At 45.4% G+C, this 144179-nt stretch overlaps 1 protein-coding gene across 3 annotated transcripts; it reads left to right on the plus strand.

Moving 5' to 3' along the window:
* The first annotated feature begins 2810 nt into the window (after positions 1 to 2810).
* On the plus strand, positions 2811 to 66194 carry TMEM100 (transmembrane protein 100). Of its 3 annotated transcripts, XM_066588067.1 has the most exons (4): positions 2811 to 3063; positions 58273 to 58461; positions 60700 to 60819; positions 62281 to 66194. In XM_066588067.1, the coding sequence occupies exon 4, from the start codon at positions 62346 to 62348 to the stop codon at positions 62748 to 62750; it is 405 nt and encodes a 134-aa protein (XP_066444164.1). In that variant the 5' UTR covers positions 2811 to 3063; positions 58273 to 58461; positions 60700 to 60819; positions 62281 to 62345; the 3' UTR covers positions 62751 to 66194. The 3 variants fall into 3 exon arrangements, with proteins under 3 accessions (XP_066444164.1, XP_066444162.1, XP_066444163.1); XM_066588065.1 differs by lacking the exon at positions 60700 to 60819 and having other exon boundaries at positions 2818 to 3063; XM_066588066.1 differs by lacking the exons at positions 2811 to 3063; positions 60700 to 60819 and adding an exon at positions 39508 to 39539.
* The last annotated feature ends 77985 nt before the right edge of the window (positions 66195 to 144179 follow it).

A 144179-nucleotide genomic window follows, 5' to 3' on the forward strand; every position in this document is an offset into this window, starting at 1 on the left:
CTTGTTAGGATGTTTTGGACCCTTTAAGTTGTCCTCTACTCAGCAGCAGATGCCTCATGAGATGCTCTCTCACGCCAGTAGAATAGTGGCACACAAAGTTATTCCTTCCCCTGATCAGTGGATAGACAATATGAATTCCTCCCTGCCTTATAACAAACGTATTTATCTCCATCATGGTGGCCATATATATACAACGCTGTGTGGCTCTCTTGGATTCACTCCCCACTCATGAACTGCCGGATTTAGTTTCTGCGCTCTCACTCGCTCTTCTGTGTTTTGTGAGGTCAGATGTTTATACCGCTGTTATGCTATATACCTACTTCCTATAGTTACCTCCATTAGGAAGCTATGCTTGCATGTTCTTGTCGTCTTTTTGTATCGGTTTGCTGCCCCACGCTGCGGTGTGTCTGGTCATTTTCAGTCTCCTAATCTTTTCTTTACGTACACGCTAATTATCTTAGGGTTCGCTCACCCTTTTACGGTTGGCTTGTTGCCTGTTGTAGTTATTGCTTTTATTACAGTCCTCTAGTGGCTTGCTGTGAAACTCCCTTATAGAGAGTTTTCTCATGCATATTACACTTTCTGTATGTTGTGTCCTATCTATAAGTAATCACACAGACTTAGTATTACTAGTTTGTTTCTTTATTATCTCATTATGTTCACATAGTATTTCCAAAATGATGATCCACAGATACTGGATACACCGTGTGTTACATGTTTCATCTATTTAATTCAGTTCATAAAACTTTACTGATGTTTTCAAATTTATACTGTTTTTTTTTTTTAATTTAGTATATTTACGCTGAAAAAAAAGGACAAGACTGGGTTCCCCATTTGGTTCCAGACATTTTGATATGTAATCGTGTGGCGCAGAGTACACAGGATACAAATTGGATTGGAGAGGGTTAAGTCAGCAGGATGCAGTCTTCAGCTCTCGCTCACAACCTGAAGGTTGTGAGTTCAACCCCTGCATGATTCAGGTAGCCGGCTCAAGGTTGACTCAGCCTTCCATCCTTCTGAGTTTGGTAAAATGAGAACCCAGCTTGGTGGGGGCACTATACAAATAATAAGACCCAATAGTTTCAGATTGCAGAGTTGATATAGCAATGGTTTATATTGGTCGGTGAGTCATTTTATTTTTATATATATATACCATATTTTTCGCTTTATAAGACGCACCGGCCTATAGGACGCACACCCGTTTTAGAGTGGGAAAATAGGGGGGAAAAAATTTTAACTCACCCAGGGACAGCGCAGGGTTAGTGCCGGGCGACAGAGCAGAAGAAGCAGAGGTCTGAAAAAACGGCGCTCCATGTCACAGCGGTGCGTGTATGTGCAGCAGGAGGAAGGAAGGAAGCCGTTTGGTGGAGGCGGGGAGCAGCAGAAGTACCTGCCGGCGCTCACGACCAATCAGAGGTATGTATGGGCGGCAGTGGGGAGGAGAGAAATCTTCTAACTGATCGCACATTTGTTTGTGCAATCTCAAATTTAACGCGCAATCACGCTTAATAAATCGTATTCCCGCGTTAAATTCGCGATCGCGCTAAAAATGGCGATCGGAACAAATTTTCGGCACATTCGCTCTATAAGACGCAGGAACTTTCCCCCCGCTTTGGAGGCGGAAAAAGTGCGTCTTATAAAGCGAAAAATACGGTGTGTGTGTGTGTGTGTATGTATGTATGTGTATATATATATATATATATATATATATATATATATATATATATATATTATATATATATAATTTATTTTTTTTAATTTAGTAACTTATTTTTGTAACTTTTTTAACATTTGTGTCCCTCTTGGTGTCATATAAGACCTGTGAAGAAATTTAGGTTGTCTTTTTTTATTATTTCAATTTTCCTCTGTAACTGGGGCATCCACAAGAGCAGCATTCATATGAGCCCCAGTTACAGGGTAAAACATCCCACTATTGTCACAATAGTCACTGGCAGAGCTGATCTGGGTCTGCTAAGACCTAGCAGCTCTCTCATGCCGGTGGTCACATGATTGCCGGGTCAAATAGCAGAAGCGACCCTTCCGCTTTCTCTATTCTCTACATAGCATTCATTGAATGCTATGTAGTTTGCAGGAGAGAAGGCAAAAGCAGTTAAAAACCGCTTCTGTCTTCTTCAGGTCATCGGCTGTCACTGACAGCTGAGGATCCAACCTTCTCATTCTAGGTTGCATGACAAGGAGCATTTTTGTTTTACTATGGAGCAGCATTGAAGCCCAGGACCAGGCGCCATATATTTATTGCTCTAGGTTCTTATTGGGTTAAATAAATATGGCAGTGCGCATACAGCTGTATCAGCAGATCACCAGCCAATAGCTACATAATACATGCATTTAGCACTATATACTCATCCAGATTTAAACCCCATCCTAACAGTAATGTACGTGAAGCAGTCGCATAGATATCTGCAGGATATGTATTTAGTATGGAGTTAAGGAATGATGGGCTGTGAGTAACTTACACGCTCCCCTGCTTTATTGCAGATTAATTAACCTGAAGGAAGTCCCCCACTAGGAACAACAATGAGACCTTCCTGTATATTTAAATTAACTAAACAAATAGGAGACTATGAGACCCGGCTACTTTTTACAGGAAAAAATTCTCTCTTTGAACAGTAAAGGTGAAGGCAGAATTTGTCTGTCTTGCGATTTCTAAAAGAGCTTGATTGGAAAACAAACAATAGAGTTCAAATCTTAATTTGGTTTGGCAAATTTTCCTATTTCCCACTCCACACCCTAGAACCATCAAAGACTTGTAAGTGGATGGAGACGGCTTTCCAAATGTTTCCTGATGCTACTTCCAGCAAGTGGACAGAGAAGAGGGAGCAATGACATCTGCCTTTCCTGCAGTCTTCTGGCTGTGTGATTCATTGGAAAACACAAAGGCTGCACAGGAGGATAGGCTTTGCAGAGGAGAAGACTTGTACTTCAGCAGCACTAAACCACATATAAAATCATTCTTGGAACGGAAGGCAAAAACGGAACAGATCTGGAGATTGATATAATGTACCATAAGAGGATGGACGACTTATCCTGCCGAGTCTGAAGGTACTGTAGACCAGTTTGGAGTATTGTGAGTAACTTTAACAAAGTCTATTTGTGCTATAGTAGAACCAAGTTTGACGTTTAACACAACCAGTCATGATATCCTTGAGGTTTACCTAGAACTGTCTGTAAACCAAATGGTGCATCTTTACTGAAAGTCTCATGATGCCTGAAAGTAAGCGATGACACTTTTACAAAGTTTTACTGGCAGACATACACAGTATGTTAGATTGTGTACACTTTGTCATTTCTAAGTACAATTTCAGATTTTTTTTATTTTTTTGCCCAATCCACGTATTTTTATATTTATACACAGAAGAACCGTACAGAATAGAGATTAGATATTTACTTTGGTTCTTTTCGGTTCACATGTGCATTTGGAGCTTCTATCAGATTTCCTGTTATTTATGACTGCAAGAATAATGCAACATGCCGCAGTATTTCTTCATCTGAAATAACAGAACCCCAATGATCCCCATTTGGATCAACAAAGTCGGTGAAGTTTAACGATGACCGTTTTTATCAACAGCGCCTTGTAAAGTTGGATGTGCTTGCATTTTGCATATGAATGCTGTATTGCGAGGGTTGCTTAGAGTTAATCTCTGACACGGCTACTGCATTCACAGCTGTATTTTTTAAAACTTCATTTATAAACTCAAAGCAAGCTTATCTGGTCCACACATACAGCAACTCCTGAAATTGGCTTTCGTGGAGTGAAATGCAAAAATATATATAATACAAATACTGTATTCACAACTTTTTTTTTTTCAAATCAGATTTATTTATAAAGCCCCAGAGGACTTTAAAACTGAAAAGTTGCCCAAAGTTTCCATGTTAACTTTTATTATCTGGATGATATAGTCCTTACTGATCATCGCAATGTACTGTAATATAGTTTAAATTATGCATAGCAAATGAATGCACTGTTCACCCTCTTCCTAATGCTGTCTGCTAGGATTAGGAACCCAATTGTTAGAAACGCGTAAGGGTGTGTGATTTTTTAAATCTACCGAGAAGCCTGTTTTTAATGCTATAAATAAAGCATTAGTTATATGTGAACAGAACCTGACGATATTTTATAAGGATAAGGCCCAAAATCAGTCGTTTTCATATGACTCGGTGGTCATGGTAGGTTCACACATTTTTATGTTAAATGAAAACCTATGTGTTTAAATCGTTAGCATTTGTTTTGACGTTATACAGTACTTTCCAGGAGTTGGAAAACACCATGTCAAAATATAACATTGGGAAAGACCCTAAAAAAAGGTAAAATTCGGAAGAAATAGACAAAAATCTCAATGCTTTGGGATGTCTGACTATTGAGTTAAAAAGCAAAACGAAAACAGCTCAATTGTCTCTTGAAATCTGGAAATCATTTCAGTTTTTGGACTCCTTGAATTATCCACCCTTTGTCTGTATGACAGCCTTCCATGCACCCAGCATACAATGGATCAACTTTTTTTTTTTATGAGGTGTTGTTTAATAAAACATTAAGAAAGAGTACTTGTCACAGAAATCATTCACATGAAGAAATAATCCAGGCAGAATACATTGCAGAATTGGCAAAAATAAAAGCATTCTGTAGAAATCTATGATCTGCAGATGGAATTTGTTCTATGGGAAAGGAGAGCCACCCAGCAACAGTTGTGGGTAAAGGCAGCGGCCCCTTTACTATTGGGGTGTGTCCTTTCCCAAGAATGAATACAGTGATACCTTGGGTTAAGAGTGCCTCAGCTTACAAGTTTTTTGATTTGAGAGCAGGCTCCCTCCTGAATTTTTGCTCTGATTTAAGAGCAAAAACTTGGGTTAAGAGACTTGCTCTCAATGGAGCCGCCACTGCTGCCGGTTGCCCCATTAAAAGCAATGGCCTGCCAGCAACCCCTGCAGTGATTTTCGAGGAAGGGCTTTAAATATAAGCCAGTCCCTGAAAATCTTCCCTAGCTGTAGTAAAAAATATATACTCACTTGTCCGCCGGGGCTTAGGTGCGTCTAGCCGCCGCTTGTTCTCCCTGTATCTTTAATCCCCGCCTGCTGAAAAGCTTCAGAGTAGTGCAGGGAGAACAAGCGGTGGCTAGACTCGCCTGAGCCCCGGCAGACAAGTGAGTATATTTTTTTATTTATTTTTTACTACAGCTAGGGATGAATTTCAGGGAAGGTCTTACATTTAAAGCCCTTCCTCGAAAATCACTGCGGGGGTGCCAGCGTCCTATTGCTTTCAATGGGGCAATACCATCCCCATTGAAATCAGTGGGAGAGCTTTGCGATCCGGAACGGATTAATGGCTTTTCCATTAATTTCAATGGGGGAAATTGATTTGACTTACAAGTGTTTTGGGTTAAGAGCTCCGTCACGAAACAAATTAAACTCTTAACCCAAGGCACCACTGTACCATTTTCAGGTCACAGATTCCTGCAAACTGCTTTTTCTTCATTGGTAAGACAGCTACATAGCAACAGCTATGTGTAGAGTTCTACACACCTAATGGTAGCCTTCATAAATCTAGGCATTTGTATTTCGATGGAGGCTAGTAGAATTTTACTTGTCCTCTGAGAAAACCATCTTAGGAATGGTCAAGACGGACACTTCTTTAGCTGCCTCATAAAAAAGTTGCTGAGATTCTGATATAGTGGGCATGAAAGATTGTGGTATCGATACTTGCTTTTTCATAGTAGACTGTACATAGTTTCTAATTCTATCTGTCAAGTCCCTCCTAAAAGAAGATCGCGAAATAACTGGTTGGACAAATATCTCTCTGGGATGATTTAGTGAATCCTGCACTGAGCAGGGGGTTGGACCAGATGACCTTGGAGGTCCCTTCCAACTCTACCATTCTATGATTCTCTGATGATGAATAAATTTGAAATGTTCTCTCTGCGAACATAAGCAATAAGTATAGATACTGTTGTAGTGTGTTCACTAAGAATAGTGATGAATTGCTTATCCTTACTCAATCAAACTCAGTAGGGGACACCTCAAGGTGAGCGTTTTTTTCCTTCTTTCAGGACTAGACGAAATCCCTATGGAGTTTTATAGAGCCATAGTTTGTGTGCGTGAGCCAAGTTAAGCTCAGCTATTCTTGCAGCCATGGCGTGGGACAACAGGCATGCCAGTTTAATATCTGAAGCTCTTAGAGAAGCGTCATTGAAAGTGAAGGAGCTAAGGAAACCCAACAGGAGTTCTATAACCCAAGTAGACAAGTAAAGGGTGATCCAAAAAGAATGGTGCGAGAATAAAGCTGATTTATTCATACATGAATTGAGGTCCAACAGCCACAATGACATAAATACATAGAACCCTTCACCTTTTTAATGCACCTTACAAGTGTTCTGTTGCCCTAATGCCACAAAACCTAGATGACCTAAGACAAAGCATCTCCTCTGCAGTGTCTGGACAGAACTGGGCTACCAACTTGACATCTGCCATGTCACCAATAGTGCCCACAATGAACATCTGTATGAACTTGAAGAATTCTATCTTTTCACGTTATACTGGTTGTTGTATGTCAATTCATGTCTATATTAGTCAGCTTTATTTTTGCACCATTCTTTTTGAATTACCCTTGTATTTGGAATAGAGTCTGGAGACCGCTACCACTTTTAACCTTCGTGCAGTACCAGTTTAAAAGTTCCAGCCTTGTTCATTGCAGGACTGCAATGAACAAGGCTGGTATCAAATAGACCCTATGGTATCACACAAGGGTTAATAGTCTCAAATATGTCTTATTCTCTGTTAATCTGGGAATTAGCAGGTTCAGAGCTAAACCAATGGATTTAATGGTGTTTAAGCCAGACCAGATTGGTGTTTTTTAACTTAAAAATTCTAAAGCTACTTCTAGTGCCAGAGGACTGGATGAAATTGGCTATTGAAATACCAAACCTGGAACTCACCAATGATAGTTCTGTGTCTGGGACTAAAGGCCCATTTAGACGGGACGAATGTCGGACAAACGATACCCGACACTCGTCCCCACAAGTACTCGATCACGTGCTTTTGCACAGGAGTGGGTATCGTTGCTTCACAGCGGGGTGGCTCCAGGAGAATTCTCTCCTTGCGCTCTCCACCCCTCTCCATTCACTTAATATAGCGGCTGTTCAGTACTGAACAGCTGCTATTTACACTCATCGCTCATGATGAGTGTAAATAGCAGCTGTTCATAACAGAACGGACGCTATATTAAGTGAATGGAGAGGGGCGGGGGAGTGCGAGGAGAGAAATCTCCTGCTGCCTCCCCGCTGTGAAGCAACAATACTCGCTCCTGTGCATAAGCACGTGATCGAGTACTTGCAGGGACGAGTGTCGGGCATCGTTTGACCTACATTCGTCCTGTCTAAATGGGCCTTTACTCTCAGCTTCAAAAAGTGGTTGATCAGATCATTAGTGCCAACTGACAACTTGGGAGCTGAATAAACAACCAGAGCTGCTTTCCACATTAGTCATGGGAGTTGTTTACTGTCCACCCTATGGGAAATTTTAAGGTCCTGGGTAACATGGAAGTTAGAGCATGTACAACTTATTTAATACATATTTACTGCCCTGGTGAAACTGATCACAAAGTGTGCTGCACCATACCATCACCAGGCCAGGATGTATCACCTCCAAACTGGCATTTATTTCTTATAACCCCAAATGTAGCGAAGAAAACTATACCATGAGTGGGACACACAACTGCCCATTTGTAGGTGGAGGAGTAGATAGGGCATAGCAGGTGTCACTATCCTGCACACTGAAGCTCACCCTCAGGTTAGTCTTCTTCATGAGCTCCATACCTCCGCTTATTTACTCTGAGATGGTAGACACACCCTCCCACTTTGCCCCATGAGGTAATGAACGCCTGTTCATTGATACCTCAAAACATCCGGAGTGAGTGGGGAAGGCAGAGTGACGGCTGAAGGAGTGAAAAGAGCATGGAGGTGACACAGGTAACTACCCTGCCTATATACTGTATATAGGACAGCAGTTGAGAGGATAATTTTCCATAAATGTCATGACTAAATAATTTTGTGTGTAAACAAATATTTAGGCTGTATGCACATGAGATGTAACAATACCTCTACAGCGCCACCTATTGGAAGGCAGCATCCCTGCAAGTCAATGTCAGACCTTTTAACAAGCCTTATAACAATGACTAGTCATATAAGCCAAAGCCGGTGCCTTCTCCAAAAGGAAAAGATAACAATAAACAGGCAGACTGCTTCAGGGCTTCTGCAGTAGGTTGCCAGCTTGCCTGGGTGAGAGGCCTATGATGTGGGTTGGGAAGGGTATGGTTTCTCCTTAGGGAGAGCAACTAAAATGTGTGAGGAGACTTATAAGGCCATGCATGGTTCCTCTGGGAAATTTATGCAAATTGGAAGATGGAACAATACCTCTACAGCACCATCTATTGGAAGGAGCATGCATGGCCTTACCTTCATACCTTCTAGGTCCTCTTCCCATGGAGAAACAATACTCTAAATGAGGCTGTATTCACATCATGGTAAGGGCCTGGATGTTTGAAATATGCCAAAATGATTATATTTAAAAAAAACCTCATATTTTGTGAATTTCATCTTATATAACGGCAAAAATAACAAATAAAAGTTCTATGTTCTCACAATATATTTGGCTTGAGAAAGACCCACACCTGGTCGAAACGTCGCTACTGGTGATTTTTATGCAGGAATAAAGTTTTTTTTGTCTTATTTTGCATCTTTTTTGCTGCTATACTTCTTTGCTATTTGGAGAATATATTCGGATGTTCTCTTTTGAGATACAAACCTCATTTTGCATGGGGCTGTAATAGGTGAGGGGCCATATAACAGACACAAGTGATTACTTGCATAAGATGACTGTATATGTAATTCATGACATAGTGTTACCATTCAGGAAATGATCAGCCGCCAGCTGGAATCTCTGCTTCAATCCCACTTCATATTTCTTTTTTAAGTCTTTCAATATGTGTTGCTGGACATGAAAAGTGAAACTTTAGCTGGGGTTTGTCAATATGCTTGCAGGTTGAACTCAGGATAGACTACACCCCTTAAAGGTCAGGCTAAATGAGATTATATATTGTATGGCTGAGATTAAAAGGGTGGAGATTGTATATTTATCGGCAATTTGGGGAATAGAAGAACATACAAAAAGTTTCTCTTCTTATAAAATGTGATTGTTCTCAGTAATAGAAACCAAGTAATACAGATGAGCGAGCACCCAAATGCTCGAGTCTGCGTTATTCGAGTCGAGCTTTTCGTGAAATTCGAGAGCTCTACTCGAGTAACGAACCCTATTGACTACAATGGGAGACTCAAGCATTTTTGTATGTGGGACGCTGGGTGCCGAGCTTTTTTTTTCTCTCTCTCCCTCTCCCCCGCCCTCTCTCTCTCTCTCTCTCTCTCTCTCTCTCTCTCCCACCTCTCTCTCTCTCTCTCTCTCTCTCTCTCTCTCTCTCTCTCTCTCTCTGTCCCTCTGTCCCTCTGTCCCTCTGTCCCTCTTTCTCCTCTCTCCCATCTCTCTCCCATCTCTCTCCCTCTCTCTCCCCCCTCTTCCCCTCTCTCCTCCTCTCTCAACCTCCATCCCCCTACTCTCCCCCTCTCTTTCCCCCTCTCTCCCCCCCCTCTCTCTCTCTCTCTCTCTTTCCCCCTCCCCCCTCTCTCTCTATCTCTCTCTCTCTCTCTCCAAAAAATTTGCCAATGACGCGCGCTGCGTCGCGGCGGGGAGGGGCCAAAACAGGCACGTCACAGCGGGGAAGAGCCAAAAACTGGGGCGGGGTCGAACACGGCTTTATGCTCGTTTGAGTACCGAGCACCATAGAGTACGCTAATATTCGAACGAGCATCAAGCTCGGCAGAATATGTTCGCTCAACTCTAATGGGTAACAAAAATATATGATGTTAATGTGAGCTTTCAAACCAACGCAGGGTTCTTCTCAGGCTTATAAAATAACTTGATCTTGTACACCTTCTGAGGAGAGACGTAGGCAACATCTGACCAAACATTTAGTGGAGCATCTCAAAGGCAAAGAATTTACAAATATGTTAATGTAACAGAACCATTAAACAAATCTTACATCGGAAAGTCCAATAAGTCCTCTACTTAATCATTTATATTCCAGTGAATTGGGCTGAACTGCAATACCAGTCCTTGGACACATGTGGCACTGCTTATTGGAAAACAAGCGGATATGTCATCAATTGATTGGCTGTGGTCCACCCCCTAAGATCCAGACAATTAGCTGATTGGGCGCATATTGGCAGTGTTTTGTGCATACGCGAGTCACTGATGTAGTGGTGAGGTTATGATAGTTGATGTGGTCTCAGAAATCGCTATGAGCTTTTGTTGTGATTAGCTGGCACCATATTGGAGCACCAGGGTGATCGTGGGATTTTGTGAACTATTTTCCCATGCTTGTACAGTTATTGAGCAATGATGCTAAAGAGAAATTGATGGTGCCATGATTTGTATGCATGCTGGAAGGAAACGCAACACAAGCTAGTAGATGAGCATAAGTTATTTGAAAAGTTAGTGCCTCTTTCAGCAAACTGCAGCTAGATACAACACTGTCTGAATGCACAACTTGCCATTACTTAGCACAGATGGGCTATGACGGCAGATGACCAGTTCCAGTGCCATTGCTGTGAAACAGAAAGACAAGACTCTAGTTGGAATAATATCACAAAAATTGGATCACTGAGCAGTAGAAAAACATCACTTGGTCAGATGAATCCAGGTTTCTGTTGCACAGTGGCCATAGAAGGGTCAGAATTTGGTGCAAGCAGCATGAATTCATGAACCCTTCCTGTCAGCTGTTCAAAGCATGTCAGTAGCTTCATCTAATTTGAAGCAACTACAACTGTCTGGAGAGTTAGGGGTAAGTGCCTAGTAGTGGTACGAGGGACAATGACAGCTCAGCGATATGTGCAGGACATCCTGCAGCCACATGTGTGCCTCTCATGGTGGCTTCCAAGAGGCAGCAGGATAATGCTCAGCCACACACAAGGGGGTCACAAGAATGCCTCCAGAACACTGCTACACTTTGATGGCCTGCCAGATTTATTGCCAGTAGAACATTATGGGACCATCTGGGACGCCAACTTCGACAGCCTACTAGTTTGTGTGATCTAAAGACACAGTTACAGCAAATGTGGACTGATATGCTGCAGGATACCACATGGAGCCTGTATGTCTCTATGCCCGTTTGTATCACATCTTGCATCCAGGCGAGAGGTGGCCCCACAGGGTACCACAGCAGCCCATCACACCAGCAGTGGGGAAGTGTGTGGTTCCACAGCTTAGGCAGGATTGAGGTGTTCATGCCTAGTTCTCGAAACACAAAAACGTCCGTTGTCAGTGCCAAAACTAAACCTGGATTCAGCGCTGAAGACAACCTGGTTCCAATCTGTAGGAGTCCAGTTTCATCATTCCTGAAACTACTGCAAACGGAGGCGATAGTGAGTGTGACAGGCAGTACATATAATGGGCACTGTGAGACCAAGTGTCCTTCAGCCAAGTGACTGAAACGGTTCTGACAGACACAGGGGCCAGTATTGATGGTGCCACCAGCATCTGAATGGCAGACAATGAAATGCTTGGAGCTGCTTGTGCTTGTCAGACGATCATATCTACTGGTGGTCTGTCGAATGTGTCCTGAGCCCAGTTTCCTTGTGTGTGTGTGTACCGTCAGGCATCAGCTTCTCTTAACAGTCTGGTCAGAGCAGCCCAGATAGTGGGTAACTCGTTAATACGACCATCCAGCTTCCAATAATGCGCCCCCTCTCAAACTGTGTCAACTTGGCAAAATGTCTTTGATTGCATTGTAGTGGTATTTCTAGTGGTCAACAAGTTCTACGGAAGTACAAAAAGAGGTCACTACACACAAGGAGCGTCTGAGAGCCTTTTATAGGCCAGGGGGGAGGAACCACTCTTAGGGCCTCAGGTGACAAGAGCGTTCATCTAATCACACCACAACTCTAATCATTTGCATATCTGCCTGAGATGGAACTGCATGCTAAACTTTGCAGCAAAACGATTACTCCTCTTATGTGTTTTTTTTTGTTTTTGTTTTTGTTTTTTTTAGCACTGTGTACTTCTAAAGTGAAAACTTATTAATTTTGCCCAAAGTTAGATATTTAAACAAGTATTCAGTGTTTATCCCCTTTTCACTATGGTACCATATACTCAAAAGGCTTCACTAACAACATTGTTCATAGATGTCCTACGGTTCTTCTTTAACCCCTACCTTTTGCAGCCCTTTTGGGGTTTTTTTTCATTTTGATTTTTTTCCTCCCCACTTTCAAAATAAATCTTTTTTTTTTCAGGTGACATAGCTACATGAGGGCTTGTTTTTTGTGGAAGAAGTTGTATATTTTCAGTGGTATCAGTGAACGTCCCATATAAAGGTTTGGAAAACTTATAAAAATTTCTTAGTAGAGTGAGATGAAAAAAAACACAATTGTGTTTTTTGTGGGGGGTTTGCTTTTACGACGTTCACAAGGCAGTAAAAATGTCATGTTGTCTTTATTATTATGATTTGTGGTCATGTGATCACTCATCACTATAATACAATACTGCAGTATTACGTTATGCTGCATCCTCAAAGGCATGCTAGTAAGATGTGCCACTGGTATGTCTCAATAAACAATCATTTATGGCAGCCCTGAGGGCCTTTAGAAGTACCCTGGCTGCTATAACACCAGGACAGCACCTCACAATCTCATCGCGGGGTGAGAGTCTTGGGGGCATCATAATCCCCCTCCGGTTGTTTAAATGTTGATGTCACAATTGACAATGGCCCTTAAATGATTAATAGGCATGATCTGCATTATTGTCATTACTGGCAGGTGTTGACTGTCAAAGATGCATGACATTTGTTGTGTACGGAACAGGCTTGTCTCTACAAAGTGCCAGACAGTGTTTAATTTCTTGACTGCGAAATCATTTCCTGTTCATATTCCATCCAAGTAGACAAAAGTTCTTCCAGAACTCTAAGCTTCTTACTTAGTTAAAGAGAATATGTTACCATCTTTTCACAACCCTCCCTGAGAGCAGCACAAGCATGCTGATTGCAGAGAGATGTTCACTGTATGCATCTGTGCAGTAGTTTGGGAGAAACTTGCATTTTTATCAGTAGCAGCACATTAATTGAAAATGATACAGGAAGTAGTCCTCCATATTCATGTGCTGCAGTTAGCCCTGCCTACCCCACCCTCCAGCCACTGATTGACTGTTGCCTGCCAGGTACTGTGCATAGAGAGGCAGCTGCCAATCAGTGCCTGGAGTGCTGGGTGGGCAATGTATAATTAGGTTCCAAGACTCAAAAAAATCCAGTAGCGGTCCTTCCAAGTGTGTTTCAAGCAGACATTTTTTTTTTCATATCACAAATGTCTTACTAATAGAAGTGCTGAGATTCTTACCCTGACTCTTATACTGGAGAGATTTGGGATTTCCGGCTAAGTTGGGTTATACTTGGGATGCTGACTCATTTGGCTTTTATGTCTTTGTTTATTGTACTTGCCAAGAAAGTATGAAATCATTGTAAACGTGTTTCTTTTAAGGCTATGCCCACCTTTTTTTTTAACCTAGATTCTACGACCGCCTTAATATCCAACTTTTTAATAATTTCCCAAAGCATCTGAAAGAAAAAATAAAACAAATTTGTAATAGGTTTTAATAAAAAAAATCCTATAGTTTGGTTGCACAGCATTTAAGTGGGCATCTCCATAGTAACAGACATCAAACAAACTTTGTGTAGTCTGATCCTACAGTCCTACATCGTTCAATTAGCTTTATGTTAACGTACTGCCCAATTTATTTAGTAAAAGGTAGAAGACCGATAGAAGGGAGTCCTGCTTCACTGTTTATTATAGATGCACTGGGACATTAAAATAGTGATTGGAGAAGTGGACATAAAAAATGCCTTTTTTGACTCATATTTTTATTGTTATCTCTATAGAAATATGTAATCAATGGTAACAGCCTGTTGTTTACCGACTTACATCTCAGTAGTCGGCCAAACACAGTAGATAGTAGAAAGCTACTGCATTGTAGTGTCCAAGAACACCATCCTACTCCCCTCCATAACTGTCATACATGTTTGACCCATGTAGATGCACTGTGAAAGCCTGTCTTGTCATATCCAGTGTGTGTGTGTTGCACTGCTACGGCGCTTGAGAGGTTAACTCTAATAAAATCATAGTCTGCCTGTAAATGTGTCAGTCTGTCATGTTATGTGGTACAAGTGAGGGTATAAATAGGAGTGATTGAGAGCGGGAAAAGAGTTCAGAGTTAAAAGTTGAGTTCAATCTTCCATCTGGTACCTGAGAGTCTACAACATAGAGCCACATCGAAGCACCTTCAGCTTCCTTGTGCTGAAGATGAAGGAGAAAGAGAGACTTCGCGTAGCAACTGCATTTTGAATGAGAATGGAGTGAGCCCAAAGCCTAAGAGAGAGCACTCGTAAGTAATTCTGTAAAGAGAGAGCCACTACAGAGGTACTAATTTAATCCCACAAGTTGTTCCTATACAGCCAATCAAAGCCTAGATCACCATGTAGAAGTACGCTACTCGGTTAACCCACGCGTCTTCCGTGTGGGGTTCTAATCCTTAGGCTGGGTTCACACGGGGCGGATTTGCCACGGAAATTCCGTCCGGAATTTCACCGCAGCAAATCCGCCTGCGGCCGCTAATTCCGGGATTAGCCAGCCATGTGGACGAGATTTCTCAGAAATCTTGTCCACACGGGACGGCAAAGCCGGCAGAAGCTGTCACTGCGGCGCGGATTAGCCGGCTGCAGCATGTTCATTCCTTTTCTTCCTCCGCTGCGGCCACGCTCTCCTCTATAGGAGCGCCAGCCGCAGCGGAAGAGCGAGTGGCTGGGCCGCTTCAAAACCCGTGGCTAAGTGCTGCGGGTTTTGAAGCAGCGCTTCTCCCGGCGGAAATCTCGCGTTTTTTTGCTGCGGCCAAACCACGAGATTTCCACCGGGATTCCGCTGTGTGGGAACCGAGGCTTAAAGTACATAATTGCTGCCAGAGGGTCTGTGGAGTGACCCCCTTACCTACTCCAGAGTACAGATAATGCAGACTGTAGTATCCTCCCTGACATCTGATCTCTGTTCTACCTGCCCTGTGAAGAATTGTACCTGAATTACTGTAAATAATTGGTTTGCAAAAGTTATTTCAAGTAAAGTTTTTATACCAGGCCCTAACTGTTCCTGGGGACCCAAGGTACTATACACCGGTGTCTGTGTTCATTCTCCGCCATGTAGCATAGCGGTGTGTGGGAATGGTGGCATCACCTGTGACAACTACAACCCCCCTCATTATATTTATTGGCATTCCCTATCCTAGGGGTGTCGATGGTGGCCTGCAATCCTGCTCTGGCTTTGGCTATGTATTAACCCCTCCGGGAAAAGGAGCCCCACGTTTTTCAAGTGTCCGGGGTCTCCCTATGGGACGTTGCAGTATCTCTCCCAATTCGCCTATACACATGCACACTCAGCATGCCTGAATGTATATGTATTTTAAGTAGGGAGAGGGGGTTAGCCACTGTCAGATAGCTCTGTCAATGGCTAATATCTAGAGATGAGCGAACGTACTCGTCCGAGCTTGATACTCGTTCGAGTATTAGCGTGTTCGAGATGCTCGTTACTCGTAACGAATACCACGCGATGTTCAAGTTACTTTCACTTTCCTCTCTGAGACGTTAGCGCGCTTTTCTGGCCAATTGAAAGACAGGGAAGGCATTACAACTTCCCCCTGCGACGTTCAAGCCCTATACCACCCCCCTGCAGTGAGTGGCTGGCGAGATCAGGTGTCACCCGAGTATAAAAATCGGCCCCTCCCGCGGCTCGCCTCAGATGCGTTGTGAGATAGCTGAGGGACAGTGCTATAGTGTTGGAGCTGCTATTGGGAGAGTGTTAGGAGTTATTGTAGGCTTCAAGAACCCCAACGGTCCTTCTTAGGGCCACATCTAACCGTGTGCAGTAGTGTGGAGGCTGCTTTTAGCAGTGTTGCACATTTTTTTTTTTTGCTATATCGGCCGTGCAGAGCATTGCGCCCTGCAGTAATACTACAGGGATAGAATTGTGTAGGCAGGGCCAGAAGACATATATAGATTGAATATACGCAGTGGTCCTTTTGAAAAAAATATTTGAAAAAAATCTATTTGGCCTGCCTGTCACTCTGCTCAGTGTTCTGGGTCTGTGTCGGCTGGGGGTAGTAGTTCTCCAAATAAATACGCAGCCAGCTAAGTGTTACAGCAGGCTTGCGCAAAATTATTTCCTGGCTCTGAAATCACCGCTCTGTTGCACTTAATAACAGTGCAACACTGCAGTTCCGTCACACACACATCAGGGACAGAATTGTGTAGGCAGGGCCAGAAGACATATATAGATTGAATATATGCAGTGGTCCTTTTGAAAAAAATATTTGAAAAAAAAATTTTTGGCCTGCCTGTCACTCTGCTCAGTGTTCTGGGTCTGTGTCTGCTGGGGGTAGTAGTTCTCCAAATAAATACGCAGCCAGCTAAGTGTTACAGCAGGCTTGCGCAAAATTATTTCCTGGCGTTCCGTAAGCGAACTCAGCCTCCAACCACAGGCCAATAAGCGGCACATTTAATTACAGTGTTGTGTTTCTGCATTCCTGGTAATACAGCATGCTGAGGGGTAGGGGTAGGCCTAGAGGACGTGGGTGCGGCCGAGGACGCGGAGGCCCTAGTCCGGGTGTGGGCACAGGCCGAGCTCCTGATCCAGGTGTATCGCAGCCGACTGCTGCGGGATTAGGAGAGAGGCACGTTTCTGGCGTCCCCACATTCATAGCACATTTAATGGGTCCACGCGGTAGACCCTTATTAGAAAATGAGCAGTGTGAGCAGGTCCTGTCGTGGATGGCAGAAAGTGCTTCCAGCAACCTATCGTCCACCCAGAGTTCTACGCCGTCCACTGCTGCAACTCAGAATCCTCTGGCTGCTGCTCCTCCTTCCTCCCAGCCTCCTCACTCCATGAAAATGAGACATTCTGAGGAGCGGGCAGACTCCCAGGAACTGTTCTCGGGCCCCTGCTCAGATTGGGCAGCAGTGGTTCCTCTCCCACCAGAGGAGTTTATCGTGACTGATGACCAACCATTGCAAAGTTCCCTGGGTCCGGGGGATGAGGCTGGGGACTTCCGGCAACTGTCTCAAGACCTTTCAGTGGGTGAGGAGGCCGATGACGATGAGACACAGTTGTCTTGCAGTCAGGTAGTAGTGAGGGCAGTAAGTCCGAGGGAGGAGCGCACAGAGGATTCTGAGGAAGAGCAGCAGGACAATGAGGTGACTGACCCCACGTGGTTTGCTACGCCTACTGAGGACAGGTCTTCAGAGGGGGAGGCAAGGGCAGCAGCAGGGCAGGTTGCAAGAGGCAGTGCGGTGGCCAGAGGTAGAGGCAGGGCCAGACCGAATAATCCACCAACTGTTTCCCAAAGCGCCCCCTCGCGCCATGCCACCCTGCAGAAGCCAAGGTGCTCAAAGGTCTGGCAGTTTTTCACTGAGAGTGCAGACGACCGACGAACAGTGTTGTGCAACCTTTGTCGCGCCAAGATCAGCCGGGGAGCCACCACCACCAGCCTCACCACCACCAGCATGCGCAGACATATGATGGCCAAGCACCCCACAAGGTGGGACGAAGGCCGTTCACCGCCTCCGGTTTGCACCGCTGCCTCTCCCCCTGTGCCCCAACCTGCCACTGAGATCCAACCCCGCTCTGAGGGCAAAGGCACTACCGTCTCCTGGCCTGCACCCACACCCTCACCTCCGCTGTCCTCGGCCCCATCCACCAATGTCTCTCAGCGCACCGTCCAGCCGTCGCTAGCGCAAGTGTTTGAGCGCAAGCGCAAGTACGCCGCCACGCACCCGCACACTCAAGCGTTAAACGTGCACATAGCAAAATTTATCAGCCTGGAGATGCTGCCGTATAGGGTTGTGGAAACGGAGTCCTTCAAAAGTATGATGGTGGCGGCGGCCCCGCGCTACTCAGTTCCCAGTCGCCACTACTTTTCCCGATGTGCCGTCCCAGCCCTGCACGACCACGTCTCCCGCAACATTGTACGCGCCCTCACCAACGCGGTTACTGCCAAGGTCCACTTAACAACGGACACGTGGACAAGCACAGGCGGGCAGGGCCACTATATCTCCCTGACGGCACATTGGGTGAATTTAGTGGAGGCTGGGACAGAGTCAGAGCCTGGGACCGCTCACGTCCTACCCACCCCCAGAATTGCGGGCCACAGCTCGGTGGTGGTATCTGCGGCGGTGTATGCTTCCTCCACTAAACCACCCTCCTCCTCCTCCTCCTCCGCAACCTCTGTCTCGCAATCAAGATGTGTCAGCAGCAGCACGTCGCCAGCAGTCGGTGTCGCGCGGCGTGGCAGCACAGCGGTGGGCAAGCGTTAGCAGGTCGTGCTGAAACTACTCAGCTTAGGAGATAAGAGGCACACGGCCCACGAACTGCTGCAGGGTCTGACAGAGCAGACCGCTGGCTTGCGCCGCTGAGCCTCCAACCGGGCATGGTCGTGTGTGACAACGGCCGTAACCCGGTGGCGGCTCTGCAGCTCGGCAGCCTCACGCACGTGCCATGCCTGGCCCACGTCTTTAATTTGGTGGTTCAGCGCTTTCTGAAAAGCTACCCTCGCTTGTCAGACCTGCTCGGAAAGGTGCGCCGGCTCTGCGCACATTTCCGCAAGTCCCACACGGACGCTGCCACCCTGCGCACCCTGCAACATCGGTTTAATCTGCCAGTGCACCGACTGCTGTGCGACGTGCCCACACGGTGGAACTCTACGCTCCACATATTGGCCAGGCTCTATGAGCAGCGTAGAGCTATAGTGGAATACCAACTCCAACATGGGCGGCGCAGTGGGAGTCAGCCTCCTCAATTATTTTCAGAAGAGTGGGCCTGGTTGGCAGACATCTGCCAGGTCCTTGGAAACTTTGAGGAGTCTACCCAGGTGCTGAGTGGCGATGCTGCAATCATTAGCGTCACCATTCCTCTGCTATGCCTCTTGAGAAGTTCCCTGCAAAGCATAAAGGCAGACGCTTTGCACTCGGAAACAGAGCCGGGGGAAGACAGTATGTCGCTGGATAGTCAGAGCACCCTCCTGTCTATATCTCAGCGCGGTGAGGAGGAGGAGGAGGAGGAAGATGAGGAGGAGGGGGAAGACACAGCTTGGCCCACTGGTGAGGGTACACATGCTGCTGGCCTGTCATCCTTTCAGCGTGTATGGCCTGAGGAGGAGGAGGAGGAGGAGGAGAAGGAGGATCCTGAAAGTGATCTTCCTAGTGAGGACAGCCATGTGTTGCGTACAGGTACCCTGGCACACATGGCTGACTTCATGTTAGGATGCCTTTCTCGTGACCCTCGCGTTACACGCATTCTGGCCACTACGGATTACTGGGTGTACACACTGCTCGACCCACGGTATAAGGAGAACCTTTCCACTCTCATACCCGAAGAGGAAAGGGGTTCGAGAGTGTTGCTATACCACAGGACCCTGGCGGACAAACTGATGGTAAAATTCACATACGACAGCGCTAGTGGCCGAAGGCGCAGTTCCGAGGGCCAGGTAGCAGGGGAGGTGCGGAGATCAGCCAGGATGTACAGCACAGGAAGGCCAACACTCTTTAAGGCCCTTGACAGCTTTATGGCTCCCCAGCAAGACTGTGTCACCGCTCCCCAGTCACGGCTGAGTCGGCGGGAGCACTGTAAAAGGATGGTGAGGGAGTACGTAGCCGATCGCACGACCGTCCTCCGTGACGCCTCTGCCCCCTACAACTACTGGGTGTCGAAGCTGGACACGTGGCCTGAACTAGCGCTGTATGCCCTGGAGGTGCTTGCTTGTCCTGCGGCTAGCGTCTTGTCAGAGAGGGTGTTTAGTGCGGCTGGGGGAATCATCACAGATAAGCGTACCCGCCTGTCAACCAACAGTGCCGACAGGCTAACACTCATCAAGATGAACAAAGCCTGGATTTCCCCAGACTTCTCTTCTCCACCAGCGGACAGCAGCGATACCTAAGCAATAGGTAGGCTGCACCCGCGGATGGAAGCATCGTTCTGTATCCCCATCAAAAACGGGGACCTTTTCGCTTCATCAATCTGTGTATAATATTCCTCCTCCTCCTCCTGCTCCTCCTCCTGAAACCTCACATAATCACGCCGAACGGGCAATTTTTCTTAGGCCCACAAGGCTCAGTCATATAATTTTTCTAAACAATTTTTATACGTTTCAATGCTCATTAAAGCGTTGAAACTTTCACCTCCAACAATTTTTATTTTAACTGGGCTGCCTCCTGGCCTAGTTACCAATTAAGCCACATTAACCAAAGCGATTAATGGGTTTCACCTGCCCTCTTGGTTGGCCATGGCCAATTTTTCTGATGTACATTAGTACTGTTGGTACAGCAATTTTTGGGGCCCTCGCCTACAGTGTAATCAAATGAATTTTTAGCCCACCTGCATTACAGCTGACGTTACATCCGCTGTGTTGGGCAATGCAATGGGATATTTTTATGTACCGCCGGTGGGTTACAGGGAGCCACCCATGCTGTGGGTCCACAGGGAGTTGTAAATCCATCTGTTTCCACTTCTAAAGAACCCCAGTCTGACTGGGGCATGCAGTGTGGGCCGAAGCCCACCTGCATTAAACATGACATTACTACCTCAGCTGTGTTGGGCAATGCAATGGGATATATTTATGTACCGCCGGTGGCTTCCTGGCACCCACCCATGCTGTGGGTCCACAGGGAATTGTTAATGCATCTGTTTCCACTTCTAAAGAACCCCAGTCTGACTGGGGCATGCAGTGTGGGCCGAAGCCCACCTGCATTAAACATGACATTACTACCTCAGCTGTGATGGGCACTGCAATGGGATATTTTTATGTACCGCCGGTGGGTTCCAGGGAGCCACCCATGCTGTGGGTCCACAGGGAGTTGTAAATGCATCTGTTTCCACTTCTAAAGAACCCCAGTCTGACTGGGGCATGCAGTGTGGGCCGAAGCCCACCTGCATTAAACATGACATTACTACCTCAGCTGTGATGGGCACTGCAATGGGATACATTTATGTACAGCGGGTGGGTTCCAGGGAGCCACCCATGCTGTGGGTGCACACGGAATTCCCATTGCGGAGTTGTACCTGCCTGTGACTATTTATAAAAAACCGCGGTCTGACTGGGGCATGCAGACACCTTGACAGAATGAATAGTGTGTGGCACATAGGTTCCCCATTGCTATGCCCACGTGTGCAGCTCCAGATGGAGGTGGCACAGGATTGGATTTCTCATTGTTTCTGTACAGCATTGTGGGCTATCGCCCCGCCCCTTTTAAAGAGGGTCGCTGCCTAGCCGTGCCAACCCTCTGCAGTGTGTGCCTGCTTTTCCTGTGGCAGACGCACTTATAAATAGACATGAGGGTGGCGTGGCATGAGGGCAGCTGAAGGCTGGGCAGGGACTGTTTGGTGTGCGCTGTGGACACTGGGTCGTGGGGGGGGGGGGGGGAGGGATTGGCAGCATGTAACCCAGGAGAAGTGGCAGCGGAGTGTCATGCAGGCAGTGATTGTGCTTTGTTGGAGGTAGTGTGGTGCTTAGCTAAAGTATGCATTGCTAATGAGGGCTTTTCAGAAGTAAAAATTGTTGGGAGGGGGGGGGGGGCACTCTTGCCGCTATTGTGGCTTAATAGTGGGACCTGTGAACTTGAGATGCAGCCCAACATGTAGCCCCTCGCCTGCCCTATCCGTTTCTGTGTCGTTCCCATCGCTTTCTTGAATTGCCCCGATTTTCACACATGAAAACCTTAGCGAGCATCGGCGATATACAAAAATGCTCGAGTCGCCCATTGACTTCAATGGGGTTCGTTACTCGAAACGAACCCTCGAGCATTGCGAAAAATTCGTCTCGAGTAACGAGCACCCGAGCATTTTGGTGCTCGCTCATCTCTACTAATATCCCAGAGAAGAAAAGGATCAAGCAAGCTGAAAGCCAACTTCCCAGATCTTCGAGTTGTCGAAATGTAAATATTCAGTAACTCATAGAGGGATTTTTCAATTCAGTGAAAATGAAACCTCAAGGGTCATCGGTTTTAATTCTCTATGTTTTTACCTAAAAATGTCTTTTGAATTTGAAATTACAGTCAAATATTTAAACAAGTATTGATGAATCAGAAATCTTTAAGGGCATTATGTAATTAATTAGAAATTACCTATTGTGTAAATTAAGATTTCATATTAAACATTTTTTAATCCCTACGTGTCCACCATCTGTATATATAAATCAAAATTGTTAATGCACCGTGTAGCTAGGACGTGTGTGTATATATATATATATATATATATATATATATATATATATATATATATAAATTCTCCACTTTAGTGACAAATCTCCCTGTATACCCCTCTGCCAGTAAGACGTTTGGGCCGGCACTTTGTCAGTTCTACTCTAATGAAGTGATAGGGAGCTGTAATGATCAGCTCTCAGCAATGAAAAGCGATATATATAGTATTCAAAGTGAGCCGAATTACCAGCTAATGACCGGAGGTACCCAAAAATATCTTATTCCCAGGTCTTCAATTGGGTTAATCAGAGTACCCATATTTGGTATTGTTATGTACAGGCATATAAGAAGATAGGTTTTTATAAATCTATTTCTTTCAATGTTTATTACACTAATTATAAAAAAAAGACAATTTAAATTTTATTCTATTTCTGTCCACTTTTTCTATATAAAATGTAACATTAAAAGGTACTGGCTCTGTCCCGGTACCATAAGAAAGTCCACTATGTGCCACGAAAAATGTAAAAACAATTAGGCATCAAATAAAAAGGTATTTACTAGAGATGAGCGAGTATACTCGCTAAGGGCAATTACTCGATCGAGCATTGCCCTTAGCGAGTACCTGCCCGCTCGGAAGCAAAGATTCGGCTGCCGGCTGCAGGCAGGCAGCTGCGGGGGAGAGCGGGGAGGAATGGAGGGGAGATCTCTCTCTCTCTCTTCCCCCCCCCGCTCCCCCCTGCTGACTGCCGCAACTCACCTGTCACCCACGCTGGCAGACGAACCTTTTCTCCCGAGTGGGGAGATGCTCGCTAAGGACAATACTCGCTCGAGCAATTGTCCCTAGCGAGTTTGCTCGCTCATCTCTAGTATTTACCCTTCGAATATATCGTTTTGAAAATGTGAATTGCTGATGTGAACATTTAGGCCCCCAAGGCCTTGTTCCGAAAGGGGTTAAATAATTTTTGGCAACTTTTTTGTTCTCTTCAATGTCCCAATATATATTTGAAAACCATCCTAAAATTCAGCAGTTTTCACACTGAGCGCTAAGCCTAATACTAGTATGACACTTTCTGTACAGAAATGTTTTCAGCAGTCATCTCATTATCATCAAAGGCAGGATTACACTGAAAGGTGACACCTAGGCACAGACAATACTGGATCCACCATATAGGTTTTAGGTTTTACCACTTTTGCATATCATAAACACTTTTTTTTATTACAAAAATACTTTTTGTGTGGCGCCACATTCCACAACCAGTGCCTTTTTTTATTTTTCAGTTGACAGAGCTGTATCGGGGTTATTTTTTCTGGTACAACTTGTAGTTTTTATTGGCACCATTTTGATGAATTGTTGAGGAATCATTTGCCATATACGATTGCGGGGGGGGGGGGGGGGAGCAGAGCAGAGGGGATCTCTCTTTCCCCCCGCTCACCCCCGCCTCCCCCCAAATCTTTTCGCTCGAGTAGGCAGTTACTTGAAAAAAAACGGCGCTTGCTCAAGTAATTGCCTTAACCGAGCATGCTCGCTTATCTCTTTAAAAAAACTTTTTGCATTTTTTTCTGTAAAAACATTTAGATGCCACAGCATCTGCGGGGTTAAGTTGTGTAGCAAATATGCTCACTGAGTGATGTGGGGGTGATAACATGAACAAAAATGAATGTAACCCCTTCCTTGGGACAGTGAGATATATAGGAGAATCACTGATCTCTGCTGCCTGATCACCTCTCCCCCTCCCTCGCTCTCTCCTCTGCACACACTGACTGAGGTCTTGTTCAGACGAGCGATGTTTTTGCGCAGTATAGCCGCGCAAAAAGATCGTGGCTATACTGCTCTAAAGATCGTGTGAATGGGTTAATTCCTGCTTGAAGTAGCCCGTTCACATGATCGGAGGTGCGTGGTGCGTGCTTTCCAGCTACCATAGGAGCCTATGGAAAGCAAAGATAGGACAGGTCCTATCTTTGTGCACACCACGGAGCTAGAGGCAGGCATGGCACACGCATGTCCTATGTTTGGCAGGTGCGAGGGTTTTGCATGTCTAAAATTCATTCATCCGAACGGTCCTATAGGAACTATTGTTTCTATTCAGACGCAATCTTTTTGCGCGCCTATCATGTGCGAAAACAGCGCTCGTGTGAAAAAGGCTTGAAAGTGGCCTTCACTGCGAAGCTATGAGGCTCTGTCTGCTGCTTTGTTATTTTGGTGTACCTCACCACAATCCTTTCTGTTTTTTGCTACTCAGTCTGTTCTTCTTATTGTAGACAGTTGCATAGGAATAGAGGTAGCACCATCTAACAGTTAGGACATTACTCCAGGTTACATTACTTGGCTTTGCAGGCTCATATATCGGTTGAGACCAGTATAGGTACCATTGAGTTTCCTTAGGATGATCTAGTCCTTTGCTTTGGACTGACCTTCTGGGCTATTAGAGGAGGAGTGCTCTATCTGGGTGGACACTAGAGATGAGCGAGCACGCTCTTCTCTAGTAACTGCATTCTCGTCCGAGCAGGCTCGGGTGGGGGGGCGGCGGGGGGGGGGAGTGAGAGAGATAAGTAACTGCCTTATCCGAGCGTGCTCGCTCATCTCTAGTGGACACCCATCCAATCTAATAGGGGCATACCTTCAATTTACTATATAGCCGCAACCCCTATCTAAGGCAGCTCTTTTATGTGTGGGGTTTCTGTGACTTTTTTACCTCCCTTTATGTCAGTTCTGAGGACTCAAATGATAAGTCCTTAGTAGAGATGAGCGAGTATACTCGCTAAAGGCAATTGCTCGAGGGAGCATTGCCTTTAGCGAGTACCTGCCCGCTCAAGACAGAAGGTTCGGGTGCTGGCTCGGGGGAGTGGTGAGTAGCGGCAGTCAGCAGGAGGGAGCGGGGGGGAGAGAGAGATCTCCCTGCTCTCCCCCACAGCTCCCTGCCCGCCACCGGCACCCGAACCTTTGGTATCGAGCGGGCAGGTACTCGCTTAAGGCAATGCTCGCTCGAGCAATTGCCTTTAGCAAGTATTCTCGCTCATCTCTAGTCCTTAGCTATCTTTCGGTTAGCATTACAAATTGATAGATAAGTTCATTTTGGTTCCCAAAGAGCCGGTTACACGGCAGAAACATGTAGAACCAGTATTAGTGAACCGGTCTCTGCTTTTAGAGCATAATATTGAAAGATAGTGAACTATCACTGAGTACATCCCAGTACTTAGCAATAGGCGGAGACGCAGGCACTGCATCTCACCTAACGATACTCACCTATTTTCTGACCGTACGAATAGTTTTTTTTGAGGGCACACACATTGGGCGTGGTTTAATGTATGCCGCCTATTCATGCCATTCTTTAACCCCTTCCCGCTCCAGGACGTACAGGTCGCGGGGCGACCTCTCTTCATACAGCGCAGGCGTCAGCTGTTTATTACAGCTCATACCCGCGGACAATAGTCACCAACAGCCGTTCGGCCGATCACGGCTATTAACCCTTTAAATGTGACTGTCAATTCTGACAGCGGCATTTCAATCCCGAAAGATGATGTTCTGGGGTCCCGTACGCCTTCCCCGTGGTGAGATCGGGGAAGCCGTGCAGGTGTCATGGCAGCTGGGGGCCTTCTGCAAGGCCCCAGGGCTGGCTTAGCAGACTGCCTATCAAGCCGTCCCCGTGGGGTGGCTTGATAGGCTGCCTGTCAAATTGCAGTATGACGTAATGCTGTAGCATTACGTCATACTGCAGGAGCGATCAAAGCATCGTATGTTGAAGTCCCCCAGAGGGACTTAAAAGTTAAGTAAAAAAAAAATCACTAAAGTTTTTTTAATTGTAAAAAAAAAAAGTAATAAAAGTTTAAATCACACCCCTGTTGCCATATCTATAATTAAAAAAATACAAATAATAAAATAAAAATACATAATTGGTATCGCTGCGTCCATACAAGTCTGATCTCTCAAAGTAGCATATTATTTACTCCGGAAGGTGAATGTCGTTACGGGGTAAATAATAAATAAAAAAATAAAGAACGTCACCCTGTCTCCCAGAAAAAATGCAATAAAAAGTGATCAAAAAGTCGTTTGCATTCCAAATTAGTACTAATGGAAACTACAGGACACCCCGCAAAAAATAAGCCCTTGCTCAACTACGTCAACGGAAAAATAAGAAAGTTATTGCGCGCACAAAATGACCGCAGAAAATAATTGAAAAAAATAAAATGTCTTTGAAAAAAAAAATAGTATAGTAAAAAAAAAAACTATACAAGTTTGGTATTGTAGTAATCGTACTGACCCGTAGAATAAAGATATCATGTCGCTTTTGTTGCAATTTGTGCACCGTAGAAACAAGACGCACTAAAAGATGGCGGAATGTCGGGGTTTTTTTCCATTTTACTCCACTTGTAAAAAATTCTATGTTTTTCAGTACATTGTATGGTACTTTAAAGAGCACCATTGGAAACTACAACTCGTCCCGCAAAAAACAAGCCTTCATACAGCGACGGCGATGGATAAATAAGAGAGTTACGATTTTTTTTAAAGGGGGGAGGAAAAAACGAAAATGGGAAGAAAAAAAGGGGCCGCGTTATTAAGGGGTTAATAGTCCTCTAGTTTTTATCATTTCAACAATTCTATTTGGATCTTCCAGACTAGAGGTAGTGTTTATTAGACGTCATTTGTCCTTTGAGCCGTTTTTTAACCTATTTATTAAAAGTTAAGTTTTAAAGGGAATCAGGCAGTGAATAAAGGCCTGAAAGTGACAGCTGTAAGTAAGAATTCCCAACCCCACTTCAAATGGCTGTAGCCCCGTTTTTGTAAGAGCTACTGACATGTTTTTGATGTATTTTTAAAGCTAAGAATCCTAGCTGTAAAATGACGTACAATCATGACAGTAGCCTTTATAGAACCTGAGCTATAGCCGTTTAAAGTTTTGGATGAGCAGCGCTTGTTCTACTTTAATGTCTTTTTTTCTGCAGATGGAACAAAGCTCATCCTAAGCTGCTGGTGGAGGTTAAGGCGGCTCGCGTATACATGTTAGAACTCAAAATTAAAAATTTCCGTTTCGTTTTACTCAACATTGTTTGTATATTCATGATCTTTGATATGCAGTTTTCTTACATTAGTTGTAAGACTTCCTGATTTATTGGCCAGCTGTATATTGTCCATTGCATAAGGAAGGAGTTGCTGTTTGTTCTACCAATCTTGAATCCTGAAATGTTCGACTCCAGTCCTGCTTCTCTCATTATATTTAGATTGAATACATATGGTGGTATATGCAGCCTTGGCCTACCGCCAATTTGGATCTCTTTTTTTTTTTTTTCCTTTCTGGCATGACTGTGGCATTTGATAATTTGCTTACTGTACAGTTTACTCAAAAGAACTAGCTGCACTCATTTTAGTGAGTCCTGGCTTTGCTGTTGTCAATTTAGAGCCTTGTTGAATATGTTAGCAATATAATATCATGTAAGTATGCCATTCCTGAATCCAACACATTTAGCAAAAATGTTGAGGGTGTCTGTGTGTTGAGGTCCTTTCAGTCTGCCCAAGGTGTTATTTCCACTCTGCCCTTATTCTCCAGCTTGTGCACTTCTGTCCACTGCCTGCCCTGACCTATACTAAACCTGTTCCATGTGACCCAACCTCTAGCTTTGTTCCTCCTTCTGAAGTGGCACAACACGGACTGTCTGACTATGCTCCTGTTCAAACCTAAGGTACCATGCCTAGGCCTTAAAGGGGTATTTCAGTTAGTGGCCATAGTTTCAAGTTTTCACCCATCTACTGGAGCGGTCCTTCTGTAAGCACTGCAGCATCTTCCTCTTTGGAGGGAAAAAATGGTTGGGCATCAGTGCATTCAATGTCTTGGTCTTTTCCCTCTGGTTGTTTGGACTGTCCTGCTGACATCCATGACGTCTGATCAAACAACTCCTCAGGCTGATCGATGTGGACAGCTTCGGAGTATGCAATGGATTTCAGCTCTATCGCCCATGAAAGTTGGGCAGGGAGCTGCCACAGCAGCGGCACCACCAGTGGAGCTGGAAATCTAACAGATATTTGGCATAGTTTTTTCAGCTCATTGAAGCCTGCAGCAACAGCACAGGGTAGGACTGACAGTCACAGGCAGCACTTACCCATAATGGTCCAAGAGTATGTCAGCTTCCTTGTGGATGTATTCAGACATGGCATTGGCTCTTTGACTTTTGGATAGTTATTTAAGTGGCTGGAGCTTGCACAGCATGCTTGAGAGAGCCCGCAGCAGTGACAGCATCCCCCAGTAGCGACAGTTCCCCCCAGCAGCGACAGCGGCCTCCAGCAGTGACAGCGCCCCCAACGACCTCCAGCAGTGACAGCACCCCTCACAGCGGCCCCCAGCAGTGACATTGGCCCGCCACAGCGGCCCCCAGCAGTGACAGTGGCCCCCCACAGCAGCCCCCCCAGCAGTGACAGTGCCCCATGAGACCCAAATACTCACCCCCTCCACCTCCTGGAAGCTCCGCTCCTCCTCTGCCCTCCGTGCAACTAGCAACGATGATCTCCGGCACACACATTGACGTCAGTGTGCTGCCGGACACCTCCTCCCCTGGACGCTCTCGTGGAACCAAGTGGTAGAAGACACACGGTGTGCGCCGGGATCAGCGCTGCCAGTAGCACTGGTTAGTGAATACCAGCAGGGGAGCCGTGGCCCCTGCCAGTATTCACTAACAGGGTGAACGGGCAACAGCGGCTGCGTGTCAGCGACTATGGCTACGCGTGTCAGTGCTGACACACGTGTCATAGGTTCGCCATCACGGTTCTAATGGTTTGGATGGCTAATAGAATGACGGCACATATAAAAAAAGCCTGATGGAGACCGTAGCATTAATTTACCAAGCTAGTAGATTAAAATAATATGTAAAGGTCCTTTTTAGAGATGAGCGAGCGTACTCGGATAAGCACTACTCGCTCGAGTAATGTGCTTTATCCGAGTATCGCTGTGCTCGGGTCTGAAGATTCGGGTGCCGCTGCGGCTGACAGGTGAGTCGCAGCGGGGAGCAGGGGAGAGCGGGCGGGAGAGAGGGAGAGAAAGATCTCCCCTCCGTTCCTCCCCGCTCTCCCCTGCAGCTCCCCGCTCCGTGCCGGCACCCGAATCTTTAGACCCGAGCACAGCGATACTCGCATAAAGCAAATTACTCGAGCGAGTAGTGCTTATCCGAGTACGCTCGCTCATCTCTAGTCCTTTTACATCGAGCAAATCTGAACAATAATCGTGCAGTGGGGATGCCTCATTTTTCGTTGATCACATCTGTTATAGTGACATAAAACTCCCCCCTCACTCCTCACTGCCATCTTTGACTGATTTGACGGTTTTCTGCTTTTCTCACTTGATTTTCCTCTTAACAACGATAAAAGTTATGAGGCCGACAAACTAACCGATAAGCGCTCTCAAACACAAATGTAAATGCACGATTTTTGGCACGTGTAGAAGGCGATCATCTGTTTATAAGATTCTTACCCGTTATTTATTTTCCTCAAATCTTGCTACTTTTTAGCTCAGCTCCATTAGGATAGAACAGAAATCTGTTAAACAATAACATGAGAAACTATTTATAACCCTGAGGCCTCGGTCAGACGACCGTTTTTTGCGTATCCGCAAATCGCATGACCGGAGCCGACGATTCCCCAAAAAATCTGCAGCTAGCAGCGTTTTCGGCGAAACGGGCCCGATCAAAGGAGCGCTGTCCGCCCATTAAAATTCAATGGAGCCGGCAATACAGCCGGCTCCATTGAAAGCAATGGGCTGCCAGCGAGCGCAGGATGAATTTTTGGGAAGGGCTTAAACATATAAGCCCTTCCCTGAAAACCATCCAAAAATGTGTAAAAATAAAAAAATATATATATACTCACCTTGTCCCTGCAGCCGAAGTTCAGCCGCGGCCGGCCGGCAGTTCTCCTGAACTGCTCTGTGTAGTATTTAGCAGGCGGGGATCTAAAATCCCCGCCTGCTGAATGGGCTGCCTCTGATTGGTCACAGCCCTCACCAATCAGAGGCAGCTCTCACTCACCCATTCATGAATGGGTGAGTGAGTGCTGCCTCTGATTGGATGAGCGCAGGGACCAATCAGGGGCAGCTCTCAGCTGTCATTCAATAGCTGGCTCTGAAAGGTGGAGGTTTTCTCCACTCCCAGCTGTTATAGCAGGAAAGGTGGCTCTGATTGACTGCCACATTCCTGCTATAACGGCTGGGAGTGGAGAAAACTCAGATCCCATAGAAGGTCACTTTTGTAGTAGTAATCACTACTATGTGTGGGAAATATAGGGCAGGTCCTATCTCTTTTCACCTGTACAATTAAAGGGCGTGAATCCCGATAGTGAAAACAAAACCACTGAAATCCATTGATATTGGTGGTTTCGTTTTATGCCATTATGCTGCTGTGATTATCATGGCCGCATAAGGGGGTAAAACCTTGTTTGTCTGAATCCGCCCTTCTAGACTTTCATGGGCTATTTTAGTTTATGAATACGGACCAGATAGGATATGCATGTCTGAATACACCAACTTATGGGTCCATATTCAGTCAGTAAATAAAAAGGATTGAATACGGACAGACGATATACCCGAGTGAATGGGCCCTAATTGATTTTAAACTGATAACCTGGACTTCAGGACTACCATAAAATAATACCATTAGGGCATATCTTAGGTATGCCTAAAAAGATGCCAGCTAGAGATGAGCGAGCACCAAAATGCTTGGGTGCTCGTTACTCGGGACGAAATTATCGCAATGCTCGAGGGTTCGTTTCGAGTAACGAACCCCATTGAAGTCAATGGGCGACCCGAGCATTTTTGTATATCGCCGATGCTCGCTAAGGTTTCCATTTGTGAAAATCTGGGCAATTCAAGAAAGTGATGGGAACGACACAGCAACGGATAGGGCAGGCGAGGGGCTACATGTTGGGTTGCATCTCAAGTTCCCAGGTCCCACTATTAAGCCACAATAGCGGCAAGAGTGGGCCCCCCCCAACAACTTTTACTTCTGAAAAGCCCTCATTAGCAATGCATACCTTAGCTAAGCACCACACTACCTCCAACAAAGCACAATCACTGCCTGCATGACACTCCGCTGCCACTTCTCCTGGGTTACATGCTGCCAACCCCCCCCCCCCCCCCCCCGCACGACGCAGTGTCCACAGCGCACACCAAAGTGTCCCTGCGCAGCCTTCAGCTGCACTCATGCCACGCCACCCTCATGTCTATTTATAAGTGCGTCTGCCATAAGGAGGAACCGCAGGCACACACTGCAGAGGGTTGGCACGGCTAGGCAGCGACCCTCTTTAAAAGGGGCGGGGCGATAGCCCACAATGCTGTACAGAAGCAATGAGAAATATAATCCTGTGCCACCGCCATCAGGAGCTGCACACGTGGGCATAGCAATGGGGAACCTATGTGCCACACACTATTCATTCTGTCAAGGTGTCTGCATGGCCCAGTCAGACTGCGTTTTTTTATAAATAGTCACAGGCAGGTACAACTCCACAATGGGAATTCCGTGTGCACCCACAGCATGGGTGGCTCCCTGGAACCTACCGGCTGTACATAAATGTATCCCATTGCAGTGCCCTGGACAGCAGAGCTAACGTCAGATTAAATGCAGGTGGACTTCGGCCCACACTGCATGCCCCAACCTGACCGGGCTTTTTAATTCATAGACACAGGCAGGTACAACTCCCTATTGTGAAGTCCCTGTGGACCGACAGCATGGGTGGGTGCCAGGAAGCCACCGGCGGCACATAAATATATCCCATAGCATTGCCCATCACAGCTGAGGTAATGTCATGTTAAATGCAGGTGGGCTTCGGCCCACACTGCATGCCCCAGTCAGACTGGGTTTCTTTAGAAGTGGACACATGTAGTTACAACTCCGTGTGGACCGACAGCATGGGTGGCTCCCTGGAACCCACCGGCGGTACATAAATATATCCCATTGCAGTGCCCAGCACAGCTGATGTAACGTCAGCTGTAATGCAGGTGGGCAAAAAATTTATTGGATTACACTGTAGGCGAGGGCCCCAAAAAATTGGTGAATTGGTTAATGTGGCTTAATTGGTAACTAGGCCTGGAGGCAGCCCAGTTAAAATAAAAATTGGTTCAGGTGCAAGTTTCAACGCTTTAATGAGCATTGAAACGTATAAAAATTGTTTACAAAAATTATATGACTGAGCCTTGTGGGCCTAAGAAAAATTGCCCATTCGGCGTGATTACGTGAGGTTTCAGGAGGAGGAGCAGGAGGAGGAGGAGGAGGAATATTATACACAGATTGATGAAGCTAAGAGGTCCACCTTTTTGATGGTGATAGAGAACAATGCTTCGATCCGCGGGTGCAGCCTACGTATTGCTTAGGTATCGCTGCTGTCCGCTGGTGGAGAAGAGAAGTCTGGGGAAATCCAGGCTTTGTTCATCTTGATGAGTGTAAGCCTGTCGGCACTGTCGGTTGACAGGCGGGTACGCTTATCCGTGATGATTCCCCCAGCCGCACTAAACACCCTCTCTGACAAGACGCTAGCCGCAGGACAAGCAAGCACCTCCAGGGCATACAGCGCGAGTTCAGGCCACGTGTCCAGCTTCGACACCCAGTAGTTGTAGGGGGCAGAGGCGTCACCGAGGATGGTCGTGCGATCGGCTACGTACTCCCTCACCATCCTTTTACAGTGCTCCCGCCAACTCAGCCATGACTGGGGAGCGGTGACACAGTCTTGCTGGGGAGCCATAAAGCTGGCAAAGGCCTTGGAGAATGTTCCCCTGCCTGCGCTGTACATGCTGCCTGATCTCTGCGCCTCCCCTGCTTCCTGGCCCTCGGAACTGTGCCTTCTGCCACTAGCGCTGTCGGATGGGAAGTTTACCATCAGTTTGTCCACCAGCACCCTGTGGTATAGCATCATTCTCGAACCCCTTTCCTCTTCGGGAATGAGAGTGGAAAGGTTCTCCTTATACCGTGGGTCGAGCAGTGTGTACACCCAGTAATCCGTAGTGGCCAGAATGCGTGTAACGCGAGGGTCACGAGAAAGGCATCCTAACATGAAGTCAGCCATGTGTGCCAGGGTACCTGTACGCAACACATAGCTGTCCTCACTAGGAAGATCACTTTCAGGATCCTCCTCCTCCTCCTCCTCAGGCCATACACGCTGAAAGGATGACAGGCAACCAGCATGTGTACCCTCAGCAGTGGGCCAAGCTGTCTCTTCCCCCTCCTCCTCATGCTCCTCCCCCTCCTCCTCCTCCTCAACGCGCTGAGATATAGACATGAGGGTGCTCTGACTATCCAGCGACATACTGTCTTCCCACGCCTCCGTTTCCGAGTGCAAAGCGTCTGCCTTTATGCTTTGCTGGGAACTTCTCAAGAGGCATAGCAGAGGAATGGTGACGCTAATGATTGCAGCATCCCCGCTCACCATCTGGGTAGACTCCTCAAAGTTTCCAAGGACCTGGCAGATGTCTGCCAACCAGGCCCACTCTTCTGTAAAGAATTGAGGAGGCTGACTCCCAGCACGCCGCCCATGTTGGAGTTGGTATTCCACTATAGCTCTATGCTGCTCATAGAGCCTGGCCAACATGTGGAGCGTAGAGTTCCACCGTGTGGGCACGTCGCACAGCAGTCGGTGCACTGGCAGATTAAACCGATGTTGCAGGGTCCGCAGGGTGGCAGCGTCCGTCTTGGAGTTGCAGAAATGTGCGCTGACCCGGCGCACCTTTCCGAGCAGGTATGACAAGTGTGGGTAGCTTTTCAGAAACCGCTGAACCACCAAATTAAAGACATGGGCCAGGCATGGCACGTGCGTGAGGCTGCCGAGCTGCAGAGCCGCCACCAGGTTACGGCCGTTGTCACACACGACCATGCCCGGTTGGAGGCTCAGCGGCGCAAGTCAGCGGTCAGTCTGCTCTGTCAGACCCTGCAGCAGTTCGTGGGCCGTGTGCCTCTTCTCTCCTAAGCTGAGTAGTTTCAGCACGGCCTGCTGACGCTTGCCCACCCCTGTGCTGCCACGCCGCGTGACACCGACTGCTGGCGACGTGCTGCTGCTGCTGACACATCTTGATTGGGAGACAGAGGTTGCGTTGGAGGAGGAGGAGGAGGAGGGTGGTTTAGTGGAGGAAGCATACACCGCTGCAGATACCAGCACCGAGCTGGGGCCCGCAATTCTGGGGGTGGGTAGGACGTGAGCGGTCCCAGGCTCTGACTCTGTCCCAGCCTCCACTAAATTCACCCAATGTGCCGTCAGGGAGATATAGTGGCCCTGCCCGCCTGTGCTTGTCCACGTGTCCGTTGTTAAGTGGACCTTGGCAGTAACCGCGTTGGTGAGGGCGCGTGCAATGTTGCGGGAGACGTGGTCGTGCAGGCCTGGGACGGCACATCGGGAAAAGTAGTGGCAACTGGGAACCGAGTAGCGCGGGGCTGCCGCCGCCATCATGCTTTTGAAAGCCTCCGTTTCCACAAGCCTATACGGCAGCATCTCCAGGCTGATCAATTTGGCAATGTGCACGTTTAACGCTTGAGCGTGCGGGTGCGTGGTGGCGTACTTGCGCTTGCGCTCAAACAGTGGTGCTAGCGACGTCTGGACGCTGTGCTGAGAGACATTGCTGGATGGGGCCGAGGACAGCGGAGGTGAGGGTGTGGGTGCAGGCCAGGAGACGGTAGTGCCTGTGTCCTCAGAGGGGGGTTGGATCTCAGTGGCAGGTTGGGGCACAGGGGGAGAGGCAGTGGTGCAAACTGGAGGCGGTGAACGGCCTTCGTCCCACCTTGTGGGGTGCTTGGCCATCATATGCCTGCGCATGCTGGTGGTGGTGGCTCCCCAGCTGATCTTGGCGTGACAAAGGTTGCACACCACTGTTCGTCGGTCGTCAGGCGTCTCTGTGATAAACTGCCACACCGTAGAGCACCTTGACCTCTGCAGGGTGGCATGGCGCGAGGGGGCGCTTTGGGAAACAGTTGGTGGATTATTCGGTCTGGCCCTGCCTCTACCCCTGGCCACCGCACTGGCTCGGCCTGTGCCCACACCCTGACTTGGGCCTCTGCGTCCTCGCCCGCGTCCACGTCCTATAGGCCTACCCCTACCCCTCAGCATGGTGTATTACCAGTAGTGCAGAAACAGAACGCTGTAATTAAATGTGCCGCTTATTGGCCTGTGGTTGGAGGCTCACTTCGCTTACCGAACGCACAGCAGAGCCAGGAAATAATTTTGCGCAAGCCTGCTGTAACACTTAGCTGGCTGCGTATGAATTAGGAGGACAACTACACCCAGCACAGACCCAGTACACTGAGGACAGTCACAGGCAGCCCAAATAGATTTTTTTTCCCAAATGTTTTTGGAAAGGCCCACTGCCTATATTCAATAAATATATGTCTTCTGTCCCTGCCTTACCACCACTACTGGCCCTGGAGTATGTATAATTACTGCAGGGCGCAATGCTCTGCATGGCCGATATACAAAAAAAAAAAAAAAAGTGCAACACTGCTAAAAGCAGCCTCAACAGTACTGCACACGGTCAGATGTGGCCCTAAGAAGGACCGTTGGGGTTCTTGAAGCCTAAAATACTCCTAACACTCTCCCTATAGCAGCTCCGGCACCAACAGCACTTTCCCTCCTCTATGTCAGAATGCATCTGTGGCGAGCCGCAGGAGGGGCCGATTTATATACTCGGGTGACACCTGATCTCGCCAGCCACTCACTGCAGGGGGGTGGTATAGGGCTTGAACGTCGCAGGGGGAAGTTGTAATGCCTTCCCTGTCTTTCTATTGGCCAGAAAAGCGCGCTAACGTCTCAGAGATGAAAGTGAAAGTAACTCGAACATCGTGTGGTACTCGTCACGAGTAACGAGCATCTCGAACACGCTAATACTCGAACGAGTATCAAGCTCGGACGAGTACGTTCGCTCATCTCTAATGCCAGCTTATTTTATATTCCTAGGCAGTAAAGTTCCAGAATAAAAATAAAGCACAATTCTTGTTAGCAAATATCACAACAACAATATCAATAATTCTAATGTGCAGGGTGGTCCAAAGGTATTGAGATAACTGAGTAAATGGAAAACAGTGGTTGGGAACGACATTGAACATAGGGATGATCTACTACAGTATATGTTCAATGTGCTTCCCATTGTTTTTAATCATCAGGACTATCCTCTTCCCCTATTAATGATGCACTGAGAGCAACACCTCTGCAGAAATGCTTGCATGGGTGTCCAGGATCTGCTGTGGTCTGTGTACCACACATAAACCCTATACTTGACATCACCCAACAGGTAAAAGTGCAAGGGGGTGAGATCCAGCAAGGACGGGGCCACTCTACTGGGCCATGATGCCCAATCCACTTCCCCGGAAACTGCTGATCCAAAACCTTACAGTAATCACGTCCATAATGTGGGGGTGTACCATTTTCTTGGAAGGACACTGACCATGCATGCTCATCCAGTACTCCATTTAGGAGTGACGTCACTGATTGTCGGGGGTCCAAGTTACTGAGACCCCCACCAATCAATAAGTTATCCCCTGTGGGTAGGGAATAACTTGTTATTCTGGTGAAACCCCTTTAAGGGTATGTTTACACATAGCGGAAATGCTGCTGAATTTCCCTTGCAGAAAATTTGGTTGTGAATTCCGCAGCATCTTCGCTGCTTGTAAACATACCCTTACGCCCCCTGTCCACGGTTGTTGCGCTATCCCGCGACGAAGCTGTGCCGCGGGAGCCGCAGCCCGGGAGCAGCAGCCATTGCCGAATCTCCGCCGGTAATTGATAGGCTGACCGCGGAGAAACGGGGCAATTCGCAGCATGTTGTGTTAAAAACTTGTGCTAAAAAGCTTCACTTTTGTCTAATCTGCCCATAGAATATTTCCCCACAAGCATGTGAAACATCCAGGTGGTCTTGGACAAACATAAGACGGGCTGCAATTCTTTTAGATAGCAGCTGCTTTCTTCATAATTTCCTTCAATAAGCACCATTTTTGTTCAGTAGTTTTCTAATAGCTGATACATGAACAGAGGTTTTTTTTTTTACAATTTTCTGTAGGTCTTTTGCTGTTACCTTTGGGTTCTTTCTCACCTCTTTTTGAGATTGCCCATTGTGCTCTTGGAGTCCTCTCAGGATGCGCACTCCTTGGGAGAGTAGCAACAATCTTGAATTTTCTCCATATATAGATCATTCCTTTAATCATGAATTGATGTACATTCAGATTGTTAATCATACTTTTGTAGGCTTTTCTGGCTTTATTTGTGTATGTAATAAGTATTCTGAAAGTTGTTTGCATCCAGGCATGGTTCCCACTAACCAATCTTTCTTGTGAAGAACAGATTTGTCAGTAACCAGGCTTTGTGTGACCTTAGTAAGTTGTTAAAGCACCAGTGAAACCTGCACTACCAATTCCATCTTATTAAAGAGACTCTGTCAGCTACTTTGAGCCCATTAAGCTAAGCTTATGGGCTGAAAGCAGGTGACCCATGGAGTCTGGAGCTGTAAGTTTCACTTACCTTCCCCATTGTTCGCGCAGAGTGAGCGCTGAAAGCTGCTGCTGCCGTATATTTAGGGGGTCTGCAAGGTAATCATTATAATATTAGAATGGCAGGCAACTTAGCGTGCTGCTTAATGCAATTGAGCGGCAGCTTTCAGCGCTCACACCAAAGGAACAACGGGAAGGTGAGTAAAACATTTACTTCTCCAGACTTCATTGATCACCTACTTTCCTGAAACAGCGAACAGTTATTGTGGAAGGCTATGTGCAAAGTGGATCAATTTAGGAAATGCAAGATGCCTTCACCAACAAGTACCCAGATGCAAAATCCCCTGCTAAATGTCATATTCAGAGACTGGTTCAGAAACCGGGTCTATTGCAAACATGGACAAACCAAGTCCTCCATCAGCCTGCATGCCCAAAGTCATCCATCACATTCAACAGGGGATTACAAATAGCCCTCGAAAATCAACTCAGAGTCCATCGCAGCAAGTTGGAGTATCACAAACTTGTCGGTGAATGCTGGAAACTCTGAACCTGAACTCATTCAGAATAATGTGTGCAGGGACTAAAAGTACTTGACAAAGCCAAATGCGTAAATTACTGTATGTGGTTGCTGACTATGATTGCTAGAGGACTTTTGGATCCATTGCTGCACTTTATGACAGAAGAAGGATGGTTTCATTTATCAAGTCCCATGAATTCACAAAATATGACCAGAAAATTGGCATTTGGTGTGCAAAGCAAAAAGTGTACGCCAATAATCAGCATACCCTGGATGAACTCAATGAACACATTAGGAACACTTTCTGCAGCATCACCGTTGAAGAGCTGCAGGCAGTATCAGCAAACATGATCCCCACAGCTGAACAGAAGTGAACCGGAACCATTTCCAACATCTATTGTAACGTGTATAAATCAATAAAGCTATGAAAAATCAATTTGTTCTTCCTGTCGCAGTATTGTCGGAGGTGGGCTACTTTTTCTTGGCCCACCTTCTAGTATTACCTGGCCACCATTACGATGAATAGCCATACATCTAAACCTTTGCCCTGATGAGATGACCCAGTTAACAGAGTTGTGCCAAGTTGGCGAACCTGTTTATATAGCCTATTAGTTCATATCTGAACAGTATAGAGCAGGATTCTCTGTTCGAGACCCCCCCACCCCCCATGGCTGAAATGGAGAGCCGCTCAATAACAGTGGTTCTCATTTAGGTGGATCTTGTGGCATCATTTATAAGAATGGCCATGCTGAAATATTACATTTGCCCTGCCTATCTGTCTGCAGCTTTCTCAAGCAAAAGTATCGGACTACCAGGAGCAAAACCCCTTATCTATAAGGGAACTGCAATGGGGTGGCAAATGCTGCGATGAACATTAGAAATAGTCTGGTGATTAGTAGCATACCCCTTACATACTATAGGTCCCCCAGTCTTGCCTTTACAGTAGTTAGAAATGCATTATACTCTTTTCGATAATTACGTAGAAAATATAAATAACATTGGAAGCAAAATGCAAATCAGACGGCTCCCGTTAACATATTAGATGATGTGAAATGTAGAACTGTGGCACTCACTTCTTCATGCCTAAGACTAGAGAAAACTGTATTCACTGTATCACAGGTTTTACCACCCTCCCTAACAGCTCTTCCCAGCCAAACCGCCAGCAATTTGAAGACATTCCCTTACAGTGTGTGATTTGCATTCACTGATTTTTTTTCTGTACATGTGTCTGCCTCAGTTCAGTTGCAGCCTGGCTGCTGAAAGGTAAGGTCTGGCTCATACTTCTCGCTTTATCTGCCACTGTTAATGTGTGCAGCAGCCTATGTATGCGCTCTGCATTTGTGTCACCTTGCTGATCCGTTTGCATAGATTCACAATGTTCACGCATGAATTTTTATTACGGTCCAACTTTGGGCCAACTGTGTAAAGTTGTGCCATAAATCCTAATAATAAAACAATCCATAGAATGCAATGCTAGTTACTGTTATCATAACGACTTTGATACACTGGAAGGAAATTGTAGCAACATGTATATTTGTAAATCTTGTCTACAGTTACATAGTGTGATTATCAATTCTGACCTGTTATTGACTGTCTATTACTGTACTTCATGCAAAGCTGAAATGTATCAAATGCCCTCTATCATTGGCAATGAATTCATTTACATTGTGCCTTATCTATGGTCCATATGCAGATGCATTTGTCTTCAGCTTGACTCTTTGACTTTAATGCCATGTGATATCACAGTGGGCTGTGTATGAGGATGGTTTATTTATACTCTGAATTGCTTTAGAATGGGTTTTGTTGTGTTAAGATTAGAGAACAATAGCTTTTTAATGGCTAAGATAAGATAACTTTCTGCACCATGCTATAACCATGAAGCAAACATTTGTGGCATCTGTACAATATGCAAGAAGCTTGCCAGTTTTATTAAAAAAAACCATAAGACTGTGTTAAGTACGTTTTACTCTCTGATCCTTTATAATATATGAAGCGAGCAAAGAAAAACATTTTTAAGAACTTTGTATGGGGCTACTTTCTTGTTTATAGTAGCAATGAGAAGAGTGATGAACCCATCATGGCTGTGCATCCTTAATGACAGGGGCTCATTAAACATACTGCAGCTGCTTTCTAAACGAATACGCGTATTGAGATCCATTAGAGCTAAGTGGCATTTGGAGCACATAATGAGGATGATAGCAGAAAGTGTTAGGATTTTGCATTGGTCTACAGGTAAAAGGTTAACAGTTTTTGAGCCATTACGTACAAGTGCAATGGTAGAGTCAGTTATACTGCGTATGTAATACCTTCAGATGCTACAGTTGCTTTGTTTATCTATAGACTTTCGGTGTAAACACTAATCTTTATAGCATATTGGGTATTGCGTATATATGTGTGTGTATAGATAGATAGATATGAGATAGATAGATAGATATGAGATAGATAGATAGATATGAGATAGATAGAGAGATAGATAGAGAGATAGATAGATATGAGATAGATAGATAGATATGAGATAGATAGATAGATATGAGATAGATAGATAGATAGATATGAGATAGATAGATAGATAGATAGATATGAGATAGATAGATAGATAGATAGATAGATAGATAGATAGATATGAGATAGATAGATAGATAGATATGAGATAGATAGATATGAGATAGATAGATATACACACACACATATCTATCTATGTGTGTGTATGTATATATAATCATAGAAATGAATTCCAAGAAGGCTTCTTACTGCTTTTAGTGTAACACTAAGTTTTTTATATGTCAGTATAAACTTTGTTGCTATGTTCTGAGTTTAGGAAGAATGCGTTTTGATGCAATATTCACAACCTTGTAAAGATAAACCTGAGTTAAAATCCGACAAATTATAACACAATAAAATGAGATTCCTCGAAATGAGCTGCCATAGAGGATTTTACTGCTGTACCTTGTTTTCATTGTAGGTGACGTGATTTCTTGCTAAGTCATCTGAGGCTTGCATAACTGTTTGGCATGCATTTGGTACCCCCAATAAATGGTACCCAGTACTCATAAGAACTGCCTAGACTTTTATAGCTCACATTTATAATGTTCTCCACTCATTTTGTACTCTACTGATATATCTAGCCAGCTATAGTATATAATTATATAAGTATGAGATAGATAGATAGATATGAGAGAGATAGATATGAGAGAGATAGATATGAGAGAGATAGATATGAGAGAGATAGATATGAGAGAGATGGATAGATAGCTAGATAGATAGATATGAAATAGATAGATATGAGATGGATAGCTAGATAGACATGCGATAGATAGATAGATATGAGATAGATATGAGATAGATATGAGATAGATATGAGATAGATATGAGATAGATATGAGATAGATATGAGATAGATATGAGATAGATATGAGATAGATATGAGATAGATATGAGATAGATAGATAGGGGATGGATGGATATGAGATGGATGGATATGAGATGGATGGATAGATATGGGATGGATGGATATGAGATAGATAGATAGACAGATATAAGATTAGAGTGATATGAGAGAGTTAACAGGTTTTGTGAGATGTTTGAGTCTGCTTCACATAATATACATCATTTACTCAGTGTCAGATAAAAGTTTGTATTGCACAGGAAAAGTTCCCCAGAACCTATTACCTGTTATCGCTTCTCATAAAAACATCTTTCTGTTTTATACTTTTAGTTACAATCTGAGCACACAGGAGTATTACACCAAATATTAGAATCTTGTTTCCTTGTATATCTCATAGGAATCCTTTGTACACCCATGCACACAGGTGCAACATCCCCTTCATTGTATTCAGAGACAGCACTGTATGTTTGGTTGTGACTATGTCCGGTAATGGATACAAAAAACAAAAATCAGCACTTCCAAAACATAAATGTAAAGGCACATGTAAGTCATGGTTGCAAAAAAATACAGTAACAGACACACATGCTTCAGCACTCATAGACATTTAGTGTCTGAATACAGTTGTGCAATTATAGTTTATACTAACTGCATAAGAAGGCAAGGTTCTAGCACATATTTTGATCAAAGCATGTGGGCCCATCCAACACGTGCAGGGGAGCCTTATTTGTTGGAAACCCAGCTCCAAAAGACAGCTTTCTGTGGGCCAAAGGACTGGATACATGGGTATATATTTTAATTTAGCCACCTGACACAGATGGAGTACCAGGCACAACCACACCCGAATGTACAGCACTGTACCTGGTAAACGATAAAGTGGGGGAGGCTTGCTGGGGCCCTGTGACCCTTTAACTCAGCATGAAAGTTCAAAGAAAAACACCTCTAACAGTTCCTTTATATAACTATCTCCTCTTTGATTATATTTGTGTTTACATAGGAGCATTTCACTGTAGAGTGCAATACCAACACATTTTGCAACATTTGTTACAGTTTTAGCTGGAATGATCAATCTTTAGTTATCTTGTATTCTTCCTGTTGGCTGATAGATTCTGGCACTTTACCACCGCGGTCTCCAGCCCGTTGCTCCAGCTACTGAGAACATACAGCTTTCCCCATGCCGGGAGTTGTGGTCTGCAGCAGCTGGATGCATGCAGGTTGGACGTCATTGCTGGTAGATGTATTTATACAGGGACTGTAAATCGCACTCTTAAACCCACGATTTTCTCTGCGTGTGTGATGCGTTTTGTGAGAAAAATGCATTGCATCGCCGCACATGTGATTTTCGTGCGCATGAAAATTACGTTGTTTCAGTATTAAAAATAGAATAATCGCATCGCACTCACTTGAAACTCTCATCTACGTGCAAATGCGATGCAATTTTTTTTTTGCTCCCATAGAAAATAATGGGCTATTCCTGAACAGAATCGCATGCAAATAGGACGTGCTGCGTGATTTTTCTATCTTGGACTCTTGGTCTGAGAGAGAACTTGCCCAAGTAGATTAATCCATTTAAAATATTAGGTTCTTTTCACATGGGATTTCTGTGCAAGTCGCAACCTGCAAAAATCGTGCATGAGAATCGCCTGTGTAAATACAAACTAATGGAGATGCAGCAGATTTGTGGCAGAAATCACTTCCATTAATCAGAATGGGATTGTTTCTGCAGGATGGGTATGGGTTTATGCTGATCCCATTCAGATAAATTGGTCAGTCGTAGAGATGCCTGCAACACATCTGCTGTAAGTGAATATACTCTAACATGTCCCAACCATCACATACTTCATATTGTTCTGCATCAGGCAGTTCAATCGATCTCTTTTTATCGGGGTTCATCACTTTTTTACATTATTCTACTACTAAGACAGTATGTAAGTGTTTTATTTGGTGTGAGAAATGATAACAGTAGAGTCTATTATGGACTGGAATTATCTCCATATTGGCCCTTGATTCCTTCACCCCACATGAGTCTCTGGATATAGATTGTCACCGAGACTCTACATGGGCCTCCAGTGACAATATCTTATCTACATACACCACCATGGGGTTGCTCCACCTCCTTTTTTTACTTTAGTCGGCATTGTTGATCACTGGGAATCAAAATCCAAACTACTGTGAGGTAACTACAGAACCACTATCTCAAGAACATCGTAAGAATCCACCCCTTTCTCACCGTGGACATGCTAAAAATGTTCACTGTTGCCCTCATCCACTCTTGGCTCAATTATTGCAACTTGTTGCTGATCGGCCTCCACTGCAGCAGACTCTCTCCTCTCCAATCCATCCTGAATGTGGCAGCCAGGCTCATCTTCCTGTCCAGCCACTACTTGGATGCCTCTGCCCTGTGCCGGTCACTGCACTGGCTGCCTGTCCAATACAGAATTCAATTCAAGCTTACAACCTTCATCTATAAAGCCCTCCACAGCACTGCACCGCCATACATTGCTTCCCTCATCTGAATTCACCACCAAGCCCGCGTGCTCCGCTCCGCTAACAAAATCAGATTACGCGCCCCTTTAATTCGAACCTGTCATTTTCGCCTCCAAAACTTCTCCAGAGCAGCACCAGTCCTCTGGAACGCGCTACCAAAAGCTATCCGGCCAATCACTGACGCTCTAAACTTCAGGCATTTACAGTGCTCTAAAAATGCACCTCTTCAGGGAGACATACCGTATCCCCTAAACAAACCCCTCTGTACTCCGCCTGATAACATGCTCCCTGTCCTACCGACTGCAGTTCCTGCTAGCTGCAATCAACCGCCCTTGCAGTCATACTGATTCAGCCACTAAATGGCCCAAGTTTGACCAGGTCTATGAGTATAGCATCCCCCACTTTCTACCTTGCCATAGTCTCCAGCCCCTTTACCTTCTGTATCACCCCATTATCTGTAGTATGTAAGCTCGTTGGAGCAGGACCCGCACCCCTACTGTTTCCATCAATTGATTACTGCATGTAACCGTGGTTTTGTTTTTATTTCCCCTGTCTTGTAAGCGCTGCGGAATATGTTGGCGCTATATAAATAAAGATTATTATTATTATTACACATAGATGACTGCCAATTTATCAAATGACTACTTTAACGAAGCTGTAGACTTGATGTCCATGTTGCATCCATCCCTTTGGTGCCGATTCTCGTCTTTACCTTTCTTTAGAAGGATATCTTACCATCAGCACGGCCTATGCAGTTTACAAAAATTATTACTTTGAACGTTTGAAATGCATTTGCCGCGTGTTCTATTTCTCTGCTTTTCTAATGAAATCCTTGCGTTAGGATGAAAAACAGATGGCACTACTTCACAACCTGAGCATTTTTAAAATTATTTTTATACATCTTTCTTTCATGACACTTTAAGTAGTACAAAAAAAGTTGAATACTAAGAATGAAATGGCTTATAAAAACAGATATTGCATAACGTATAAAAAAATAATAAATTCCATAGCTGTCGAAGTAATGGAAACAAAGGAGTGGAGCGACCCCAACGATAGATGAGTATGGTAAAATTGAAACTTCCTGGCAGGTAGGATGAAAGAATACTCTCCTCAATAGCAAAATTAGACCATGGTGAGGAATTTAGGTGCAACCATCCCAGGGAGATGCTGCACCCGTATGGGTTGTTGTGTCAACAATGAAAGTTTCAACAAGAGAAAAGTACTGCGAATAAGGGTGCTTTTAGACATTCAAGCTAGTGAAAGTGAATGATATGAGGGGGTGCCGATAAGTCTTTGGCTTTACCCAGAAAGAAACAAGATAGGAAGATGAAACTTTTCATTTATTCCACATACTCTCCACTGATACCAACACACTTCTTACATCGGTATTCCAAGTTCTGTAAGCCTTGCAAAAAAGATTTCGGTTGTTCCTTAAACCAGTCATCCGTAGCAGCCATGGCATCAGAAATGGTGTGAAATTTGGTACCATTGAGGTGTTTCTTCAGGTTTGGAAACAGATGATAGTCGGAGGGAGCTAGATCTGGTGAATAAGGTGGGTGGTCAACCAGCTGGAAGCCTAGCTCCACCAGATTTGCTGTGGTCGCTTGTGCAGTGTGAGCAGAGGCGTTGTCATGCAGGAACAAGATTCCTTTGGACAGCTTGCCGCGCCTTTTGGCATTTAGAGCTGCCTTCAATTGGTCCAAAAGTTCAATGTAATCCCTTGCATTGATGGTGGAACCATTTTGATGGTAGTCCACTAGCAGCACACCCTCCTTATCCCAGAATACAGACGCCATCACCTTAGTGGCTGATTTTTGCACCCTGAACTTCTTTGGGCAAGGAGAACCACTGTGCCTCCACTCTTTTGACTGCTCCTTGGTTTCAGGGTCATACAAATAAATCCAGGTCTCATCCATAGTGACCAGTCGATCCAGGAGGTTCTTATCAGTCCGTAAACGCTGACAAATGGACCGGGACATTTTCACTCACATGCTTTTCTGATCTGTTGTCAAACATTTGGGGACCCATTTGCAGATCGCTCCTTCATGTTCAAATGTTCATGGATAATGACACAAACACGTTCACCAGAAATCCCCATGATGTCTGCTATTCCTTCAGCTGAAATTGGCCAATTCTCCAGTATGAGGTTGTGCACAGCATCGACGATCTCCGGAACAACAACCTCTCTCGGTCGTCCAGGACGTTCCTCATCATTGGTGCTGAAGTGGCCCGTTTTAAATTTGGCAACCTAGTTCTTAACTGTAAAATATGAAGGGCATTGATCCCCCAATGTCTGTGACATATCACCATGAATATCCTTCGCGGACTTTCCTTGCAGAAACAAGAATTTTATCACTCCTCTGCTCTCATTTGCTGTGAATATCGCCTTAGACTCCACCATTTTGTTTTCCCGTGTGCCTAGATCACTCTTGCCTTAAGCTACAAACACAACATTTTGAAAACCAATATTGGACACATAAGGCTTTCATGTAATGTAACATTCGTTACCATAGAAACAATAAAAGAACACAAAGCCAAACACTTATCAGCAGCCCCTCGTATTGTTGAGTCTAAATGCGAGCCAATGACTGAACAATGAACAAGAATCATTCACTTTTTGCTCATCATTCGTTTTATGCAGGCATAAAAATCATTGTTGGTTCATCCACTTCTCATTCCATTTAAACAGCGCTCATTCAGGCCTCATGTCCACGGGGAAAATCAGATCCGCTGCAGATTCTACATGTAGAATCTGCAGCGGGTCCCTCCTGCCCCGCGGACATGAGCGCTGAAAAGAAAAATAAATGACAATAAACTCACCTCCCATCCGCTCCGTTTCTTCTCTTCGCGGCGGCGTCATCTTCTCTCGTCGCGGCCGGATCTTCATTCTTCGGCTCGGCGGATGTGCACGATGACGTCGGTGACGTGCACCGCGCATGCGCCGGGCCGAAGCAAAATGATCCGGCCGCGGCTGAGAGAGGATGGCGCGGCGCCGAAGAGAAGAAACGGAGCGGGTAAGTAAAATGTGATTTTTGTGTCCCGCGGATCCGGACGGCTTCCATAGGCTTCAATAGAAGCCCGCGGGAGCCGTCCCCGCGGGAGACCCGCATGAAAATGGAGCATGGTCCAGATTTTTCCATGCTCCATTTTTTTTTAAATCACTTTTATTGACGATCCGCGGGTATTTATCTACCCCGCGGGTGGTCAATGCATCCCTATGGGGTGCGGATCCGCGCGCGGGAGAAGAGTTAAAATCCGCTGCGGATTTTAATTCTTCTTTTCCCCGTGGACATGAGCCCTTAGTCTTTCACATTCGCTAATGTGAAAGACTGAATGATACTGAACGATTCTTGTTGAACGAAAGTGAACGAACTAGCGAAGACATCAGTCACTCATTCACTCATGCAAATGAGAATCGTCTCATCTAAAAGGAGCCTTAAGGCCCATTTAGACACAACGATTATCGCTCAAAATTCACTCAAAAGCCGTCTTTTGAGCAATAATCGTGTGTAACTGCACTGACATTGTGCCTTTTTTCGTTATGCCGTTGCTCATCGTGCTGAAAGACAACAATGAGCCTTATCAGTAATTCACAGCAGGATACAGCTTATACTATTGTTTTAGCTGTATCCCCCTCTCTAATGACAGGCTGGGTATGAGGAACAGAGTAGTCCAGCTGTCTTCTCCATACCCCACTCGGAGCGCTCGGCTGTATAACAGCTGGGTGCTCCGAGCAGAGAACAGCGAGATGCAGAAGACAGGTGGGGACACACTGCTTCTCTTCTGCATCCTCCGCTCAGAGTGTTTGGCTGTATAACAGCCGGGCACTCGGAGCGGGGAACAGATGTATGCAGAAGACAAGAGGGGACACCCCGCTTGTCTTCTGCATCCTCCGCTCATAGCGCTCAGCTGTATAATAGCCGGGCACTCGGAGCGGGGAACAGATGTATGCAGAAGACAAGAGGGGACACCCCGCTTGTCTTCTGCATCCTCCGCTCATAGCGCTCAGCTGTATAATAGCCGGGCGCTCGGAGCGGGGAACAGCTGGATGCAGAAGGCAAGCGGCCCCGCTTATCATTTGCATCTTGCGCTGTAAATGACACAACGATGATCGCTCAAAAGTGACTCAAAAAACATCTTTTGAGTGATTATCATTGTGCCTAAATGGGCCTTTAGGCACAACCTGACGATGTTATAAAATATGCACACATCCACAGTAACAATTATACTGGTGTCTCTCAGCACTGACACACATTTAGGCACTTCTACTCACACCAAATGTGTCCCCAGCAATACTGAGGAAGAGGCATTATTGCCTCGAAACATGTCTTTTATTCTGGAACGATGAATAAACAGTGAAGTCTGGCCAATAACCTTGTAGATCTGCTAACTCTGTACTTCTTTTATTACGTACTCAGGTTGCTCCGTATTCCAAGTACTTTTTCTCATTTTGACATGTCCAGATTACTGACCAAGTCTTATGTAGATAACGCCATTACGTCAAATGCAGATAGGATTGCTAAACCATTTTCGTATATCTAAAGCCAAACATGAGAAATGGGATTTCAAAGATACTTGAATACGTAACATCTAACCAACTGTATGTGCTGTAGAGCATTCATATGACTCTCCTCAATCAGTCACATCATCTGTGCAATTAATTACCCAGTCATCAGTCTATAAGAATGTCATCCAATTAAGGTCAATGACAATTTACCATGATTACGATAAAATTGAAAGCCTCCCACGTACCCATGTTATTGCTTTCTTTTTATTTATCGGTTTGATTACTTTCCACTTACATATTAGTCTGCCCATTACAAGATGCATCTTCCAAAGTAAATAGACTCCATTTGTTAGCCAGTCTATGTAATTAAAGATGCTCTCAGCGATATATTGTTTTTCCTTGCTGAGACCGCCAGCTGGAGTAGAGGACCTTACAGGCCATGCTCCTTGGGAAAATGTATGCAAATAAGCCCTGCTAAAGGAAGAAAAGCATCTCCTCAAGGTTCCTTAACTCCTTCAGTGGCAGGTTTAGGTAGTCTTCAGCACATTTTTAGATTTTCTGGGTGTTCCACTAAAGGAGTTAATAGGTTGGACATTGACTTAGGGTCCATTTAGACCTGCCGATCTCTCGTTTAACCAAGCGAACTATGTCAGAGATTGCTTGTTTATACAGCAGATACATCGTTGGCTGATTCAAACGAGAAGTAGTTCAGTCGTTCACATTCGCTGTATAAGTGACTGATAGCAATTGAACAAGCGCTATTTAAACCGAACAATTAGTGAATGACCCAGCGATGATTTTCATGCCTGCATAAAATGAATGAACTAAAAGTGAACGATTCATTGTTCGCTGTTTGATCGTTGACTGCGCTTACACTGAACCATGGTCGTTCATTTTCACTCGTTTGAATGACAATGGTTCCATGTAAAAGGGCCTTTATATGATAGCTACCGTAGGGCTATTTCACACGACCCTATGCATTTTTACAGTTGCCCATACGCTTTGTAAAATTGCATGAATGAAAAATTGCCGCGATTGAGTTCCGAACTTTAGCCACATATTTTCTGATGTTCAAACAGGCAGATGTTGCGTATCAGAAAAAAAGATTGCTGTGACACGGAAATCCATCGATTGGCAGAAATCCTCGGAATGACTGTTAATTAGAGATGAGCGAGTATACTCGCTAAGGCACATTACTTGAGCGAGTAGTGCCTTAGCCGAGTATCTCCCTGCTCATCTCTAAAGATTCGGGGGCCGGCACGGGTGACAGGTGAGTTGCGGGAGTGAGCAGGGGGGGAGGGAGGGAGAGAGAGATCTCCCCTCCGTTCCTCCTGGCTCTCCTCCGCCGCTCCCCACCCTCGCCGGCCCCCGAATCTTTAGAGACGAGCGGGGAGATACTCAGCTAAGGCACTACTCGCTCATCTCTACTGTTAATGCTTAAATTGGGCCAGCTGTCTTCGTTTCCTAGCATTGTACGCCGAGTAACTCGAAGTCTATAGGAGCTTTCTGTGTATCTTGGCAAAAGATAGAGCAAGACCTATCTTTTGACACGGCGTATAAAATCGGTGACCAAAAACGGACGCCAATCTGCTTTTTTTCCCAGCGCAATTTTTTACCCGCCCAAAAAGCATTCACCTTCATGAATACATTATAATCCAATACTTCAGATGGTTGTGATTTTTGGATTTTTTTTTTTTTTTTGATGCGGCTAAATACCTGCGTATGTATGGTCCCATCAATAAGGCCTCAGAGAGTTTTCTCTCTGGGGGTGAGCTGATTTGCATACCTTTTCTCAGGAAACATTGCCTATAAGAGATCTAATTTGCATGACCGTAAAGGGGTTGTACCAAGATTGCAAGTTATCCTTTATCCAAAGAATAAGAGATAACTTGCTGATTGTTTGGGGGTCTCAGCGGGAAGGCGGTCGGTGGGCTATAGTAACCCTGCAGTGGAGGAAGATAGAGACACCTGTCAAGCTAGAGAATGGTGGTCCACAGTGAGGAGGATACAGAATAGAGTGCTAACGCTCTATTCACTTTCCATGGGACTGTGTAGATAGTTAAGCAATGAGTATTTGGGTATTTCTGTCAGCCCCTTTGAAATGAATGGAGCCCGCATGGCCAACGCTCTATTTATTCTGATGTCACTGCAGAGAGGAGAAGTGACCCCCACAGTGATAGGCACATCTGGACTTGGGACCCCATTCACAAGATCGTGGGGTTCTCACTGGTGAGATCTCCACTGATCAGCAAATTATCTCCTATCCTGTGGATTGGGAATAACTTGTAATGTTGGTACAACCACTTTTAAGAAGCACTCTGATGGATTTTTTATTTCAAATTCTGCATCATTATCAGTAACTAGAGATGAGCGAGCACGCTCGTGTAAGGCTGATGCTCGAGTAACTGCTTACTCGTCTGAGCACCATGCGGGGGGTAGGGAACTGGAGGGGAGAGAGAGAGATCTCTCTCACTCTCCCCCCCCCCCCCCCGCATGGTGCTCGGACAAGTAAGCAGTTACTCGAAAGGACCGATGCTCTCTCAAGCAACAGCCTTAAACGAGCGTGCTCGCTCATCTCTATCAGTAACCTAGGACAATCAATTAAATGTTTTTCCCATCCTAATAATTATACCTATATATCGATAGCTTGAATGACTGTTTGAGCGATCACTTTGCATAAACTGCTAAGGGGAACTAATGCTTCATTTGCCTGTAAGTCAGGCTCCCTTCGCTGTTTGCAGAGAACAGCGGGTGGTCTGTTATCTGCATACAGCTATATTGTTCTCCCGCAGGACAGCAGCTGAATGCAATGTTAGCAGCGCTTCCGTGGTGAATTACAGCGTCCAGTCCTTGCTATCAGCTGTCAGTTAGTGTGCAATCCCTGCTGAATAATGGTTTTTATGCTGAGCTAAAAATCATTGTTCAGACCAAAAGCAAGTGATGGTAGCATTTACACGCAACCATTATTGCTCAAAAGACATCGTTTGAACAAATTGTGAGCAATAATCGTTTGTGTAAATGGGGCTTAAAACTGCTTTCACACTTGCAGTGGGGGTTCCATTTTCCTTTCCATTTGGGAAGAAGGTATTCCCTGGCTGAATGGATCCGTCTTATGATGGAACCAAACAGCGTCAAACAGTCGCCATTTATCAAATGGGGTCTGTTCACTTTCCACTCAGCTGCCTGGCATTCTACCCACAAATTGTTGCAAGCAGCATGAATCGCTGAACCCTTCCTGTTAGCTGTTCAAAGTATCTAATTTGCAGCAACTACAGGAAGCTCCCTGTCTGTATGGCCAATATTCCTTCAGAACGATTTCAACACCTGATGGATGTTATGCCACAGTGAATTACAGCAGTTCTAAAGTCCAAAGGAGGTCCAATGCAGTACTTGACGGGGTCTCTAATAAAGTGACAACTCAGTGTACGCTCGTATGACACCAGAAGCAGTGGCATAAGGGATGACTTGACCTTTGCTTTTAGCTCACAACATTGCTTTGAAGCGGTAAAACCTTATGTGGTTTTGCTAGAATTCTAGTAAAATGTGGCAAAAAACGCACAAAGTTTTTTACATGCACCTTTTGGTGGTGCGGTTTTTCATTGCAACCGAACTGCCTTGTGTGCACACTAAGAATCAACATAAGAATTCAATGTCAGTACATTTATTTACATCTAGTATTCCTAAAGCACTAGAAAAAAAGCTCTATCAATGTATGATTAATGGTAGCTGCTCACCGATCAGCAGAAATGAAGGAGCTGTAATGCCACAGCCTCTTAAAGGGCCACTCCAGTGATTTTTTTTTTCCATTCATTCATTCATTCATTATGTAGCCAATCCCCAGTATATAGCTAGTGTTACTTTAGTTGGTTAATTCTTTGTGCCTGAAACTCCTGGCTTCCCTTTCCTCAGATGGTCAAGTGATCTCAATTCTAACCAGCTCAGATCTGTTTCGGGCTATATATTGATTTTCTAGTCAAGTTCTCACTTCGTTTGATGCTCTTACATGAATCCTACCACTAAAAACTGCCCAGAAGGGGTCGTATACACTTCCATCCCTGTTACTGAAGATGATCACACTGCTCCTGTCACACAGTTATAATAGAGGAGATCACAGCTCATCCTGCGGACTGTATACTTATGGTCTATAGCTTATTTAGCTGAACATAAAAGGTAATGACAATTAAACTGTTCCTTCAGCAGATAAAAATGGTATCCCCGCAGATAATGCTGTGCAGATGCACCATGGGGTAGATGTTAAATTGAGAGTAAAAATTCTCAGCCTCAAGAGGGTGCCTGATAAGTATCAGGCAGGAGGCTGCACTCCAGGGAGGTGGCTGCAATATACAGAGGAGACCTCCATAGTGTGACAGGCAATCAGGTGAGGGGGCAGGGATGGAAAAATGTTATTTCACCAGAGTGGCCCTTTCACAGCAGCACATAATCATTTTATAAAGGTCTTGGCTCTTACAGATGTTTAAAATGGCCATAGAGATGGACAAACATTTTTTTTAGGAACGTTCTTTAAGGAAAGATCTCTTGTGGATGAAAGGTCTTTGGTAAGAATGAAAGATCTTTTGTCTGATTAGTGGCCAGAAATGTAAGCGCAGCCAACGTCTTCTCAGATGATGACAGTGTGTCGTTAGTTGGCTGAGACAATCCTTCAGTGTTACATTTCACTCAGCGACTGTCTGTTACGGATGAAATAGTCCATCTTCATCAAATGTAGTATAACGTGTACGGGTGTCAGAAGTTTACAGAACTTTTTGTTTTGTCAAAACTTTAATTTGTATTTACATTCAAATGGAAAACCCATTAATATCGCATCAACCAACAGCTTTTGATCGCACATCTGATTAGGAGGATTAGGATGGTTTTTATGCCTCTTTTGCCTAAGTATTTCCCATGACTGTGTAGCAATAAGTCGTAAAGTTTGTTGATTAACAGGCCCGCATTTCTGCAATGGAATGCCTATTATTTGTAGAATCCTACGTCTTCATCTTGGCACATAGTAACGCTTCTCTGTTGCATTTATTGCAGTAAATATCTTGCTGGTACTTGAATTTTAACTTATTTTATGACGTATACATAAATACTTCTGATAAGGGTAAATGGTAAATCAGCCTTGAACAGTCTAATCTCCCAGTCTGGAACTAACATGGTTGGAAAAACAAAATCTGGTGGTGAAAAATATTTATTTTCATCTGTTATGTTTCATATTTAGGTAAGATGAAGTCCCCTAGTGCAAGTACTGAGTCATGACTGTCTCCTTGGGTAATGTCACATTGTGACATTTTGTAGGTAAACTGTTTTTGCCGGGTGGCTTGCCATTGCCTTCCCCAGTCATCTTTTTACCCCCCCCACCAAGCTGGGTACTCATTTTACCGACCTCGGAAGGATGGACGGCTGAGTCAAACTTGAGCTGGCTCCCTGAACCATGCAGGGATTGAACTCGCAAAACTTCAGGTTGTGAGCGAGAGCTTTGGACTGCAGTTCTGCTGCCTTAGAAATCTGCACCACACAAGGCTCATCTATTTCATATTTTGACCTCGGAAGGATGGAAGGCTGAGTCAACCTTGCGCCGGCTACCTGAACCACGCATTGATTGAACTCGCAACCTTCAGGTTGTGACCGAGAGCCTAGGACTGCATTTCTGCTGCCTTAGCAATTATCCCCCAACATGCTGGGTACTCATTTTATCGACCTCGGAAGGATGGAAGGCTGAGTCAACCTTAAGCCGGCTACCTGAACCATGTGAGGATTGAATTCGCAACCTTCAGGTTGTGAGTGAGAGCTTAGGACTGCATTTCTGCTGCCTTAGCAACCTGCACCAAACAAGGCTCATCTGTTTCATATTTACAATTTCAAATATTCACTTACATTCTATACAAGTAGAAGAAATCTTTTTTTTTTCTTCTGTCTGTTTTGTAGAATTGTAAAAATGGAAAGGTTAATCCTACAAGCATTTTCATGCTTCGTTTCAGGAAGAAGAGGTCACAAATGTCAATTGCCCACACTCATCTAACCACTGTTCTAGTATCACAGTGACATGTCACATTAAATGAGGAAGATAATAGAAGAAATATTACTCCCTTTGTCCTAAAATGGGGATCTATGAGACATTTTAAGAAATCTGATGCATTGAACATTTGGAATGAGGACTTGAAACTAAAGCAGCCTAAATCAGGTGCAGACACATTGCCTGTACAGACAGTTCAGCTGTACAGGGGTCCAGGAGGTGTTGGGGGCTCTATCTAGGCCCCTCTAAATTTAAAGCCTGTTCCTGGGGCTGAGCTGCCACCACCACAAAAGGGTAATCCCCTTTTTTTCTTAGTCAGCTCCTTACCTGAATTGTCCACAGTGACTGAGTAAATTAAAGTGTCGACTCTCACTCCCGGGCAGTCCTCTGCCAATGCATTGGTTAGGTACCTATTTTTAGGCTATGGTGGTCTGTGAGATCTTCATTCAGCTATGGTCTTAAATGTTTCTGTGTGGTAACAGGTGATAGCAGTTTCAGAGGTGAGGTTCCCCTCCCGCATGCCACCCAATGTTGAAAAGTATTGGATGGAAGATTGGAATTGTGCTTGATGGAGCACATTAATGAACTTGGGCTTCATCCACATTGTCTTCACAGTGTAACCCATTTCTGGGGATCCCATCTGAAATGCCAAAAACAACATTCAGAAGGAAGGCTCCATAGGCTGTTGCTACAAAAACCTGCTAAAACGGAGACTAAAGCTTACAGCTTGGATCGACATTTGCATTGACAGCTACGGAGCCATCCATGGTTTCTTCTGAATGCTATTTTCAGACTGCAATTTCTGCTGGCATGCAGAAAGCTGGATAGCCTTCTTTATACAGTGTTGCACCCCGTGGATCTGGTATTTTCATGCTCAGCTCCAAAGATGGAGCTCAACAATAGGAACTACACCAGCAGCCCCGGCACAGATGGGAATAGGGCCTACAAGGGTTCCAAATTACATTGAATGCCTACTTTATTAGAGACCTATCTAGTAGCTCTTTGGTCTTTCTTTGACCTTCAGTCTCAGCAATTGGTCATGGCATCCATCCACAGGTATCAGAAAACCCAAGGTGCACTATGGAAACTCTCCCCACACTTTTATGCCACCTCCAGTAGGCAGAAGTGTTCACACCAGAAAAGTCATGCTGGCTACACCAAAATTCTGATCCTCCCATCAGCATGATGCAACAGAAATTTGGATCCATCTGACCAGCTGATGTTTTTACCTTTGCTCAGTATTCCAATTTTTTGCCCATGGAATGATGAGTTGTGTATTTGAACACGTTAGTTTAAGCACCAGTATTGAATTCTACTGCAATTTTCATGACTTTGCACCACCTATTCGTCAGAATAATTCTCAACATCCTCCTGTGGCCCTGCGATAGCGGGAGTTGGAGTGGGAACCCTTCCTTGCACAGGGGCCCTCTGCACTAAGTGATGTCATGGTGCCATCAAAAAGCAACATATAATCTTGTCTTCTGAATGTACTAAGGACCTTTCCAACATGTTGACAGTATGGGGTACTGGCAATTTCACATATTTTGCTGTTTACACAAAATGTCAAGTATCTAATCATCCAGACCAGGGACTACTGGCGACATATGTAAGATTGGTTAAAACATGTTTTATAGCCTGAGAACTTACTTTCAACCAAGGGAAGTAAACGACATGCGGTAGGATGTGGTCTATTGCAAGCCTGTTAAGAAAAGAAAAGCCCTGGATGTATTTCCCAACCCTCTAGGCCCAAAGTCTTTAAAGTGTCAGTAACTAGTGGCCTACTGTCACTAAAGCTTCAGTAGACCAGTCTGTGCACTCAAATCTCCCTTGTCTGTGACTCAAGTATCCCTCGTTGCTTATACTCTACATAGAAAAATAGGTGGCATACCCTGTTTCCCTGAAAATAAGACATACCCTGAAAATAAGACATAGCATGATTTTCCAGAATTTTTGAGGATGCAAAATGATTTTTCAGGCTTTTTGAGGATGCTTGAAATATAAGCCCTACTCCAAAATTAAGCCCTGCTAAGAGTTAAATTAAAAAGTCAATTTAAATAGTGTCCAGGCAGCTATACATGTAAAAAAGTCAAACCTTTTTGAACAAAAATTAATATAAGACACTGTCTTATTTTCAGGGAAACATGGTAGAACTGGTGAAAACGGTGAATACGTAGAATCAATTATTTAAAGGAAATGTAAGGATATGTTTCCCTTCACTTCAGCACACATTTTGTGTAGGACTCCAATTTCTCATAATATAAAAGCCATATATTTGTGCACGTAATAATATGTTCTCAAGAGTAATTATTATTTAACAATGTGGGGAATCCCCACTATAATGCTCCATTTACAGTACTAGTCTTTTTATATGGGGAAGAGAGCCCTTATGGGCTCCTCTAACGTTTTAGAGCCTGAGTGCAACCATCCCCATCTGTGTCCACTATAGTTAGGAGCATAGCTAAAGGCTCATGGGCCCGGGTGCAAAAGTTTATCTTGGGGCCCCCAACTTATCTTAACCCCTTAAAGCAGATGCGTAACTTGAAGCTCCTGGGCCCCAACGCTAAACCTGTAACAGGGCCCCCAACTATAATGCTTTATTCATAGTACTGAGCTCGCTGTATGGAGAAGAGAGGCCAAAGGTTTAACCTGACTGTGATAATTTTCGGCAGCATTAAAAGCCATTGAAAAGCTATTCTTAAGACACTGGGCCATTGTAAATCTATTGTTATAGTAACACGACAAAAGTCATTAAAAAGCTATTGGAAGGAAAAATAAATAGTCGCATAGACAGTAACACATTAAGAGTCAAGGTAAACTTTGCTACATTTGTAAATACGCAATTGTTTTACTATAAATGATAGCAGGGACAGTATTTTGCGTATGGTTAACGCTTGCGATCCTGTTGTTACATGTGGGTGTTCACAATGCATGTATTGTTTATAGCGGTATAATGTGGATGAATATACAAAATTGTGAATCTGCAATTACCTTCTAGTTGTAATCAATATGCTGTAGTCATTATGCCCTTGAAAGGAATAGATTAATTGTTCGTTAACACTTAAAGGCGTATTACGTCATTCTCCATTAACTTCTATATTGTCCGTCATTATCGTGTACTCTATGCCTTAGATATTTGAACAGCGATTATCTTAGTAATGTATTCCGGTAAACGTTTCTCACCACCCATTAGTAAAGGGAATGGGACCAACCAAGGCTGAGACACCGGCCTCCAAGAGCCGATAGCAGTCACATGGCCTGACCCTACTGTACACCTTTTTCTGATTATCGGTCTTCCTTAGAGTTTAATTTCATGAAGTATCAGAAAGTTATTGTTTTATTGCATCCTGATCCTTTACTTGGCAGTCTCTTCATCTGTTAATACTTTTAAATTCCCATAGTCACAATATAGCACAAAATAGGTGACCAAGAGGTCAGAAAGCAAGACATCGCTGCCAAGAAATGACATTTCCAGAGAGGTGTAAAAGGCAGAGATTTCCCCCTGGAGCCTGGCCCCTTTCTCCTCAGTACGGCCCAGTCATAATTGCAAACAAACGCCTATTCACTTTCTTCTGATTCGCGTCCCATTTTTTTTTTCTTTCCATAGAAAACCTCAGCGCTAACTATGTGTCATCCGTAAGTCAGCCTCAAGCTGCAGACTGGCATTCGCAGCAGCAGGCACGCAGCATTTCTTCTTGGTGTTCCTGCTGAGCACAAACTGGATCGAGACAAAATACTTGTTTTGTTGACTAAGAACCCTTGGGATTTGTCATACCATGGATTACAGATTTTCACGGTAGGTTCAAATTTTAATGCTTGCTTGTAAATCTGAATTGTTACACATCACTCAGCTTTAGAGATTGCTGGCATCCAGCTCTACGGACGTCTTGTAGAATAATTACGTCTTCTGCTAAAAGGACAACCTAAAAAGTTTTAATAGGACAGATTTTCAGGGAATTTATTGATCTGAAATGAGATGAAAATAAATGAAAAATTGAGCATCTCCAAATTTCTGTCTAAATGTAAATGAAAGCAGGTGTAAGGCACTCATGTACAATTATACAATATACATACATAGATCGTAGTAGGATATGCACACATTGAATTGCTTGCAAGATTGCATTAAGAAGTGGTATTTTATGGGGCGGTATGCTCAAAGGAGATGGCCTATACATATATATTAATAGATGGATGGATAGATATTAGATAGATAGATAGATATGAGAGAGATGGATGGATAGATATCAGATAGATAGATAGATATGAGATAGATAGAAAGATGAAAGATATGATATTGAGATAGATAGATATGAGATAGATAGATAAATAGATAGATATGACATAGATATGTGATAGATAGATATAAAAAATAGATAGATAGATAGACAGATATAGATATGAGATAGATAGATATAAAAAAAATAGATATGAAATAGGCAGATATGAGATTGATAGATAACAGATAAATAGATATGATAAAGATAGATATGACATAGATATGGAATAGATAGATATAGAAAAATAGATAGATATGAGATAGATAGATATAAGATAGAAAAATAGATAGATATGAGATAGATAGATTGATAGATAGATAGATATTAGATAGATTGATATGAGATAGATTGATATGAGATAGATAGATATGAGATTGATAGAGATGAGATAGATAGATAGATATGACATAGATATGGGATAGATATAAAAATAGATAAATGGATAGATAGATATGAGATAGGCAGATATGAAATAGATAGATATCTATTAGATAGATAGATAGATTAGATAGATAGATATGGGATAGATAGATATTTAAAAAAAAAATAGATAGATATGAAATAGGCAGATATGAGATGGATAGATATGAGATAGATAGATAATATTAGATAGATAGAGATGAGATAGATAGGTAGATAGGAGATAGATAGATCTCTTCTGTGTAAAGGCTAATGTAAAGCGGTTTAAAAAAATTAAAGCTGCTCTGTGATTGGTTGCTTTGGGCAATAAAGACAGCTTTTCCTTTAGACAGTTTATAACTCCATTGCTTTCTATTTGCAAGGCTGTTAAGTCATGAAATAGAAAAAAAGTAACTTTGCAGCATAAGTGTTTTTTCTGTTTTGCAGCATTTCAGAATAAAACATACATGGGGGCAATGTACATACTTGTCCTGGGCTCGTGCTGTCCATGGTTTGGGCTACATGAACCTGGTGACAGGTTGCCTTTAATATCCTTATATAAAAATAGTATTTGGGATGATTCAACCCAAAAAATCAAATGTTGTCACCCTTATAGGTAAGGTGCCCTAAAGGGCTGCTTATGCTATTATGGTTATTGACCGCATTGGCCCTAGGGATTACAGAGGATGCTATGGTCTAGGCCTCAGGCATTATAAGGGGACTTCTAGATCAAGTCTTGTTAGAGTGCAACTTGGCTATTATTCCTTTACATTGCCGTCCAGACACGTGTTAAAAAGGTTGTCTTATTGTACAACCACCTAACCCCACTTAAATTATAGCCACCTTGGCTCTAGCTGCTGAAACCACTGGTGCTATGCAGATATTGCTAGGCAATAGAAGAAAAGGAGGGGCGCTACCCCAGTGAAAGGTGGATGTTGTGTCCTTATAAAAGCAGGATTGGTGATCAGATTTTTTTGCATGGAGTAGCAAACCAGATAGCGTTCATCCTGTGGGGGGAGGCAATAGAGCCTCTTCATCATTTAGCAGACCGCATGTGGCTGTGGGGGGAAAAGGAGTATGGCAAGTGCTGGGAACGTTTTCAGGCACGGGTAGCGGCTGCGATGTGGGGTCATTGCAGGTACTGCTTATGGTGGCACCTGCTGATATTGCTGGGATGCTCTTAGTAATTTAGAGTTGTACTTAGTCAAATTAATCGACAACCAAGTTATATGGGCTTCTTGATGTAGATTCATGTTATGCTTACTTCCTAAGGCTATGAACCTTTTTTAATAGATAGATTTTGGGTTGACATTTTTACAATGAGGTCAATTAAAATTTTCTCTGCTTGTCTTCTGGAGCTTCTACATATCACTGTATATAGACACTGTGGTCCGAGCCGCAATAAGGGATCCATTTGCAAGGCTGGACTGAAGGCTAAGTTTTGAGCCCTTATCTCTCCTTCCCGGCACTATTTTCAGGTAATTTATGATCTCAACAAAAATAAACGTTGCGGTGGAAAAAAAATTAGCTGATAAAAACAAGCAGGAGAGGATAGAGCAGAGGAAAGTTAAGCCGTCAGTCCATCTTCACTGAACTCTTCTTCCCTGTTCAGATTTCGGCCTAATTCACATTACCGTTTATGCACAGCTACTTAGCCATGGCAAAAAATTGTCCAAAAGTTGCGACCATCTGAGGCATTGCATTCCAATGTATTCGTCAGAGGAATGATTTTCGGGCACGTAAAAAAATCATGTTGGAAAAAATAGCACATCGGCGACCGTTTTCAGTTGCAGATTTTATACGCCACATCAAAAGATAGGTCTTGTCCTTTCTTTTGCTGAGATACCCAAGAAGCTTCCATAGACTTCAATGGAAGAAGAAAAAAAAAGGAGGGGGAGGGAGTTAATCGGCATACAACACTGAAAAAAAAAAAAGACTCTGGCTATATTTAAGTATTAGTAGTCATTCCGAGGATTTCTGCCGATCGACGGATTTCCACGCTGCAGCGTATTTTTTGGCTGATGCAGAGCAGCCGCCTGTGTGAACAACAGAAAATACGTGGCTAAAGTTCAGGACACGATCACGGCAATTCTTCATTAATGCGATTTTTATGGCGACCGTAAAAACGCATACGGTCGTGTGAAAGAGCCCTTAGGCTCCTTATTATGATCTGGTTTGTATGAGCGAACAAGCTGGTGATGTCATCACAAGCTCATTCGCTCTTGTGCAGCCTGTGCAGCCTCACAGAAAAAGAAGCCAAATACGCACCACCTGATAAACTGCAAGGCAGGCTCGATCACCATATACCCTAGTGGCAGGCAGAAAGCCAGATTGCAATATGGAGGAGCTAAATGTTCATGTACAGACAAATGAGCAGCCACTCAACTCAATCCAAGATTTGGGGAGGGATGACTGCTGACAAACATAGTCTGCACATATGAACTGATACCAAGGATGCCAGCCATAGAAAAGTGCGCACACTATACGGGAATGCAACCCCTACTGGCAAAGCAGTGGATTGCCCTATATCACAACATTGCGGCACACTGGCATGGTATCTTGGGCTCCCCCAGCATCTATAGCACACTGCATGTAAAAAAATTGATAAATGCGGGTGTTAGTTTATATTTTGGCCAAAACACGTTAGCTAACGGGCCACGGCAAGGCCACCACGCGCCTATAGAAAGCTACGCTATCTCACTAATAACTAAATTTATCAGGTGGTGCGTATTTGGCTTTTTTTTTGTGAGTTATGTATTTGTACATTTTTCTCTCACCTCTGTGATATGAAGAATTTGCAAAAATGTTAATTAAACCCTATTGAAAAAATGATTGTCAGCCCCAAGTACATGCATTTAAGTGTTCATAGCCTTTAGCTATATGTTGCGTTTATTTTTATGTAATTTTTAAAAAAGTTACCTTTGTTTTTTCTTCCACAGCTTAATGAGATTTGGACCCAATAAAGAAATAGTTTAATTCAAAGTTCAAACTTGATGGAAGCAAAATGATGGAGCAGCCTATAAAAGATATACTTTTGGGTTCTCCAAAGTCTTCAGACCCTATGATGGTGGAGAAGTGTGCCAATGACTGTGTGATTACAACTGTTCCAAGAGTCAATGAAACCCAACTGACTGCGGCAACAGGTGGAGCAGAGCTGTCTTGCTATCGTTGCACTATCCCTTTTGGAGTGGTTATACTAATAGCAGGCATTGTGGTCACAGCCGTGGCTTATAGTTTCAACTCTCATGGATCTATTATTTCTGTTTTTGGGCTGGTGCTACTGTCTTCTGGACTTCTTCTGGTGTGCTCCAGTGCACTGTGCTGGAAAATTAGGCAACGGAAAAAGAGAGCTAAAAGGAGAGAGAGCCAGACAGCACTAGTGGCAAATCAAAGGTGTTTATTTGCCTGAAGGTGGAGGACATCTTGAATGATGTGGACTGCAACTGGTCTGAATCATTTGGGCTGGCTGGAGATTTTTGAAACAATTGAGCTTTGGCATTTATTTGCGCATTGAGCTGAGGTTGTGGCGGGTATGATAGGGTTCTTTTTGAGATTTGTGTTCAGTCCAGCTCTCATACAATTTCCTAATTTCAGTTCCATAAATTGTTCCATATAGGTTGGATATTACAAAAAAAAAGTCTAATTTTAATAGCAATATTTGGCCATTTGGTTCAAATTGTCTGTGCTGCACTCATTTTGCTTTGAAGCAAGAGTAGCAATATTACGGTTATGTACACACATGCATTTTCTTTGCTTTATTCACTATAGAGGTCCATGACTAGTCCTGAGCAATTATTGAAATAGTCAGGTCGGGAATGGTAGACCTGATTAAAAAAATTTAATTGAGAATTGGGACTCCCAGTTCCGACTTCCATTAAAATCAATAGGAGTCGAAATTGGGTTCTCTAATTTAGTCTCCTTAAACAATGGAGGTGGTGGTGGTGGTGGTGGCTGCCCAGTGGTTAACACCGCTGCCCTACAGTGATGGAGTTGCAGGCTCAAATCCCCATCAAGGAACTCTAGCACTGCAAGGAAGTCGTACTAAGCCAACATACCTGTCCTTTTGCTCAAAGCATGCAGCCAATATTTTGGTGATTTTTATTTAAAATCCAATCGGAATGATCCGGTTTAGCCAAAATTGGCCCAATTTTATCGCCTGTCTGCAAGAAACACTATCCATGACCTTCTCAACGGGAGCATTTCTTGCCCAATGGTTGTCCTGGCCTGAAAAATAGGACATCCCTTTAGTGCACATCATATGCTAATGTGCACATATCCTATGTTTACGTTGTTTTGTTAGGCCAGTTGTGTTATTAGTCATGTTTTAATGTGGATTATACTAATGTAACAACAAGCATCATGTTTCTGGATGTTGACTCCTCTGCTATAACTCAAGCGACATTAAAATGAAGTCAATGAAAGGAACTGCAGATGAATAATGTAATAATAGTTTAAAGATGTTAGAAGCCTATTAGATGTATCATTAGATTAAGAATTACTTCTTAATGAGAGATTCATGTTTAATTTGCACAGAATATACTAGCAGACACTAGGCATAAGGAATATAGTATGCCTAGAGGGATACACAGTAGCATAGATATACTGAGTACAGGAATATATTTCTCAAGCCCTCTGAATCCAGTATGGGCTATTGATGAGGCTTTAGTCATTTGCAATGTGCTACTGTAATATTAAAAAAAATACTCAAAGTCAAGAGGTGCGGAGAGTAAACATATTGGGAGCCATTTATTATACTTTATAGCCTCAATGTATTATCTGTATTTCCGTTTGTCTCCGAGTGACAAGATATTTATTGTCGAATGGTTGTCACTAAAACTTTATTTTGGCTTATGAGTTTTTTTCAGATTTTTCTTAAAGTTATCAATTATCCCATAACAAATGTTAAAATAGAAAGAACAAACCTAATCATGCTGTATATTAGCAAGGATGTTCACTGTGGGAGGAAAATAGCAAAATTACCGTAAAATGGGTCCAAATCCAACACTAACCTCCCCTCAACACCCAGCCTATTTCCTTTGCTGTATCTGCTGCCACTTGGAGAGGCAGGTAGAGTAAGAGGGGGTATAATGGATACTACATAAGCTATAGCATATTATAATGTGTCTGCTTGACTATCCTTCACCTTCTTCTAGAGAGCAGCATTGCTATGGGTACTATGGGGAGTAGGATTATACAGTCCATGCAGTGCTGCGAATCATTGGAGAGTGAGGTGTGGGAGACCAGTAGGAGACCCCCCCCCCCCCCCCATGCCTGAGTAATTTTTAGACTGACATTTGTCAAATTCTTGTAAATTTTATTGGAATATTAAATGTTTTGGTATGGCACAACCTATAAATGCCCCTAGCTTGCATGTAACCCCAATCTGTACTGGCTCTTCCAAAGTAATGAGAGTAGTCCCATTTCAATGGAGGAGGAATTAATGTTTTAGAAAAGGAGAACAGTATGTATTCCTATTTGTAATGTAGTCTATTTAACAGGTGTAATTTGAAGCTCCTGAGGCCCCAATGCTAAACCTCCACAAGGGCCCCTCAACTGTCATGTGCTTTTTATAATATTGGTGTCATCCTATGTCCAGTAGTGTAACTTGAAGTTCTTGGGCCCCAATGCAAGATCTGTAACAGGGCTCCCAAACTCTAATGCTTCATGTATAATACTGGCCTCCTTATATAGAGACCTTATGGGCCCCCTAAGGCTCAGATACGACCACACTGTCTGCGCCCATTATAGTTACACCCCTAGCAGGGCCATTGAGCTCTATCTGGCCCAAGGATTTGGATGCATCTGCAACTTCTGCAACCCCTATAGTTATTTCTCCGTCATGTAATTATTTCGCCCCCAAGAGCAGATCTCATGGATTATTAATAGATGTTATTCACTTATATACAGTATGACCTAGAAAGAGAACTGGGTGCATAGAACTGTTGTGAGCACATTCTTAGTCACAGGTGACCTTAGATCTGCTCTTGGGAGCCTTAAGATCTTGATAACATGTAGTAATGTAGTAGATGAGCACCAATCAACGAGATCGGAGCTCGTCTACCTGACTTTACATGAGCCAGTTGAGACTCTATACAGGACGAGCGATCGTTCTTGTGATCCTTCGTTCCCCATAGAGAACCATCTCTCTTGGCAGCACATCCCTATTCAAATCGGGAGATATGGAGCTGAAAACTGATTTTTTTGAGTGCACAAAAACGGGATCAACTACTGAATGAGCGATTGCTTGTTCGTTGGCTTGTGGTCGGGCAAAATAAGTGTTCAGATGAATATATGTGCCTGATTGTCAGCCTGTGTAAAATGGCCTATAGCTGTACACAGAATATATTATCAATTGTGAGCATATGATATGCTCACTTCAATAACTTTAGAAACCCCTTTCACATTGACATAATTGATAAACACCATCACTGCCCTCAAATACAATTATCTATAGTAAGAGATGCAATAAGTTCACTACTGCTTTGCACATACTCAAAACTCGTCTCGGAACTTCAATGAAAATGAAATGTCTGAAGCCGTAGCAATTCCACAAGACTAAAAGAGCAACAAAAACCAATCTAGTGTCTGTGACTTAGATGTGAAATCAAATCTTGGATGTCAGTACTTTGTTGTGCTGCAATGAACGATATTGGTGGTACTTGTAGAGTTTTTTTTACTTTTATTGTATTTACAGTGTATTTAGATGGCTAATTGTAATTCTGTTTGTCTAAAGTGCGATTTATATTTAAGTATGTCACCTTTCGTAAATTAACGATAAACGTATTCAACCTAGCACTTTTTGGTCTGTTTTTGTATTAAAAATATATGTTTTATTAAAAAATAGTGCTGCTATTATGGCTGTGTTTTTGTTCTGAACTGATGCACTTAAATCTTTTTTTTTTTTTTGTAGTTCAATGTTATAGAGTCGTGAAACTCCTTTTTTTGGTCATGATTATTTTCTGATAATGATAATGCCATTATACTAGGAAATGACTAGAGATGAGCGAACATACTCGTTTCGAGTAATTACTCGATCGAGCACCGCGATTTTCGAGTACTTCACTACTCGGGTAAAAAAGATTCGGGGGGCGCCGGGGGGCGGGGGGAGGTGTGGCGGAGCGGGGGGTAGCAGCGGGGAACAGGGGGGAGCCCTCTCTTTCTCCCTTTCCCCCTCACTCCCCACTGCAACCCCTTACTCACCCACGGCGCCCCCCGAATCTTTTCGCCCGAGTACGGAAGTACTCGAAAATCGCGGCGCTCGGGCGAAAAAGGGGCGTGGCCGAGTAGGTTCACTCATCTCTAGAAATGACCTTGCAAAATACGGTAGGTTTATCAAAATGAATTGATACAGAAAAGGGTTATCCGAGTTTTTCTTTTTTTGTAAAAACATGTGCCCCATGCAGTAACATAAGACATAGGCATGTACTCACCTCTCCTGGCCCCCCGCTGTGTCCCGCACTGCTGCTCTTGGTGGCAGCAGGCTTTTTTCGGGATGTCAGAGGCTGTTGCAGCCAATGACAGAGCTCCGTGCTTGATCACGGAGCTTTGTCATTGGTTGCAGCAGCCTACATCATCCAATATAGAGGTTGACTGCAGCCTGTAAACAAACAGCAAGTGTGGAGGACCGAGCAGTGGTGTGGGAAATACAGGAAACAGGAGTTGTGAGTATATGTTTGTTTGTTTTGTTACTGCATGGGGCACATGTTTTTACAAAAAAAAGTTAAAAAAAAAATCAGACAACTGCTTTAAAGAAAACCTACTAGAGAAAAATCACTCTACAGGGTAAGTTTAAAACTACAGCAAGACTTTGTTCAGAAGCATCTTACACAAAATGTTGGACAAAATAGTACAGCATGCTGTATTATATTGTCTGGTACAATACGGGGCAACATGATAGAAACCTGACGAACCCAATTATGGTTAATGTGATCCATTAGGCACCACTCATGCCCGGTCCGGCATGTCATTATTTTCCTTGTTCGGCACTGCCATAATTAGCATATGTATGAAAGGGGCATAAGGGAGGAGAATGAACAAAACCACTGCCAGATAGCTTTGGGGGTGGCTTATCTCCAGGAAGAAAAAAAAGAATGGGACATTGAAATTCAGCTTGCCTGATCCTTTTTTTCTCTTGACATCATCTATTAGGAGGCCACCCTATGCATCAGGTAGTTGACTAGTCCCATTGAAAACTGCTGGCTTGGCCAACTTTTCTTTAATGTGTAAATGGGCCTTAAATACCTCCTGGACATAAATATCTCATCCAAGCCTTCCAATCTAGAAAAGTACATTCCATCCTTGTTTTTTTGTGTTCTGCTTCTAAATTTATGTTATAATTTAAAAGTACAATATATAAACGTAGAGTTAATTGCAAAGTTTCCAATCTAAGCTTCCAACCCCACATGCATACTGTGATATAGCTAGATGGTACAGTTTTAAATTCTGCCTTGAACTAATATTAAAACTTTTCACATTTTTTATCATGTTGATCAATTCAAACATAGAAAAAGTTCATTTACCTAGCATTTTCAGCATTACTAGAAGATCATATCTGGAACCCTATATCAAATAAAGGCTTAAGTAGAACCCTATATTCTCTCTCCCTTATTAGTTCAATGCATATCTGTCAGTATTGTGAATGCACATGGGCCTATATACCATAGAGGTTGACTATACAAAAGACCTGGTTAGTATTACCCTTTGTCCTGCTTGGTAGTGTAGTATTATGTCAGAGCCGGAGACAATAATAATGTCCTGAAAGGACCCATATATACACTCCAGTACAAACAAAGAGAATACAAAAAGTATATAATAAAACACAAAATCGGAATAAAAGGAAACTGACCCTGACCTTGCAGACACGGATAGACCCTACCCTAACCTAGGTGATCGCCCTGATTAGGGCAGCCCCATTTCAGGAACCTGGACGTTCCTGACTCTCCCTAGAAGGGAATGTGGCAACAGCTTGATGTTAAGCAAATATAATGGCCACAACCATCTTCAATAGTGGGATCAATCAGGAAGTCAGGACAAACCAAGTGAATAACTGGTGCCTTCTGTGAGGAGGGGCCGGAATAAATGTACACAAACTAATGACAGTTAGTTAGCTGGGTTGTCCCACCTCTCAGCCAACTAATTTGTACACACACAGAAACAGAAGTATCACTGTTGGCGTCCAACTCTAAAATGACAGTCACCATCAGTTGGGTTGGGGCTGACATAGTAATGTCCCCCTGGTCCTGATCTTCAGTCACAGCTGGTAGCCTTGTGAGGTAATGCCCCTAAGATACAGATCTATTCAGGCCTCCTCTCCTGTGGTACTCAGTTGTTTCCAAAAGAGGGGGAACAAATTGACCCAAGACTCGTAGAAAGTTGGTGAAAAGGAAACAAACACCAGGCCCTTTTGTCCTGGGTAGCAAAACCTGGCACCATAATATGGGGCCCCTTTTTGATATAAGTGCCCTCTCTTTTCACTGTGAATGCCCTACATTAGAAGCCAAGATGCTTTAAGATCCTTCTCACTGGCAGGTTTGGCCATCAGAAGCATGGCTGGTGGTGGCTGATTGAAGATATGTTAGCAACAATTAGCCAACTAAAGGAAACTGTTGCCTTAAAACAAAACTTTAGCTTTACGTTCATCAGACACATGAGCATCTAAATGTATCATCTCATAAAAAAGTGTGCTGGTTTTATAAAGCCTTTCCTATCACTAAACATGAATCCTGCTGCTCCGGAGGAAAAAATAAACCCATAGGAAGTTCTCACTGTCATATCGCTTGTTCAAAGGAACAATTACATCCGATTATCAACGCAGCAATATCCACAGGTTGCTCAGCTTGATGTGCAATATGAAATCAACAGGGATTTGTATAGTCATGTCAAGTCTGATTAACCCTTTCCCACTGAAGAATTTCCAGAAGAACAATTGCATATAAATCGAAAGGATTCTACTCATAACTTACAAGTATTTTTATATATTAGGTTAGCCATCAATGAGGACTTCATGCCTACCACCCCTGGGCTCATGCTATGAATCTACTGTATATGGTAAATGCTCTAGTCACTGTAAAAAAAACAATAAAACAAAAAACACCAAGGCTGGGTTCACATTTTGCCGCAGAAATTCCGTCTGGGATTTCGCCTCGGCAAATCCGCCTGCGGCCGCTAATCCTGGGGTAAGCCAGCCATGTGGACGAGATTTCTGGGATGGCAAAACCGCCTTGGCAAAGTCAGCAGAAGCCGTCACAGCGGCGCGGATTAGCCGGCCGCAGCATGCTCATTCTTTTTCTTCCTCTGCTGCGGCCGCACTCTCCTCTATGGGAGCGCCGGCCGCAGCGGAAGAGTGAGCGGCCAGGCCGCTTCAAAACCCGCGGTTAAGTGCCGCGGGTTTTAAAGCAGCGCTTCTCCCGGTGGAAATCTCGCGGTTTTTCGCTGCGGCCAAACCGCGAGATTTCCGCCGGGATTCCGCTGTGTGGGAACCCAGGCTAAAAGGACCTTACAACTATGTTTAATCAGTTATATTGTCTCATATATAGCCAATGATCTTACTACATTATAGGCAAGATCGTACGGCCATTGGCTGCTGCAGCTAAGAGGGGTTTCAGCCCCAAGAGTTTTTTTTTAGTGATGAGCGAGCATACTCGCTAAGGGCAATTGCTCGAGTGAGCATTGCCCTTAGCGAGTACCTGCCTGCTCAAGACAAAAGGTTCGGGTGCCGGCGGCGGGCAGGGAGCTGCGGGGGAGAGCGGGGAGGAACGGAGGGGAGATCTCTCTCTCCCTCTCCCCCGCTCCCCCCTGCTGACTGCCGCTACTCACCGCTCCCCGCCGGCACCTGAACCTTTTGTCTCGAGCGGGCAGGTACTCGCTAAGGGCAATGCTCGCTCGAGCAATTTCCCTTAGCGAGTATGCTCGCTCATCTCTAGTTTTTTTGCTGCGTGGGAACGTAACCTACGGGTGGATAATGAAACTGCTACATTTGAGTCTTTGAAATTCCTGAGTATTAGGGCGAGCACCCACTGGCGTTTTTTTACCTGCGTTTTGCGTTTTGCGTTTTTCCTGCACAGGCATAGAGATAACATGTGTTCCTGTCCACTGGCGTTTTTTTTGCGTTGCGTTTGCGTTTTTAACATAGGAACTGTCAGTTGCATATGTGTCCTTATTTTTCTCCATGGAAATTAATGGCAAAGCCGCGAAAAACGCCGCGAAAAACGCCGCGGAAAACGCGCGGGAAAAACGCGGGACATGCGGTGAAAACGCTGCGTTTTTTTCCCGCGGGAAACGCAAACGCCAGTGGGTGCTCGCCCTTACTTTTGTTTTCATGCAGCTATTAGTATTGATCACTAATGAAATTCAAGTTGGAACAGAAGCTAGACACTTCCCTCACTAATGTAATCATTGGATGCTTGGAATAAACTTCCAGCAGACGTGGTCATAAAGTGAACAGTAAGTGAATGTTAGCATGTTGGGATAAGTACATATCTATCCTAAGAGAAACAATAAAAGGAAATAACATCAGGCCGACTCGATGGGCCATGTGGTCTTTTTCTGCTGTCACTCTTCTAAGTGTATTTCAAATTGAGCTGCATTTGTAATTTGTAAGGGTTCATTCATATCAGCATCAGAGGGTCCGTTCAGAACCTCTGATGCTGATTTCCATAGGAAAACGGGGCAAAATAGTGCAGCAATCTGCGCTATTACATCCTGCAAAATGCTGGATGGAAATTGAACTGACCCTGTTATAGTCAATGGGGTCAGTTCTACACCGTTCATTTCCATCACAAGACAGAACCATTCAACCAGGGGTTGCCATCTCATGGTCTTCGAATGGAGCAGGAAAGCGGAACTCCACAATAATGATATGAACAAGCCCTAAGCTATACGGCAAAGTAGGGAGAAGCCTGTACATGGTGAATAAATAAACATTTGGTCTTCATATGACAAATTGCGTCTTGTACTGCAGGCTCTATTCACACGCCGAGATGCTCCCATAGAAAAAAAAGAGTGGTTGTTGAAGAAGAAGAGCACAAAAATAGGACATACAGCGATTTATCTTACTTGGACTTTTCAGACCTCATCTGGAACACTGTGTCCAGTTCAGGGCACCACACTTTAAAAAAGACAGACAAACTGGAGCAAGTTCAGAGAAGAGTTACCAAGATGGTGAGCGGCCTGCAAATCATGTCCTATGAGGAACGGTTAAAGGATCTGGGAATGTTAGCTTGTAAAGAAGGCTGAGAGACTTAATAGCAGTCTACAAATATCTGAAGGGCTGTCACAGTGCAGAGGGATCAGCCCTATTCTCATCTGCACAAGGAAAGACTAGAAGCAATGGGATGAAATGGAAAGGGAGGAGACACAAATTAGATATAAGAAAAAGCTTTCTGACAGTGAGGGTGATCAATGAATGGAACAGGTTACCACGGGAGGTGGTGTGTTCTCCTTCAATGGAAGTCTTCAAACAAAGGCTGGACAAATATCTGTCTGGGATGATTTAGTGATCCTGCACTGAGCAGGGAGTTGGACCCGATGACCCTGGAGGTCCCTTCCAACTTTACCATTCTGTGATTCTATGATTATAGGTCCAAGAGAACATTCGCTCATGGGCATTAACCCAGTCAAATGAACAGGTTCTTTTTCCGTGCAGGTTCTGTCCATCTCTGAATCGGACAGAGCTGACGCTTGAAAACTGCCCATGCGAATACAGTTTCAATCTCTTCATCACAGTGAGAAGAAAAGGAGGACGAAGGTTCTCTTACTGTAAATGACTGCCAGGGAAAATAAGAGGCACTTCCTGAGTTTTTTAATATACTTTTCGGCCCTATGCCTAAATTTATATAAAATCAATATACTCGCTGTGGCACCAGACTATCGTTTTTGGCAATCTGGTGCCATAGCATTTGACAGATGACTTCATCAGCTAGAAGGACCCTATAAAAGACTCCTATATGGATTTTCATTGGAGTTTTTTGATTTGAACTCCTTTTCTGGCTTTTGTACCTTCTGCCCAGACCCAGTGTGGGGTAGTTTTAGGTGCTGCTGGCACAAGCTTCTCTGTATTTCAACTAGAAGACCCCATGATGTCCGTAAACCTGTCAAATGGTCTGCTAATGTAGAAGCCTCCTGTAGGTTTATGGGACGTCACTGATCACATCCCTGTCGGGCCTCCTATTGGCTGCAGTGGTCATGTTGGTAAACAACCTACTTGACTGCTGCAAACAGAATAAACAAAGCACCAAATGACTGGAACATGTGGCGGGAGAGCAGCGGGAAGCAGGGAGGTGAGTTTTTTAAAAATGATACTCATTCCCTCACTGCCACCGATGTGTCAGAACTTGGGTGGGCTCAGAAATCCCCTTTAAGAAAGGTAGGGTGATAAAGGTTGGGAGGTCTGGGTGACCAAGTGACAGACAAAGATGATAAAGACACATAGTATGGCTAACAATGGCAGATGTCATGGAGCCACATTCTGATACAGAAACTGAAGGCAGAGAAGTCTGGGGCTAAGGCAGCTGTGGAACACTTGTGTATTAAGACACATTAGTGGCTCACATATGCTAACCCATTTATGTTGGTTCTTGGTGTAATTGTTTTGAAAAACAATGTGCACTTCTTAAGCTGTCTTTGCCAAAAGTTGAAAGAAGGGAATAGTTTACCCAGCAGGAGTGTGGTCAACAACTTTTAGACAAATTTAGTACACCTAAATGGTGCAAATTGTGGTGTAAATTTATGCTTGCTCGTATCAGGTGTACATTTTATTTTCTGACTTTAGGACAGTCCAAAATACACCAAAGAGGCATGGCCTGTTAATAGATCTGATGCGGTTTGTTCCAAAAATCTTTTTCTGAGACTTCAGTATGAAATGCCAAATCTTCCCCTATATGGAAGAATTCCAAAGCACAATGACATTTAAACATGTAGTTGGAGGTAGGCTTATATCACAGGTAAGTGTCCATGTGTAAATGGAAACTCTTGATGTAGTGGATGGATGCTATGACATTTGCCAGATGCGAATTTTTAGCCCTAAAGGGGTTTTCCAGGCAAAAACTATTGATGACCTATACTCAGTACAGATCACAAAGCAAATGACAGCTCCATCAATGTCCTTACAAAATATGGGGTGCAAAGAATGTCCTGGATAAATCAGCAATATTTTGGCTCTAAAGTGAGCCTTTTTCAAGGCTTGGCACTGGGGACGGACCCAGACATATAATAGCAGCTTCAGCTACCATTGATTTCAATTGGAATGAAGCCATCTAGGGTACTTCTACTCCCACCCCCTATGATGCATGTCCAACCCACTGCACTGACAGTGGGCCGGGCGATCAGGTGATTGCCGGGGATCCTAAGCGGTGAGTCCCTGGCTATTAACTATTGATGACCTATCCTGAGGATAGGTCATCAATAGCTTTTGCATGGAAAACCACTTTAGTGAATGGCAGATCATGAGTTATAACAGAGATTAGGAAGTACAGGGGGTAGACAAAAATATGGAAACACCATCCAAAATGAATGCCTTAAATTACATGGGATTATAAATCATTTTTCAATTAGACATGAAGAGACTGATTTGAAGTGGAGGTAATATGGCACAGATTCTGCAGCACACATCTGCCTGAGCAACAAGATTTCATTGGTCAGAGGTTTGAGGCATTCAATTGCTGTTACCAGCTGGCTCCCAAACCTACCCAGAGCAAGGCAAGAGGTGAAGTAAACATAAATTTGTCGGGAAAGCTCTCAGCCAAGCAGGGGGGAGCTCAGTGCTAATTATTAAAACCCACGCATTTCGTACGGTTTCCATATTTTTATCCACCCCTATAAATCAGGCCTTTATGGCAAGTGTGAATTTTGGAATAAAAGAAACCCTTCAGTTCGCCTGATGGGATATTGATCCAAATATTCTCCAAACTTCTGGAGTTGTTGTAAAATATATACAAGGAAATGTACTTCTCATCTTTGGAAGGGTTCTACGTAATGATTACTGCTAGTTTTGGGTCATTGGCTTCCCATATGTAGCTCTAGATATCAATTTCAAGTTTTTTGGAAGTTGCATCACACTTTTTGCATCACACAACACACTTTTTCTTCAACCATATAGGCATCTTCTGTAAGACATGAACTTAGTTGAACAGACTTGCACTGTAGTTGATCTTGTCTAGAGATGAGCGAGCACCAAAATGCTCGGGTGCTCGTTACTCGAGTCGAACTTTCAGTGATGCTCGAGAGTTCGTTTCGAGTAACGAACCCCATTGAAGTCAATGGGAGACTCGAGCATTTTTGTATATCGCCGATGCTCGCTAATGTTTTCATTTGTGAAAATCTGCAAAACACAAGAAAGTGATGGAAACGACACAGAAACGAATAAGGCAGGCGAGGAGCTACATTTTGGCTGCATCTCAAGTTCCCAGGTCCCACTATTAAGCCACAATAGCGGCAAGAGTGAGACCCCCCCCCCCCCACTGTCAGCGTAAAGATCATTCTCCTCTGCCACAGCTGTAACAGCTGTGGCAGAGAAGAACGATGTTAGCCCATTGAATTCAATGGAGCCGGCAATACAGCCGGCTCTATTGAAAGCAATGGGTTACCGGCGTATGCGGGATGAATTGTCGGGAAGGGCTTAAATATATAAGCCCTTCCCTACAATTCATCCAGAAATGTGTAAAAATAAAAAATATATATATACTTACCTGATCCCGGCAGAACGATGTTAGCCTATTGAATTCAATGGAGCCGGCAATACAGCCGACTCCATTGAAAGCAATGGGCTGCCGGCGATCGTGGGATGAATTGTCGGGAAGGGGTTAAATATATAAGCCCTTCCCTCCAATTCATCCAGAAATGTGTAAAAATAAAAAATATATATATACTTACCTGGTCCCGGCAGACGGAGTTCAGCGCGGCAGGCTGCAGTTCTCCTGAACTGCTCTAAACAGCTGTGAGTAGTATTCAGCAGCCGGGGATTTAAAATCCCCGCCTGCTGAATGCTATTCATGAATTCATGAATGGGTGTGAGTGAGGGATGCTTCTGATTGGTCAGGCTGTGACCAATCAGAGGCATCTCATTCAGCAGGCGGGGATTTTAAATCCCCGGCTGCTGAATACAACATCGTTCTGCCGGGATCAGGTGAGTATATATATATTTTTTTATTTTTACACATTTCTAGATGAATTGCAGGGAAGGGCTTATATATTTAAGCTCTTCCCGACAATTCATCCCGCGTACTCCGGCAGCCCATTGCTTTCAATAGAGCCGGCTCTATTGCCGGCTCCATTGAATTCAATGGTCAGTGCTCGTTTATTCGAGACGAGTACCGCGTGGTGCTCGTCTCGAGTAACGAGCATCTCGAGCACCCTAATACTCGAACGAGCATCGAGCTCGGACGAGTAGGCTCGCTCATCTCTAATCTTGTCCAATCACATCTCCATATGTCAGTTCATGTAATATTTCTCCCATAGTCTCCATCCAATACCTCCTGGTATACCAATTGCCCCTATGTTTATACTTATGCATTTAAAGCTGTAGTCGAAGGCGATCAGCTGCTTCTAGGATCATCAAAGCTCTTCGAACCTTCATCATAAATTTAAATGTAGAGGTCATGGGCCAATCCATTCCCCTTCCTCCAGCTGATGTTTTTTGGTTGCTCTTGTGTATAGTATAACATTTTCACTATGCATTGTTTTATACTTTGTCCTATCTGCCAGTGCCAAAAAGGGGCTATGGTAAGTCTTTGGCACTAACGTTAAAATGTTGACTATGTGAAGAATTTGACCCAAAAATGACACTCGGATTAATAGAAAATAATCCCCCATAAATTAAGAATTTCACACACAGATCCGGGAATTTACTCGAGGCATATGCAGATGTATTCTGGGTGCATCTGGAGATTTGAGGGCACATTCGTAGATTGATATAAAAAAAAAAATCTCCCCATGCCAGTGTTTTAAAATAGGCCTTGCTATACATGTAGAAGCCTAGATGGGGGGAGAGCGGAGGAGAGCGGTGTATTTAAAGCCACTGTTTGCGTTGCTACATTGCTCTGTTACCAGACACTATAATAAAATGTCTTGCATCAGAGGAAAGTTGACAACACATTTTGTTACATTCATAGCTCCAACTTAATCACGACAGGAAGCTTTCCTGCTGCTGGGAGAACATATTGCGTCATTAGGAACACCTGACACGGCTATCCAATGTCAATCACTTTGCTTAAGGTCATTAAAAATATTAGGGTGTCCCCTTACAACATAAAGCCTGTGCATGAGTGACAATTAACAGGAAACACATAGCATGATAAATAATTGAACAGGTGGATTCAAGAAAAAGGGATTCCGAGCTATAGCGTTGCCAGAGCGGGGCTGAGCTTTAGTAGTGTACAGTTTAGGTGTTTTGTGGGATCGGCTGCTACAGCTGTTGACTAAGGTTTCCGAGTGCAGCCTAAAGCCTAGTCTGGTCGATGTATGCTAGTCACAGTGACGTTGGAGGGGGAATGGAATTTCATGTTATTTGCGTTATGTTTATTGCGGTTGCTACTTGGTTGTGAGTTTAACCTCTTCAAGTACATTCATTCTCGGCCTGCCCAGAACTTCATCCAGCCCGACTAAGCCAGGAATGCTAGCTATTTAGGTGGCCGGTTTTGGCAGGTTAATATAGCAACCCTGTTTTAACCAATATAGAGTTAGAGATGGATAGATAGATAGATAGATAGATAGATAGATAGATAGATAGATAGATAGATAGATTAGATGGTATTTGAAAAATAAATTGACTAATAAAACAAAAAGCATTGGTAGTTGCAACAATTGCAGAGATTGTAGAATTTAAAGGGACCAGTCATCAGATTTTTTGCCATATAAACTAAGACCAGCGCTATCATAAGGAGAGTCTACTCTTTCAGATGATTTTCTTTGTATGTCTGCTGATAAAAGAGTGCCTGGGTTATCGAAGTGATTAATTTTGTATGTAAATTAAGCGTAGCAGTCCGATGGGCGTGTTGGACCATCTCGGCTAGCATCAAGTTCTGCCCCTAAATCCGCCCCTCTAACCTCTTCAGACATGGAGGATGTAGTAGGCGTCATCCACCAGCGATCCCAAGTCTCCCAGTTGAGCAGCATGATTCTACCTACAATACAATCATCTGCATCGGTTGCCGACCTCACGGTGCTCATGCAAAAGTTGCGAGTCCTGCATGGATGATGCCTACCTGAGGCGTAACTTGAAGCTTCTGGGCCTCAATGCAAAATCTGTAATAGGGCCCCCAACTGTAATGCTTTATTCATAGTACTGGGATCCCTATAAGGAAAAGAGAGGCCTTATGGGCCAGCTAAAGCTTCTGAGCCCGGGTGCAACCGTATCCCCTATAGTTACGCTCCTGATGCCTATTATGTCATCCATGTCTGAGGAGGGGCGGATTTAGGGGCAGAACAAAAGCCGGTCTGGCATGCCCCATGGACTGCACTGCCTTATTTACATGCGGCGCTGCAAAACTATAACCCTCGATAACCCATGTATGGTTTTATCAGCAGACACACAAAGATAATTGTGTGAAAGAGTAGACCCTCAGTATTATGGCGCTAATGACAGGTTCCCTTCACCACCATGACTCTACACAGTAAGATCATTCAATCATTTGGGATATTCTTATTTCAGCAGTCCCTTATACTTATACCATTGGTTTTGAGTACCATCCTCATCCCACATAGCTTACATATGGCTGGTTTGTTATGTCATGAGTAGCAGTGGATGCTGTTTGCATTCATATTTTAGGCAATAGTATGAAAGAATACTTTATTATATGAGATCATCCACAATTAGAAAAGACCTGTAGGCGGTCTATATATTACCATATGGTGCCTTGGCATGCACTGTAGAACGCCCATTTTTTCAGTCATGGATTTCACATGAATCTGTAAGAAAAACCTTTGTGAATCTCCATATAAAATAGCACAGTGGTAAAATATGTGCCTATAATAGTCTCTGGGTACCATATTACAGATCCATAATAGAGCTAAGTGTATGAGCCATTATGTTTATATACATGGTTTCTTTTGGGCAGCCTAGAGCCAGAACCAGAGAAGGAGGTTATATAGACTAAAGTTACCCTACTGGAAAATCATACCTATAGTTTATAATAGGCTCTCAACATTGGAGTCATAAGTGTGACCAAAAAATCCCAACCTTTGATTTTGGATAAATTTTTCAGTCCTGTTTTACATAATCGTGAAGCTGAATTTCTAGGTCTTTGCAATTAGTGAAGTTGCACACTAGGAAAACCCATAAGTCCAGGAGCACACAGTGGCTCTAGGACCAACCTAAACGTATAACCTGTCATAGTAAATTGAACATATCTGAGGTGTAACCTGTAGCTCTTGGGCCACAATGCAAACACTATAAGTGGACCATGAAACAATCATGTAGTTTATAATACTGATCTCTTTATATAGGCCAGAAGGACCTTTTGGGGCACCAGAAGCTCCAAGGCTGTGATGTGACTGCAGGCTCTACATCTCCGATAGTTATAGCTGTATTACATGTGATATATGTACTGGCTCTGTTAGTTTTTGTGTTGCAGATACTTCATTCCTCAGGCCAACAATGAGGGACGTAAGCTATTAGTGTGTTCTTATAATTCATTTCAAAAAAATCTGTGAAAGTAGTTTAAATGGACTTACTATGAATACAGGGGTGCCTTGACATATCAGATTAATCCGTTCAAATGTGGAGCTCGTAAGCCAAAAAACCCGTATGTCAAAGCACTTTTCCCCATTGAAATGCATTGAAATGCCATTAATGTGTTCCAATGTATTTCAAACTAACTACAAGTAAAAAAAAATCAATACTCACCTACCGCCTGCGTTCCCCGATGATCTGTGGTGCTGCTGCAGGCTGTCACTCCTTCCACCACGCCGACATGGATGTGGGACTTGAATGTCCTGCCTCCAGCAAGCTAATGCTCTGGTTAACTTAGCGCCGCATCAGCCAATGAAAGCCAGCACTGGGTTAACCAATCACGGTCATTCAATGATGTCATGTGAGTATAGATCCCCCCCTGAGCCTCAGCTTGCGAGTTTTTTTACTTGAAAGTAGGCTCATACCCTGAGTTTTTGCACGTAAATCAGATCAAAAATTCGGGAGAGAGACTGCTTGCAAGTCAAAAAATTTGCAAGCTGAGGCACTCGCACCCCGAGGTACCACTGTATGTTATTTATTTTTCTCACCCCTATGAGTGGTGTGTGTCTTCCTCAACCTCGGATCCTCTACCAGAGGCCTATGAGTTTGAGGGCTTTACGCAGAATCTTGGCTGTTCCTAGCATTACACTCTTCTGGACAGTGTGCTCCCAATGTTGCAACCATTTATGGCAGTTTAGGAGTAACAGCCCTAAGTTCTCCCCCACCACTGGGACCACTTTGACTGTCACTTACTACATCCTCTCTAGCTCTTCTTTTAGGCTCTGGTACATCTCCAGCTGCTCATAATCCTTTTTCAAGATGTTGCTGTCACTTGGTACCACTATATCTATCACCACCGCTGACTTCTGGTCCATGTTGATTACCACTATGTCTGATTGATTGACTCATTCCTATCTGGAAGTCCAACAGGATCTGAGTCCTGTCATCCTTCACAATCTTTTGCAGAGTCTCCCATTAGAATTTGGGAGGGTTTAGTCCATACGCCAGACAGATGTTCCTGTACACAACGCCCGCTACTTGGTTGTGCCAATCACAGTATGATGTTTCTGCTGGCATCTTGCCACTATGTGTTGGACCGTCTCTGATAGCTCTCGGCACAGTCCGCCCCTTAGATCCTGTCTAGTGTAGTAGATCCTTGCTTCTATGGCTCTTGTACTTAGTGCCTGTCCTTGTGCCACTATGATCAATGCCTCAGTGCTGTCTTTGAGTTTAGCCTTCTCCAGTCACTGTAGGATTTACCAATGTCAGCCACTGGACCTATCTGTCAATGGTCTAATCTTGCCAGGGTCCTTCATCTATTTCTGCAGCCACAGTCATTCATATTATAACAGGACAAGGAATTCGTACATGTTATAATGCAAAGGAAAATGAATGTTACCTGTGTAAGAAAACAGAGAAAGCTTTCTGTCTCTACACCATTACTATACTACCTAGGCAGTGCGGTTATCCTCCTTGGTGGATGTACAGAAGTTAATATTTAGAGGCAAATAAAAATATACAATATAGCACTAAAATGTAAAATACATAATTTCAGAAACATTAGAAAGCGTGGAGATGAATATAATATAGTACAACTTCATAGAATACATATTTGCTAAGCAAGTCATTAGAACAATTCAGCATTGAACTTGCTATTATGTTGCTTTTACGCTCAGAATGTCTTCCTGCTGTTGCAAAAAGGGTATTCTGAGCACCAACTGGCCCCTTAAAGTTAGGAGAGTTGTGGTGGGAGTAGGCTATTCACAATAGTCTGGCTCACCCTTCCTGAAATCCCTGCCAGTGTTGTTCCCAGCTATTGTGATTCATAAGGGGCCAACACTTACGCAGAAACTGTTATGCTGTTAAGGAATATTGTAGCCATTCTGTGAAAACAAAAAGCTTATGTAAAACTTATGGAAATTAGATATGGACGCAGAATAAAGGAACAGATGCAATGCTGTATCTGAATATTGTGTAAGGGAACTCTTCTCAGCACTATACATTTGCCCTAAAACCATTGTGCCAATCAAGCAGTGCGAGTCACCAAATAGACAGAATTAGTACTTAAAGCAAAGTGCAGGAGGAATTCATAGAACATATCAGGGCTGTTCTTTCTTTTACTTTACATGTTACAAGGCTGTGCAGCAGAAGTTGTCAAAATGATGGTTGACTCTGTGACAGTACTCAGGTCTCTGAAGCTATTGGTTGAAGTTGTACCTCCCAGACGTCCTGCTCTGCCCAGCCCCTGCACTCACTCTGCACATGATACCAGACGTCCTGCTCTGCCCAGCCCCTGCACTCACTCTGCACATGGTACCAGACGTCCTGCTCTGCCTGCCCCTGCACTCACTCTGCACATGATACCAGACTTCCTGCTCTGCCCACCCCTGCACTCACTCTGCACATGATACCAGACTTCCTGCTCTGCCCACCCCTGCACTCACTCTGCACATGATACCAGACGTTCTGCTCTGCCCGGCCCCTGCACTCACTCTGCACATGATACCAGACTTCCTGCTCTGCCCGCACCTGCACTTACTCTGCACATGATACCAGACTCCCTGCTCTGCCCAGCCCCTGCACTCACTCTGCACATGATACCAGACGTCCTGCTCTGCCCGCCCCTGCACTCACTCTGCACATGATACCAGACTCCCTGCTCTGCCCGCCCCTGCACTCACTCTGCATACGATACTAGACGTCCTGCTCTGCCCGGCCCCTGCACTCACTCTGCACATGATACCAGACGTTCTGCTCTGCCTGCCCCTGCACTCACTCTGCACACGATACCAGACGTCCTGCTCTACCCGGCCCCTGCACTCACTCTGCACATGATACCAGACGTCCTGCTCTGCCCGGCCCCGGCACTCACTCTGCACATGATACCAGACGTCCTGCTCTGCCCGGCCACTGCACTCACTCTGCACATGATACCAGACGTCCTGCTCTGCCCGGCCCCGGCACTCACTCTGCACATGATACCAGATGTCCTGCTCTGCCCACCCCTGCACTCACTCTGCACATGATACCAGACTCCCTGCTCTGCCCGGCACCTGCACTCACTCTGCACATGATACCAGACTTCCTGCTCTGCCCGGCTCCTGCACTCACTCCGCACATGATACCGGACTTCCTGCTCTGCTCGGCCCCTGCACTCACTCTGCACATAATACCAGACGTCCTGCTCTGCCCGGCCCCTGCACTCACTCTGCACATGATACCAGACTTCCTGCTCTGCCCGGCCCCTGCACTCACTCTGCACATGATGCCAGACTTCCTGCTCTGCCCGGCCCCTGCACTCACTCTGCACATGATGCCAGACTTCCTGCTCTGCCCGGCCCCTGCACTCACTCTGCACATGATACCAGACGTCCTGCTCTGCCCAGCCCCTGCACTCACTCTGAACATGATACCAGACTCCCTGCTCTGCCCGGCTCCTGCACTCACTCCGCACATGATACCGGACTTCCTGCTCTGCTCGGCCCCTGCACTCACTCCGCACATGATACCAGACTTCCTGCTCTGCTCAGCCCCTGCACTGACTCTGCACATGATACCAGACTTCCTGCTCTGCCCAGCCCCTGCACTCACTCTGCACATGATACCGGACTTCCTGCTCTGCCCCGCCCCTGCACTCACTCTGCACATGATACCAGACGTTCTGCTCTGCCCGGCTCCTGCACTCACTCCGCACATGTTACCGGACTTCCTGCTCTGCTCAGCCCCTGCACTCACTCCGCACATGATACCGGACTTCCTGCTCTGCCCGACCCCTGCACTCACTCTGCACATGATACCGGACTTCCTGCTCTGCCCGGCCCCTGCACTCACTCTGCACATGATACCAGACTTCCTGCTCTACCCGGCCCCTGCACTCAATCTGAACATGATACCAGACTCCCTGCTCTGCCCGGCCCCTGCACTCACTCTGCACATGATACCAGACGTTCTGCTCTGCCCGGCTCCTGCACTCACTCCGCACATGATACCGGACTTCCTGCTCTGCTCGGCCCCTGCACTCACTCCGCACATGATACCGGACTTCCTGCTCTGCCCGGCCCCTTCACTCACTCTTTATATGATACCAGACGTCCTGCTCTGTCCGGCCCCTGCACTCACTCTGCACATGATACCAGACGTCCTGCTCTGCCCGGCCCCTGCACTCACTCCGCACATGATACCAGACTTCCTGCTCTGCCCGGCCCCTGCACTTACTCTGCACATGATACCAGACTCCCTGCTCTGCCCAGCCCCTGCACTCACTCTGCACATGATACCAGACTTCCTGCTCTGCCCGGCCCCTGCACTCACTCTGCACATGATACCAGACGTCCTGCTCTGCCCGCTCCTGCACTCACTCTGAACATGATACCAGACTCCCTGCTCTGCCCGACACCTGCACTCACTTTGCACGATACCAGACTTCCTTCTCTGCCCGCCCCTGCTCTTACTCTGCACATAATGTCAGACGTCCTGCTGTACCCGGCCGCATATATTGTATTGTGGCCGCACTTCAGTAGCGATGAGCAATTCCAGCGACCTGATTGGTTGTTGGGTACACACCCCCCTTTGGAGATCTGCACCAGTGCTACTTCACGAGACCAGCGGGGGGGTTAGGGTTTAGGGTTAGGTTTAGTGTTAGGGTTTAGGGTTAGGTTTAGTGTTAGGGTTTAGGGTTAGGTTTAGTGTTAGGGTTTAGGGTTAGGTTTAGGTTTAGTTTTAGGGTTAGGGTTTAGGGTTAGGGTTTAGGGTTAGGTTTAGGGTTAGGGTTTGGGTTTACGGTTTAGGGTTAGGGTTGGGGTTAGTTGCCGACCCTCCTACGGCCCTGCTGCTGCTTATTTAAGGGGCCAGCCACTCGTGCACATCTCCAAAGGGGGGGGGGGGTGTACCCAACACGCAATCAGGTCGCTGGAATCGCTCACCACTACTGAAGTGCTACTAAAGTACCAAATATGCTGCCCGGCCCCTGCACTTACTCAGTACATGATACCAGACTTCCTGCTTTGCCTGGCTCCTGCACTTACTCTGCACATGATACCAGACGTTCTGCTCTGCCTTCCCCTGTACTCACTCTGCACATGATACCAGACGTCCTGCTCTGCCCGGCCCCTGTACTCACTCTGCACATGATACCAGACTTCCTGCTCTGCCCGCCCCTGTACTCACTCTGCACATGATACCAGACTTCCTGCTCTGCCCGCCCCAGCACTTACTCTGCACATGATACCAGACTTCCTGCTCTGCCCGCCCCTGCACTCACTCCGCACATGATACCAGACTTCCTGCTCTGCCCGGCCCCTGTACTCACTCTGCACATGATACCGGACTTCCTTCTCTGCCCGGCCCCTGCACTCACTCTGCACATGATACCAGACTTCCTTCTTTGCCCGGCCCCTGCACTCACTCTGCACATGATACCAGACTTCCTTCTTTGCCCGGCCCCTGCACTCACTCTGCACATGATACCAGACCTCCTGCTCTGCCCGGCCCCTGCACTCACTCTGCACATAATACCATAATTCCTTGCAACTTCCACTTGCTTTTTGCAGGAGACAGCTGAAAGAATAAATTAAAGCGTACTTAAAGGGGTTGTCCCGCGGCAGCAAGTGGGTCTATACACTTCTGTATGGCCATATTAATGCACTTTGTAATGTACATTGTGCATTAATTATGAGCCATACAGAAGTTATAAGAAGTTTTTCACTTACCTGCTCCGTTGCTAGCGTCCTTGTTTCCATGGAGCCCGCCTAATTTTCGGCGTCTAATGGCCAAATTAGCCGCGCTTGCGCAGTCCGGGTCTTCTTCTTTTCTCAATGGGGCCGCTCGTGCAGGATGCCGGCTCCGTGTAGCTCCGCCCCGTCACGTGCCGATTCCAGCCAATCAGGAGGCTGGAATCGGCAATGGACCGCACAGAAGCCCTGCGGTCCACCGAGGGAGAAGATCCCGGCGGCCATCTTCAGCCGGTAAGTAAGAAATCACCGGAGCGCGGGGATTCAGGTAAGCGTTGTGTGGATTTTTCTTTAGGTCCCTGCATCGGGGTTGTCTCGCGCCGAACGGGGGGGTTGAAAAAAAAAAAAACCGTTTCGGCGCGGGACAACCCCTTTAAGTCTTCAGCAAATTTCCCCGCGCTCTGCATGTAGATTGACAGCTCTGTCCTCTTTTATGTATAGGGAGAGAGCTGTCAGTCTTCATGCAGTGAGTCGGGAGAGGCTGGTGCTGCCTGTTCCTGTGAGTCAGCTCCAAGTTAAACTTCTGTCATTCTTCCCAATGAGAGCTAAAGGAATAATTGCACTGAGCTCACATGTACATCCGAGTGCACTTTTTTCTCCCATAGGGAATAATGAGTGATTTTCACGTGCTTTTTTTTCCCCAAAACGCATTGCACTCGCATCTTTGCAAGTGAGATGTTGGTCCAACTTTCTCAGATTGATATCACCCTCACATTAAACTTGCCTGTGTATGTCTTTTATTGCAAATAAGGGAGATGGAATCATACCTCCACAGTGCCAACTATTGGAAGGAAGCATTTCTTCAAGCCAAAGTCAGACTCTTTATGCAAGCCTTGTAACAATGACTGGGAACTAAAAGCAAAGCCAGACTCCATGCACAGACAGCTGTTTCAGGGTGTTTGCCTTTCACCAGTGTACAGTAGGAGTCTGGCTTTGCTAGTGAGAGGACCGAGACGGGGGGCAGAATCGCTATCTTTTCTCCTTAGGGAGAGCACCTAGACAGTGACTGAGGAGACTGAAAAGGCCATTCATGCTCCTCTGGTTAATATGCAAATAAGGGAGATGGAATAATACCTCCACAGTGCCACCTATTGGAAGGCAGCATCCCTGTCTTTTATCAAGCACATTGAGTAAGCATCCACAGTGCACAGAGAAAATGTATGTGAACCTCTGTGCTAATTACTTTTCCAAGAGCCAATTGGCAAAAAATCTTTAATTTAGGGCTTCAACAGACGAGCACGTATGTGAATATGCTCGCCACTACAGAGCATATTTGCACAAGAACAAGTCCAAAGTCTTTTCTTTTCTGCAGTTCAAACTCCGCGCCCAAAAAAAAGCCGACACGTAGGGCAGGACCCTAGGAATATTGTGTGAAAAACACACCCGTGAGAGCGAATGCATTGAAATCAATGGCTTCACTTCAGTGCATTTTACAGGCGTGATTTTCATGCGTACAAAAATTTCCACAAACGCGGTCATCTATTCAAGCCCCTAAAGAGATGAGATTGGAAGTGGGGGTTTAACAGGTGCTTTGCCCATTAAATAAAGGCACAAAGAGTTCACTTCCTTTTTTCGCTGCATGGTAGCTGAATACATTGAGTTGTATGCAATCTTGTGGACTGTGGCTGTCACTCAATAGTTAAAAGCCCCACAAAGAGTCCATATGCATCCCTAGCCGAATCCAACAGGGCTCTGAAAGCATTGCCATCATGTGACTGTGTAGAGATTAACCCTTTCAGGACCAGAGATTTTTCATTTCTTCATCTTCACCTTCCAAGAGCCACAACTTCTTACTTTTTCTATTGATATAGTCGTATGAGGGCTCGTTTTTTGAGACACGAGTTGTATTTTTTAAAGGCATCATTTATTGTACCATACGTGTATGTACAAACTTTAAAAAATGTTTTAAGTGGGGAGAATTTTTTTTCTAAATGCCGTTGCGTCATTTTGGGGAGGGCTTAACTTTTACAACATTCATAGTGCAATAAAAAATGACATATAATCTGTTCTGCGGGTCAGAATGATTATGATGATAACACAGTCACATTGTTCTTTTTTTTCAACTTTCAAAAAGTTGTTTTCCGTCACCACATTCTAGTACCCGCAGCACTTTATTTTTTGTTGTTTGGCCTCATTTATTGAGGGGCGAGCAGAAGCATCGATCAGCACCATTTTCGGAAAGATAAGTCTTTTTGATCACTTTTTATTCCATTTTTTTGTGAATAGGATAGAAAGTAACAATTCCGGCTTTCCATCTATTTTTTATGTCCTTCACCATCTGGAATAAATATTGTGATATCTTAATAGTTCTGACTCTTTCATACACGTTGATACCAAATATACGGGCATTTTTAATTATTTGGATTTTTTTGCATTCACCCTTCAGGACGTAAATTTACTGTTGGCAGTCGTGAAAGGGTTAAACACCTGCGTTAAAAATTCGTGGTCAATTCGAAAGGCTCAAATGTGTGATTATAGTTAGAGTCTTTCCTGGAAAACTAGTCCATGACATTATTTCCTCATGAACTTCATCCACCTGTCAAACTAGGGTTTTGGTGGGATGCCAGAACGTACAGGAAATAATAGGCAGCAGGATACTGGTGGATGTCAATAGCCCTGACCCTCCCATTCCTGCACATAAATACGTCTAGAGGCAGCAAGTTGTCACAGCTGATCACTTTATGAACCCACAGACATCTACTGTATGGGTGGGATGCAAAAGTGTGAAAACAGCAGTCATCCTAATGAAGCACAGAAACCTTGATGGATGGGAAGCGGATCACGGACGGATAGCTTCAACCTGTTCGGCGGTTGGTAAGGTGCTGCCCGACGCTGAGAGATCGACGACTGTTTTTGGTTGTTGGCCAGATGTAGTTTCTGGAACAGAAATGAGAAAACTACACAGTGATTGGTTGCTCAAACAAAAAGTCAAGTTTTTGGAGGTTTTGTTGCAGAACAAATGTGACATCACAGAACAATTTTTACATACAATTTTAGGATAGAAATTGTGGTAACTCTATAAAAGGCCGAGACTCGGATCACTGAAGAGCTCGCTGACGTAGGGTGCTTTCACATCTGCGCTGTGGATTCCGCTTTCCTGCTGCATTCGGGGAACAGAAAAGGGGAATCCCCGCGGCCAAACAGTTCAGTCTTTGGATGGAACCAAGGAGTGCAGAATGGACCCAACTGACTACAATGGGGTCTGCCCGTTTTCCACCCAGCTGCTTGGCTTTTGGACCGTAGAAAAAGTTGCATGAAGCGCAACCGGTATTTTCAGCCAGGTCTGTGATGGGACCTCCAACCGGAGGTTCTGACGCAGATGTGAAACCACCCTAAGAGACTTATTTTATAGAGCAACAAGGGTGATATTATTTGTGTCCTATGGCTGGTATTATATGTTCATCATACATGGTATACACTCTTTGTAATGTAGGTATTACTGGTGGTGCTCTTAAAGCGGTTCTCTGGGACTTTGGGAATTTCTTCTATTGGTCATCCATAGATGTTCAGAGGGGTTCTGCTACTTAGGATCCCCGCTGATCAGCTGATTCCCAGCATTGCTGTCAATATGGACAGCGCAAGAAGCAGATTGTGTCATCCATTTAATGGGAGCTGCCCCTGCCTACTACCATCCTGGGCCACTGCAGTATGGATGGCGCAAACTGTTTCCAGCACTGCCCATACGGAGAGCGGTGCCTGAAATCAGCTGATCTACTGGGATCCTGAGTGGCGGACTGCCGGACAATCATCTATTGATCACCTATCCTGAGTATAGGTCATCAACAGAATAAATGCCCAAAGTCCCATAAAACCTCTTTACATACTAATTTTACCTGTAGCTCCATAACGCAGTACACTGAAATAGTTGTTTGCTTCTTCCAGAATATAGAGTCGGTCCAGCGTGGCTCACATTGAGGTGCAGGCCAACCCGACAGGCTGAATCGTATGTGGCATCATTAATAGGTTGCATGATACACCACACGTATCAATGGACTTGGCACTAGTAATGAACAACCACTCCCACAACTACCGCATATTGCGGAGGAGGGGTTGGCTGCTTAGTATTATACTTGCACATAGATAAGCATACAAAGGGTGCCAAATAGTGTTGCTCATCCTGATTTGCTGGGTGATAAAATTGTCCAAAATTTCGCAAAATAAGGATAGTCCAAGCCAACTTTTAGCGAATATCGTGGGAAAATTGAATTTCCCATAATGCCTACTGCAGAGGTCAGCATGCAGCCAATCAGCCTTGCTGATGTCACTAAATGTGTCCTCCATGTTGCATATGGCATATGGGTAGCAGTTTTATTGGACGCTTGCATCACATGACCTAGCTATCAATAACATAGGCACAGTGTAACCAGGGGGCATTTTACAATTGAGCACAGTACAAAGAAGCCACATCACTAGAGGTGAGCGAGTATACTCGCTAAGGGCGATTGCTCGAGTGAGCATTGCCCTTAGCGAGCACCTGTCCGCTCGGGAGCAAAGATTCGGCTGCCGGCGGCGGACAGGGAGCAGCGGGGGAGAGCGGGGAGGAATGGAGGGGAGATCTCTTTCTCCCTCTCTCCCCCAGCTCCCCCCTGCTGACTGCCGCAACTCACCTGTCCCTCGCGCCGGCAGCCGAACCTTCTCTGCCGAGCGGGGAGGTACTCGTTAAGGACCATGCTCGATCGAGTAATTGTCCTTAGCGAGTATGCTCGCTCATCTCTACACATCACGTTTATATGCCTATATAACCCATGGTTTGTTGTTAATAGGAACAGATATTCTGCTTGGTGTGAAAGCTTGTGTCCTAGCAGAGAACATAAATAGGGTTATATTGTAGGGAGCAGAGAAAGAACCTGCATCACATTTATGTGCGTATACAAAACATGGTCTGTACATTGGGAGAGGGTATATTTCTGTCGCTATCAATGTATATAGCAGCAAAGCAGACAGACAAAATATGCTTTGGTGTGGGGAATATTGCAGTTCTCTGCTTGTCGCCACAGACGTTGTTCAAAGTCACTAATCCGGCCACTGCAAATTATTTGCAGACCTTATGCAGCTAGCGGTGGAATTTGGCGAATTCAATTATGCTGCGTTAAACAATGAGGGCTCACAAAGATACAAGCCATACTCTGTGGCCTTCTGATCTCACTATCGTGAAAGAAAAGAAAACCAAACTGGAAAACAGCAAATACACACAGTGCGTGTCAGAGGCCTCAGATGTCATTCAAAGTCACCAGTCCGGCCACTATAAATTTCTTGCAGGCCTTATGCAGCTAGCAGTGTTTTTTTTTTTACAAACTACAAAGTTAGCTGATAACTAACATAAAACTACGCTAAAAAGTAAAGGAAAAAACTAAAATAAATAAATAAAAAGGAAACATGGAGAAAGCAAGGGTTGGGGACGTGTTGGTGGTGGTAGTAAAGGTGGTAGAGCAGGTGCCAAGTTGGTACTTTTAGTGGCTCCCCTGTTCAGCTCCCAGCTCCCTGTTCTGCAGGAGGCGAGGCAAGCCAACATCCACAGCACACAGAACAGGTCGTAGAGTGGAGGACACAGCATACTTCAACTACCACCACCTCCTCTTCCTCCTAGTTGCAGGCACACAGCAGTCAGTCTGCACCAGTCGGCCATGAACATTGACCCTCTTCTTCACCCAGTGCCAAATCCCTTGCACACTCCAAAGCAGTCCACATGGATCAGTCTGGGGAGCCGTGTCATGGATGTCAGAAATGCAGTACAAACAACCAGAGGTGGAAGACTAAGGCCAGTTTGACAGGTCCAGGTTTGAATTGCGATGCGTGAAAAAAAAAATCGCTCATGTCTATGACCCCATTCAAAAGCATGGGGGTCATAGTCGTGCGAGATTTGTGCGTTGTGCAATTTTCTCACCTGTGTGAAAGCAGCCTAAGGCCGGTTTCACACGGTTGTATTTGAGCACATATTTGCACACGCATTACACAGAGAATACAACCCATTCATTTCAATGGGTAAGTACAAATTTCTGTATTGCGCTCATGCATTTTGGTTGTACAAAAAAAAGGAGAGCATGTTCTATTTTTCTGCGTATTTGCTTATCAAAGGTCTCCATAGAAGTCAATGAGGGTTGCAAATGCGCACGCAATACACAAGGACACGCTGAAACATTGCGCAATTAAAAAGAAGACATCTAGAACTCTTAAGACGAATTAGCCATTTCAATCAGTGCTTAGTTGTGTCTCACGCTCAAATGAACAATTCTTGTAGGATAGAAAACGTACAGTGAAATATGCCGATACACGCCCTCGTTCAGTGCACAAATAAGTTGCGCAATTGCGCTTACGCAGGTGCGAAGCCCGTCTAAATGAGTATAAGCTGCCTGGGATAAGCCTAGACCTATTGTAATAGACAAGTAGCAGAAGGGCGGACTAGATGGACCAGGGGGGCTTTTTCTGCCGTCAGTTCCATCCATGTATATATTTCCATATATGATTCCATCGGCTGAACGGCTTCCATTGAGGGCAGAGCGAGTGTCCTGGTTTTACTCATGACAGATGAGAAGGCATAGCTTTTATAAATGAAATTTAAAGTGTGCCACAGGAAAAGAGACTTTATTTCCGGGGTGAGGAGCCAAGCCAGAATGCAGGAATGTCATATTGGAATGGTAATCCTTTCATGCTTGCTGGCTGTTCCTAAAGGAAACGTTTTTGTTTGTAAGCAAACTGCCCTTCCAACCCCCCTTTTTTCTTTTTTGGCCTGACTAATAACCTAAGTAGCTTCTGGGAGCTGTGTCACCCTTCCAATTCTTTCACACGTTATGTCAATCCAGTCACATGGAATGGATAGTCAGCATATCAGGAATGTCTCATTTTAATCACTGGAAAAGAAAGCTCATGAATGCAAATAGAGGATTAAAGACCTATAACTTTTCAAAGGGAAAAGTTAGGAAGTTCACCTTCCCAAGACCGCCGCTGCAGAATGGCCTGCTGGTGGGAGGGGGCTCACTTCCTAAACTCTTTTAAACTTTTGCTTGATCATGTGAGATGAGTCGGAATGTTACTTGCTGTCAGTGTATCTCTTGCTTGTGTTTCTAGGCTTTGCCTTCACTTGTTTGCACATATAGCTATAGGAAAAGTTCTACTACTACTACCTTTTAAGACTACTGTAGTAGACAGAATACAGTAACTCAGATTTATTCTGTCCATCTTCATACCGTAAACCTAATGGGACGCACATTTTAAATGAATTTCTGTAAGATCCCAAGCTTATCATCATCATCTACTTTCTGATAACTTTTGCACAGTCTCTGTTATAAGTTCCAGGGAAAGCTTGGCAGAGTAACTCTTGCCAATGAGTAATCAGCATAATTCCGGAATTCAACTGACCGCACTCCACTTTTACTTATAGTTCGGAGTCTTCTCAATCTGAGATTTGATCCATTACAATTTGATATATTTGATATTTTTTGATAATTGTCTATCTGTTCGTGGCATCAGTTATTGAGTGGCGTTCCCTATTGAGTCCTTTGAATTTTATCCCTTAATGACGCGGCCCTTTTTCTTTTTCCATTTTCATTTTTTCCTCCCCCCTTTAAAAAAATCATAACTCCTTTATTTATCCATCGACGTCGCTGTATGAGGGCTTGTTTTTTGCGGGACGAGTTGTATTTTTCAATGGTGCTATTTAATGTACCATATAATGTACTGAAAAACTTTTAAAACATTCTAAGTGGAGTAAAATGAAAAAAAACACAACATTTCGCCATCTTTTAGTGCGTCTTGTTTCTACGGCGCACAAACTGCAACAAAAATGACCTGATAACTTTATTCTATGGGTCAGTATGATTACTACGATACCAAACTTGTATAGTTTTTTTTTACTACACTCCTCTTTTTTTTTCAAAGACATTTAATTTTTTTCAATTATTTTCTGCCGTCATTTTGTGCGCGCAATAACTTTTTTATTTTTCCGTCAACATACACTACCGTTCAAAAGTTTGGGGTCACATTGAAATGTCCATATTTTTGAAGGAAAAGCACTGTACTTTTCAATGAAGAAAACTTTAAACTAGTCCTAACTTTAAACAAATGCACTCTATACATTGCTAATGTGGTAAATGACTATTCTAGCTGCAAATGTCTGTTTTGTTGTGCAATATCTACAAAGGTGTATAGAGGCCCATTTCCAGCAACTATCACTCCAGTGTTCTAATGGTGCAATGTGTTTGCTCATTGGCTCAGAAGGCTAATTGATGATTAGAAAACCCTTGTGCAATCATGTTCACACATCTGAAAACAGTCTAGCTCGTTACAGAAGCTACAAAACTGACCTTCCTGTGAGCAGATTGAGTTTCTGGAGCATCACATTTGTGGGGTCAATTAAACGCTCAAAATAGCCAGAAAAAGAGAACTTTCATCTGAAACTCGACAGTCTATTCTTGTTCTTAGAAATGAAGGCTATTCCATGCGAGAAATTGCTAAGAAATTGAAGATTTCCTACAACGGTGTGTACTACTCCCTTCAGAGGACAGCACAAACAGGCTCTAACCAGAGTAGAAAAAGAAGTGGGAGGCCGCGTTGCACAACTAAGCAAGAAGATAAGCACATTAGAGTCTCTAGTTTGAGAAACAGACGCCTCACAGGTACCCAACTGGCATCTTCATTAAATAGTACCCGCAAAACACCAGTGTCAACATCTACAGTGAAGAGGCGGCTGCGGGATTTTGGGCTTCAGGGCAGAGTGGCAAAGAAAAAGTCATATCTGAGACTGGCCAATAAAAGAAAAAGATTAAGATGGGCAAAAGAACACAGACATTGGACAGAGGAAGACTGGAAAAAAGTGTTGTGGACGGATGAATCCAAGTTTGAGGTGTTTGGATCACAAAGAAGAACATTTGTGAGATGCAGAACAAATGAAAAGATGCTGGAAGAATGCCTGATGCCATCTGTTAAGCATGGTGGAGGTAATGTGATGGTCTGGGGTTGCTTTGGTGCTGGTAATGTGGGAGATTTGTACAGGGTAAAAGGGATTCTGAATAAGGAAGGCTATCACTCCATTTTGCAACGCCATGCCATACCCAGTGGACAGCGCTTGATTGGAACCAATTTCATCCTACAACAGGACAATGACCCTAAACACACCTCCAAATTGTGCAAGAACTATTTACAGCAGAAGCAGGCAGCTGGTATTCTATCGGTAATGGAGTGGCCAGCGCAGTCACCAGATCTGAACCCCATTGAGCTGTTGTGGGAGCAGCTTGACCGTATGGTACGCCAGAAGTGCCCATCCAACCAATCCAACTTGTGGGAGATGCTTCTAGAAGCGTGGGGTGCAATTTCTCAAGCTTACCTCAACAAATTAACAGCTAGAATGTGAAAGGTGTGCAATGCTGTAATTGCTGCAAAAGGAGGATTCTTTGACGAAAGCAAAGTTTGATGTAAAAACAATGTTATTTCAAATACAAATCATTATTTCTAACCTTGTCAATGTCTTGACTCTATTTTCTATTCATTTCACAATGCATGGTGGTGAATAAGTGTGACTTTTCATGGAAAACACAAAATTGTTTGGGTGACCCCAAACTTTTGAACGGTAGTGTAGTTGAGCAAGGGCTCATTTTTTGCAGGATGTTCTGTAGTTTCTGATAGTACCAATTTGGAGTATATATGACTTTTTTATCGCTTTTTATTGCGTTTTTTTCTGGGAGACAGGGTAATTAATAAAGTGCATTTCTGGCGTTCTCTATTTTTTTTTATGGACGACGTTCACCATGCGGGAAAAATAATGTGCTACTTTGATAGATCGGACTTTTTCGGACGCGGTGATACCAAATACATATTTTTAATTTATTATTTAGATTTTTAATAATAGATATGGCAGAAGGGGTGTGATTTAAACTTTTACAACTTTTTTTTTTCAATTAAAAAAAACTTTATTGATTTTTTTTTACATTACTTTGAAGTCCCCCTGGGGGACTTTAACATGCGATGCTTTGATCGCTCCTGCATTATGACGTAATGCTATGGCATTACGTCATACTGCTTTTTGACAGGCAGTCTATTAAGCCACCCCACGGGGATGGCTTGATAAGCAGTCTGTTAAGGCAGCCCTGGGGCCTTTCATTAGGCCCCTGGTTGCCATGACACCTGCACGGCTCCCCCGATCTCACCGCGGGGGGGGCCGTGCGGGACCCCCGAACATCGTTCGGGGATTTAAACGATGAATTGACAGCGGCATTTAAATGGTTAATAGCCGCGATCTCACAGCTGATAGCGGCTATTGCCCGCGGGTGTCAGCTGTTATAAACAGCTGACATCCGCACTGTATGAAGAGAGGTTGCCACGCAACCTCTCTTCATACATACCCCGACGCTCCATGACGTACCGGTACGTCATTGGTCGTGAAGGGGTTAAGGGTGAAACGCATCGGATTAAAAAGTACCCTGTATCGTTTCATGTCTTGAGGATTTTGACGTTAGATATATTTTTGTTTGTATTTTTTCATTTTGGTGGGGTTTTTTTATTAAAGGGGTTCTGACATGAAAAAAAATTTTTTACTTACCTTGCCTAGCCAGGACCGATCTTTAGGCATGTCATCTCCATCAGGCATCTTCTTCTGTGGTTTCTAAAAGCAGAGCTAGAGCGGTCAAAATGACCGCTTCCTGCTCTACTCCATCCATCAGCCACTTCCGTGGTGAAAGGATGGGCGCCACGTCACAAGCAGTGCTTTCTGTGAGCGGCCCGTCTGTCCTGGCTGAACTCCCGAGTGCTGCGCATGCGAAGTGGAGTGGCAGCCTGTCCTGACTTCTGTCAGAGGGCACCTGTCTTCTGCGCATGCGCGGATTCCCGGAGGGAGGCGGCTCGTCGGAGGAAGAAGAAGAGCCTGCCGGGAGATGACCCCCGCTGCACAACAACAACAGGAGAAAAGGTAAGTATAAGATTTTTATGCTTTAGTAGCCATTAATCATTGGTACCCTGTGTCCATTAGGCAGACCAGGGAACAATGGCTGCTAAAGCATACAAATTTTATTCGTGTCAAAACCCCTTTAAATTTTTTTTAAAAATTTATTATTACCCCCTTTACCTGAAAATAAGACCTACCCCAAAAATAAGCCCTGGCCTAACTTTCGGCAAAGCTTGTAATATAAGCCCTACACCGAAAATAGGTTTACACTACATAAAAAAAAAAAATTACCTAGCAGGCTCGGTCCAGGTCCCTTTTGTTACTCTCTAGAGGTTTGGAGAGGTTCTCACCTCCAGGAAGTGATGGCTGTGATTGGTTCTTCAACTGCTGCTCAGCCAATCAAGGCAACGCTGGATGAACCAATGCGATGGCTGTCATTGGCCGTAGCTCAGCCAATTCATAAATCCCGTCTTTACAACGCGATGGCTGTTGATTGATTCTTCCACCAGCGCTCAGCCAATCAATGCACCTCCGGTTAAACCAATCACTGCCATCGCATTTGGTGCATCCAGCGCTGCATTGATTGGCTGAGCAGCAGTTGAAGAACCAATCACAGCCATGGCTGCCTGCAGGTGGGATTTATGAATTCCATAACCAGGAAGTGATGTTGTATGAGCGGCCGAGGACTGCGGGAAGCGTGTTGAAGCTGTGGAGAGCACTAAGAGGGATCTGGACCGAGCCTGCTAGGTAAGTATAACAAGACTTCCTGAAAATAAGACGTAGTGACTCTTTTGGGGCAAAAATTAATATAATATATTTTCAGGGAAACATGGTATTATTTTACACTAGGGTATCTAACACCTTTTTCCTTCTATTGTTGTTGGCTATTCAGTCATTCACAACCCCTTGGTGACCTCCCTCAATGTTTTTCTGTTTTGCACTGCTTCTTTCAGGGCTTGAACCCATGACCTCCTGTACTCTAGTCAGTAGCTCTCCCCAGTGAGATATCCAGCTTCCTTAACAATTTTCCCTACAAGACCTCTCAATACCGACTCCTGACTTTTCCTCCTGACTACGTTACCTATCTCATCCATTGTACTGCAACCAAAACTACTGACTCCTGGTTTCCATCTGGCTACTCTCTAGTGCCCTGCATGGCTACTACTCCCGCAGCTCCTCGCCAGCGCCAGTAAAATGGTATAGCTTCTTTTAGTTGTCCGATATCCATGCTAGTATCCCCTCCCTATTTTAAGTTAGGAAAATAATTGGGGAGGCAGGTCAGGTTCCAGTCTGGGGTTGCCCCTTTTCGGGGTGGTTACTATGCTTGCTCATCTAGATATTATAGTTTGGGACATTTATGGTGCAGTTAGATTTTTCATGTAATTTGATCACTAATAAAATTGAAATTTTAAGTAAGGAATATGGTACACTTTTCTGTGACTAGAAACTTTTTGTGTCTGTGACTAGATATTTTGGCCTGTGAGCTATTTAAGAAAACAGTAATATTAAAATTTTTTAAAGAGAATTTGTCATCAATTTTGGCCCTCTTAACAGATTATATGGCTGAGAATGGTAAAAAGACTTCAATTTGGGTGGCAATTTTTGGAAATTTAGGCCGATCACTACTAACCCAATTATTCGAATGATCGCTCATCACTAGTACTGATCCTAAAACTTAATCCCTTAACGATGCAGCCCTTTTTTTCACTTGTGTTTTTCCCCCCTTTTAAAAAATAATTTTTATTTATCCATTGATGTAGATGTCTGAGGGCTTGTTTTTTGCAGGGTGAGTAGTGTTTTTTAATTGTACTATTTAATGTACTATATAATGTACTGAAAAACATTTTAAAAATTCTAACTGGAGTGAAATTAGAAAAAAACCCAAAATTCTTTTGGGGGGGGTTCTTATTTTTGGGGGGTTTATACTCACCGCACCGTCTGGCTCCCTCATGCTAGTCTCCAATGGCGTTGTGGCAGGCTGCCGTGTCCTCTGTGATGACATGGAACTCTCTTTCTGGTGACGGGGCTTTAAATACCCCGTCTCCATCAAGCGAGTGCTGCGATTGGCTCACAAGGGCCGGTGCTCAGCCGATCAGAGCCAGCGCTAGTCGGCGACGTCTGCATCCTTAGCGCTGGCCTCCGGCATTGTGGCAGGCTGCCATGTCCTCTGCACTGACACAGAATTCTCTGTCTGGTGAAGGAGCTTTGAATACCCTGCCTCCAGCAAGCAAGTGCTATGATTGGATCGAGCGCCAGCCAATCAGAGCTGGGACTCAATCATTCATAGCCATTCAGTAAATGAATAAGCTATATCTTGGCTATTCATGAATGAATAGCTAAGAGCTATGTGTGATTGGCTGAGCGCTCAGCCAATAGCTAAGCAGTAGCTGCTATTGGCTGAGCCCTCAGCCAATCTGCACAGCCCTTTCAGGAGGCGGGGATTTTTAAATCCCCGACTGCTGAAAGAGCTCAGTAGCTGTGTCGGGGAGCCAGCAGAAGGACGCGGCTGAGAGCAGGAGAGGTGAGTATAATTTAAAAAAATATATTTTTTCACACTTATTGATGATTATTGGGGAAGGGCTTATATTTCAAGCCCTTCCCCGATAATCATTCCGCAGGGCTTGCTGAAACCATTGATTTCAATGGGATCGGCAGCAGTGCCGATCCCATTGAAAGCAATAGAATAGAATGCCGCGAACTTCTGCCACAGCTGTGACAGCTGTGGCAGAGGATTCCTTCATCCCCGCGGTCCCCACGGGGATGAAGGAAACTCCTGCCACAGCTGTCACAGCTGTAACAGCTGTGGCAGAAGTCCGCGGCATTCTCCCTATGCTTTCAATGGGGTTACCGCTGCTGTCGCTAGCCCCATTGAAACCATTTGCGATATGCCAGTTCTATACCGGCCTCTTTCTTGCGCTGCGATGCGAGATTTTTCTCGTGCTCTCGCAGCGCAAGAAAGAAAATATCGCCAGTGGGTGGGAGCCCTGAGGAGGAGATTGAATTGATGAGAAGAGCAAGTCACCAGTTATGAGATAGTGGAGAATTACATATACAGCCTACACACAGTAAAATGCAGGGAATGTAGCATATAAGTCATATTAAGCCGCATCCAAGTGGGTAATTTTCTCGCGCGATTTTGTCACAGTGCTACAAATTGCATGTATGTGAAGCCCATGCTTTCCTATGGGTTCTTCCACACAAGCGATGTTTTGTAGCATGCAACATTGCAAAACTACAAAATAGATTTGCATTTTTTTTGTAGCCCATATTTCCCTATGGAGACTTCACGAAAATGCTGTAAAAGCACTAAACTAATCCCTAGCTGCAGAACAAAATAATAAAAAAGGAACACATCCCCTCTCTAGCGCTGTCAGCTGTCCATGTGTCTCCCCTGAAGCTCCCCGACAGCTGCTTGAAGTTCTCCTGCAGAGCTTCCAGATCAGGACTATGAAAATCCCCACCTCCAGGAAGTTCTGCCTCTGATTGGTTCCCGATTACAATGCTCAGGCAATCAAAGCCAGCGCTCGAGGAACCAATCACAACCATTCAATGAATCAATGAATGGCTGTGATTGGTTCATCCAGCGCTAGCTCTGATTGGCTGAGCCACAGCACACGTGAACCAATCACGGCCAGCCCTTCTTGGAGGCGGGATTTTGATCCTGCAATGGCAGAAGACTAAAGACGGGTACCGGTGGGCTTCATTGGAGAAGATACGCCGAAGATGACAGCGTCTCTTGGGTGATGTATTAGTTTTTTTACTGCAGCTAGGGCTTATTTATGGGGGAAGGAATATATTTTGCTCGCCCCCTCCCCGAAAATCCTTGCACATGGTGCTTCAAAGTTACGCGACTTTGTAGCACCACCTGCGACTTTGTAGCAACACAAAATGCAGCAGACCACCAATACGATATTGCTGTGATTTTCTCGTGTCCATATTGTGTCGCCCATGTGGATGTGGTCTTATGGCCAGAAATAGTGTTATTCCTCATGTAACATGGCAGCTAATTCTGAAAAGTTATTGGAAAACTCAGGTACACTTTAACTCTATGATACCGGGAAAAAAAAAACCATTTAATAACTTCACCCCCGGATGGATGCTGTCTACAGATGAGCGAACCTACTCGGCCACGCCCCTTTTTCGCCCGAGCACCGCGATTTTCGAGTTCTTCCGTACTTGGGCGAAAAGATTCGGGGGGGGGGGCGCCGTGGGTGAGTGGGGGGTTGCAGCGGGGAGTGGGGGGGAGAGGGAGAGAGAGAGGGCTCCCCCCTGTTCCCCGCTGCTACCCCCCACTCCGCCACGCCTTCCCCCGCCCCCCCGGCGCCCCCCGAATCTTTTCACCCGAGTACGGAAGTACTCGAAAATCGCGGTGCTCGATCGAGTAATTACTCGAAACGAGTAGGTTCGCTCATCTCTAGCCACGATGTTTGGCTCACGGCCATACAGTGCAGGGACAGCATTCGCCTGAAAGAGGCCTTAGGAGTCAATAAGACATATTGATGCACAAAAGAAACATTTTAATGACAAATTAAGTTCTACAATAACCCCTTTAAGAACGTGGCCCTTTTTTTTCCATTTTTATTTTTTCTTTTAAAAAATCATAACTTTTATTTATCCATCGACGTCGCTGTATGAGGGCTTGTTTTTTGCAGGACGAGCTGTATATTTCAATGGTGCTATTTACTGTACCATATAATGTACTGAAAAACTTTAAAAAAAAATTCTAAGTGGAGTAAAATGAAAAAAACCCGACATTCCGACATCTTTCAGTGCATCTTGTTTCGGCAGCGCACAAACTGCAACAAAAATGACCTGATAACTTTATTCTATGGGTCAGTATGATTATTACGATACCAAACTTGTATAGTTTTTATTTTCTTTTTGCTCTATTACTTATTTTTTTCAATTAATTTTTACAATTATTTTCTGCTGCATCTTCTGCGTGCAATAACTTTTTTATTTTTTCCATCGACGTATTTGTGCAAGGGCTCATTTTTTGCGAGCCATCCTGTAGTTTGCGTTGGTACCATTTCGGAATACATATGACTTTTTAATAGCTTTTTATTGCATTTTTTATGGGAGACAGGGGTGCATTTTGTGGCGTTCCTAATTTTTTTTTTCTACGACGTTCACAGTGCAAGGTAAATAATGCGCTACTTTGATAGATCGGACTTTTACGGACGCAGTGATACCAAATATAATTTTTTTTATGGCTTGATAGGCAGTCTGCTAAAGCAGCCCTGGGGCCTTTCAAAAGGCCCCCGGCTGCCATGACACCCGCACAGCTCCCTGCGATCTCATCGCAGAGGGTCCATATGGGACCCCCAAACATCGTTCAGTGGATTTAAATGCTACTGTCAGAATTGATATGGGCATTTAAGGGGTTAATAGCGCTGATCAGCTGCGCGGCTGATTTAATAAACAGCTGACGCCGCGCTGTATGAAGGGAGGTCGCCCTGCGATCTCTCTTCATACATATTCCGATGCTGCAGGACGTAAATATACATCCTGGAGCGTTAAGGGGTTAATGGTACTTTACATGGGGCAATTAGTACCTGACTTCTTGCTGGAAACAGGGAATCCGGGCGATAATCATTCTGGGTACATACAGCCGCCAACAGGGCACTAAGCAAGAATTCCTCCATCTGTGGGAGTTGCTTGGTTCTTAACAAAGCTAAAAGCCAAATGACTGTCATGTCGTGTAAACAGGAGCCACTCAATGAGCAACTCCTATTTACTGTGAACGGAATTGAGTGGCCGGAACGATCCCGACTCTCTCCACCTCCATTCACTTCAAATGATTATCGCTCCTGTGTTAAGCATTGGAGTGATGGTAGCCCATTGGATGGCTGTCCGGCCCTTGTATGCCCAACAGTTGTAAAGGCATCTTTAAGTGGAAAATATGTCCAAAGGTACCATATCCTCAGTATGCTCATACTACATGATAGCATTCGCGTTGAATATGGAAGCTTTAAATATAGCATATTGGTAAATATACTAATATCTGACATACTTGCATAGATGTTGAGTCAAACAATCCGATTTCCCCATGACCTCTTCCTGCCGGTCGCTCTGCTGTTTGCCATTGCATGCACGGGGAATGTGCTATGCATTGCAGAGAAAAAGTCATGTTGGGCTATCAAGTGCCAGACCATTTGCTATTTGAATATGTGTTTACATTGTAACATAGTAACACGGCTCAGCCCCCCTCAGACCGCAGCACAAGGCTGGCATGTGTTAACTGCTGCATTAAGTTGACTCAGAAGAAAGCAAAAATGCACAGCTTGTGGTGTAAGGAGGTTGAAGCCCAGCCAGATTGTCTGCATTCTAAAAGAGGAACCTTTCTAGGTATCTACAGAAGACACACATGCTATTCCTTGTGAAGTGAGAAGAGACTGTGGGATACTTGGAAATAAAGAACTAATGGAAGACTGAATGAAAGATTTCTTCAGATTTCAAGGCAAATGAATGCAGAGATTGTTAAAAAATGAACATTTTATATACAATTGTAACCCAGTGGATTTTGTGACTCTTTCCATTCAGAGTGTAATGTAGTAACATAGTAAGGCCAAAAAAAGACATATGTCTATTCGATTCAGCCTATCCCCTTCCCCCCAGACGCCCCCATGTTGATCCGGAGGAAGGCAAAAACATCCCCAATGAGGTTGAAGCAAATTTTCCCAATTTAAGGGGAAAAGATTCCTTCCTGACTCCAATCTGGCAACCGGAATAATCCCCGAATCACTGATCCTTCTGAGGTTATTAATGATTGTAACATGTAATATTGTATCGCTCAAGAAAGACATCCAGGCCCCTCTTGTACTGTTCTATTGAATTCATCATCACCACGTCCTCAGGCAGAGAGTTCGATAGTCTCACTGCTCTTACAGTAAAGAACTCCCTTCTATGTCCTCTAGATGTAAAGCGCGCCCCCTTGTTACAGTCACAGTTCTGGGTATAAACAGATGATGGGAGAGATCTCTGTATTGTCCCCTAATATATTTATACTTAAAGGGGTGGTCTCGCGAAACCAAGTGGGGTTATACACTTCCGTATGGCCATATTAATGCACTTTGTAATGTACATTGTGCATTAAATATGAGCCATACAGAAGTTATTCCACTTACCTGCTCCGTTGCTAGCGTCCTCGTCTCCATGGTTCCGTCTAAATTCGCTGGCAGCTTGCTTTTTTAGACGCGCTTGCGCAGTCCGGTCTTCTCCATTCAGCACGAGCCGCTTCAGTGTGCTCCCCGCTACAGCTCTTCTGCGCATGCGCAGACGAGCTGTCACTGCTCGGGAGCGCGCTGAAGCGGCCATTCTGCACCATCCTCTGTTAGAGGAAGGTGCAGAAACTGGAGCTGCCCAGCGGAGAAGCCCAGCCCAGCCCAGCAGCCCCGAGAAGCCTCCCAGGTAAGTGATGGGTCGGGGGGAGGCTGCCGCTGCGCCGGGCTGCGCCGGGGGGGCTGTCGCTGCGCCGGGGGGGCTGTCGCTGCGCCGGGGGGGCTGTCGCTGCGCCGGGGGGGGCTGCCGCTGTGATGGGGGGGCTGTCGCTAAGCCGGGGGGGGCTGCCGCTGCGCCGGGGGGGCTGTCGCTAGGCCGGGGGGGGCTGCCGCTGTGATGGGGGGGCTGTCGCTAGGCCGGGGGGGGCTGCCGCTGCGCCAGGGGGGCTGTCGCTAGGCCGGGGGGGGCTGCCGCTGTGATGGGGGGGCTGTCGCTAGGCCGGGGGGGGCTGCCGCTGCGCCGGGCTGCGCCGGGGGGGCTGTCGCTAGGCCGGGGGGGGGCTGCCGCTAGGCCGGGGGAACTAGCGCTGGGCTCCGGAACCTAGCGCTGGGCTCCGGGGCCTTCACCTGGGCTGAGGGTCTAGCGCTGGGGAGCCGGGGGCTAGCGCCGGTTACCTGCTGTCTGGTCGGCGGCTGCGGGGCGTCTGGTCGGCGGCTGCGATGCGTCCGGTTGCCATGGAGACACAGCTGGCGGCGTCTCGGGAGCGCGCACGTCGGGCTGCAGCGAGCGACGGGGAAAGAGCCGGCGGCCATCTTGAGGAAACTTTTATAAGTTGCTGAAACGCTGGAACGGTAAGTACGAACCAGCTAGAAATGTCATTTACAGGGGGGCTTAGTAATGTATGTTTAATGGGGGGGACTGGGCAAAAAAAAAAATTAACTGCTTCCTCGAGACATCTCCTTTAATTATTAAGCCACCTAAATAACCCCAATTTTGATATCCTCTCTGGGTGTTGTAGTCCACCCATTCCATTTATTACTTTAATTGCCCACCTTTGTACCTGCTCAAGCTCTGTCCTTCTTAAGTACCGGTAACCAAAACTGTCCACGATATTCCATGTGTGGTCTGACCAGTGACTTGTAAAGAGGAAGAACAATGTTCTCATCATGCGCCCCTAGACCTCTTTTGATGCACCAGATGATCCTATTTGCCTTGGCAGCAGCTGCCTGACACTGGTTGCTCCAGTTGAGTTTACAGTTAACTAAAACCCCCAAGTCCTTTTCCATGCCAGTGTTCCCCAGTGGTTTCCCATTTAGTGTATAACGGTGACATGTATTTCCCTACACATGCATAATCTTACATTTAACACTGTTAAACCTCATTTGCCTGATTTTGCCAGCTGAAGCCGTGGCCAGCTTCACATTTCCCCTGCAGTGGTTGCTGCAAGGTAAATGTGGTATTATAGGATGGACATTTCCATAAATGGCCTACCTATAATACAAGGACAGCAGAAGGTCCACCAGAACAGAAGCCATTCCTACTGAGTGGCTTTCCTTTGTGGTCACAGAAGGTGTCCTGAGTAGAAAACATCTGAAAAGTTATTGTTCGCTTGGCACAATCCCTTAATGGTTGGGACTTTGTTTATTCTATAGAGACTCCATTACATTACGGAATATGTTGGTGCTATATAAATAAAAAATGGTTATCATTCCATGAGCTGCTATTTGGCATCGATTTTAGAAAATGCAAGGCCGTACATCATGTGCGCCTTACTATTTAGTCTAGACATGGCTAGTTTAACAATCTTTGGAATAATAGGGCCTAGATATCAGAAAGGGATTTGATTGGGAGAATTCTTATTGTTAAAACACATGATTATTTTTTTCTGTAAGTGAACTATAAAAAAAGTCAAGGAAGCCAACACCAAGCAGGAATTGTCAGTTGGCACCATAGTGCAATTTTTGATCTCTTATCACCATATATATCTTTCTGAATTGTCTGTTCCTCCAGGCAAGCTAAGTTTCTTGTAAATTTTCACCTTATTTTTTATCATTTTACCGTCTCCACCTTACCTCCCCCTTGCCAGCTCACCTCCTCTCTCCTCCCCTTCGGCTGTTTGCAATAGGAGAGGGCAGGATGGGGGCAAAACTACGCTCCTGCCCTCTTCCCAAGCCTTGTCTGCAGCTAGCAATGGGAGGGGGTGGTCCGGAGCTTAGCTCTGCACCAGTCCCGCTCCCTCCCATTGCAAACAGCCGAAGGGGAGGAGAGGGGAGGAGAGAATGGGGAGGGAGTTTATCAGTCATGCTGCTAAACTCCCTCCCACCTCACTTTACCATCCGCTGTCATTGGCTCCCATAGGAGCCTATGCAGCCGCCGACATATTCCGGGCAGAAAGATAGTTCCAGGACTATCTTTGCTGCCCGGTGTAAAAGCGCTCGGCGCTATATTGGCTGGTCAGGCACTTTTACACCACGGGAATACACCTGTGGGATCTGATGCATTGGAATCCAATGTATCAGATGGTAGCGTATATCGGCTGTCCGTGAAAACGGCGGCCCATATACGCTCGTGTAAATAAGCCCTTATACTTTTATACTGCAATAAATCCTTCATTTATCTTAGAATTGACATGGCTTCACGCATTGAGACACTCATAAAGGTACTCTTAGATGAGACGATTATCAATAATAAAGACTACAACTTTTGAACTGTACGACAAAAGCACAGAGAGGCCGTTACCAAAAAGGAAGAGAAGAATAAAACAAAACACTTGTGAAAACTTCTGAAACTTCATCCTAATTATTTTATGTCCTACTGACATTTTCTTCCACTTATTCTGTGGCACGGAACATGCCGCATCCAGATGGCTGATGTAGGTCAATAGAGAATTATGAAAAGACTCTACAAACATTTTTAGCGCATTTTTGTCACTTTTCATGAGTTTTTTTTGATCCATGACATTTCTTGAAAATTGGCTGGCACCATATCACAGATTATTATAGAAAATCTGCAGTACATTCCTGTGCGAAAGAAGACGGGTGAGCCTACCAGTGCACACTGCGAATATTGAATACTAGAGATGAGCGAGCACCAAAATGCTCGAGTGCTCGTTACTCGGGACGAACTTTTCGCGATGCTCGAGGGTTCGTTTCGAGTAACGAACCCCATTGAAGTCAATGGGCGACCCGAGCATTTTTGTATTTCGCCGATGCTCGCTAAGGTTTCCATTTGTGAAAATCTGGGCAATTCAAGAAAGTGATGGGAACGACACAGCAACGGATAGGGCAGGCGAGGGGCTACATGTTGGGCTGCATCTCAAGTTCCCAGGTCCCACTATTAAGCCACAATAGCGGCAAGAGTGGGGCCGCCCCCCTTCCAACAACTTTTACTTCTGAAAAGCCCTCATTAGCATGGCATACCTTAGCTAAGCACCACACTACCTCCAACAAAGCACAATCACTGCCTGCATGACACTCCACTGACACTTCTCCTGGGTTACATGCTGCCCAACTGCCCCCCCTCCCCCCCACAGCGCACACCAAAGTGTCCCTGCGCAGCCTTCAGCTGCCCTCATGCCACACCACCCTCATGTCTATTTAGAAGTGCGTCTGCCATGAGGAGGAACCGCAGGCACACACCGCAGAGGGTTGGCACGGCTAGGCAGTGACCCTCTTTAAAAGGGGTGGTGCGATAGCCCACAATGCTGTACAGAAGCAATGAGAAATATAATCCTGTGCCACCGCCATCAGGAGCTGCACACGTGGGCATAGCAATGGGGAACCTATGTGCCTCACACTATTCATTCTGTCAAGGTGTCTGCATGCCCCAGTCAGACCGGGCTTTTTAATTCATAGACACAGGCAGGTACAACTCCCTATTGTGAAGTCCCTGTCGACCGACAGCATGGGTGGCTCCCTGGAACCCACCGGCGATACACAAAAATATCCCATTGCATTGCCCAACACAGCTGAGGTAGTAATGTCGTGCTTAATGCAGGTGGGCTTCGGCCCACACTGCATGCCCTAGTCAGACTGGGGTTCTTTACAAGTGGAAACAGATGCATTTATAATTCCCTGTGGACCCACAGCATGGGTGGCTCCCTGGAACCCACTGGCGGTACATAAATATATCCCATTGCAGTGCCCAACACAGCTGATGTAACGTCAGCTGTAATGCAGGTGGGCAAAAAATTAATTGGATTACACTGTAGGCGAGGGCCCACAAAAATTGGTGTACCAACAGTACTAATGTACACTACCGTTCAAAAGTTTGGGGTCACATTGAAATGTCCTTATTTTTGAAGGAAAAGCACTGTACTTTTCAATGAAGATAACTTTAAACTAGTCCTAACTTTAAACAAATGCACTCTATACATTGCTAATGTGGTAAATGACTATTCTAGCTGCAAATGTCTGGTTTTTTGTGCAATATCTACAAAGGTGTATAGAGGCCCATTTCCAGCAACTATCACTCCATTGTTCTAATGGTACAATGTGTTTGCTCATTGGCTCAGAAGGCTAATTGATGATTAGAAAACCCTTGTGCAATCATGTTCACACATCTGAATACAGTCTAGCTCGTTACAGAAGCTACAAAACTGACCTTCCTGTGAGCAGATTGAGTTTCTGGAGCATCACATTTGTGGGGTCAATTAAACGCTCAAAATGGCCAGAAAAAGAGAACTTTCATCTGAAACTCGACAGTCTATTCTTGTTCTTAGAAATGAAGGCTATTCCATGCGAGAAATTGCTAAGAAATTGAAGATTTCCTACAACGGTGTGTACTACTCCCTTCAGAGGACAGCACAAACAGGCTCTAACCAGAGTAGAAAAAGAAGTGGGAGGCCGCGTTGCACAACTAAGCAAGAAGATAAGCACATTAGAGTCTCTAGTTTGAGAAACAGACGCCTCACAGGTACCCAACTGGCATCTTCATTAAATAGTACCCGCAAAACACCAGTGTCAACATCTACAGTGAAGAGGCGGCTGCGGGATTTTGGGCTTCAGGGCATAGTGGCAAAGAAAAAGCCATATCTGAGACTGGCCAATAAAAGAAAAAGATTAAGATGGGCAAAAGAACACAGACAGTGGACAGAGGAAGACTGGAAAAAAGTGTTGTGGATGGATGAATCCAAGTTTGAGGTGTTTGGATCACAAAGAAGAACGTTTGTGAGACGCAGAACAAATGAAAAGATGCTGGAAGAATGCCTGACGCCATCTGTTAAGCATGGTGGAGGTAATGTGATGGTCTGGGGTTGCTTTGGTGCTGGTAAGGTGGGAGATTTGTACAGGGTAAAAGGGATTCTGAATAAGAAAGGCTATCACTCCATTTTGCAACGCCATGCCATACCCAGTGGACAGCGCTTGATTGGAACCAATTTCATCCTACAACAGGACAATGACCCTAAACACACCTCCAAATTGTGCAAGAACTATTTACAGCAGAAGCAGGCAGCTGGTATTCTATCGGTAATGGAGTGGCCAGCGCAGTCACCAGATCTGAACCCCATTGAGCTGTTGTGGGAGCAGCTTGACCGTATGGTACGCCAGAAGTGCCCATCCAACCAATCCAACTTGTGGGAGATGCTTCTAGAAGCGTGGGGTGCAATTTCTCAAGCTTACCTCAACAAATTAACAGCTAGAATGTCAAAGGTGTGCAATGCTGTAATTGCTGCAAAAGGAGGATTCTTTGACGAAAGCAAAGTTTGATGTAAAAACAATGTTATTTCAAATACAAATCATTATTTCTAACCTTGTCAATGTCTTGACTCTATTTTCTATTCATTTCACAACGCATGGTGGTGAATAAGTGTGACTTTTCATGGAAAACACAAAATTGTTTGGGTGACCCCAAACTTTTGAACGGTAGTGTACCTCAGAAAAATTGCCCATGCCCAACCAAGAGGGCAGGTGAAACCCATTAATCGCTTTGGTTAATGTGGCTTAAGTGGTAACTAGGCCTGGAGGCAGCCCAGTTTAACGAAAAATTGGTTCAAGTTAAAGTTTCAACGCTTTTAAGAGCATTGAAACGTATAAAAATTGTTTAGAAAAATTATATGAGTGAGCCTTGTGGCCCTAAGAAAAATTGCCCGTTCGGTGTGATTACGTGAGGTTTCAGGAGGAGGAGCAGGAGGAGGAGGAGGAGGAATATTATACACAGATTGATGAAGCAGAAATGTCCCCGTTTTGGATGGTGAGAGAGAACGATGCTTCCATCCGCAGGTGCATAATACATATTGCTTAGGTATTGCTGCTGTCCGCTGGTGCAGAAGAGAAGTCTGGGGAAATCCAGGCTTTGTTCATCTTGATGAGTGTTAGCCTGTCGGCACTGTCGGTTGACAAGCGGCTACGCTTATCTGTGATGATTCCCCCAGCCACACTAAACACCCTCTCCGACAAGACGCTAGCCGCAGGACAAGCAAGCACCTCCAGGGCATACAGCGCGAGTTCAGGCCACGTGTCCAGCTTCGACACCCAGTAGTTGTAGGGGGCAGAGGCGTCACGGAGGATGGTTGTGCGATCGGCTACGTACTCCCTCACCATCCTTTTACAGTGCTCCCGCCCACTCAGCCGTGACTGGGGAGCGGTGACACAGTCTTGCTGGGGAGCGATAAAGCTGGCAAAGGCCTTGGAGAATGTTCCCCTGCCTGCGCTGTACATGCTGCATGATCTCTGCGCCTCCCCTGCTACCTGGCCCTCGGAACTGCGCCTTCTGCCACTAGCGCTGTCGGATGGGAAGTTTACCATCAGTTTGTCCACCAGCGCCCTGTGGTATTGCATCATTCTCGAACTCCTTTCCTCTTCGGGAATGAGAGTGCAAAGGCTCTCCTTATACCGTGGGTCGAGCAGTGTGTACACCCAGTAATCCGTAGTGGCCAGAATGCGTGTAACGCGAGGGTCACGAGAAAGGCATCCTAACATGAAGTCAGCCATGTGTGCCAGGGTACCTGTATGCAACACATGGCTGTCTTCACTAGGAAGATCACTTTCAGGATCCTCCTCCTCCTCCTCTTCCTCCTCCTCAGCCCATACACGCTGAAAGGATGACAGGCAAGCAGCATGGGTACCGTCAGCAGTGGGCCAAGCTGTCTCTTCCCCCTCCTACTCATCCTCCTCATGCTCCTCCTCCTCCTCCTGAACGCGCTGAGATATTGACAGGAGGGTGCTCTGACTATCCAGCGACATACTGTCTTCCCCCGGCTCTGTTTCCGAGCGCAAAGCGTCTGCCTTTATGCTTTGCAGGGAACTTCTCAAGATGCATAGCAGAGGAATGGTGATGCTAATGATTGCAGCATCGCCGCTCACCACCTGGGTAGCCTCCTCAAATTTTCCAAGGACCTGGCAGATGGCTGCCAACCAGGGCCACTCTTCTGTAAATAATTGAGGAGGCTGACTCCCACTGCGCCGCGCAAGTTGGACTTGGTATTCCACTATAGCTCTACGCTGCTCATAGAGTCTGGCCAACATGTGGAGCGTAGAGTTCCACTGTGTGGGCACGTCGCACAGCAGTCGGTGCACTGGCAGATTAAACCGATGTTGCAGTGTCCGCAGGGTGGCAGCGTGCGTGTGGGATTTGCGGAAATGTGCGCAGAGCTGGCGCACCTTTCCGAGCAGGCATGACAAGTGGGGGTAGCTTTTCAGAAAGCGCTGAACCACCAAATTAAACACATGGGCCAGGCATGGCACGTGCGTGAGGCTGCCGAGCTGCAGAGCCGCCACCAGCTTACGGCCGTTGTCACACACGACCATGCCCGGTTGGAGGCTCAGCGGCGCAAGCCAGCGGTCGGTCTGCTCTGCCAGACCCTGCAGCAGTTCGTGGGCCGTGTGCCTCTTCTCTCCTAAGCTGAGTAGTTTCAGCACGGCCTGCTGACGCTTGCCCAACGCTGTGCTGCCACGCCGCGTTACACCGACTGCTGGCGACGTGCTGCTGACACATCTTGATTGCGAGACAGAGGTTGCGTTGGAGGAGGAGGAAGGTGCTTTAGTGGAGGAAGCATACACCCCCGCAGATACCACCACCGAGCTGGGGCACGCAATTCTGGGGGTGGGTAGGACGTGAGCGGTCCCAGGCTCTGACTCTGTCCCAGCCTCCACTAAATTCACCCAATGTGCCGTCAGGGAGATATAGTGGCCCTGCCCGCCTGTGCTTGTCCACGTGTCTGTTGTTAAGTGGACCTTGGCAGTAACCGCGTTGGTGAGGGTGCGTACAATGTTGCGGGAGACGTGGTCGTGCAGGCCTGGGATGGCACATCGGGAAAAGTAGTGGCGACTGGGAACTGAGTAGCGCGGGGCCGCCGCCGCCATCATGCTTTTGAAAGCCTCCGTTTCCACAAGCCTATACGGCAGCATCTCTAGGCTGATCAATTTTGCAATGTGCACGTTTAACGCTTGAGCGTGCGGGTGCGTGGCGTCGTACTTGCGCTTGCGCTCAAACTGTGGCGCTAGCGACATCTGGACGCTACGCTGAGAGACATTGCTTGATGGGGCCAAGGACAGCGGAGGTGAGGGTGTGGGTGCAGGCCAGGAGACGGTAGTGCCTGTGTCCTCAGAGGGGGGTTGGATCTCAGTGGCAGGTTGGGGCACAGGGGGAGAGGCAGTGGTGCAAACCGGAGGCGGTGAACGGGCATCGTCCCACCTTGTGGGGTGCTTGGCCATCATATGCGTGCGCATGCTGTTGGTGGTGCCTCCCCAGCTGATCTTGGCGCGACAAAGGTTGCACACCACTGTTCGTCGGTCGTCAGGCGTCTCTGTGAAAAACTGCCACACCGTAGAGCACCTTGACCTGTGCAGGGTGGCATGGCGCGAGGGGGCGCTTTGGGAAACAGTTGGTGGATTATTCGGTCTCGCCCTGCCTCCACCCCTGGCCACCACACTGGCTCGGCCCGTGCCCACACCCTGACTTGGGCCTCCGCGTCCTCGCCCGCGTCCACGTCCTATAGGCCTACCCCTACCCCTCAGCATGGTGTATTACCAGTGATTTGATTTCCCAGGCAGGAAAGAAAGTGGCGCAAGCCTGCAGCCAAAATACAATTTTTTCCCTTGTTTTTCAAAGGACAAGCCACACTGCGTGTATTCAATGAATACTACTAAGTTTAATAACTGTGTTGTGGCCCTGCAAATGTGTCAGAGAACTGCAGTGATGCAAAGTTATTGGCTCCAGCAGATCAGGGATTTCCCATGCAGAAAAAAAATTGGCGCAAGCCTGCAGTAAAACGTAGCTGGCTGCGTCTGATTTTTTTTAACGTTCTGCACGCAGCACACACGTACCCAGAGCCCTGAGGACTGTCAGAGGCAGGCGAAATACAATTTTTTCCCTTGTTTTTCAAAGGACAAGCCACACTGCGTCTATTCAATGAATAATGTATGTCTTCTGGTCCTGCCTACACAATTCTATCCCTGTAGTATTAATGCCGGGTGCAATGCTCTGCACAGCCGGTTTTGAGAAAAAAAAAAAAAAATGCAACACTGCTAACAGCAGCCTGGACAGTACTGCACACGGATAGATGTGGCCCTAGAAAGGACCGTTGGGGTTCTTGAAGCCTACACTCACTGCTAACACTCTCCCTGCCTAACCACCACTTCTGTCCCTATTGCTGGGCGCAATGCTCTGCAGATCCAATTTTGAAAAAAAAAAATAAAAAATACAGTGCTAACACAGTACTGCACACTATTAGATGTGGCCCTGAGAAGGACCGTTGGGGTTCTTGAAGCCTACACTAACTCCTAACGCTCTCCCTACAGCAGCTCCAGCACGATACCACTGTCCCTCAGCTAACTCACAAGACATCTGAGCCGAGCCGCGGGAGGGGCCGACTTTTATACTCGGGTGACATCTGATCGCCCCAGCCACTCACAGCAGGGGGGTGGTATAGGGCTTGAACGTCACAGGGGGAAGTTGTAATGTCTTCCCTGTCTTTCAATTGGCCAGAAAAGCGCGCTAACGTCTCAGAGAGGAAACTGAAAGTAACCGGAACACCGCGTGGTGCTCGTTACGAGTAACGAGCATCCCGAACAGCCTAATATTCGCACGAATATCAAGCTCGGACGAGTAAATTCGCTCATCTCTATTGAATACTCATGATTGTAAAAGTAAAGGTGATTTGAAAAGTCAATGTGCCTTCCAGGAAACAGTGGTGCGTCAATTCCCGAGGAAGCTTTGGCTCAAGCCATTTGCCCTAGTGACCTAACCGTTACTATGAGGGGTATGATCACAAAAGCTTTTTCCTGTATCATTAAGCAGGTGATCTGGCCTTTGTCAATGTTACTGTACATGTTGGTTACACAATTCGACTTTTTGTGATGTTTGAGTCATCAGCAGGCAAAAAAAAAAAAAAAACAGTTGAGATGTTAATTTCTGGAAAAATGGAAGAAATACATAAAGACAAAGCTAAATTAGGGCTAATCCAATTTCTATCAAATATCCAACTAAAATTGAAGTGAAGTAATAAAAAAAACTACTAGATAATGCAGAAGTGTCTTTATTTTACATTTCTGTGACTTGCTTTTACGTCTGGAGGATCACAGCTAGAAAAGACTATCAAGATTATATTATTATTAAAGGGAGCCTATCATCAGCTATGAGCACCATAAACTAAGTTATGGAGCACATAGAGAAGGTTTCCAGGAGTTCTCATATCTTTTATACTTACTAGTTTCCCCATTCCCCCAGAACTCAGTGTGCGGACAGTGCAGCGGACTCAAGTCTACAGGTTGTGCGCTCTCACCTATTGATCTCTATGGGAATGTATGCGCATAGCCTGCAGACTTGAGTCTGCTGCACTGTCCACCACTTTTTAGGAGTGACTGCAAGGAAAAATACATCCCTGGACTATTGTGAACCTGTTCTATGACCACCATAGCTTAGTTTATGGTGCTCATAGCTGGTGGCAGATTCTCTTTAACTCCTTCATGACGCGGCCCTTTTTTTTCCATTTTCGTTTTTTCCTCCCCCCCCCTTAAAAAAATCATAACTCCTTTATTTATCCATCGACATCACTGTATGAGGGCTTGTTTTTTGCAGCACGAGTTGTATTTTTAAATGGTGCTATTTACAGTTCCATATAATATACTGAAAAACTTTGAAAAAATTCTAAGTGGAGTAAAATGAAAAAAAAAAGACATTCCGCCATCTTTCAGTGCGTCTTGTTTTTACGGCGCACAAACTGCAACAAAAGCGACATGATAACTTTATTCTATGGGTCAGTGCGATTACTATGATACCAAACTTGTATAGTTTTTTTTTTTACTATATTAATCTTTTTTTTCAAAGACATTTAATTTTTTTCAATTATTTTCTGCGGTCATTTTGTGCACGCAATAACTTTTTAAATTTTCCGTCGACATAGGTCAGCGATGGCTCATTTTTTGCGGGATGTCCTGTAGTTTCCGTTAGTACTAATTTGGAATACGTACGACTTTTTGATCACTTTTTATTGCATTTTATTTCTGGGAGACAGGGTGACTAAAAAAGCACATTTCTAGTGTTTTTTTGTTTTTTTTCCGACTATGTTCACAGTGCGGGGTAAATAATGTGCTACTTTGATAGATCTGACTTTTACGGACGCGGCGATACCAAATATGTATTTTTATTTTATTATTTAGACTTTTTAATTATAGATATGGCAAAAGGGGGGTGATTTATACTTTTATTACTATTTTTTTTTTTACAATTAAAAAAACTTTATTGCTCTTTTTTTCACTTTACTTTTAAGTTCCCCTGGGGGACTACAATATGTGATACTTTGATCACTTCTGCAGTATAACGTAATGCTGTAGCATTACGTCATACTGCATTCTGACAGACAGCCTATCAAGCCACCCCACGGGGATGGCTTGATAGGCAGTCTCCCAAGGCAGCCATGGGGCCTTTCAGAAGGACCCCGGCAGACATAACACCTTCAAGGCTCCCCCGATCTCACTGCGGGGGCCGTACGGGACCCCCAAACAGCGTTCAGGGGCTTTAAATGCCGCTGTCAAAGTCTTGTTAGTGTCTTGTTTGTGGAGTTCATTAGATCTTTGTGTATTGCTGTTTGCAGTACTGAAAGGGTTAATGTCTGGTATGTCCTGCCTTGTCTGGAAAATGTATTGTTTTGTGTGTATCATTTGTGGTCATGTGATGGGGTTAGTTACATATCTGTGTATGCAGAATGCAATGCAAGAGAGAGGAATCGAGATGAGAGGAGGAGAAGGGTTGGAGAGTGGAGTGAGAGGAGTTGGTGCTGTTGAGAGAGAAGGAGGAACATGGAAGAGTCCAGGAGGTAGTCCGTTGTTCCCGCCTGAGCCTAGCCTTAGTCGCCATCTTCAACGAAGCGAGTGTACCCAGAATATGAGAGACGCGTGGAAATCGCATGAGAGAGGGAAAGGAACCACTAAGCAGTGAGAAGTATGAGTGACTGGCAGAAGAGAGTGAAGGAATGTTACCGTGAGAGTTAAATGCCTACAGATAACTGAGACTGTAGAGATCCAAATACCCCATGAATCCTCCCTGTGTCACTATTGTAAGAACTGTTTGGACTGTTAACATTGATACTTGTTCAGTAAACGAGCAGAACCGAACGTTCCGGGTTCCTGTTCAGAAAAGTATACTTTGTGCGTGGACTACTTTATTTCCCTGGAATTTACATATCTGAAGATCCACCACAGAGGAAGGAACGTTGGCGTCACGAGTGACAAATTGGACTTCAGGAAACAATGGTTACTACCCCAGTGATCTCTCCCAGCAGTAACGAGGACGGGTCCCCAGCTACCCTTAGGGAGGAGATGATAGAGCCCCGTGACAAGGTTAACATCTCTACCCCCCTGTCTTCTTGGTTGAGGGCCTGCTCTTTGGACGCTGCAACCAAGCTGCTGTTTAGTGAGCTACGGCCATGCTACGATGGTGACCGCTTGTCCTAATCCACATTCTCTTTTAGGTACAGTACTGTAAATTACCAGGGTACAGTACTCCTCCTTCCTTGCCGTAGTTTCTCTGCTATTACACTACTAGTCCCCACCATAATATGATCCTTGTCCTGTCTAGCCTTATTTGGTATGCTCTCCATGACTATTGCTTTTTGATCATGTCTAGAGATGAGCGAGCGTACTCGGATAAGCGGTACTCGCTCGAGTAATTGGCTTTATCCGAGTATCGCTGTGCTCGGGGCTAAAGATTCGGGTGACGGCACGGAGCGGGGAGCTGCAGGGGAGAGCGGGGAGGAACGGAGGTAAGATCTTTCTCTCCTTCTCTCCCGCCCGCTCTCCCCTGCTCCCCGCTGCGACTCACCTGTCAGCCGCAGCGGCACCCGAATCTTTAGCCCCGAGCACAGCGTTACTCGGGTAAAGCCAATTACTCGAGCGAGTACCGCTTATCCGAGTACGCTCGCTCATCTCTAATCATGTCCCCTGTGTCACTCTTTTTATATCCTCGAGCAGGGGTGTCAAACTCATTTTCACCAAGGGCCACATTAGCGTTATGGCTGTCTTCAAAGGGCCCATTGTAATTGTAAGACTGTATAGTAAGGGCTTGTTCACATGAGTGTATTTGTGCAGCGTATTGGGTATGCAATTTTACATGCTATACATTCACATGAGCATATATTTTCATGTGATGTACAATTGTGTGAAAAAATACGCGGCATGACCTATTTTGCTGTGTATTATGTAGTGAATGGGCCGGCACAAGTATGCAGTGAATATGCAGGAAACCTGTGTATTTACTGCATATTTGTGCACCATTTCAATGCGCCTTTTTTTTTGTTCTTTTTTGGCTGCACAAATACACAGTGTATTTGGGCACAGAAAAACAGTCCAGAGTGGCTAAAAAATGTGAGCATAAGTGATTTTTGGTCATGCAAATCCTCAGCATATTTGCGTGATCAAAATGCGCTTACGCCCATGCAAACAAGCCCTAATAGTAACCCTTATAGAGGCTGCAGCAGTAATAGTGACCCCCATAGTGGCCGCAGTAGTAAGTGTCCCTTATATAGGTGTCCCTAGTAGTAATTGTGACCTCCATAATCACTGTAGTAGTAACTGTAACCCCCATAGTGGCTCCAGTAGTAATAGTGCCCAGCATAGTGGCTTCAATAGCAATAGCGTCTCCTATATTGGCCCTAATAGTAATAAGTGATGCCTTTAGTATTCCCCGTAGTAATAGCGACCTCCCTATTGGCTTCAGACTGGGCAGCATCCCTACAGACATTCTACTCACCTAGCCTGCAGGTGCAGCGGAGGCAGTGCAGTCTGACCACTGACCTCTCCCCTCAGTGTCTGCACTGTTTACAGGTCGGCACACACAGACACCGGGAGGGGAGAGGTCAGTGGTCAGACTGCACTGCCTCCGTTGCACCTGCAGGCTCGGTGAGTAGAATGCTGCATGGCCAGCGGGCCACATAATATGAGGCAGCGGACCGGATTCGGCCCAAGGACCTGTGTTTGCCATGTGTGTCCTAGAGAACTACTTTTTTGTCCAGGATGTACATAACTTGTATATTACTGTATCCAAAGGATTGTGTCCAGCCTGTATGGGACTTATATTACTACTGTATGTCCAATTTTTTTTTGTATACGCATAAAGTCGTCACACGCTTAGACTGAATTTTCCTGTATTTATTATGCATCATAGATTGTTAAAGGAAATTATTTTTCAAAATGTTGTTGCTGTTATCGTTAAGTGATGGTTTAATACACTTGCATTCTTTATTTGTATCACTCAGCCTGTGTGCTGCCCTACCATCCGGTTATTTGACCTATGACAGTGCTACCTCACTTCCCACAGCTGCGGCTGTCCTTCTGTTGGCTACTGCACTTCCTCCTCTGCCAGTTCTCCTCCTATCCTCCCCTTGTGGTCATTTTCTCTACCCTGATGATGGGATTTCTCATAGAGCATGTGCACGCTGACTCCTGGCCTCTTAAAGGGCCAGCACATACCCAAAATTGAAAGTTGCCCTTTCCCAGCTAATCGCCTGGCATGACTGTTTTTTTACGGCCCCATTCCTTTGTGTCCTGTATATGAGCAATACATTTTTCAATTACAGTAAAGGTGGTATGAAGTTTTGGCTTATCAGTTCCTGAATCAGCGTATTGTGCTACTATGTTCTTCTGTCTTCTGCCTGCCCTGATCGTCTCGCTGTATATCATTTACAACTAAACTCAACCTGACCTGTCCTTAGACTGTCTATCTATTTGGTCTCCTGTCTTAGTACTGTGCTCAGAATCTGCAGCTGTGGTTTGTCTTTAAGGCCTCGTTCACACAGGCGACAAAGTCACACTGCTACAATGCTACAAATCGCATGTATGTGAAGCCCATGCTTTCCTATCAGTTCCTTCACGCATGCGATGTTTTGTAGTATGCGACATCCTGACACAAAAACCTAGCGTGTTCAGCGATATGCACGTGACTCGTGAGGTTTTGTAGGCCATGTCTCTCTGTGGAGCCTTCCTCTCTGTTGCATCTCATCGCATGAAAACGTGATTTTTGTGCGGTGCGATGCAACTTTGTCAGTAGGAAATCCTACTGTCAAAGCTAATCTAAGCCCTGGCTGCAGGAAAAAAAAATTTAAAAACTGTGTACATCACCTAAGAAGTGCTGTCAGCCCAGCCTCATCTTCTCCCCGGCACTATTCTTCTTCATCTCTTCTGGCCAGAGATTGAAAAATCCCTGCCTCCTGGCAGCACTACCTCTGATTGGCTGATGCTTAGCCAGTCACAGCCAGTGCTTGGTGAACCAATTCCAGCCATTCATCGAGCACTGGCTCTGATTGGCTAAGCGTCAGCCAAACAAAGCCAGTGCTTCCAAGAGGCTGGGATTTTTCAATCCCTGGCCAGAAGAGATGAAAAACAGTGTCGGGAACTGCACTTCTAAGGTGATGTATACTTTTTTTTCTACAGCTAAGGTTTATTTTCGGGGGAACGGCTAACATTTCAAGCCCCCCCCCCCCAAAGTTGCATGACTTTGTAGTACCACATACGACTTTGTAGTGCTACAAAATCACAGTATCAGCACAAGAAACTGCAGCGATATCGCACAGAGCAGCGATGTGATACCACTACGATTTTCTTGCGATGATGCCATGTCGCCCGTGTGAACGAGGCCTAAAAGAGAATTATCTGAGGTCAGTGATCTGGGTATTTCCAGCAGTGAAGTCCATATCCCTGCACAGGGGTTAAAGGGTGTAGATCTGGAAATCCCATAGACTCTGCTCTTCAGTCTAGCCCAAAGTTAAATCAATAGCAATCCAAGAGATCAACACCTCTCAGGCAGCGCTTGGATCAGATGGTAGCTGCAACTGGGATGTGCACTTCCTTTTAGCTATTATGCTGCCCTGTAATTTACCTTAAAGGAGTTATCTAATGAAGTGGGCCATATGGACATCAAAGAGTGTGGTCCTCCACTCAGTGAGCCTCCCAATGCTATGTAATACTGCATTTTCCCATCCAGCAGCTGAGCTGCATTGCATGGCCAGCTGTGGCTTCCCTAAGCAAAATCAGTTGTTTTCCAGGAGCGAAACCTGCAGAAATCATTGATTGCAACTGTGAAATGATGCATCACTCCATGGGAGGGTACGAATATGATTAATGTTACGTAAATGTAACCAAACTTCACATAACATAGCATGTATGTCTATCCTAAGATAAAACTAACCAGGCCGTAATATTAGGACGGACGAGATGGTCAGGTGGTCTTTTTCTGCCGTCAATCTTCTATATTTTTATGTTGTTAAAATGGCAGTGAACTAGTGAAGCATAGGAGGATTTTAGTTTGAAGTCTTTGGCGTTAGATTTTGGCAGTATTTCAGAATGATTTTAGCCAAAACAGTTAACAATATAATGCACAGCTGAAATAACACACGGGAGCAGCTGTGGCCTCATGTGTCCATATAATGTGCAAAAGAAATAATTATAAAATACCAAAGTTTGAAATAAAAGGAATGATGTGCTTGCTGAAAAATGTGCAAGTAAATTCTAATTATGGGAGATAGTATCCCTTTAATATTATGAGCCGTTCTTCTTCTTCTTTTTTTTCTTCTCCCTATCCTTTTCTCTTTCCCGTATTGTTCTTTGCTGTTTTTTTCAATATTCTTTTCTTAGTTTCAACTTCTTTCCTTATTTTTTTCTGACTTCCCTTCCTTACATCTTTCTTCATTCCTTCTCTAATCCTTTTTTCATACCTTCTTTATTTTCTACATTCCTTAACCCTTTCCAATCCACTGTCTGACGTCTTCAGACATTCTGATTGAAGGCTGTACAGCTCCGAAGTCGTAAGACGTCCGGCAGGGTATTCTTACTGTAGATTACTTGCCGCTCCGTTGTCGGGGGCCTCTCCAGCATGTCCCATACCGCAGTACTGGCTCTAACCAGCAGATGGCGCCATTGTATAATAGCAGAAAGAGAAAGCCCCCTAGGAAACCCTAAATCCAAAATTGGATTGCAAAGGGTTAAAGTGTCCCCTCGGCCTGGAGAAAATGAAATGGCCAAACTGCTTCTCTAAATACCTGATGCACACATTTTTTTATTAGAAGACACTACATGATGCTTTGACTTGCCAGCACTGCTCACGTGGACAACACCGGTCAATCAAAGCAGTGTGTAGTTAGACTAATGATACATACTAATACACAGTGTGCATCAGGTAGTTAGAGAGGCTAGTGTGGCCATCTTAGTTTCTCCAGCCCGGATGGGGGCTTTAAACCCAGCTTCTGTGGAGCAAAGATATCATAGAAATGCATCAAATGATGGGACAGGGAGCCTAGCAAGAGTTAAGTCCCAACCTATATACCACAGTAATGGGACAGTGGGTGATTGCTTCAAGAACTGTAATACAACCATCGAACTTCAGAACAGAAAACAAGAAAAAAGAAAAAGAGGTGAATAAAGTAAGGTAGAATGGAAAAAGTTAACAGTAGAAGCGGGGTTGGGTAAGGCTCAATTGGGCTCATGTTGGGCAAACTTGCAGGCCATACCATTCATAAGAACTTGTGCCCGATGATACTGTGCATTAATCTACTGAATATCCCATCACTGTAAGTTTACATGAAGTCCATGAAGAGCTACAAATGTTCATCAAGTAGTGAAATGTTGCGGGCACTGGTCAATGATATATTAAGGCAGACAAGTTGACCAAACTCATGCCATGAGAATGTACCCCGCACCAGTATGAAACCACCACCAGCCTGCACAGTGCCTTGTTGGTAACTAGGGTTCATGGCTTCACGTGGTCTGCGCCACACACAAACTTGTTCTATCAGCCCAAAACATTTGGTATCATGACTCATAAGACCATACTACATGCTGCCGTCCTCTAGGTTCCAGTTAGCAACTTCATAAGCCCTGATGAGGTGCTGTGTCTGCTGCCATGGTGTTACCAGAGGCATTCTGGTGGGTCTTCTGCTCCCATTTCACATGGAAGCTAAAGAATGCTGCACTAACCTGCGGAATATACATGTGGAGCCTGTTGTGTTAAATGTGGATGTGATTTCTGCCAGTTGCCTGTTTGTTCACATGGACACTTCTAGCCTGACACCAAAAATCACAATCATTAAGCACCCATGGGCAGCCACTGCACTGTTGGTGGTAGTGCCTTCTCAAATGTAGTCCCAGGGCACACGTGATACTGTGGATTAAGGAATGTTATATGCCCACTAGAGATGAGCAAATCTACTCGGTTCGGGTGTTTTTGAACTTGAGCATCGCTTTTTCCGAGTAACTCACTACTTACACACAAAAAGATTCGGGGGGCGCCGGGGGTGAACCGGGGGCTGCAGAGGGGAGTGGGGGGGGAGAGAGCTCCCCCCTGTTCCCAGTGCTACCTCCCTCCACCACGCCGCCCCCCCCCCCCGCCCTCCTGGCGCCCCCCGAATCTTTTCATCCGAGTAGTGAGTTACTCGGAAAAAGCGGTGCTCGAGTGCAAAAACACCCGAACCGAGTACGCTCGCTCATCTCTAATGCCCACACAACTTCAAAAATTGAATTTTTCATCCTTCTGGCACCCATTATCAGGCCTCATTCAAACTCCAATAATTTATATTACCTTGCAACGAGCCTGCTAGTCAGTGTTCAACCTCACAAGATAACAGCTGACAACTGCAGCGTCCGAGGAGCAGGCCCTTAGCCGAGAAGACAGCGGGGTAGGGAAATACCTTGTCACGGGGCTCTACCATCTCCTCCCTAAGAGTAGCTCGGGACCCAACCTCATTACTGACAGAGGGAGATCACAAATTAGTAACCATGGTTATCTGTAGTCCTGTTTGTCACTCATGACACCAGTGTTCCATCCTCTGCGGTTAATCTTTCAGATGGATTAAAGTAGTCCACACACACAGAGTGTATTTTCTTAACGAGAACCAGGAACATTCGGTTCTGTCCATTTACTTAGATGATGATAACAAATAACAATAAAGCAGTTCTTTCAGTGATGAAGCAGGGAGCATTCGTGGGGTGTTTGTACATCCACAGTCCTAGTTATCTGCAGGAACTCACTCTCCCAGTAATTCTCTCTCTCACCTGTCAGTCACTCACTGGCTTTCTTGCTCTCTGGCGGTTTCTCTATTTCCCCGGACGCACGCAGTTTTTGCACAGATTTTCCTTGGTTCGGGCTCATGGATGCTGTGTGGCTAGTCACTATGAGGAGTATCTTGGGAAGAATAGGCCCAGGTGGAAACAGCAGACCATCTTTTGGCCTCCTCCATGTCTCCCTAACTCTGTGACTCTGGTTAACTAACTAACTGACTATCTCATTCCACACTCCACTTTCTCAACATAGACATGTGACCACTCTTTTATATGACAAGCAAGACAAAACGATACCTTTTTCAGCAGACATTACCAAACATTAACCCATTCATGCCTGCAAACATTCCAATACACATAAATCTGATTCATTCCACATACAAGACAGTGCACAAGGCAAACATAAAACATGTATTTTGAGGTGTTAGAGGGGCCCCCCAACTCTGGGCCACTACACAACTTACACAGGTATGGGTGTTCCTAAGCATCAACTAAGGTAAGGCCACTTCATAATCAATTTACATGCTGTAACCCATGACTTTTGGTATGTTAGTGTAAGTAGGAAATGGAGCGGTACTAACTTGTATCTTCTTTGATAGCCAACCTTACACTAAAGGCTTGTAGGAGTGGAATACCAGAAGTCTTTAGTTTAGATATGTACTGCAGCTTATGAGGCTGGACGTATGAATACATAAGGTACAGGCAACACTTAAAATGGTTGTACAGCACTTTGCTACAGCCCTTAGATACTTCCTAAGCTGATATCTTTACAATCAAACTTAAATCAGGAGGGGTATCAGCTTCATGAGCATTCGGAAAACCAGAGTTGGGAGCTGCAGACTGTACTGTCAGAGCAGATGTATGACAGGATCGAGCAGCTTGTATTGTCGTGTAATACATGCGAGCTACAGAAGATGAACGGTCCAAATGTTTAATGAAAGCCGATTGTAAATATGTTTTACCATCCATGAAATTTATGGCTTTGACAATATCACAAGTACAGCACTAGCACACCTCAAATTGTCAGCCAATTATGACTCCAATGAATGCACAACCACGCGTCTTAGCTCATTGTTAGTGCATCTGTTTTTCCTCCGAGATCACTCTATCACAGTTATGAGCACTCATTCCCATGCTGGAAAAAAAATCTTATCAAGAACATGGCAAGTGTTTTCCATTAGAATCTAAAGTAAAACAAAAGCAAAATCCCTTATTCCCTTACATACGCATTATATTTGGAGAGTCACTGTAGAAATAGTGGCTAATCTTTTACTTAGGAAGGAATTGACATCATAGTCTACGAAAATTACAGGCGGGGACGAACAACAAACGTCATTTGCAACAGAACCAAGAAGATAGCAAGATAAGGAAAACAATGACATCCCTCTGTAACTGAGAGGGATGTAATTCCATAATAACCTAAATTATAATACATCCAAGTTGTATGGAGCCAGAAGATGAAACCAGCAAACTTCTACAAGGCCCTACTAGGGCCTGTCTAAAGTTGGATGGTACCTTTGTGGTACCTTCTGTTGGCGTCTCTCTGATCATATGGTTCAAATCACCATATCATCAAGTGTCTAATCACAATTGTCATACATGGTCCAAATAGCTTTTCTTATACAGTCATCTAATTAAGGGGACTTATTTGTATAGCGCCAATTTATTACACAGCTCTTTCAGGTAATTTATTTATTACTCCCCAGCAAGCTCATTTTACTGACCTCAAAAGGATGGAAGGCTGAGTCAACCTTGAGCCGGGTACCTGAATCATGCCAGAGCTTAGGATTGCTTACTGCTGCCTTAGCACTCTGCCCCTGATTAATGATATAAAGTTCTGCCATCTACATACACAACAAAAATCATATACTGTACAAACATAATCCCCCACTAGTGGCTCAGTAGCCATGTGTTCTTCATGAACCCTGGCTCTGTTGCTCATCATAGGAGACCTGAGTGATGACCATATGTCGTGGGTAGTGGTATCATGATGCAAGTTCAGGATACAACGCAGCAGATGGAGTTAAAAAAATACACAATATATATTTCTGAATAAAGGATGTTAGAGGATAAACATAATGATGGCAAGAAAACAGTTACTGTGCTATAACCTTCAGCTAGCTATAGATAAATAACCCCTAGGAGAATAAATACGTAATGCACAATGATGTTGGTAGAATGTTATTAATAACACTAAGCAAGAAGTAGTTCTAGCTGCTCCAGGAGGCTAGAGAGAAGGAGCCCCGCAGGGCTTCAGGATTTCCCCATAGCAGGCAGAGAAAAAGCGGGAGTATGGGGGATTAACATATAGCCCCGCTCTGTCTCTCCCTGCTATGGGTTAATCCCCAATAGATCCACTCTCTCTCCCTGCTATGGGGGATTAACCCATAGCCTGCTCTGTCTCTCCCTGCTGTGGGTTAACACCCCATAGCCCTGCGCTCTCCCTCCCTGCTATGGGGATCCCCAAGGAATATCCACATAGTGCAGAGAGAGAGGGGGTGGGGCTACAGGGGACCCCTAGGGATATGCCCAGATGGAGGGGTTGGGCTAGAAAGAGAGGGTGGAGCTAGAGGTCTCCTCCCTGGGATTTCCCCATTGCAAGTTGAGAGGGGAGGGTGGGTGGGTTAGAAGGCATGTCCCTGTTACTCCACCCCCACTCTTAGGAAACCCTCTAACCCTGTCCCCATCTCTCCCCCCCCCTATGAGAAAATCCCTTGGAGAACCTGATGCTGGGGAGAGGTGGAGGGAGTCCCCACTGCTTATAGTGGGACATTTAAAACTTGCAGCCCAGAAGCACTTTTTAAATGTCCTACTGTAAACCCCTCTTAGTCCCTGTGAGGATTAAGGGAACTCTTGGGGAAATGAATAGAACCCTTGGGGCTTCCTCTCATGCCCACGTGAACTAACAGGACTTTACAGCAGGACATTTAAAACGTGCTTCTGGGTGTAGTGGTGCCACTATTGTTTTGAATTCCCTCGGTCGGCAAAAATCCTCCTAATGACTTCTAGTCTTCTTTTGGGAGAGTCGGACACAGCTAAACTCCAGTTCCCATAGGAGTCTATGGAGACTCCTGCGCAGCACGCACCAAAGATAAGTCAGGTCCTATCTTTTCATGTAGCACAGACCTTAGATGCGGGCATTGTAGCCATGCATGTCCAGACTTTTAAAGGTGCAAGTTTTTTGTGCATCTAAAATTCCTTCATCAGAATGTTTCCATAGGAAACTATTGGTTCTAATAGAAGCAATCATTTTTCATGTGCCTATAATGCCTGAAAACCACACCCGTGTGAATGAGGCCTAAGGGCAGCTGCACATGGGTGTATGTGCAAAAATGCTCATGCTGACGTGACTTTTTACAGTTTTTAGATCATTTGACATGTGCAGCCTAATTAGGCCCTGGTGTTTTTTAATTTCCGTGCAAAATTGCGCAGTTGATTGCTCAGCAGCAGTCCAAGGAGTACCTTGGCTCTTCATTATCTCTGCACTCACCAGGTAATGCTGCATAGGTAGGCTCTCCCTCTCTGATAGCAGCACTTACAACTCACTCACACAGTCCCCTGCTCTACTCCTGTGATGCAGTAGAAAATTGTCCTTTATATATGGCCCCAGAATCTTCTGGACCTTTACAAACATGTGACCTACTGACAGCCCATCCAAGCACAGCACTCGGGAGCCAAGACTTGGCAATCAGAGGTCAATTAAACCTCAGGTCTCTAATGTCTAATCAACTTAACTTTTTAGGGAAGCCCCTTAGGGGTGAGTCCCTTACATACCCCCCTTCCGAAAGCTTGCCAGTCCCTGGCAAGAGACTGCATTCAAAAATATAGTATTGTATATATTTTGCATTCATTCACCAAATGAAAGTGTCTGCAGCAAACCTTTGTGGCTGAACCCTTACATTAGGCCTGATGCAGACTTCACACAGATCACACTGCAGCCCTGCTGACTCACATCCTAATGTAAGTGAATGTGGTCACATTGTGACTCGGACATTGACCCAACAATCTCAAGAAATCCATTTCAGGTTTGGTTGTGGCAATAGGACCTTATTCACATATATTAGCATTAGAGATGAGCGAACGTACTCGTCCGAGCTTGATATTCGTGCGAATATTAGGGTGTTCGGGATGCTCGTTACTCGTAACGAGCACCACGCGGTGTTCCGGTTACTTTCAGTTTCTTCTCTGAGACGTTAGCGCGCTTTTCTGGCCAATTGAAAGACAGGGAAGGCATTACAACTTCCCCCTGTGACGTTCAAGCCCTATACCACCCCCCTGCTGTGAGTAGCTGGGGAGATCTGATGTCACCCGAGTATAAAAATCGGCCCCTCCCGCGGCTCGCCACACATGCCTTGTGACTTAGCTGAGGGAAAGTACTATCGTGCTGGAGCTGCTGTAGGGAGAGCGTTAGGAGTTAGTGTAGGCTTCAAGAACCCCAACGGCCCTTCTTAGGGCCACATCTACTAGTGTGCAGTACTGTGTTAGCACAGTATTTTTTTTTTTTTTTCCAAAATTGGATCTGCAGAGCATTGCGCCCTGCAATAGGGACAGAAGTGGGGGTTAGGCAGGGAGAGTGTTAGGAGTTAGTGTAGGCTTCAAGAACCCCAACGGTCCTTTCTAGGGCCACATCTGTCCGTGTGCAGTACTGTCCAGGCTGCTGTTAGCAGTGTTGCATTTTTTTTTTTTTCTCAAAACCGGCTGTGCAGAGCATTGCACCCGGCATTAATACTACAGGGACATAATTGTGTAGGCAGGGCCAGAAGACATACATTATTCATTGAATACACGCAGTGTGGGTGTTCCTTGTAAAAAGCAGGGAAAAAATTCTATTTGGCCTGCCTCTGACAGTACTCAGGGCTCTGTGTACGTGTGTGCTGTGCGCTGAACGTTCAGAAAAAATCAGACGCAGTCAGCTACGTTTTACCGCAGGCGTGCGGCAATTTTTTTCCTGCATGGGAAATCCCTGATCTGCTGTAGGTAGCGAATTACTTTGCATCACTGCAGTTCTGGGACAAATTGGCAGGGCCACAACACAGTTATTAAACTTAGTATTCATTGAATACACGCAGTGTGGGTGTTCCTTGTAAAACGCAGGGAAAAAATTCTATTTGGCCTGCCTCTTACAGTACTCAGGGCTCTGTGTACGTGTGTGCTGTGCGCTGAACGCTCAGAAAAAATCAGACGCAACCAGCTACGGTTGAGTGCAGCCTTGCGCCAATTTCTTTCCTGCCTGGGAAATACCTGCTCCGCCACAGTTAGTAACTCTGCAACAGTAAAGTTCTGTGACAGTTTTGCAGGGCCGCAACACATTTATTAAAATTATTATTCAGTGAATAGACGCAGTGGGCCTATCCTTTTAAACAAAAGGGAAAAAAGTATATTTGCCCTGCCTCTGACAGCCGTCAGGGCTCTGGGTACGTGTGTGCTGCGTGGAGAACGTAAAAAAATCAGACGCAACCAGCTACGGTTGAGTGCAGCCTTGCGCCAATTTCTTTCCTGCCTGGGAAATACCTGCTCTGCCACAGTTAGTAACTCTGCAACAGTAAAGTTCTGTGACAGTTTTGCAGGGCCGCAACACAGTTATTAAACTTAGTAGTATTCATCGAATACACGCAGTGTGGCTTGTCCTTTGAAAAACAAGGGAAAAAATTGTATTTTGGCTGCAGGCTTGCGCCACTTTCTTTCCTGCCTGGGAAATCAAATCACTGGTAATACACCATGCTGAGGGGTAGGGGTAGGCCTATAGGACGTGGACGCGGGCGAGGACGCGGAGGCCCAAGTCAGGGTGTGGGCACAGGCCGAGCCAGTGTGGTGGCCAGGGGTAGAGGCAGGGCCAGACCGAATAATCCACCAACTGTTTCCCAAAGCGCCCCCTCGCGCCATGCCACCCTGCAGAGGTCAATGTGCTCTACGGTGTGGCAGTTTTTCACAGAGACGCCTGACGACCGACGAACAGTGGTGTGCAACCTTTGTCGCGCCAAGATCAGCTGGGGAGGCACCACCAATAGCATGCGCAGGCATATGATGGCCAAGCACCCCACAAGGTGGGACGATGCCCGTTCACCGCCTCCGGTTTGCACCACTGCCTCTCCCCCTGTGCCCCAACCTGCCACTGAGATCCAACCCCCCTCTGAGGACACAGGCACTACCGTCTCCTGGCCTGCACCCACACCCTCACCTCCGCTGTCCTCGGCCCCATCCAGCAATGTCTCTCAGCGTAGCGTCCAGACATCGCTAGCGCCACAGTTTGAGCGCAAGCGCAAGTACGACGCCACGCACCCGCATGCTCAAGTGTTAAACGTGCACATTGCAAAATTGATCAGCCTAGAGATGCTGCCGTATAGGCTTGTGGAAACGGAGGCTTTCAAAAGCATGATGGCGGCGGCGGCCCCGCGCTACTCGGTTCCCAGTCGCCACTACTTTTCCCGATGTGCCGTCCCAGGCCTGCACGACCACGTCTCCCGCAACATTGTACGCGCCCTCACCAACGCGGTTAATGCCAAGGTCCACTTAACAACAGACACGTGGACAAGCACAGGCGGGCAGGGCCACTATATCTCCCTGACGGCACATTGGGTGAATTTAGTGGAGGCTGGGACAGAGTCAGAGCCTGGGACCGCTCACGTCCTACCCACCCCCAGAATTGCGGGCCACAGCTCGGTGGTGTTATCTGCGGCGGTGTATGCTTCCTCCACTACAGCACCCTCCTCCTCCTCCTCCAACGCAACCTCTGTCTCGCAATCAAGATGTGTCAGCAGCACGTCGCCAGCAGTCGGTGTAACGCGGCGTGGCAGCACAGCGGTGGGCAAGCGTCAGCAGGCCGTGCTGAAACTACTCAGCTTAGGAGAGAAGAGGCACACGGCCCACGAACTGCTGCAGGGTCTGACAGAGCAGACCGACCGCTGGCTTGCGCCGCTGAGCCTCCAACCGGGCATGGTCGTGTGTGACAACGGCCGTAAGCTGGTGGCGGCTCTGCAGCTCGGCAGCCTCACGCACGTGCCATGCCTGGCCCATGTGTTTAATTTGGTGGTTCAGCGCTTTCTGAAAAGCTACCCCCACTTGTCATACCTGCTCGGAAAGGTGCGCCAGCTCTGCGCACATTTCCGCAAATCCCACACGCACGCTGCCACCCTGCGCACCCTGCAACATCGCTTTAATCTGCGAGTGCACCTAATGCTGTGCGACGTGCCCACACAGTGGAACTCTACGCTCCACATGTTGGCCAGACTCTATGAGCAGCGTAGAGCTATAGTGGAATACCAACTCCAACTTGCGCGGCACAGTGTGAGTCAGCCTCCTCAATTATTTACAGAAGAGTGGCCCTGGTTGGCAGCCATCTGCCAGGTCCTTGGAAAATTTGAGGAGTCTACCCAGGTGGTGAGCGGCGATGCTGCAATCATTAGCGTCACCATTCCTCTGCTATGCATCTTGAGAAGTTCCCTGCAAAGCATAAAGGCAGACGCTTTGCGCTCGGAAACAGAGCCGGGGGAAGACAGTATGTCACTGGATAGTCACAGCACCCTCCTGTCTATATCTCAGCGCGTTCAGGAGGAGGAGGAGGAGCATGAGGAGGATGAGGAGGAGGGGGAAGAGACAGCTTGGCCCACTGCTGACGGTACCCATGCTGCTTGCCTGTCATCATTTCAGCGTGTATGGCCTGAGGAGGAGGAGGAGGAGGAGGATCCTGAAAGTGATCTTCCTAGTGAAGACAGCCATGTGTTGCGTACAGGTACCCTGGCACACATGGCTGACTTCATGTTAGGATGCCTTTCTCGTGACCCTCGCGTTACACGCATTCTGGCCACTACGGATTACTGGGTGTACACACTGCTCGACCCACGGTATAAGGAGAGCCTTTGCACTCTCATTCCCGAAGAGGAAAGGGGTTCGAGAATGATGCTATATCACAGGGCGCTGGTGGACAAACTGATGGTAAACTTCCCATCCGACAGCGCTAGTGGCAGAAGGCGCAGTTCCGAGGGCCAGGTAGCAGGGAAGGCGCAGAGATCAGGCAGCATGTACAGCGCAGGCAGGGGAACATTCTCCAAGGCCTTTACCAGCTTTATGGTTCCCCAGCAAGACTGTGTCACCGCTCCCCAGTCACGGCTGAGTCGGCGGGAGCACTGTAAAAGGATGGTGAGGGAGTACGTAGCCGATCGCACGACCGTCCTCCGTGACGCCTCTGCCCCCTACAACTACTGGGTGTCGAAGCTGGACACGTGGCCTGAACTCGCGCTGTATGCCCTGGAGGTGCTTGCTTGTCCTGCGGCTAGCGTCTTGTCAGAGAGTGTGTTTAGTGTGGCTGGGGGAATCATCACGGATAAGCGTACCCACCTGTCAACCGACAGTGCCGACAGGCTTACACTCATCAAGATGAACAAAGCCTGGATTTCCCCAGACTTCTCTTCTGCACCAGCGGACAGCAGCGATACCTAAGCAATACGTATTATGCACCCGCGGACGGAAGCATCGTTCTCTCTCACCATCCAAAACGGGGACATTTCTGCTTCATCAATCTGTGTATAATATTCCTCCTCCTCCTCCTCCTACTCCTCCTCCTGAAACCTCACGTAATCACGCCGAACGGGCAATTTTTCTTAGGGCCACAAGGCTCACTCATATAATTTTTCTAAACAATTTTTATACGTTTCAATGCGCTTAAAAGCGTTGAAAGTTTAACTTGAACCAATTTTTCGTTAAACTGGGCTGCCTCCAGGCCTAGTTACCACTTAAGCCACATTAACCAAAGCGATTAATAGGTTTCACCTGCCATCTTGGTTGGGCATGGGCAATTTTTCTGAGGTACATTAGTACTGTTGGTACACCAATTTTTGTGGGCCCTCGCCTACAGTGTAATCCAATTAATTTTTTGCCCACCTGCATTACAGCTGACGTTACATCAGCTGTGTTGGGCAATGCAATGGGATATATTTATGTACCGCCGGTGGGTTCCAGGGAGCCACCCATGCCGTGGGTCCACACGGAGTTGTAACTACATGTGTCCACTTCTAAAGAGCCCCAGTCTGACTGGGGCATGCAGTGTGGGCCGAAGCTCACTTGCATTAAACATGACATTACCTCAGCTGTGATGGGCAATGCAGTGGGATATATTTATGTACCGCCGGTGGCTTCCTGGCACCCACCCATGCTGTGGGTCCACAGGGAATTATAAATGCATCTGTTTCCACTTGTAAAGAGCCCCAGTCTGACTGGGGCATGCAGTGTGGGCCGAAGCCCACCTGCATTAAGCACGACATTACTACCTCAGCTGTGTTGGGCAATGCAATGGGATATTTCTATGTACCGCCGGTGGCTTCCTGGCACCCACCCATGCTGTCGGTCCACAGGGAATTATAAATGCATATGTTTCCACTTGTAAAGAGCCCCAGTCTGACTGGGGCATGCAGTGTGGGCCGAAGCCCACCTGCATTAAGCACGACATTACTACCTCAGCTGTGTTGGGCAATGCAATGGGATATTTTTGTGTACCGCCGGTGGGTTCCAGGGAGCCACCCATGCTGTCGGTCGACAGGGACTTCACAATAGGGAGTTGTACCTGCCTGTGTCTATGAATTAAAAAGCCCGGTCTGACTGGGGCATGCAGAGACACCTTGACAGAATGAATAGTGTGTGGCACATAGGTTCCCCATTGCTATGCCCACGTGTGCAGCTCCTGATGGCGGTGGCACAGGATTCTATTTCTCATTGCTTCTGTACAGCATTGTGGGCTATCGCCCCGCCCCTTTTAAAGAGGGTCGCTGCCTAGCCGTGCCAACCCTCTGCAGTGTGTGCCTGCGGTTCCTCGTCATGGCAGACGCACTTCTAAATAGACATGAGGGTGGTGTGGCATGAGGGCAGCTGAAGGCTGCGCAGGGACAATTTGGTGTGCGCTGTGGGGGGGAGGGGGGGCGGTTGGGCAGCATGTAACCCAGGAGAAGTGGCAGTGGAGTGTCATGCAGGCAGTGATTGTGCTTTGTTGGAGGTAGTGTGGTGCTTAGCAAAGGTATGCCATGCTAATGAGGGCTTTTCAGAAGTAAAAGTTTTTGGGAGGGGGGGGGGCACTCTTGCCGCTATTGTGGCTTAATAGTGGGACCTGTGAACTTGAGATGCAGCCCAACACGTAGCCCCTCGCCTGCCCTATCCGTTGCTGTGTCGTTCCCATCACTTTCTTGAATTGCCCAGATTTTCACACATGAAAACCTTAGCGAGCATCGGCGAAATACAAAAATGCTCGGGTCGCCCATTGACTTCAATGGGGTTCGTTATTCGAAACGAACCCTCGAGCATCGCGAAAAGTTTGTTCCGAGTAACGAGCACCCGAGCATTTTGGTGCTCGCTCATCTCTAATTAGCATGTGATATAGCAGAGCCATAGCGCAATCTCTGGCTACGTGAAGTGTTATGGCCAAAGTCGCCATGTAGTACTAGGTTAAAAAGTTGTCTTGTCCATCTTTGAGTTGAATGTGATTCTGGACCATCACTCAAAGTTGTATTTAACTCACCAAAGAATGGGGACCATTGCTGTTCGGCTTAAGGGTTCCTTCAGACGAGCTTGTTTGTGCAAGTTTACGTGGGCTGGAGAATCATGCACGCAAAACGTGGAGAATAGAGACAATTGATTCAATGGGCTCATTGAGAGGGGATGAGAGAAGCGGAATGAAGAGAGGGAGAGAAGAGCGGCATGGAAAGAGAGGGAGAGAGAAGCGGCATGGTGAGACAGGGAGAGAGGAGTGCATGGAAAGAGAGGGGAAGAGAAGCAGCATGAAGAGAGAAGGAGAGCAAAGAGGCATAGAGAGAGAGATGGGGGAGAAGAAGGAAGAAGTGGCATGGAAAGAGTGGCAAAGAGAAGCAGCATGGAGAGAGGGGGAGAAAGAAGTGGCATGGAGATAGAAGAAGAGAGAAGCAGAATGGAGGGAGAGGTAGAGAGAAGCCAATAGAGGGAGAGAGAAGTTGCATGGAGGGAGAGAGAAGTGGCATGGAGGGAGAGAAAAGCAGCATGGAGGGAGAGGTAGAGAGAAGCAGCACGGAGGGATAGAGAAGCGGCACAGAGGGTGAGGGAGAGAGAAGCCACACAAAGAGAGTGGGACAGAGAATCGGCATGGAGGGAGAGAAGTGGCATGGAAGGAGAGAAGTGGCATAAAGAGAGGGGGAGAGATAAGCGGCATAGATGGGGAGAGGGAGAGAAACGCTGCAGGAAAAGAGAGAGAGAGAAAAGCGGCATGGAGAGAAGGGGGATAGAGAGAAGCAGCATGAAACAGGAAGGAGAAGAGTGGCATACAGAGAGATGGAAAGAGAAGAGGCATGGAGAGAGAGAAGTGGCATGGAGAGGGAGGGGGAGAGAAGGGGCATGGAGAGAGAGGCATGAATGGGGGGGAGGGAGAGAGATGCTGCAGGAAAAGAGAGGGAAAGAAAAGTGGCATGGAGAGAAGGGGGATGGAGAAAAGCAGCATGAAATAGGAGGGAGAGAGAACTGGCAAGGAGAGAGAGGGGGGGATAAGCGGCATTGGCAGGGGGAGTGGAAGACAGACACTACAGGAAAAGAGAGGGAGAGAAAAGCGGCATGGAGTGAAGGGGGATAGAGAAAAGCATCATGAAAGACAAGGGAGAGAGAAGCAGCATGGAAAGAGAGAAGCGGCATAGGGAGAAGGGTATAGAGAGAAAAGTGGAATGGAAAAAGAGGGAGAGAAAAATGGCATGGAAAGAGAGGTTGAGAAAAGCGGCATGGAAAGACAGAGAGAAAACGGCATGGAAAGAGAGGGAGAGAGAAGCTGTATGGAGAGAGAGGGAGAGAGAAGCGGCCTGGAGAGAGAGAGGAGTGGCATGGAAAGAGAGAGAAAGAGAAGTAGCACATATACACACGTAAAAAAAAGCCCAGAGCCACAGGCACATACATTGAACTGGCTAATTTGTCCAATCTAATATAAAAATAGCCTACAAGCATTTTCTTGCGCCACTCTGTGAGCACTTTGCCTCATCTTAGGAGGATGATTTTTTTTGTCATTCGATTCCTTAGATCCTCACTACTGGTGTAAAATCCTGAAATTTGATGTGGGTACATTGAGTGACCCATCGGGCCATTTCCCATATAAAGTATAGCAGCGAGCGCCATTAGGGAGATTCAAGCATTGCTAATCAAGGGTCATAGTCTCACAATGTCTCTCTCCCTCACCATCACAAGACTATGAACGTACCTGCTGGCTGAAGTGCTGGAGAGAGAGAAACATACTCACACACACACACACATACACAAACACATAAAGAAGTGGTATGGAGAGAGAGCGAGAGGGGGGGGGGAGAAAAGCGGCATGGAGAAAGATGAGAGGAGAGGGATGGAGAGAGAGGGAGAGGAGATGAGAAAAGTAGCATAGAGAGAGGGAGAGAGGAATGGAATGGAAGGAAAGGGAGAGAAAAGCAGCATGGTGAGAGAGGGAGAGAGGAGTGGCATGGAAAGAGAAGGGAAGAGAAGCAGCATGGAGAAAGAGGGAGAGCAAAGAGACATGGAGAGAGATGGGGCAGAAGGAGGAAGAAGTGGCATGGAAAAAGAGACAAAGAGAAGCAGCATGGAGAGAGAGGGAGAAAGAAGCGGCATGAAGGGAGAGGAAGAGAGAAGCAGCATGGAGGGAGAGGGAAAGAGAAGCGGCACGGAGGGAGAGAAACGTGGCATGGAGGAAGAGAGAAGCAGCATGGAGGGAGAGGGAGAGAGAAGCGGTATGGAGGGACAGAGAAGCAGCACAAAGGGATAAGGAGAGAGAAGGGACATGGAGAAAGAGTGAGAGATAAGTGGCATGGACAGGGGGAGAGGGAGAGAGTAACTGCAGGAAAAGAGAGGGAGAGAAAAGCAGCATAGAGAGAAGGGGATAGAGAGAAGCTGCATGAAATAGAAGGGAGAGAGAAGTGGCATTGTGAGAGAGGGGGAGGGAAGCGGCATGAAGAGACAGGAGGAGAGACATGGCATGGACAGAGGGAGAGAGAAGCTGCAGGAAAAGAGAGTGAGAGAAAACTGGCATGGAGAAAAGGGGATAGAGAGAAGCAGCATGAAATAGGAGGGAGAGAGAAGCAGCATGGAAAGAGAGGGCAAGAGAGAAGTGGCATGCGGAGAAAGGGGATAGAGGGAAAAGCAGCATAAAAAAGAGGGAAAGAAGCAGCATGAAAAGAGAGGGAGAGAGAGAAGCGGCATAGAAAGAGAGGGAGAGAGAGAAGCAGCATGGAAAGAAAGGGAAAGAGAAGCGGCATGGAAAGAGAGGAAGAGAAAAGCGGCATGGAAAGACAGAGAAAACGGCAGGGAAAGACAGAGGGAGAAGCAGTATAGAGAGAGAAGGAAAGGGAGAGAGAAGCGGCATAGAGAGAGAGGGAAAGGTAGAGAGAAGCGGCATGGGGAGAGAGAGGGAAAGAGAAGCAGCATGGAGAGGGGGACCAGAGAAGCAGCATGGTGAGAAAGGGAGAGAGATATAGAGAGCCAGGGAGATGGAAGCCACATAGATGGAGAGGAGGAAAGATGGGGGAGAGTAGCAGCACAGGGAGAGAGGGAGGGGCTGGGAGAAAGAATGAGAAGCGCCATGGCGAGAGAAGTAGAGAGAGAAGCGGCATCGGAAGAGAGGTTCATAACAACCATTTCTCTAAACATTTTATGTTCACATAGCAAATATTGGGTCAATGTAGTTAATTTCAAATGTTCTATTTCCCTAGAAAATAGAAAATGCTGCATAGAATTGCGTGCGCAAAATACTCACCTGTGAACAAACCCGTTGAAATCAATATATATAATTTATAAATTATATTTTATATCATTTTGGGGATGGGGGCCCAAAAGCATATAAAAAACCCTCAGGAAATACCTTTAACTTTCCCTGGCAATTATTCACAGTAAGGGCGGATTCACACAAAAATATTTGCATGCGCAAAATTTGCACGAACATTACGCAGTGAACAGGACCCAATGGCTGAGAGCATTGTTGCGGTTTCTTTTTCAATCTGGACACGCAAAAAGTACAGTAAAATACGCAGTTGTGCTTGCAAAAACACAACACCTGCACAAAAGTGGGGCACAAATATGCATATACCTGTGTAAATCTGGCCTTAAAGTAATAAATCATTAAACTACCAACTTAAGGCCTCTTTCACGCGGGTCATTTCATGGTACACGAGGGAAGTGAGTTCAGCACCGGCGAGTGTTGTTCATCCAATTTCATCAGAGATGGTCGCAATTTTATTTCGAGGCTAACTTGGCCGTGAAATAATGCTCGTGTGAAAGAGGCCTTGGGGCGCCCACCCACTGGCGATTTTTTTCCCTGCGAAATTCGCAGCATTTTTTTCTCTGCAGTGGTCTATGGGACTTGTAATGTTAAAATCGCGATCGCACAAAATCGCAATTTACCGCGAAATCGCGATTTTGCGCGATCGCGATTTTAACATTACAAGTCCCATAGACCCCTGCAGAGAAAAAAATGCTGCGAATTTCGCAGGAAAAAAAAATCGCCAGTGGGTGGGCGCCCTTAAGGAAAGGTCAGCGATAACTGATTGTGGGGCTTCACCATCCATGACCCCAGCTGATCAGCTGTTCACCAAGCCACTGTTTCAATATATGAGGCTAGAAGCTGACAGCTCTGTATATTGTGCAGAGGCCTGGCATGGTATTGCAGGTACAGCTCCATTCACTTCAGTGGATGCACAGCAGCTTCTTTTTGCAGGGCAATGCATTTCTTTAAAATGTTATTTTTATTAAAAAAAACAACAACAAACAAACAAAAAAGAAACAGCTATTCCCCTATTATTTCCTTCACGTTCTTGTACACTGTTGGCTGTGAGTGTAAATAACATGTTATCTTCTTCCCGCGGGTTGTTATGATTCTGACAATACCAAGAGTGTCTTGTTTTCTTTGTAAGTTTTTTCTTACTTATCAACAGTAAAATATTTTTTATAGATAAAAAGTTTTATTTCTTCACATCGGGAAGCAAACTTTATTAACCCTATTTTGTCACTTTCTTATAGTCCCAATAGGAGGCTTAAAGCTTTGATCTCTTGATTGCGTATGTAATATTTTGGGATAATTAGTATTATAGCCTGTCAGTAACTGAGGGCTCATTCAGACTGGCGTATGTGCACTCGTTTTTGCGTGCGTAAAACGTACTTCTGCAATACGCAGTACAAATCTCCTGATTTTGCGCGCACACAAAAAAAATAGGACCTGCTCTATTTCTGTGTGCACACCAAAGTTCTGTGGGAGGTGCGCAATGCACGTACAGCTGACAGATGCGCCATACGCTGCGCAATTCCGTGAAAAAAGAACATACTTGAAGCTTATTAGGCTAAATAGCAATTTAAATTAGGGTGTGTTTGCCTGCCGTGCGTAAACGAACATGCTCTGCGTGCGCCAAAAGTACAATAAAATACGCTGAACGAGCGCTGTTTATGCAGAACGATTAGCGAACGTGCCAGCGATAGTCTTCATGCCTGCATAAAATGAACAGCAAGTAAAAAGCGAACAATTATTATTTGCAGTGCGGTCAATGACGCGGGTTTAGACTGAACGATTATCGCCATTTTTCTAGCAATGGGATAAGAGTGGTAGCCATCATCCTCTGTCAAACCGCTTAGGAGCACCAATCAATAGCAACCACTGCCCCAAAGTGATGTGACAAAGGGAGGAGGCTACCGCTGTCACCCCATGTGAGTCATATTGCCAGTCTGCGTCTAAGGAGTTAAATCCACCCGAGGCAGCTGGAGCGGAGCTCTGTATTTCCTAGCTACCGTATACTTCTGCAGCAATCTTGTGTACATTGAGCGTCCTCCGGAGATCCTAGTGACAGATATATAGGGATCAGCACTCCCTCGCAATCGATAAATCTGTCGTCCATCATAAATGGGTTCAGATCGTTCTGACGTGCCTTTGTTCATTCTCCCCGGAATGACTTTAGTCCTGAGAGTACACGATGTGGCATAAGATCCAGTCTGGGACAATATGTGATTACAGGGTTACTGGATAACCTTCTTGTAAATGAATCAGAAACTGCAAGAACACAGCACAGATGGTTCTCTTTATACGTCTTCCAATACAGTTCTGTAATTAATTCAGTCCTCAGAAACAAGGGTGGAGGTTGTAAGGTCTGTTTTGGCTTGTATATCCAACATCTGGTATTATTTCTTAAGAAGGGACTTAAAACTGAGAAGTAAACATTACCCATTTCTTAGTCCTGGACTCCCTGATGTGACATGTTGTTCACTGTTCTTTCGGATACTACTTCTAGATTTCTGTACAATAGCAGTAGCTTTAAGGGCCACTCCGGAGAAAACACATTTTCCCATCATTGCGGACCTCACCTGATTGCCTGTCACACTCTGAATATCTCCTATGTATATTGCAGTCATTTCTATGCAGTGCAGCCTCCTGTCTGATGCTTATCAGGCACCATCTGGATGTTGAGATTTGTCCTTGCTTCCTCTTTCTCTATTCTGTGCTAGCAATTCCATGATACATCAGCACAACATGATATAAGCAGTTAGAGCCTGAGCCATCTCTGCCTGCTGGGAGCACAGTCTGATTATCACCACTACGTATTTTCACCTAAATAAGTTACAGACCACAAGTTTATAGCGAGGAGGCTGAATTATCACCTGCTTCATTATAACTGTGTGACAGGAGGCTCTAATCATCAGCAGTTGCTGTGATAGAAGATTCTGTACCCACCTCTAAAAAGCTTCAGTGATAGGATCCATTATACAGGTATTATGCATACTGAAAAACTGACTTTTGAGAGAACATAAAGTCAAGTAATTCTCAGGTGGTCAGAATAAGAATTCCAGGAAGTCTAACACAAAAATGAATGACTAACCGAAGTAATACTAGCTGACTTATATATGCTGGGGATCTAGTCACACAATGAATGAAAAAAAAATGTGGCTATTTAACCCCTTAGTGAGCAGCCCATAGTGTTTCTATGTCCTGCTTAAGTGGGCTTTAATCCCAGAGGATGTAAAAACATGCATCCTCTGGGGACTAAAGCCCTGCAGGCTCTGGACGTGACAGCTCCATGCTGTCGGTCACCAGAGGTAGTCTACATCCTGGAGCTGTCATCCTGGGCCGCGGGACCCCTCCCCCGGACACCGGCGATCACATCAAAGTCAATGTAAAGTTTAAAAAAAGTGAAACTTTCAGCCCCCCTTATGGATCGGATCGGTAAGGGGAGCTGAGGATACTCAGCCCAATCCTCCACAATGACTGGCGGTGTTCTCGTCCTCCCTGGACCTGACGCCGACATCTGCACATTGCGCTCCAGACGGCATGACGTCACGCGCATGTACAGAGGGCCAGGAGGCCCGGGAAAATTAAAAACTCCCTGCTCCCGGCTAGTATGAGTAGCCGTGAGCAGAGAGATCTCACCGGGAGCCGCTGTATGTGGTTCCTGATCACATTATGGCTGTTATCCAACGAAAGTTTGTTTCATCTCCCCTCTTGGATCATATCTGTGAGAGGAGATGAAATAATGTACCTAAGGCCCCTGGATTTATCTGCGGGCCTTACCATAGCAGACACATGCGCAAAAGCCGTGGATTGCCAGGATAAAATAAATAAATAAATCTTGTTATTTGTATAGCGCCAACTTATTCCACAGCGCTTTCAGGTAATTATTATTTATTACCCCCCACCAAGCTGGGTTCTCATTTTACTGACCTCGGAAGGATGGAAGGCTGAGTCAACCTTGAGCCGGCTACCTGAATCAAGCGGGGATTGAACTTGCAACCTTCAGGATAATATAAAATCTTCCTGCTCTTGGCTACCGAACATAGCCAAAGACTGGATATCTCACGTGGGGTGGCAGTACACAGTTCTTGGTCACGTGATCGCCGTTATCCAATTGATAACACATAAAAGTGTGTTGACAAATTCAATCCAGTCGAATCTTTCTCTCCCCTGAATACTTGCATGGAATGCCATATACATTATGTAAGGACTGCTGGCTGTAAAAGCACGTTAAAAAAAGCATAGTAAGTATGTACGTACAATAACATTTTGTGAACCCCCATCCCTCATAGTCCTGTAATCCTGAAAGTGTGACATCTGCTGGAAATCATTGGAGATGAGATGGGCAGCTTGCAGATGGAGGCACTTTGAAATTCATTGCAGCACAACTTTTACTGTACATATTTACATGTTTTCATTCTGTGAAAGGTCATGAACAATTACAGGGGTTATGTCAAGTCATAAAGTTATCCCCCGATTTACAGAACAGGTGATAACCTTATGATTGATGGTGGTCCAGTCGCTGGGACACACATCAATTCTGAGAACAGGGTTTGTTCCCTGAGTGAATGTCATGTTCTGCTCCTCGGACCTGTAGTTCTGTGGGTTTCTAGGAGCACACTTCCACAGGTGTGTGATGGTTAGGATGGTTGGGCTGGCAGGGTGGTTATTTTTCTACCTAATCTCCCTGCTTTCCAATCCACTTTGTTCATTTGTCAACAAGTTTTTGTATTCACTCATTAAAAAATGTTTTAGGCTGAGCCGCCAGTCACGAGTGCACCGCTGCCTTCACCTCTTCATCAGATGGGAATCTTCATCCTCTTAGGGCTTCTTTCAGGGGACCAAACAGGTGATGGGGCAAGATCAGCACTAGGGAGGATGCTTTAACACCTCAAAATGATGTTTTTGCAGAGTGCTGACAGTGGGAGCAGCGGTGTGCAGACGTGCATCGTCATGCAGCAACACAAGACCCATAGATAGCATTCCTCTGCGTTTCGTTGGAATCTTATGATTCAGCACTTCAGTGAGCATCTCCCTATAACGAGCACTGTTGATTGTTGAACTTTTTTCCTGATAATGTTCAAATACTGACCCTAGAGAATCCCAGCGTCCAGCTCCTTCTCCACGGCTGACACTTGTACTATCTTCCTTGAACTTCTCTATCCATTCATACACACTTCTTTGTGACAAAACACTTTATTCACACTGTGTACAATGTCTTTGATAAGCATCAGCACCAGACACAGCCACAGACCACAAAAATCCAATCCCTGCACGTTGCTCTTCTTTCATGAAAATCACAAGGGGACAGACATTTTTTCTTGTACTGTAGTCATAAATTTACTGACCTAACACGTTCAAACCTGCACAGCATTGACAGGAGAGACAGCAACCTACAGGGTGGCCAACAGAAGTTTTAATATTACTGGAATGTGGGTAATTTTTGACTCCCCCTCATGTACAAATTACACATTTTAACTCTAGTGTCTTCTACAATTCTGTCCTTACTTGGTCATATGGGTCGTTTAAGGTGACACAGTCTCTCCTTAATAACAGTTCACAGGCCTTATGGCCTGAAGGGTTAACATATGTGCAGTACGCAACTTTGAAGATACATTTCTTCTCCAGATGGAGACTCACAACCAACTTTTAACATGGCACAGCATTCAGAGCCAGGTCACAGTCCCAATGATGCACTAAACTGTGTCAAACTCATAATGGTCATTGTCTCTTGGTTGGTGGATGCAACACAGGTTGGAAACCTTTATTACTATTATTAAACTGTAACGGAAAATGGTTATCCAATGTCAGGAAGACAGTAGAAAAATCATGTAAACGTAGCATTAAATAAAGCAGAGTAACACATCTAGAAATGATTATGGCTACTATATGTGTTCTATAGAATGACAACAGTCCCTTACACTATCAGCAATGCACACCAGAAATACAACAAGCAATACTTCAGTGTCCAATGCATATGGTGGATGTGACACAGGTTGCAGGAATACGATGCAGACCCCGGAGTGCGCAGAATAAACTATGTTTATATATCAACACAGAGGTATAGGTAAATTGCCGTTTAAGGGCTCTTTCATACGAGTGTGGTTTTAACGCTCATATAGCCACGCTGTTTTCATTCGGGTGAATGAAAAGCAGCCACGAGCATGTCGCGGCTGCTATTAGCGAGATTGCCGCTCCCCCTCCCTCCCTTTACTGGCTGACTCCCCTACGTGTCTATGGAAGCCACTGGCGCTGCGGCGTCATACATAGGATTTTCTCGGCGTGTCAAAAAATGGTTCATCTGAAAGAACTCATAGGTAATCATGTTTTTTTTTTAGATGACGGTGGTGTGAAGGAGGCCTACTAGAAGAAGAAAACCTCAATTAGGGTCCGTTTAGACCTGCTGATTTCTCGTTTGAACGAGCGAACGGTAATAGAATTTGCTCGGGTAGCCTGTTTATACAGGCAGATACATCGTTGGCTCGTTCCAACATGAAATCGTTCAGTCATTCACATTCATTGTATAAGTGAAGGAGAACCACTAAACAATCAGTATTTAACCAGAACGATTAGTGAATGAACCATCAATGATTTTTACCTGCATAGAATGAATGAAAAATTAAAAGCAAATGCTTTATCATTCATCGTTAGATCGTTGGCTGCATTTACACTGAATGATAATCGTTCATTTTCGCTTGTTTTACCGTTTAAAAAAAAATAATAATAATCGTTCCGTGTAAAGGGGCCTTCACACTGTGCTATTGCTCAATGTTTCTAACAATAGCCTGATGGTTTGCAGGTAGAGATGAGCAAGCACCAAAATGCTCATTGAAGTCAATGGACGACTCGAGCATTTTTGACTTGTCAAACACCAAAAAACATCAGAAAGTCATTAAAACACCACAGAAACGGATAGGGAATGGCAGGGGCAGCATGCATGGCTGCATCTGAGGCTCCCAGGTCCCACTATTAAGCCAAAATGGGGGAAAGAGTCTGGCGTCACCCCCCCTAACAATTTACTTTGGACAAACCATCATTAGCAAGGCACAAAGATGGTATTACACAGGAAGAAATTAGAGCGCCCAAACATGGCAGAGTTTCACCCCGTCAAGGACACCCTGCAACGTCGCACAGCAGCTGGTGCTCTGGCAGCTGAAACCGATGTTGCAGGGTCCTCAGGTTGGCAGCATCCGTGGTGGACTTGCGGAAACGTGCGCAGATGCGGCGCACCTTGCTGAGCAGGTCAGACAAGTGAGGGTAGTTTTTCAGAAACCGCTGAACCACCAGATTGAAGACGTGGACCAGGCCTGGCACGTGTGTGAGGTTGCCGAGATGCAGAGCCGCCACCAGGTTACGGCCGTTGTCACACACGACCATGCCTGGTTTGAGGCTCAGCGGCGAAAGCCAGCGGTCCGTCTGCTCTGGCAGACCCTGCAGCAGTTCGTGGGCCATGTGCCTCTTGTCACCTAAGCTGAGTAGTTTCAGCACGGCCTGCCGACGCTTGCCCACCGCTGTGCTGCCGCGCGCTAGACACTGCTGGCAACATGTTCACACTTCTTAATTAAGAGGTAGAGGTGGCGGAGGAGGAGGAGGGGGAGGGTTTGGAGGAGGTGGCATAAAACGCCGCAGATACCAGCACCGAGCTGGGACCCGCTATTCTGGGTGTGGGTAGGACATGAGCGGTCCCAGGCTCTGACTCGGTCCCAGCCTCCACCAAGTTCACCCAATGTGCCGTCAGGGAGATATAATGGCCCTGCCCACCATTACTTGTCCTCATGTCCGTGGTTAAGTGGACCTTCCCAGTAACCGCATTGGTGAGAGCACGATTGATGTTGCGGGAGACGTGCTGGTGTAGGGCAGGGATGGCACTCCGCGAAAAATAGTGACAACTGGGGACCGAGTAGCACGGGACCGCCGCCGCCATAATGTTATCATGTTTTTGAAAGCCTCCGTTTCCACAAGCCTGTACGGCAGCATCTCCAGGCTGATTAATTTGGCAATGTACCCGTTTAAAGCTTGTGCGTGCGGGTGGGTGACGGCGTATTTGCGCTTTTGCTCCAACACTTGTGTTACCGACAGCTGAAAGCTGCGCTGAGAGACGTTGCTGGATGGAGTGGAGGACGGTGGAGG

The sequence above is a fragment of the Eleutherodactylus coqui genome, chromosome 13 (genome assembly GCF_035609145.1).
Source record: "Eleutherodactylus coqui strain aEleCoq1 chromosome 13, aEleCoq1.hap1, whole genome shotgun sequence".
Taxonomy (NCBI): domain Eukaryota; kingdom Metazoa; phylum Chordata; class Amphibia; order Anura; family Eleutherodactylidae; genus Eleutherodactylus; species Eleutherodactylus coqui.

What these genes read in the sequence shown, in the direction of transcription:
- TMEM100 (XM_066588067.1), top strand. Translation starts at nt 62,346, where the DNA reads ATGATGGAGCAGCCTATAAAAGATATACTTTTGGGTTCTCCAAAGTCT.